Source organism: Apodemus sylvaticus, chromosome X (assembly GCF_947179515.1).
Source record: "Apodemus sylvaticus chromosome X, mApoSyl1.1, whole genome shotgun sequence".
NCBI lineage: Eukaryota > Metazoa > Chordata > Mammalia > Rodentia > Muridae > Apodemus > Apodemus sylvaticus.
Genome location: NC_067495.1, coordinates 70,807,356 through 70,951,534, shown reverse-complemented (window position 1 = coordinate 70,951,534; position 144,179 = coordinate 70,807,356). Strand labels below are relative to the sequence as shown.

General features: G+C 34.2%; 1 protein-coding gene across 7 annotated transcripts; it reads left to right on the top strand.

Annotated features, from left to right (window-relative positions):
- The first annotated feature begins 44,275 nt into the window (after window positions 1-44,275).
- Rps6ka6 (ribosomal protein S6 kinase A6) lies at window positions 44,276-142,290 on the top strand. Of its 7 annotated transcripts, none has more exons than XM_052171541.1 (24): window positions 44,276-44,389; window positions 66,141-66,395; window positions 79,782-79,844; window positions 83,547-83,606; window positions 90,915-91,031; window positions 94,729-94,810; window positions 95,659-95,739; window positions 97,341-97,420; window positions 108,452-108,558; window positions 109,101-109,138; window positions 113,138-113,280; window positions 116,192-116,262; window positions 116,476-116,564; window positions 117,328-117,386; window positions 119,510-119,612; window positions 120,220-120,350; window positions 120,743-120,865; window positions 121,457-121,546; window positions 122,994-123,152; window positions 125,583-125,744; window positions 130,231-130,307; window positions 133,011-133,128; window positions 138,651-138,782; window positions 140,534-142,290. In XM_052171541.1, the coding sequence occupies exons 1-24, from the start codon at window positions 44,276-44,278 to the stop codon at window positions 140,663-140,665; spliced, it is 2,586 nt and encodes an 861-aa protein (XP_052027501.1). In that variant the 3' UTR covers window positions 140,666-142,290. The 7 variants fall into 7 exon arrangements, with proteins under 7 accessions (XP_052027501.1, XP_052027498.1, XP_052027497.1 ...); XM_052171538.1 differs by lacking the exon at window positions 44,276-44,389 and adding an exon at window positions 65,801-65,931 and having other exon boundaries at window positions 130,246-130,307; XM_052171537.1 differs by lacking the exon at window positions 44,276-44,389 and adding an exon at window positions 65,801-65,931 and having other exon boundaries at window positions 130,246-130,307; window positions 138,651-138,791.
- Window positions 142,291-144,179: the final 1,889 nt, after the last annotated feature.

Genomic DNA, 144,179 nt, shown 5'->3' with positions numbered 1-144,179 from the left:
GTGTCTTACTCTCTACTGGGTACTGTAAATTAGAAAAACAAGCTGTATCACATACTATCCCAGCATTTGTCACTTGCAAAATCCTATAAAACCTGCTGCCTCATTTGATTGTTCCAAATATATGTTAGACAAAGCAGTCATTAGTGTCATTTTAGATTTTTCAAAGGAGGCTTTAAGAAAGATGAGGCTAAAGAACTGCAATACATTATTTGTTTCTCAAACATGAGTCTGACACCAAAGGAGAGGGTCTTGTCCCTCCAGTCTAGGCACAGTTTCTCTTTTTCCTTCATAATCAATATTACCTTGCCCCATGCCTGTGATCCAGTACCTTAAGGCACCTTGCTCCCTGATAATAGACTTTCTAAGGTGTTGAACTAAACAGCCCTCTCCGGGAATACGATTTACATTTTAACTGGAGCTCTTAGAGAACAGCACTTCGCCCTGTTCATATCACCCCTTAAACAAAACTTTTTAAACCTCCTCATTGTCAAACAAGTTAATTTTAAAAGCATCAAGTCAGTGGAACAAAGTCTCAACATTTGCTCCTAATCTTTTCTCCCAGAAATCTACCCTGCCTCTCCAGCAAACTGGACTATTCCCTTTGCCCATGTAATCCCACTAGGTTAAAACTTCTCCCTATAAATGCTTCCCTAATCTCTGCCCCACCTTCACTATTTGCTCTGTTATCAGCCAATCTTTGAAGGACTTTAGATTAGCTGGTGGAGGATTAGGGCAGGAATTGAAGCAAGCGTCAGGATGAGGAATGTCCAACCAACTAAGAAAGTGCAAGAGTTGTAACTGGAACAGTGTAGATGGAAGGTTTTAATCATAAGCCTTGAAAGTTTCAGAGTTTTGCCAAAGACCATGAATAAAAATGCTATGTATAGTTATCCTGGTTAGGAAGCTTTGTTCTATATGCAGCCTGTCCTGGAAGAGAGGGACCCTGGGTATCAGAGCCTCAGTGATGTAAAAACTATTAAGAAGAGTGTTCAGAAAGTAGCAGCCTCTAAAATTTAAAGGTTAAATGATGTGTCCACAGTCACATAGTTAGTGACGTTGCAGTAGAACCACAACTTACCTCATAGTTTACTGCTCTGGAAGCTTCCAAAGGGAAGAACTTTGCCCATTGAAGATATACCCTGTCTGTGTACCTTTGGTCACCTGCCCTCATCCCCGGGTTTTACCCCTGCCCTAGAGTTTATCTATAACTACCCCTTAATTATTCTACTCTTAGTAATTCTCTTAAAATGACATTCTTTCCACACTTGGACACAGTGAGGAATCTTGAATTCACGTAAATGTACTTCAGTGCTACTTTAAAGTGATTTATTTATCTGGTTAATGCACATAAGTCTCTAGGGAGTCAAATCTTTAATATCCACCTTTCCTTCATAAGTCCCGGTGAGGCTGTGACATTTTAGGGACTACTGTCTAGTAATAAGAGTTAGGCAATTCTGGCTGATCTTTAATTAGAACTCTATAGCTCTTATTTCTAGTCTTTGAAATACACTTTCTTCTTTTTTATAAATGGAGATTGGTAACCTTCATAATAATCATACATTAATTGGGAAGGAGGGACTGTTTTATGAATAACTAAGGTAAAATGTAGTTTTAAAAATAAATTTCATAATCATGAATTACTAAGTTTATGCTTCAGTTTTATGTAATATATCTTAATGCCCTGACATAAAAGATGAAGAAAATAAGACTTGTGTATTTCTTGTATTTTCATCAACCATCTTATGATTGTGTGATATTTTTACATGTACTCTTGTTATATATAATATATGTACAAGTAATTACAATATATATAATTTATAATTTTATCATTCTGTTACATTTATAGCTTGCGTGTAACCATAAACCCTACAGTTTATTCTTGAGGCTATGCTTAAGTAGAATAAATGTTCACTACCGATCTTTTCTCTATAGTTGACATGTTCTTCTCTGTTGGTTAGTCATCCATCATTACCTGTTTTAATGACATATAATATCATTCAGTAATTATTTTTCTCCCTCAAGGAGAGTTCATGGTTGCTATGCATTCTGAGCTATTTTAGGCTTTAAAATGCCTATTAAGTTAAGTCTAGGGACGTGGAGTCATAAGCTCAACAGTTAGTAAATTGAGAAAGGATGACAACGATATTGAGGCCAGCCTGGGTCACAGAGCAAGACTGTTTCAAAAACAACAAACAAATAAACTAAGAAAATAATAAAACAAGAAATAAAAGGAGGAAGGATGGAAGCGAGAAGAAAGGAAGGAAGAAATTGGTGGTGACATGTTTCAGTGGGCACTCGCTGTACAAGCCGGGTACCCTGAGTGCCATACTTGAAACCAAGATGAAGGTGGAAGGAAAAAAAAGACTACGCCACAGGTTGCCCTTTCACCTCCATCCATGCACATGGCTGCACACATTCCCATACACATACATCACAGTCACATGCATTCCACATGGTGACTACTACTAATACCGAGATTAGTATCACCTAACAATTTTCCTAATACTTTTGATTCATCCCGTGCTTTATTTTTATTAGATGCTTGGTTTATTTACATTTCAAATGTTATCCCCTTTCCACTTTTCCTCTCTGAAAACGCCCTATCTCACACCTCCCCTTCCCCTGCTCCCCACCCCACTAATTTCTTGGCATGTATTCCCCTATTCTGAGGAATCCAAGTCTTCACAAGACCAATGGCCTCTCCTCTCATTGATGTCTGAAATGGTCATCCTGTGCTTTATAATGTTATAGATACTTTCCTATTGCCTTCTGTTATTAGTTATATCTGAAGGGGTGTAACATATCTGATATCAGGCAGTTTTTTCTTTTGTGTACATGACCTACTTTCTGGTTTTGGCTGTCTTCTTTAAATGTAGTAGTGTAATTAGGATCTGACCTTTTCAATTCATATACTACATGTATTTGAAGTACAGAGTGTAGCCTTTAGATTTGCAAATCAATTCCTCAAATTAGTTTAAGAATTTTGGTTGTTCATTTTCTGATGATTAATTCCATTTGTAAATGTTATCCTCTTTTACAGTATACTTACTAGATCATTTTTGGCTTTTCCGTATATCATTTTCTCTTTAATGATATTTCTTTGTCTTTGTTCTCTGCACTCACTCTGATTATCATATAATTTTCTTGTATTTATTTAATTAATTTAATTTTATGAATTTTATTGATTTCTTGTTGTTTCTAGCTTATTACTATTCAAATATTATTTTTCCTTAATGTATTTCTTGAGCATTATGGCAATTTCTGTTGAGAACATTATTCTCAACTCCTTCGGTTATATGCCTAGAAATGGTGTTGCTGGCTCATACCTCAAATGAAAATAATATGCTTGGAAAACCTGAAAACAATATGTTTGGAAATTGTCTTTCAAAAGTGAAACAGATATTGAGGCATCCCAAGATAAGTAAAAGCTAAGGGACTATGGTGAATAGTAGCTACATACATAGTACTTTCAGGAAGTGACAAAAAAAAGGTTTTATACTGAAATGAAAAGAAAACAACATACAACTTAAAGTAGTACAAACAAAAAGAGATGTCTGATAAGTCTAACTGTACAGTTAGATTTATTATATTTATTTTTTGATATGTTATATTTTATTTGTAAGTCTTGTATTTGTTTCATATATGATTTAAAAGACATGCAAGTAGAAATCACAATCAATGTTAAAGAGCATATATAAAAAGATTAAATATATATAAAAATTAAATTCATGTAAGGGAAAAGGATGGAGCTAAAGCTGGACAGGAGTTGGAGCTGGAGTAGAGCATGGCTAATGTTCAAAGTCAATTTGGTATCAGTTCAAACTAGCTTATTATAAATTTAGTATGTTAACTATAATCCCCATGGTAACTGCTAAAATAACTATAACATAAACAGAAAAGAAAATGAAGAAGAAATTATAATTGTGTACTAGAAAATATTAATCAAAGGCAAAAATATAGTAGTGAAGGAACCAAGGAACACACACATGCACACACACACACATAAATACACACATAAACACACACACATACATAGACACACACACACACAAAAAAAAAAAAACTGGCATAAAGGGGAAGGGAGAACTAGTTTTCTTCACAAATGTGCTCCACCATACTTTGTCCATGTTCTAGAATTGCTCTAAACTTGTATACATATAGGAAGCACTAACTGGATGTAGGTGATTATTAAAAAAAGACGGTATGAAGTTGGGAGAGAATCATGACTGGAGGTGATTAAGAATTGGAAGGGAGAGGCTGGAGAGGTGGCTCAGAGGTTAAGAGCCATCTGCTCTTCCAGAGGTCCTGAGTTCAATTCCCAGCAACCACATGGTGGCTCACAACCATCTGTAATGGGATTTGATGCCCTCTTCTGGTGTGTCTGAAGTCAGCTACAGTGTATTCACATAAATTAAATACATTTTAAAAAAAAGAGTCAGAAGGGAGATTGTGGGGTAAATACAATAAAAATTAATTTGGATACATATGTGAAATTCTTAAAGAATATATAAGAATGTTTTTTGAAGTAGCAAAACAGCAGAATACCCAAAATATTTTTAAACATTTACCTGTAAATGGATTAAGCAACTAAAAATAGATATTAACATAAAAGCAAAAATATGTGCTTCATCTATATGCCATCTACGAGATACATTTTTTTCTTTGAGCCAAGATTTCACTCTGTAGCCCTGGCTTGTCTGAAGTTCACTACAAATAACAGGCTAGTCTAAAATTTATGGCAATTGTGTTGCTTCTTCTTTCTGAGTGCCAGGATTACATGTGTGCCCCCTTAAACATAGTTCAAATACGCATTTTAGACTCAAAGACACAAGATGATTGAAAGTGAAAAAATATATAGGTATTCCTGCAAACAGCAATAAAAACAGTAGTTTATATGAATACTAGTCAAAACAGACTTCTTTCTTTCTTTCTTTCTTTCTTTCTCTCTCTCTCTCTATCTTTCTTTCTTTTTCTTTTTTTCTTTTTTTTCTTTTTTCTTTTGGATTTTTTTTTTTCGAGACAGGGTTTCTCTGTATAGCCCTGGCTGTCCTGGAAAACTCACTCTGTAGACCAGGCTGGCCTCAAACTCAGAAATCCGCCTACCTCTGCCTCCCAGAGTGCTGGGATTACAAGCATGCGCCACCACTGCCCAGCCAAAATAGACTTAAAATTAAAGAGAAAAGTAAAGTTTAAAAATTAAAAAATATAGGGCTAAAGAATTACTCAGCAGTTAAGAGCACTGAATGCCCTTCCAAAGGACCTGGGTTCAATTCGCAGCACTCACATAGCAGCTCACAAGTGTCTGTAACTCCAAGATCTGACAGCCTCACACAGATATACATGCAGGCAAATGCCAATGCACACAAAAATGCTTTTTAAAGTAATTAAAAAATTTAAAAATTCACAAATACATGGATATGAAATAATTCATTATTACAAAACAAACAGCTCATGGGTCAAAGAATAAACCACTAGAGAAATTCAGAAATACTTTGAGAATAATAAAAATTCAAAATACCATTTTAAATGTGTAAAATGTAGAGACAACATTACGCAAAGGGAAAATTCATATCTATAAATTACTATACTACAAAGTAGAGAAAGGGAGCCAGTGCAGTGTCTCACATATGTTCACTCAGCTACTTGTGAGGGTCACAAACTGCAGAGGTGGACACCAGCTTGAGTAGTTGAATGAGGCCCTGCAAAGAAAAATGAAGAAATATCTCAAATCAACAGCCTAGCTTTACACGTTAAGGAACTTAAAGGAGACCACACCAAACATTAGGCCCGAAGAAGAAAGGAAATACAGATGATGGCAGAGATAAATGAAAGAGGAAAGAAGCTATTTGTAATCGAATTGTGAGTTGAACAGAGGGAATACATTTTTGAGACTTACTTTGTTACCAGAACTGTATACAAAGTAATTCCATTTATTGCAGAAAGCAATCTCATGAAATAAGTATGTCATCACCATTTTACAAAGGAAGAAATCATGGCTCAAAAAGGTTTAAAAAATTGTCCAACATCAGACAGTAAGTTGTCAAACCAAATTTAGGTCTAGGTATATATGAATAAAAAGCTGTTTTGTTGTTGTTGTTTTAAGGTTGGTGGCTCAGAGGATAGTAGATGTAGGTGCCAAGAAAGAAAAGAAATTCAGAGACAATTTGACTCTAGAATTAATGATGATGATCATTATTATTATCACCATCAATGTCATTATTATTAATTTTATTGCTAAAAATCAATCCCAGGGTATTGTGCGTGTACCCACTGCCACTGAGCTTTATTTTTACACTTATCCTTAGATTTTTTTAAGTGACTGAATAGACTGTAGTGTTTAAAAATTAATATTGAGAAGTCAGAAACAACTGACTTAGGGGAGGAACATCATTTAATTTAGAATATTTGGAGAGTGATTTGCCCGAAAAACATCCAAGGAGCAATAGCTGGTACTTGAAAGTACATCTAATATTTTTGAGACAGGGTCTCATGAAGTTTAGGGTGGCCTTGAGTTTCTGATCCCACTACCTTCACATCCCAAGTACTGGCCTCATAGATATAGTTCATCATGTCTTACTTTACCTAAATGTTTTGGTTATTATGTGCCAAGTGATTTGCAAATGTACATTCTTTGAAGTAAGGTGAGGAATAAAGATTGAAGATTCATCAGTACGGCAGCGATTGATGATATTGAGAAGGTAAAGGAACACTAATAGATTTAGCTAAGAGCCTACCCTTGGACAAGTACTCTGGAGTCTCATGCTTAGATTCCTAGAACAACAGTGTTGTCATTGACAGCACAGTACTTGCGCCATCATTCAGGAAGCTGTCACTGTCACAGGATGGTGAAAGTTGCAAGCCAACCTAGGCAACACAAAAAGATCCTGTTTCCAGAAACCATAGCAAACAAGCACAAACAATAATAGTTCACATTTGTACTTGCCTATACAGATTATCAAGGGTTTTCTTCAATTTATCAGGACCCGGCGTTGAGCAAAAGATCAGGTTTGGCACTTCAGGGTTTTGAAGTGGCGTCAAAACGTCACTGTGGAATTGTCCAAAGGGCAGCTGAGATACAGATTTGGAGCTAGTGTGATAGGATTGGATTTCAGATATAGATTTGGGAGTCATCCACATAGATGTGATAGTTGAAGCTACAGAAGTGGGCAAGGTCTTAAAGGAAGAGAATGTGAAGGGAAAATAACTCCCGGAATAACTCTTGGCCTCACTAGTGCTCCATGCCTTTTTGGTATGTCAACCAGATGCATGTATGTCTCTTCTGGAATATTACTCCCTGGTAGTAATTTGTTAATTATGACACTAAAATTAATATACTAAGGCTTTCCTTCTTGAAATACAAGCATTTCTGAATTCTTCTTAACAAGTTCAGAGGCTTTTTGCTGCATTGTTCTTGGTTACAAATAGGACCAGAGTTTTTTTTTTTTTTTTTCTTCCATTTTTAGAAAAGAATGTCTATTTCTTCCTACCAAACATAGATTCATGAATGGAGAACCTGAATGTTTCTCTCATATCTTTCCTTTCCCAGTTGAAAGACTGGACCTTTCCTCCACCCTGGTCCATGTGACTCAGACCATTTTTGATGCTACACATTTTTTCTTCTTTGTCAAATCATTAGGAAAGTCATGATTTGATAAGGCAATTTCCATGTGATAGAAAAGTGAGAATTTGTCCCCAGCATTTTGCTCTTATTGCCCTCTTAGCAAATAGCCAAGATTAGAGTATTACTTGGTATTAGACCCGTAATCTGTGGAGGTGAAAGATACTCTAGGCATCCACCTAACAAACTGATTTTATAACTGACGAACATAAAGCTCAATAAAGTGCTATAAACCAACATCATTTTGTAGTGGTTAAGTATGGTCTGTGGAGTTAGACAGACCTGAGTTTTTCTTGAGAGCTGCTTGAACTTCAGTTCTCAACATTGAGCAATTTTTTTCAAGATCTTAAGATTTATTTTTTTTTTTTATGTATGAGTGCTTTATTTGCATATACACCTGTGTGCCAGAAGAGGGCATCAGATCCCATTACAGATGGCTGTGAGCCACCATGTGGTTGCTGGGAATTGAGCTCAGGACCTGTGGAAGAGCAGTCAGTGCTCTTAGCCATTGAGCCATCCATCTCTCCATTTCTCCCTTTTTCAACATCTTGAACTTTATAAAATTGAGAACAACTTAAAAAATCACCAAGTGTCCACATTTCATAATTAGAATAAGGTAAAATACTTTTAAAATTTGAAAAAAATAGTACACAGGTTGGTGGATTTTTTTCCTCAACATTTAGAAGTTGGTTTCATTTCTCTTTAGTTTTTCTTGTCAGCTTGGTAACTTGAGTTCTTTGTATATATTAGATATTAGCCCTCTATCAGATGGAGGGTTGGTGAAGATCTTTTTCCAGTTTGTTGGTTGCCATTTTGTCCAAATGACAGTGTCCTTTGCCTTACAGAAACTTTGTAATTTTATGAGGTCACATTTGTCAATTCTTCATCTTAGAGCATATAATTGCATTGATGTTAACATATTCCAGAGATCCCAGGAATAAACAAGTGAAAATGGTTAGGGAGTTGGATAAAACCAGCCCAGTGGAGAACCTTCAGAATAGAAACGACAGTAAACTTGGAGAATTATGCAAGAAGACAGGCCCCTAAATTTAACCCTAAGATTCAGGAGAGAAATCCTGTGAGAAAGAAACAAACAAACAAAGATAAAATTGAATCTATCATTTTTCTCTCTGGATCTTCAATAATGACCAAGTTCACTTACAGATTCTTTTTTAAAATTCAACATTCAGATTTACATTTATTTATTTATTTAGTTAGTTAGTTATTCTGTGTGTATAGGTCAGAGAACAACTTGTGGGTGCCAGGAATTGAACTTTAGTCACATGGCTTGATGGCAAGTTCTCTTACCCAGTGAGACATCTCTTTGGCTCCCACTTAATGCTTTCTTAATTTCTTCTAGTGATTCATGCCAGTACAACTACATCCTAGCAATAGATTAAAATAAAATACTTGATACCCTCAGATTAACAATAATTCAGATGGTTTATCTATGATTTTTCCCCAAATTTCAGACTTCTACTTCCTTGGACCTTGCTTACCTCAAAAGCCAGTCTGTATATTAATTTAGGATTGCATATAAACCCTGCTGTCTTCTTTCCATGTGATATAGTAACATATTAGGATACTATTGATTAAAATAGAGCTTAAATTGAACAAAACAATAGAAATTACTGACAGTAGAAATTAAGAGTATCTATCTCATTCATTCACATTCACTCATACATTCCGTCTTTCATTTAGCCATGTTACTGGGAATTGTATTTGGGTCTTGCCCATTTAGGAAAGTACTGTACTGCTGAGAACCTAAGCCCTCCCTTTTATTCTTCACTGTCACTTATTTTAAAATACATTTTTTTTGCTATTACATTATCAAGGTGGAAGGTTTCTTTCAGTTTCAGAACTTTTCATTTTTTCTACCTTCAGTTTGTTGACTTCTCTTTCCCACTGCCTATGATTTTGCATGAGTCTTCAATAGTTTTATCCATTACACCTACAAAAATGCTTGTAGAAAACTGAGTCCTTCAAACCATGATTGGAGACAATAAAACTTCTAAAATGTAAAATTACTTCTTAAGGTAATTGATTTACTATGTGAAGAATTTTACTACAAATTTGTATCTTTTACCAACTGTGATTAAAGGACTTGGAAAGGTTTTTTTAGTGTATAATTTATGATTCATTCAATTAGCAACAATTTACTGAGGGTTTACTATCTGCCACTTTCTGTGCTAAGTAGGCACCATGCCATCTTACAAGAAAACCTTTATGTGAATATTATTTTAAACAGAGACGCTTGAGAGCACATTTAGTTTTGTTTTCCCTGTGATTTTCTACACAGTCTCAACATCTGCTCACCCTTTCACACCTTCAGCCCTTGGCATAATATTTGCTACCACCTGGGCCCTATTGTAGCAGTGCCATTCATCTGTTCCATTTTCATGGTGAATAGTGATGCCTCTAGTTATTTTTATGAATGAGCAGCATGCCTTCGATTACTGGTTTTCAACCTTCCTAATGCTGAGAGACTTTGATACAGCTCCTGGTCTTATGCTAACTCTAACTATAAAATTATTTTTGTTGCTACTTCATAACTTTAATCTTGTTACTGTTATGAATCATAATGTAAACATCTGAGTTTTCTGATGGACTTAGGCCTACCCTGTGAAACACTTGTTGGACTCCTCCCAGGGGTCTCAACACAAAGATTGAGAATCACTGCTTTAGACCTCATATGATCCCAAATACTGCTGGTGGGAATCAGTTTTGGCACTGCATAAAAGCAAGATGCTAATGCTATTCTTCCATATATCTAACCTTGTGTTGCTATTTCTGTGCTGTAAAAAATTAAAAGCAAAGTAGACTTCTTTTTGACATGCAAATCCAGGTCTTCAGGTACATTAGGTAACAAGCCTAAATTTGGGGTAAATTTTAAAAGACGAAACAGCTGTAGAGAACATAAAACAAGAAAAGGAGAAATTGCTTGCCCACCAGTCCTATTGTCAGGACTAACAGTAAACTGAGACTCTTCCATCACCAACTCAGGATTTAGTTAGGCTTGATGTTGTCCTCTGTATTTCCATACTACAGCTTCAATTATGATGTCTTTTTATGTTCTTTAATTTTGTGTTTTCATATCAGTCCAGTTGCTGAAAATTGTACTTTCCAGCCTAAGAATTTCAGACATGCAATGGCTTCTCCTCTGCTGATACTTTAGGGATGTATTGCAAGGAGGATGCCGAAAGCATCTTCCTTGACTCAATTAGTGCCTTCAGTTTTGCTCATATTTTATCTTCAGAAATCCACTTCTGCCCATGCCAGTTAGGATGTCAAGTTACCAAATGCTGCTTGCATGTTAGGACCCTGCTTTGGTATGTACTTTTGTGCCAAGACTGAATCAGAAAGCATTAAGCCCACTGCCTATTTTAACTCTGTCTATTTCCTGTTCTCTCCATTTTTACAAGTGAACCAGTCTCTGACCTTAGCTTTACCCTTTCTGTCTTGACCCTTTTATGCCACAGCAGTTGATTTCCTCTTCCTATTATCCACAAACTGCTTATGAGTAAGACTTGCTCACCAGAATATGCTTTCTGCCTCACTGGCACACCAAATTGTCTGGGAGAACTAAGAAAACCAGGTACAGTTTCTCCACAGCAGGCAGAAGACAGCAGCTCCTTAATTTTGAGGCCAAGTCGGCCTCCCAGTTAGGAAGCTGACAACAGTGATATAATGTCTACACAGACAGGGTTAAATTAGACATGGCCAAAGACTGAGGAGTCCTCACTTGTGATTGGTGAGGACAGGGATTCCTGGAGTCCTGCCACTCCCAAAAGGGTATAAATGGGCTTCACTGAATTAGAATCTTCACAGGTGGTAGAGAGAAGGCAGTCAGAGTGGCCAGCACAGGCTTAGAAGCAGAAAGCAGCATTCAGGTAAGATTTCTGGTTGCTATAGTATGTGGACTGTGAAATCATTAAGGATTTGTATGTGTATACATGTGTGGGTGCCTGTGTGTGTGCTTGTGCGCGTGCGCGCTCACGCATGTGTGTGCCTACATGCATGCGTTCTAGTTCTGAGCACTCAGAGCTCCTTGAGCAAGTCTCACTCAAATCGATTATTTCTTCCCCGAAGCCGAAGATTGCTCCAATTTTTTTTATTCCTTCTCTCACACCTAACACTGATAGGTTATTTCTGAAGAGTTGTTGGTATTTGTTAAAAGGTAGTTCCTTTTTCTGAGAAAAACTGGACCTCTCCGGGATAGCCCAGAGCTGATGAGGAATAACTATATTCAGCTGCATCCATTAAGGAGGAAGCTGGTAAGAGAAGGGAGGGTTAGGGCTCTTGCTCCCAAGCCAGATATGGCTTGGAGGGAGCAACCAGGGAACTGAGAAATCTGTGCCAAAGCTGAGGACGCCTTTAGGGTGATACCAGAAGGCTTGGCATGAAAGCTGTTTGGATAATCATCCCTCACACTTCTGCAGTGCTCTGTGCTTTGCAAAATGCTTTCAGGTCTGTGATTAAATCCGGTGGTAGAGGTAAAGGAACTTGCAAGGTCACAAAGCAAGTAGGTGGCAGAGGTGGACTCCAAAACCAGGACTCCTGCTTCTTGGTCCTGTGCCCTAGAACTGCAGCAGGCTGGCAGCCTCTGGATGACTGGGAAGGGCCAGCTTCTCTGTGGTGAGTAGCTTTTCAAGTGTTCTCACAACAGGCATGGAAACCTCAGAGTGAAAAACTACCTTGTCACTGATTGTTCCTGGGGACTACGGCTAATGTGGCTCAGTATAACAGAACAACTTTTCAGCATTCAAAGTTGTTTTCTTTAGTAGCCAGCCCCTTCTCCTTTTTACCAGCACAGAATTAGTACTTTGTGTTTTTAATCAGTGCTGGGGATAAAACTCTGGCCACTTCATGCCAGGCAACTGCTCTACTGTTGAGCTACCCTAGCCCAAACTGCAAAGCTTTGGCAATAAACAGGGAGTCTCATCATCCCTAGTGAGGGCCGTGAAGCTCACTTCTCTTTACAGGCAGTCACTGGTGCTCTGGTTACTGTTTCTGGACAGCATCAGGATTGGCATCCAAAAATCTGGTGTCTGAGGTTGAGCAGATAACCTCTCTTCAAATCATTTTTCTTAAAGTTCTTACTCTGGTTAAGATGAGCTGGAAAATAGGTATTTTTTTCTCCCCATGTCAATTAGCTAGTGTAAGACAAGTATGATTGATCTTTTTAGATCTGAAGTTTCAGGCACTTTGTTGGGGCATAGTGAGGGAGGAAAAATTTTCATGTACTAATTTTAAGTAGCTGAGACATATATGTGCAGACACATGGCATACCATTCTCCTTATGTATCACCCCTACCTTCACTTCAAGGCAAAGTAGCCAAGAACAATTTTGTTCTTCCTTTCTTTCATGGGTACACTGTCAGGATGACCTACCTCTAAGTAATTACTTTCACGCTTAGATTTGCCTTGTTGTTGCCCAAACTCAAAATTTGAAATTGTACAGACATGGAATGATTTTTCTTAATTCTTAAAACTGCTAAGAATGATCTTGATGTTTGGCAAGTTATTGAAACTAGGTATCTGAGGGCAGATGCTACGCAGTCAGAATTCTCCTACTTTATACATGTGAGGGGAGCCCTTAATTCACATGCAAATGCAGTAGTAATGTTGTTTATTTGATGTCAAATAAATTGTGACTTGCCTTTGAGCCAGGCATGATGACAATACTTGTAACATGAACACTCTAGAGACTGAGGCAGAAAGATTACCAGGAGTCCAATACCAAATTGTGCTACATAATGAGACCCAGCGACAAAAGTAAAAGCAATTTGGAAGCTTCTCTAGCTTTGACATGTTCTTGTTCCAGAGGTATGTTGTCATTGTAGAAAACTAAACGAAAGCCTAAGAGCCGAGTACCCAAAAGTGCCAAAAGTCCATCATGTGGGATCAGCCAGTGACATACGCGTTGTAGAAATCTCATCATATTACCTCATTTAAGTCTCATTATTCAGTTAATGAAAACAGTAAATTCAATCATTGATAATTTAATTGTTGCTTCACTGAAACAAAAAAATATAGTCAATGTAGTCAGACCTTAAACCCTTTGAAATTTCATACTCTAGAAGTAGATTTTTAACACTGTTCTGTGCACACTATCATTTCCCTTCCTCTGGCCTTCAATCCCTTTCTAAAAGAAGCTTTTATGCTTTCATTTACTTACAAGTTTGCCAGTAATCTGTGAGTGTGCCCAATATCAAAACCCCATTCCATCTAGTATAGTATATACAGAAAAGTGTGTTACAGCTGGGTTTGAATACTGTAATGTTTTGAATGAACTTAGCTTTGTTTTAAATTTACTTGAGTCCTTGTTTTGCTTGATGGTTGTGATTTATTTGTTTATTCTATTCTTCCTTTCTTGAGACACTATATCAAATAGCTCAGACTGGCTACAACTTTGTCGTGTATCCAGGCTGGCCTTGAACTCTTGATTCTCCTGTTTCCCCTTCTCAAGTGCTGGGATTATAAGCAAGCAATACCACATCTGCTTTATGTAGTGCTGTGTATCAAAGATAAGGCTTTGTGTATTTCAGGTAAATAGACTATCAACTGGCCTGTGCCCCCAACATGCTGTTCTCATTTTTGGTTTTGGTTTTTCACTGTTGTCAGACTATGCTCATGATCAGCAAGAATATTTTCAATGATGTCTTATAGATGTAGTTGTATATTGTTGTCAAGACAGTTCCCCTTGTATAGTTAATTTTTTGAAAGTGAATTAGTATATTTTGTCTTTGTTTCTTAGACTTTTAAATATGGTTAGATTTGCCCTTCCTTTTAAACCAGTATCAAACCAGATTGCTTTTTTTTTTTACCAGTTTTGTCAATTGACAATTTCAAAAGTACTGCTTTTCTGTTTTCAGTTGTGACATTGAGTACAATGTGAATTTTTTAAAAAAGAGGACCTTATTAATTTCCAATGTTATTAACAATTCTGTGAGAATGGATTGCTTCCTAACTATAAATCCTATTTCTTCAATTCACATTTTGGTCTCTCTTAACAAAAGGTGCATTGAAGTTTTTTCAATTCTAGGTATAAGGCTTAATATGATCTTCCAAGATTATTTACACTTCCAAACAGGAATTGGGGTTAGTTTGGCCTGACTTGTGCCTCTTAACCCATGCTATCTTTTTAAATGGTCTGTTTTGCCCATTTGTTATCTGGAGTTAGCAAAGTTAAATCAAAGTCCCTAGCCCTCCAAGTACTTTTATTATCCTAACCATCCTCAAACAGAATTCAAATTTGAATCGATGGAACTTCTGTTTCAGAATCAAACATTTTAAATAAAAAAACTTGCCTGCAGTCAGTACAAAAGATGGAGTGTTGAGAGAATATAATGTTGTTCCACGAAGAAAGATAGTAGAGAGGAGAAGAAAAAAAAACTGTAGTCACTTCCTTTTAAGAGGTCTTCCTTCCGGGGCATTTGTGTTAGAGACCAGGTAAAATTTTAAAAATGACATATTGATTACATTGATTCAACTTTGAAAAACAAAGAAAGCCAAGGACTTAAATCAACTGTGGTGTACTAAAAGGAAGAAGATATCAAGACTTGGGTTAAAATCTGAGTTCTAACACATAATTGCCAATATACACTGGACCAATCATTTATTATTCAGGAGACTAACAAATTAAGCATTGTGTTTTATAAACAGAGACTGTAGTGGAGTGTGTTGTGATAGTTAAAGGAGAGTCAAGATATAGCCTAAATTCCTGAATCCTTCTTGTAAAAGGTATGAAAATAAAATGGCGATTCATGTCCTACTGTTCTACTTTATAAACTTTTTTCAGGGAAATCTTAATTTTCTTTCACTTGTTTGGTTAAAGTCACACCAAGGTATTTTATATTATTTGGGACTATTGTGAACGTTGTCATTTCCCTAATTTCTTTCTCAGCCTCTTTATCCTTTGAGGAGAGGAAAGCTACTGATTTGTTTGAGTTAATTTTATATCCAGCCACTTTGTTGAAATTGTTTATCAGGTTTAGGCATTCTCTGGTAGAATTTTTGGGGTCACTTAATTATACTAACATATCATCTGCAAATACTAATACTTTGATTTCTTCCTTTCCAATTTGTATCCCTTTGACCTACTTTTGTTGTGTAATTGCTCTGGCTAGGACTTTGAGTACTATATTGAACAGGTAGGGAGAAAGTTGTCTAGTCCCTGATTTCAGTGGGATTGCTTCAAGTTTCTCTCCATTTAGTTTTATATTGGCTACTGGTTTGCAGTATGTTGCTTTTACTATGTTTAGATATGGGCATTGAATTCCTGATTTCTCCAAGACTCAACAAAACTGGAAAATCTAAATGAAATGGACAATTTTCTAGATAGAGACCAGGTACTGAAGTTAAGTCAGGATCAGATAAATGATCTAAACAGCCTCATAACCCCTAAAGAAATAGAAGCAGTCATTAACAACAACAGCAGCAGCAACAACAACAACAACCAAAAAAGCCCAGGACCAGATGGGTTTAATGCAGAATTCTATCAGACCTTCAAAGAAGAGCTAATGCCAATACTCTTCAAACTAGTCCACAAAATAGAAACAGAAGGAACACTACCCAATTCATTCTATGAAGCCACAATTACTCTGATACCAAAACCACACAAAGATCCAACAAAGAAAGAGAACTTTAGACCAATTTCCCTTATGAATATCGATGCAAAAATACTCAATAAAATTCTTGCCAACCAAATCCAAGAACACATCAAATGATCATCCACCATGATCAAGTAGGCTTCATCCCAGAGAGGCAGGGATGGTTCAATATACTGAAATCCATCAATGCAATCCACTATATAAACAAACTTAAATAAAAAACCACATTATCATTTCATTAGATGCTGAGAAAGCATTTGATAAAATCCAATTTTCTAACATTTCATAAATAAAAGATGTATATGTGGATCCAATCAAGTTGATCAGATTCTCATTATATTTCAAAGTGATATCAAGACATTATTAAAGTTATATTGGACATTTTAATATATATATGTACAAATATACATATATTTTTCATAAAGCAAAGCATTCTAATTCCTGTGATATGAATTTCTTATTATTAGTTTGCATTAGGAAAAATCAATATTTCTTATATATCAAAATTGAAAGAGATTGTACAGTTATGTTGTCTCCCATACTACAGGGGTTTTGCACAACAATCTATTGAAGTGTGAAAATACTAGTATGGCACTTCCAGTAACTTTTAACTCTCTCTTTACAATTTTGGATATATAACTAGATTGATAGATTAATACAATCAGCATACCAATTTAAAGAATCCACATCCAAATTTATGGCCAACATAAAATAATTAAAGATCACTGCTCTGAAGGAATATATACATATATAATTTCGGTTAGATCATACTTTGAATCAAATTCCTGCATTCCTCTAATGAGTCCACCCCTCCTGTTTAACTATTTATTTCTATCAATATCATCCCCCCATTACCCAAACAGGGAACTTGGAAGACATCTTTAACTTTCTTTTCTTATCTATCATGTAAAATTAGTTGCCAGTTCTATTTCTGAAACAGCTTTCATATTTGCTTATTCTTTTCTAATTCTATTGCTAGCCACAGTAGTTCATGTTTCAGTTAGATTTTTAAAAATAAAAGGGTTGCTGCAGTATTTTAATAGCCTCCTCTCTGTCTCCAGTCTCTTGCCCCATTGTTATTTGTGTGCCAGCATGTCTCAGCCCTACTATTAGAGTAAGGACTGCTTCAAACAAGAAGGCATGGTTGGCATCTTTAATATATTCATTATGGTGTCTTCCATGTGATAGACTTTTAATTGTTTCTGAATAGATACAATTGTATTGGGCTTTGAGTTTCTGTTCAGAACTTAAAATTAGTGGGTTTTGGAACTCATGTAATCTTCCAAGTTCATAGAGTCAAATAAGATTAAAGTGATACTGACCATCATCAACAAGAAATGTTTCTGTGTAAGTTTTTTTTCAGATAGCTACTTATTCTGATTGGATACTTTGCAGAAGATAACATGATCTGAGAACCAAAACTATGAAAATACATGTGTATTTTCAATGACATGTCACATATGCACATGAGTTGAATTCCAAGCTATCTTTTATTAGGTTCCTATGATTGCCTGCATGGGTGGCATAAGCTTGCTATGTTTAAAAAAATAATCAGGTCTTTTTTTTTTCTTCCACTATTTACAAATTTCCTTTAGGTACATCATAGGAAGTGAAAAAAAATGTGATCCCAAATCTGACATGACTTAGGATTCTCAGAAGAAAACCTCTGTAAATTCAGTGCAGTGATAGGAAGCTCTGCTTTGGGAAGAAAGTGGAAGGAAAGGACGATCTAGCCAGTTCTATTATTCTTGAACAATTAGACTGGCATTTCTCATTTTTACAAAACCTTCAGAAATAGTGTATACCAAGTGATCTCAATATAGACAAGTTTCTGAATGGATAAATACTTCTATTTTCTTCACCACTTATTAATGTGTTACAAATACAGTGAGTGAATTTTGCCAAGGACATGGGGTAAAAATAGTTTTCTCCTTCTTCCTTTCCTTTCTAGTTGTTATTATTATACAAAAGCCCCCTCTTCCAAATACTAATTATTGAAAATTTCTTCTTTGTACGATATCCCTCTAGGACTCTACCATCAGCTCTGACATTTCCCTTTGAGGACTCTATAACAATTCAAACTCACTTTTCTATGGTATTTGACAAATATAAACACAAGTCATAGTCTTGCTGTAAATCTCTCCTGTTTTCAGAATACATACCTTATTTTTAGTTTTATTTTAAACCCTAAAGGTTTCTTTCCTTTGTTTATATGAGATTGTTTCGGCACCAGAGAAACTGAACATCCATTGCTAATATTGGCAGCAGTGGCTGCTCCTTGTTCCAGACTGATTATAGCCAACTCCTTTAGGCCTGCATGACAAAGAGGCTGCTGACATCACCATTGATTGCTCTGTTTCTCCCACGCCAAAGCAATCTGTTAAATCAGTATAAAATTGATTTTTGCAACTTGAAGCTACAAGGATACAATTGGTTTCTAAGCTGCCACATCAATCAGATATTTTTAAAAAATCGTTAGTGAGCCTGTGTATAATGCATGGGTGTTCCCACCCACGTGATTGAATGATGTGCTCTCTCTTTGTATGCACATGTCCCTTGATAAATTGTAGGAAGTTATAGCATACCGTATGGGCTTCTTCATATAGCTTACTTGTCATGAGTCATGTCAGAACAGTTTCTATAGCAAATTTCTAGGCAATACAGAACTACTGAAGAGGGTAGGCTCTCTTGTTTATTTTAACTTGAGAAGGTCCCAGAGGCATTTTCTTGACCTGCTTCTAATTTGTGGAAATTAAGTTTGGCGTTCGATCTGCTGCTTTTAGTAGTCCTATTGAGTAAGGTTTTATTCTCTAGAGGTGTTAAGGTCTCTGCAGTTGTCTCCATTCTGTATTATAAGAGGGTGTCTGAGCCTTAGTTGTTAAATGAACTTTACCACAACATCAGAGTTTTATTTGCTTTATTTGTTTTACACAAAGACATCTGAACAAGTTTCTGCAACTATCTTGTTTGTCAAGCTATATGATAAGACTCAAAGAATACTAACAACTAAAGTTTTGAGCAGAGAATTCTTTTTTTTTTTTTTTTTGGTGCTGAGGATTTATGGAATTATTTTCTCTTTAAAATTATTATTATTATTTTATTTATTTACAATCCAGTCATTGCCCCCCCATAGTTCCTCCTCCCATTCCTCCTCCCCATGTCTCCAGAGACCCCACACACACCAGACCTCTCCCCTCCCTGGAGCCTCAAGTCTCTCAAGCATTAAGAGGATTAGGCACGTCTCCCACTGAGACCAGATCAGGCAGTCCTGTTTGGGGGTGGAGGTGTTGGCTTTGGACCTGGCTGGTGGTTCAGTGTCTGCAAGCTTCCAAGGGTCTGGGTTAGGTGAGACTGCTGGTCTTCCTATGGGGTCTTCCTCCTCTTCAGCTCCTTCCAGCCTTCCCCTAATTCAACCACAGAGGTTCCTGACTTCAGGCCAATGGTTGGGTGTATCTGCTTCTGTCTCAGTCATCTACTTGTTGGGTCTTTCAGAGGACAGCCATGCTAGGCTCCTGTTTGTGAGCACACCATAGCATCAATAATAGTGTCAGGCCTTGGAGCCTCCCCTTGAGATGGATTCTAAGTTGGGCCTGTCACTGGACCTCCTTTATCTCAGTCTCTTCTCCATTTTTGTCCCTGCAGTTCTTTCAGACAGGAACAATTCTGGGTCAGAGGTTTTGACTGTGAAATGACATCCCTCCACTTGATGCCCTGTCTATCTACTGGAGGTAGACTCTAAGTTCCCTCTCCCCACTGTTGGGCACTTCATCTAAGGTCCCTCCCTTTGAGTCCCAAGAGTCTCTCACCTCCCAGGTCTCTGGTATATTCTGGAGAGTACTCCCTCCTTGGGGCTGCATATTTTCTTTCATTCTGCTGACCCTGTGGGATTCTCTCCCACCCCATACCTGATCCTGTTCCCCCTTTCTTCTTCCCTCCTCTCTCTTCCCCAGGTCCCTCCTTCCCTCTGCCTCCCTTGGTTATTTTCTTCCCCCTTCTAAGTGAGATTGAAACATCCTCACTTGGGCCTTTCTGCTGGTTATACTTCTAAAGTTCTGTAGGTTATATCCTAGGTATTCTGTACATTTTGGGTAATACTCACTTATCAGTGAGTACATACCAAGCATATCCTTTCTGGTCTGGGTTACCTCATTCAGAACGTTATTTTCTACTTCTATTTACTTGTCTGCAAAACTCAGGTTGTCCTCATTCTTAATATCTGAGTAGTATTCCATTGTGTAAATGAACCACATTTTCTGTATCCATTATTTGGTTGAAGGACATCTGGGTTGTTTCCAGCTTCTGGCTATCACAAATAACACCCCTGTGAGCATTATGGAGCACATGTTCCTGTGGTATGGTGGGGAATTTGGGTAGTATGTTGTATGTATGTAACAAATTTTATTATCTATTCATCTATTATAAGACATTTAGGTGGTTTACATTTCCTGGCTACTGTGAATACGGCAGCAATAACATTGCTGAGCAAGTATCTGCAGAATAAGATACTGAGTCTTTTGGAAATATCCTGGGGAGCTGGATCACATGTTATAGTTACAGTAGCTTTTTGACTGCTGATTTTCAGAATGACCATTCTGAATCATACCAACAGTTTTGCCCACATTTTCCCTAGCACTTATTGTCAGTTGTTTTGTTGATCTTTGCAATTCTGCCTGAGGAAGGATGAATTCTCAAAACTGTTTTGATTTACATTTCCTTAATAGCTAGGGAATATGAACACTTTTTGAGAAACTAGGCTTTAAAGATAGGTTCTACCTTTAAATGAAAGAAGGGGGAAAAAGTATTGCAAGCAAAAGGGATCAAGAAATAAGCAGAAATTGCCATGTAAATATCAGAAAATGATTTCCAAGTAAATTTAACCAGAGACAAGGGGCATATCATTATTAAAAAGAAATCAATTAATCAGGAAAATACCATAATACTTAACATATTTGCATCAAACTAGTGTATCCAACTTCATAAAAAACATAGTAATAAAATTAAATTCATAAATTAACACAAAGTCAATAATACTCAGTGATTTCAACACTCCACTTTCTCTAATAAATATGTCATCTGGAGAAAAATAGACAAACCTCATAATTAAATGATATTTTCTCCTAAATAGACCTAGCAGATGTATATACATATATGTATTAGATGTATATATATATATATGCACATATATATGTTGGGTATATATAATGCATATATATGTATATATACTCTATATATACATATATACTTAATACATAAGCACAATCACACAGATACACAGACACACAGACACACACACACACACACACTACTAGGAATTGGGAAGGTGATAAAATGAGCAACAGGGTAAGAAATGGTAGTGGGATGAGTAGTAACTATATTATGTGCAGGTATGAAAACATCACAATGAAATATTTTACCTTTTATAAATAATATATACACTTAGAAAAATGATATATTACATGCATTATATCTTCATGTAGCATATAGCTGTTGTTTATCATTATGATTCTTATTTTGGAGTAATCAGAAGAGCAGAAGCAAAGCCTACAGGTGTGAAGTTACTCATTTAAAGTCCAAAAATTTCAGTGAAGAATAGATTTTATAACTTATGTGTATAAGTATTTTACATACATATGTAAGTTCCTGGTTCCCACAGACATGAGAAGAGGACATAGAATTCCCTGGAACTGGAGTTACAGATTGTTACTAGTTGCCATGTAGGCACTGGGAATTGAACCCAGGTCCTTTAGAAGACCAGTCAATGCTCTTAACATCTGAGTCATGTCTCCAGCCCTGAGATTAAATTCGTTATTGAGTCCTGGCTTTTCCTGAATTTTAGATGAAAATAGAAGATTTCATCTCTATTATGACACAAATATAAGTACTAAAGAATGCATTGTTTCCTAAAAAGGTGCATTGGCTGCTTAAATCATGGTACTATGTATTTTAGCCCAATACTTTGTAAGAATTACTACATTCTTTTTTTTTTTTTTTTTTTTTTTTTTTTTTTTTTTGGTTTTTCGAGACAGGGTTTCTCTGTATAGCCCTGGCTGTCCTGGAACTCACTCTGTAGGCCAGGCTGGCCTCGAACTCAGAAATTCTCCTGCCTCTGCCTCCCAAGTGCTGGGATTAAAGGCGTGCACCACCACCACCTGGCTACCACATTCATTTTTAAAATATATACCTTAATTATTCTTTTTTCCTAATCTCTTTTTTTAATTAGATATATTCTTTACATTCATTTCAAATGTTGTCCCCTTTCCTTGTTCCCCCCGACTATGAAAATCCCATAAACCATCTCACCTTCCCCAATCAACCCTCCCCTGTTTCCCTATCCTGGTATTTCTCTACACTAAGGCATCTAGTCTTTCCAGGACCAAGGGCCTCTCCTCCCTTTGGTGTCTAACAAGACCATCCTCTGCTGCCTATGAGTCTGGAGCCATGGGTCCCTCCATGTGTACTCTCTGGTTGGTGGTTTTGTCCCTGGGAGCTCTGGGAGTCTGGTTGGTTCATATTGTTGTTGCTCCTATGGGACTGCAAACCCCTTCAGCTCCTTGGGTCCTTTCTCTAGCTCCTCCACTGGGGATCCTGTGCTTAGTTCAATGGTTGGCTATGAGTGTCCTCCTCTGTATTTGTCAGGCAATAGCAGAGCCTCTCAGGAGACAACTATATCCGACTCCTGTCAGCAAGCACTTCTTGACATCCACAGTAGTGTCTGGGTTTGGAAACTGTATATGAGATGGATCTCCAGGTGGGGCAGTCTCTGGATGGCCTTTCCTTCAGTCTCTGCTTCACACTTTACTCTGTATCTCCTCCTGTGGGTATTTTGATCCCCCTTCTAAGAAGGACCAAAGCACCTACACTTTGGTATTCCTTCTTCTGGAGCTTCATGTGGTCTGTGAATTGTATCTTGGGTATTCCAAGCTCTGGGCTAATATCCACTTATCAGCGAAAGCACACCATGTGTGTTCTTTTGTGATTGGGTCACCTAAGGATGATATTTTCTAGTTCCATCCATTTGCCTAAGAATTTCATGAATTCATTGTTTTTAATAGCTGAGTTGTATTCATTGTGTAAATGTACCAAATTTTCTGTATCCATTCCTCTGTTGAGGGACATCTGTTTTATTTCTAGTTTCTTGCTATTATAAATAAGGCTGCTATGAACATAATGGAGCATGTGTCCTTATTACATGTGGTAACATCTTCTGGGTATATGCCTAGGAGTGGTATAGCTGGGTCCTCAGGTAGTACTATGTTTAATTTGCTGAGGAACCACCAAAATGATTTCCAGATTGGCTGCACCAGCTTGCAATCCGACCAGCAGTGGAGGAGTGACATCCTCGCCAGCATCTGCAGTCACCTGAGTTTTTGATCTTAACCATTCTGACTGGTATGAGGGTAGAATCTCAGAGTTGGTTTGATTTGCATTTCCCTGATGACAACAGATGTTGAACATGTCTTTACGTGCTTCTCAGCCATTTGGTATTCCTCATTTGAGAATTCTCTGTTTAGCTCTGTACCTCATTTTTAAATAGAGTTATTTGATTTTCTGGAGTCTACCTTCTTGAGTTCTTTTTAATATATTTGATATTAGCCCTCTATCAGATGTAGAGTTGGTAAAGATTTTTTCCCAGTCTCTTGGTTGCCGTTTTGTCCTACTGACAGTGTCCTTATAATTACAGAAGCGTTGCAATTTTTGAGTTCCTTTTGCCAATTCTTGATCTTAGAGCATAAGCTATTGGCGTTCTGTTCAGGAAATTTCCCCCTGTGCCCATATGCTCGAGACTCTTCCCCACTTTCTTTTCTATTAATTTCAGTGTGTCTGGTTTTATGTGGAGGTCCTTGATCCACTTAGACTTGAGCTTTGTACAAGGAGATAAGAATGGATCAACCTGAATTCTTCTACATGCTAACCACCAGTTGAACCAGCATCATTTGTTGAACATGTCTTTTGTCCAATGAATGGTTTTAGTTCCTTTGTCAAAGATCAAGTGACCATAGGTGTGTGGATTCATTTCTGGCTCTTCAGTTCTATTCCATTGATCTACCTGCCTGTCACTGTACCAATACCTTGCAGTTTTCAGTCAAGATTTCTCTGTAGTATAGCTTGAGGTCAGGGATAGTGATTCCCCCAGGAGATCTTTTATTGTTGATCATAGTTTTCACTATCCTTGGTTTTTTGTTATTCCAGATGAATTTGAGAATTGCTCGTTCTAATTCTATGAAGAATTAATTTGGAATTTTGATTCAGATTGCATTGAATCTGTAGATTGCTTTTGGCAAGAAGGCCATTTTTAGTATACTAATCCTACCAAACCATGAGCGTGGGAGTTCTTTCCATCTTCTAACATCTTCTTCAATTTCTTTCTTCAGAGGATTGAAATTCTTGTCATACAGACCTTTCACTTGCTTAGTTAGAGTCACACCAAGGCATTTTATATTATTTGTAACTATTGGTAATGGTGTGGATTCTCTAATTTCTTTCTCAGCCTGTTTATCCTTTGAGTAGAGGGAGGCTACTGTTTGAGTGAATTTTATATCCAGCCACTTTGCTGAAGTTGTATTCAGCTGAAGGAATTCTCTGATGGAACTTTTGGGATGACTTAAGTATACTCAAATCATCTGCAAATAGTGATATTTTGACTTCTTCCTTTCCAATTTGTATCCCTTTGACCTCCTTTTGTTGTCTAATTGCTATGGCTAGGATACCGAATTCTATATTGAACAGATAATGAGAGAGTGAGCAGCCTTGTCTAGTCCCTGATTTCAGTGCGATTGCTTCAACTTTCTCTCCATTTAATTTGATGTTGGCTACTGGTTTGCAGTATATTGCTTTTACTATGGTTAGTTATGGGCCTTGAATTCCTTATCTTTCCAAGATTTTATCATGAAGGGATGTTGGATTTTTTCAAATGCTTTCTCAGCAAGCAATTGTCATGTGGGTTTTTCTTTGACTTTGTTTATATAGTGGATTACATTGATGGATTTCCATCTATAGAACAATCCTTGCATCCCTGAGATAAAGTCTACTTCATCATGGATGATCGTTTTGATGTGTTCTTGGATTTGGTTTTCGAGAATTTTGAGTATTTTTGCATCGATATTCATATGGGAAATTGGTCTGAAGTTCTCTTTTTTTTTGTTGGGTCTTTGTGTGGTTTAGGTATCAGAGTAATTGTGGCTTCATAGAATGAATTGGGTAGTGTTCCTTTCATTTCTAATTTGTGGAATATTTTGAAGAGTATTGGTATTAGGTCTCTTTTGAAGGTCTGCTAGAACTCTGCATTATTCCCATTTGGTCCTGGGTTTTCTTTTTGGTTGGTATACTATTAATGACTGCTTCTATTCCTTTAGGGGTTATGGGACTGTTTAGATCATTTATCTGATCCTGATTTAACTTTGGTACCTGATATCTGTTTAGAAAATTGTCCATTTCATCCAGATTTTCCAGTTTTGTTGAATATAGGCTTTTGTAGTAGGATCTGATGAATTTCTGGATTTCCTTAGTTTCTGTTGTTGTCTCCCTTTTCATTTCTGAGTTTGTTGATTTGGATACTGTCTCTGTACCCTCTGGATAGTTTGGCTAAGGGTTTATCAAGCTTGTTGATTTTTCCAAAGAACCAGCTCCTGGTTTGGTTGATTCTTTGTATAGTTCTTTTTGTTTCTACTTGGTTTATTTCAGCCCTGAGTTTGATTATTTCCTTCAGTCTACTCCTCTTGAGTGTATTTGCATCTTTTTGTTCTAGAGTTTTCAGATGTGCTGTTAAACTGCTAGTGTATGCTCTCTCCAGTTTCTTTTTGGAGGCACTCAGGGCTCTGAGTTTTCCTCTGAGCACTGCTTTCATTGTGTCCCATAAGTTTGGGTATATTGTGCCTTCATTTTCATTAAATTCTAAAAAATCTTTGATGTCTTTCCTTGTTTCTTCCTTGACCAAGGTATCAGTGAGTGTTGTTCAGCCTCCATGTGTATGTGGGATTTCTCTTATTTTTGTTGTTATTGAAGACCAGCTTTAGTCTATGGTGATTTGATAGGATGCATGGGATTATTTCAATCTTATATCCGTTGAGGCCTAATTTATGATCAATTAAATGGTCAATTTTGGAGAAGGTACCAAGAGATGCTGAGAAGGTATATTCTTTAAGGACTTCTAGCTGTTTACCTGTGTTCTCCTGTATTTCTTAAAGGAGGGTATTTATGTCCTTTTAAAGTCCTCTATCCTCATCATGAGAAGTGATTTTAGATCAGAATCTTACTCTTCTGGTGTGATGGTGTTCCCAGGACCTGCTGTGGTGGAAGAATTGGGTTCTGATGATGCCAAGTAGCCTTGATTTCTGTTGGTAGGATTCTTGAGCTTGCTTTTCACCATCTTGTTATTTCTGGTGTTAGTTGGTCTTGCTGTCTCTGGCTGAAACTTGTCCCTCCTATGTGCCTGTAATCCTGTGTCAGCACTCCTGGGAGCCCATCTCTCCCCTGGCAGGACCTGTACACAGAGGGCTGTGGAATATCCCTAACTCCTGTGCACTTCTCTTATTTTATATATGACTGAAATTGGTTGGAGAGAGATAAGAGTGTGAGTGCACAGAATAATCAGGAAAACATTAAATATGTGTACAGAATTATTAAAGAACAAATTTATTTGGGAAAAGTATTCATACAACATTATGGAGAGCAAAAGAATAGGTTTTACTAGTGTTTTAATGCAGGTGACCACTCTGGCCATGCTCTTGCAAGACAATATAGTAGCAATGGTTGTGTAGAGAAGAGATTATCTGTCATTACATATTTCAGAGAAGTAAAAAATAAACAGGTTTTTATAATTAAATTGACTATCTGCTAAAATATTTTGAACAATAATAATGCACAAAGTAATACTGTTTTATAATGTTTAAATCATCACTACGAGAAGTTGAAAGCAAAATTAAATTACTATAAGGTGTAATAAAAGGTAATATACACTATTCTTAAAGAAACACAGTCAAAGTGCCACTGAAAGTATGGTAGTGAGAGGGGAGATGGAAAATATTGAGCAAACAAGAAAATGGGAAAGAAAAGAGAAAATGATTGTTCAATAAATAAAAGTCACAAACAAAATAAAATCCATAAACATAATTTTTAAAACTATGAAAAATTAAATGTCATGTCATTTTTATGCATTTAGGTTTTTATATATATATATATATATATATATATATATATATAAACAATTTATGAAATAAGAGGCCATGAATCTGAAAGGGAACAAGGAAGGATATATGTGTTGGGAGAGGAAAGTAAAGGATTAAATTATATAATTAAATTATATTGTCAAACTTTTTAAAAAATAAAAATACTGCTAAAATCCTAGCAAAAAGAAAAATGGGGGTGTGCAAGGGTTAAAAACAATCAGTGTTGTAGCAGCTTTTATCTACTGTCTTGGAGTATGAAAACTGTCAGGGGAAGTGGTAATTTAAATTCAAGCTCTCTGACTTAAGGTTATTCCTTGTTCTCTGGCCCCCAGAGTAGCTTAGTTTTAAACAAAAAGATCACTCTCAAGATGCTGCCTGGCAGCTGTACTCAGAGTCAAATCCATGGGAGATACTTCTCCACTGCTGCATTCACTGGGGGAATCAACTTCACCAAGACCTGCAGCTAGAATTTAGGCTTGTATGGGCTTGTGCTGAGGTTAAGGCTGCAAGTCTTTTCTCAGGAGGCTCAATTTTTGGAAGTTCTTCCCCTTCCTCTTCCTCTATTAAGGAACTGGGCTGCTGGAGCTATGTGCAGCTTAGCTTCTTTTTAATATATCAGCTGCTATTTTCTGAACCTTTTTGGTTGTTCTATACCTGCCTTTGTGATTTTCAGTTCTCTATCTTTCTCTCTCTAAAATGTGGCTTATTTGTTCTTGTACTGGCTCTTAACTGGGTCACATGGAGTCAGCTCCCAGGCCATAACTTACCTAGAAGTTCACTTTTAATGCTGTTTTTAAAGACCATATTTAATGACCATCACTATCCTAAATTATCATCAAATTCTTCAGTGCCTCTTAGCAAGTTCTTTTTAGCCTTAAAAGAATTCACTGTAGCATTACGTTTAAAACCTTTGCTAAACCAGTATAACTCAGAACAGTGAAACTCAACTTTCAAGGCCGATTTTGCCATTAGGTTGTTATAGTATAATCAAGGAAACCACAGGCCATTTCCTACTCTCCATTTTGGAGCTATAGAGGTAGTTATTTTCCCAACACTATTACATAGATTATAATCATACTTGCTCTAAAAGGTTTGCTTCAAGTGTGACAGTTTGGAAGCAATTTTAATTCTTAGTCTGAATGACCTCTCTGTCTTCATGTGAAAAACCATTGTTTGAATTACAGCTTTCATGTGAGCCATATGGTATTTTGTTATTAGCAATCTAATGCTTCTGTGTGTTTTTCTTTTCTTTTCTAATATCTAGATAGTCAACTGAAGAAAATTAAAAATTTTGACAAATTTCTAAATTCTCTCTAGTATTCTTAAACAGGAAAGTTTAACCTGATCCTCCTCACATTCCCTCTTAAAAGTCCTTATGTTGAAATTGGTAAATGAAGGACCCCAATCTTGCCATATCAAATCTCTGTCTTTCACTTTGCTCTATCACTATATTATATTCTATCTGCAGTACCAGAGTTCTTCACTTATTACATTCATGTTGTTACTTCCACTTTTATTTTGTTTTTATAAGAAATTTGTCTCCTATCTCATCCTATTTAGTGGCAAGCTTAACTTGTGAAATGTGAAGTAAGGAAAGTACTCTTCCTGCCTCTTTTATTTTAATATCCTCTTATGTGGCAGTTTTGCCATATTTGCTCTTTGCAATATAGTTTGTAGCTTTTTTAGCTAACACCAAATTTGCTAATATAACAAATACATTACTACAGGATAAATAACTGATGATTGTAGAAAGATTATTCATTAGGCCTCCTAACAAATAATTATATTTTAATTTGAAAAAGAGAAAAGTGCTAAACTCACAAACTTAGAAATTCTTGAATTAATAAATCTACAAAGGGCTAATATCCACTTATCAGTGAGTGCATACCATATGTGGTTTTTTTTGTGTGTGTGTGTGTGATTGGGTTTACCTCACTCAATATGATATATTCTAGTTCTATTGATTTGCCTAAGAATTTCATGAATTCATTGTTTTTAATAGCTGAGTAGTCCTCCATTGTACCACAGTTTCTGTATCCATTCCTCTGTTGAAGGACATCTGGGTTCTTTCCAGCTTCTTTTATAAATAAGGCTGCTATGAACATAGTGGAACTTGTGTCCTTGTTATATGTTGGAGCATCTTTTGGATATATGCCCAGCAGTGGTATAGCTGGGTCCTCTGGTAGTACTATTTGAATTTTTTCTTTGATAATTTTATGCATGAATATAATGCATTCTGATTGTACTCATCCATTCCTCCTCTTTCCATTCATCTTCTTCCCTATTAATCTCATTTATGCATTCATTAACTTATGTTTTATTAATGAGTTACTGAATTTGATCAGTGTCCGATGCATGACTGTGAGTTTGCAATTATCCATTGGAGCCTGATTAGCTCACCCGTAAGAACACAACAGAAGAAAATGGCTCCCCTCTCCCAGAATTTATCAGTGTCCAATAGTTCTTCAGGGAGTGATAGAGGCCAGTGGACCCCTCCTCATTTCATGACTGACTGTGGGCAAGGCTAGTCCCATGAAGGTCAGGTGCCAGTAACCTCAGTCGCGCTGAGTTCATGATTATAATGGCTATATCATGTTTAGTGGATGGCCTCTCACAGCCTTTTCCCATTTCTTCTAGCCCTCACATTTTTCTGCAATGTTCCCTGAGCTTTAGAGAGAATGGTATAGTTGTCTTATTTAGGGCTGAACTCTCAACCATCACTTATTTTTGAGCATCTTTGCTAGTCCTTGATCTCTTTTTTTTTATCTTTTTTTTATTCGATATAATTTATTTACATTTCAAATGATTTCCCCTTTTCTAGCCCCCCCCTCCCCGAAAGTCCCGTAAGCCCCCTTCTCTTCCCCTGTCCTCCCTCCCACCCCTTCCCACTTCCCCGTTCTGGTTTTGTTGAATACTGTTTCACTGAGTCTTTCCAGAACCAGGGGCCACTCCTCCTTTCTTCTTGTATCTCATTTGATGTGTGGATTATGTTTTGGGTATTCCAGTTTTCTAGGTTAATAACCACTTATTAGTGAGTGCATACCATGATTCACCTTTTGAGTCTGGGTTACCTCACTTAGTATGATGTTCTCTAGCTCCATCCATTTGCCTAAGAATTTCATGAATTCATTGTTTCTAACGGCTGAATAGTACTCCATTGTGTAGATATACCACATTTTTTGCATCCACTCTTCTGTTGAGGGATACCTGGGTTCTTTCCAGCATCTGGCAATTATAAATAGGGCTGCTATGAACATAGTAGAGCATGTATCCTTATTACATGGTGGGGAATCCTCTGGATATATGCCCAGGAGTGGTATAGCAGGATCTTCTGGAAGTGAGGTGCCCAGTTTTCGGAGGAACCGCCAGACTGATTTCCAGAGTGGTTGTACCAATTTGCAACCCCACCAGCAGTGGAGGAGTGTTCCTCTTTCTCCACACCCTCTCCAACACCTGCTGTCTCCTGAATTTTTAATCTTAGCCATTCTGACTGGTGTAAGATGAAATCTTAGGGTTGTTTTGATTTGCATTTCCCTAATGACTAATGAAGTTGAGCATTTTTTAAGATGCTTCTCTGCCATCCGAAGTTCTTCAGGTGAGAATTCTTTGTTTAACTCTGTACCCCATTTTTTAATAGGGTTGTTCGGTTTTCTGGAGTCTAACTTCTTGAGTTCTTTATATATATTGGATATTAGCCCTCTATCTGATGTAGGATTGGTGAAGATCTTTTCCCAATTTGTTGGTTGCCGATCTGTCCTCTTGATGGTGTCCTTTGCCTTACAGAAACTCTGTAACCTTATGAGGTCCCATTTGTCAATTCTTGCTCTTAGAGCATATGCTATTGGTGTTCTGTTCAGAAACTTTCTCCCTGTACCGATGTCCTCAAGGGTCTTCCCCAGTTTCTTTTTTATTAGCTTCAGAGTGTCTGGCTTTATGTGGAGGTCCTTGATCCATTTGGATTTGAGCTTAGTACAAGGAGACAAGGATGGATCAATTCGCATTCTTCTGCATGCTGACCTCCAGTTGAACCAGCACCATTTGTTGAAAAGGCTATCTTTTTTCCATTGGATGTTTTCAGCCTCTTTGTCGAGGATCAAGTGGCCATAGGTGTGTGGGTTCATTTCTGGATCTTCAATCCTCTTCCATTGATCCTCCTGCCTGTCACTGTACCAATACCATGCAGTTTTTAACACTATTGCTCTGTAGTATTGCTTGAGGTCAGGGATACTGATTCCCCCAGATTTTCTTTTGTTGCTGAGAATAGTTTTAGCTATCCTGGGTTTTTTGTTGTTCCAGATGAATTTGATAATTGCTCTTTCTAACTCTGTGAAGAATTGAGTTGGGATTTTGATGGGTATTGCATTGAATCTGTATAGTGCTTTAGGCAAAATGGCCATTTTAACTATATTGATTCTACCGATCCATGAGCATGGGAGGTTTTCCCATTTTTTGAGGTCTTTTTCCATTTCCTTCTTCAGAGTCTTGAAGTTCTTGCCATACAGATCTTTCACATGTTTGGTAAGAGTCACCCCAAGATACTTTATACTGTTTGTGGCTATTGTGAAGGGGGTCATTTCCCTAATTTCTTTCTCAGCCTGCTTATCCTTTGAATATAGGAAGGCCAGCAAATGGTCTCAGGAAACAAGCTGGAGTAGCCATTTTAATATCAGATAAAATTGACTTTCAACCCAAAGTCATCAAAAGGGACCCTGAGGGACACTTCTTGCTGGTCAAAGGAAAAATACAAAAAGAAGATCTGTCAATCCTGAACATCTATGCCCCAAATGCAAGGGCACCCTCTTTCGTAAAAGAAACTTTATTAAAACTAAAAGCACACATTGCACCTAAAACAATAATTGTGGGTGACTTCAACACTGCACTTTCCTCAATGGACCGATCAGGAAAACAGAAACTAAACAGGGACACAATGAAACTAATTGAAGCTTTGGACCAATTAGATTTAACAGATATATATAGAACATTCTATCCTAAAACAAAAGAATATATCTTTTTCTCAGCACCTCATGGTACCTTCTCCAAAATCGACCATATAATTGGTCACAAGACAGACCTCAACAAATATAAGGAGATAGAACTAATCCCATGCCTCCTATCTGATCACTATGGAGTAAAAGTGATCTTCAATAGCAACAGAAACAACAGAAAACCCACATACACGTGGAAACTGAACAATACTCTACTCAATGACTCCTTGGTCAAGGAAGAAATAAAGAAAGAAATTAAAGACTTTTTAGAACATAATGCAAATGAAAACACAACATACCCAAATCTATGGGACACAATGAAAGCAGTGCTAAGAGGAAAACTCATAGCCTTGAGTGCCTCCAAAAAGAAAATGGAGAGAGCATACATTACCAGCTTAATGACACACCTGAAAGCCCTAGAACAAAAAGAAGCTATTTCGCCCAGGAGGAGTAGAAGGCAGGAAATCATCAAATTCAGGGCCGAAATCAATCAAGTAGAAACAAAGAGAACCACACAAAAAATCAACAAAACCAGGAGCTGGTTCTTTGAGAAAATCAACAAGATAGATAAACCCTTAGCCAGACTGACCAAAGGGCACAGAGAAAGTATCCAAATTAACAAACTTAGAAATGAAAAGGGAGATATAACAACGGAAACTGAGGAAATCCAAAAAAATCATCAGATCCTACTACAAGAGACTGTACTCAACACAACTGGAGAATCTGGAAGAAATGGACAATTTCCTTGACAGATACCAAATACCAAAATTAAATCAGGACCAACTAGACCATCTAAACAGTCGCATAATGCCTAAAGAAATAGAAGGAGTCATAGAAAGTCTTCCAACCAAAAAAAGCACAGGACCAGATGGCTTCAGTGCAGAATTCTACCAGACCTTCAAAGAAGAGTTACCACCAATACTCTTCAAACTATTCCACAAAATAGAAACAGAAGGAACCCTACCCAATTCCTTCTACGAAGCCACAATTACGATGATACCAAAGCCACAAAAAGATCCAACAAAGAAAGAGAACTTCAGACCAATTTCCCTTATGAACATCAATGCAAAAATACTCAATAAAATTCTTGCCAACCGAATCCAAGAACACATCAAAACGATCATCCACCATGATCAAGTAGGCTTTATCCCGGGAATGCAGGGTTGGTTCAACATACGGAAATCCATCAATACAATCCACTACATAAACAAACTCAAAGAACAAAACCACATGGTCATTTCATTGGATGCTGAAAAAGCATTTGACAAAATTCAGCATCCCTTCATGCTTAAAGTCTTGGAGAGAACAGGAATTCAAGGCCCATACCTAAACATAGTAAAAGCAATATACAGCAAACCGGTAGCCAGCATCAAACTAAATGGAGAGAAACTTGAAGCAATCCCACTGAAATCAGGGACCAGACAAGGCTGCCCCCTTTCTCCTTATCTTTTCAATATTGTACTTGAGGTACTAGCTCGGGCAATTTGACAACACAAGGAGGTCAAAGGGATACAAATTGGAAAGGAAGAAGTCAAACTATCATTATTTGCAGACGACATGATCTTCTACCTAAGTGACCCAAAGAACTCCACTAGAGAGCTCCTACAGCTGATAAACAACTTCAGCAAAGTGGCAGGTTATAAAATCAACTCCTTGATCTCTTCTTTAACTGCTGTTTAGAGCAAAAAAGATTCTTTGATTAGTGCTTGAGACTACCATTTGTTTATAGGTATAAACATAAATTTCAAGAAGCCAGTTTGATACTATGTCAGTTTAGCTAAACAACATAGAGAGCTTCCCACTCATGGGACCTCCCTAGGCTTGGGAATTGGACCAATTGTACAGTAAAATGTATAGATTTTCTAATAAGGAGCAAGGTGCAAATGTAATCACAGAGTGGTTGGTTACCCCCATTACACCATGCCACTACTGCACATGTGATCATATCTTCCTTGCAGGTAGGTATTATAGTTCATAGTGTATATGGTTGAATAAGATCAACAATGTTTTTGCCACTATCCGTTTGTGTACCACACTCTTCTGACACAGTGATAGTTGGTGGTTCACAATTTAAGGTGTAGTCCATCCTGGCAGATAAATCACGGTCATAGGAAAACACTTGAACCTATTTGGTCCATCATCAAGAATCAGATCAAGACAAATGTTAGTGTATAATTTACTGTCTTCCATTTATTTAGTCTAGGGACTGCAGTCATGGTATGGTGCCATTCACATTTAACGTGGGTCTTCCTATATCGACAAATACAATCTACAAAAATCCCTCATGAATACAGCCAAAGACTTATTTCATAAGTGACCTCACATTCTATCAAGTTGATAATCAATATTAAAAATCACAAGTACCAGCCAGGCGGTGGTGGCACACGCAGGTAATCCCAGCATTCTGGGAGGCAGAGGCAGGCGGATTTCTGAGTTCGAGGCCAGCCTGGTCTACAAAGTGAGCTCCAGGACAGCCACGGCTATACAGAGAAACCCTGTCTCGGAAAAAAAAAAAAACCCAAATTAAAAAAAATCACAAGTAGCATACTAAGGGGCAACACATTCTGTAAAAATATAAGGGAACGACTTACTGGTTCAAAATTATTAAAAGCTATTGTTAGATGAGGTATACTTTAAAGACATCTGGAAACTCTGGGATAATCTCAAAGCTTGTTTCTAAAAAGATGATCAAAATTACCTGCCTTTGAAGTTTTGAGTTCTCAGTTTAGGCTTAGAAAAGTAAGTTCTCAATTGGAATCTTATTTAACAGCAATCTCCCACCTCCGCAGTATTCGCTTAGCAGAGCAGAACAGAGCAAACACTGAATATGGATTGAGTGGCTCAGGTTTTCTAATAATTCAACCCACTGTTAATGAAAATGTGTCCTTTTTGTGACTGCCTTAAGTGATGAATAATGAACTGCTTTATTTACCTCTTTATACTTTCATATCTAGTTACAGTAAACTGAGCTTTTAGGTGCATTAGAAAACAAAGGATTCTGGTTTGTGGATTGCTTTATCCTTATGTCCTTTTGTGTTTACTGATTCACAAGTATGAACCATTTGATTTTTTTTTCAGCTCTAGGGAGTAGGATTGTATTTGTAATCTGAGAAGACAAAGCCATAAGGGCAAAGGGCAGTGTGAGAATTCAGTTTAGAGCTTGTGTTTTCTTTTGGAAATTGAGATTCCTGTCAACAACTATTTATTGATCACATAATGCAGATTAGATTTTTTTTTACAGTTTAATTTATTATCAACAAACACCATCTTTACCCTTTCTCTAACCATAATAAATTCCTCAATGCACATTCAAATCTGCAGAGTATTTTTACTAATGCAGAAGCAGATTAGATTTTTAAAACTATGATTAAGATGTGGAGCACTTTTCCTTTGGCCAGGTTTATATGGTGTGGAGTAGTAGTGACAGCACACAAAGTGCTTTCTATTACTCTGTAAGTAGAAGAAAGGATAAAGGGCTTATAAGGGAATTTGGTGTCACCGTCTTCAATTCAGTATTTTCAATCCACTGTTTTCCTCTGGGGTCTCTTCATGTCTCACTTCAGAGTCGCCTTTTAATCATCCCAGGAATTACAATTATGGAAACAATAAGTAAAAATCTAGAAACCAATTAAAGATTATATCTGCCCCCAAAACAACTGTTCTTTCTAAAACTATAGCAAATTATGCCAGGCTGACTACACAAAGCCTCCAACTAATCTCATCCATTAAACAAATAGTGAAGCTCAGGGGATATGTGTTTATGTACATGCTGAGCTTATCAGGATAAAAAATTGAGCCACAGAGTTTGTGTGTTTTGTCAATTATTGTCAAATAAGAGCTTGTACTCGATTTCTAATTTTGATTACAAATCTAAGATATTAGTTAGACTGGTTACTGGGATATTTCTCCAAGGGAGACAATAACACTTGCTTTCCTGACCATAATCTTTGCAGGAATGTTAAATAGGTTGTTAATTTTAAAGGATATTTGGAGTTAAATCAGTGCATGCATCAGTAAATGATTCCACAGAGCCAGAGTTAGTGTATACTGTTCAGAGGAGAAAAACATTACTCATATGTGCATTAGCATTTTCATTTTTACTGCAGCAATATATCATTCCATTTTTCTGGGTGCTAGGAAATGCTGCTGCAAAGTGCACTACACATCTCAGGTACAAACCATTGGTTGGCTTTAAAAACAATCATTTAATTACAAATATCAGTTAAAATCCAAAGGAAACATGCTCCGTAACCCCTGCATACTTGCTTGCTCTACCAGAAGATAATTGAGGGTTTCTGCTTCTTCTGTGTGATTATTTATTGCATTTTCTGGTCAGTAATTAGACAGATGGGCAGAAAGGGTTGTAGCACCTCTAGCTGCTTCCTTATGACTCAAAAGAATCAGAAGCCTTGGCCAGAGCAACTAAATGATCATTTAGTTTCCAACATTGTGGACTGTGAATGAAAGTGTAGGTGTGAGCCCGAGGGAGAAAAGAGACCTAGAGACAGAAATGAAGATGGAGATCTAATAATGATTCATGGCAAGTATAAAAATAGAAGTCATTTTAAAAGCAATGGGTGACAGTCTATAAAATAAGCCTATTTAACTTATCACTAAAGAGAAACTGTTGTGCACATTGATATCACATATTTTTTCCTTCAAAAACCCTGTTTGGATGATTTGCATGACTTTTACATTTTCAAATTTCTGTGGCTGGTGCTAAATAAATGACATCTCAAGTTAGAAAAATCCAAGGTGAGATAATAAAATAGAAAATTAAAAAATTTCCCCATCCATTATTTGAGTTAATAACAGCAGAGAAAAATAGATTTTCTTCCTTTTAAAATAAACAACGGAAGCTTTCAGAATTATGTTTATGGAAAATAATTAAACGTGCGCTGAACTTTAGTGCTTTCAATTGTACATCCAAGCAGTTTTCAAATGGGTTTGGATATATCCATGGCATTAACATTTTAAAGTGCTAGCCATAGCATGTATGTAACTTGCAGAGTGCAGCCTAATGATTTGATTAGTGTGGGGTGAGTGGATCTCTACAAGGGTGGTGCAGAGGTCTGAAGAGGCATAGCTGCATTTGGCCTTTCCTTGTACTGCACACTAATTGGGGGTTGCTGGGAGTCCAGTATTGAAAGTGGAGTAGAACCCAAAATGTCCATTTGCCCCTAAGTGCTAACCAAAGTGATCCTTTTACTGGTTTACTTGTTCTTTTCAGGAAAGGAGCCAATTGCAGAGGCTCTTGAGTATGTATACATAATTAATATCATGGGCCTCTTTGTCCAGACACTTAAGCATGTGCCAAACATGGAAAATCACATTATTAGTGAAGGGGAAGAACAGAGATGTCCCTAGGCAATATTTCATAAATGATAGAGGTCTTCTTCTATCACTGACAGGGGGAATTCTATAGATATGAATAAAAAGGAAAGAAAAGGGGGTGTATCAAAAGCTCTAGAAATTCTGGCTTCCATATATGGGATATGATTTAACAGGTACTGGAGAAAGCCTCAAATCTATCCCTAGAAATTTTCCCTCCACAGTGTATTAAAGTGTAGTGAAGAAGATGGAAAGTCTCTTTTCTCCATACTCAGTAAGCAGAGCATCGGTCTTTCTCATCTAAATAAGTTATCTCAATATAAGCTACCTTCTGGGACTGATTTCAAGGTATTGGTCAGGAAGTAAAAGTACCAAGAGTAAAAAAAAGTAATAGATGGAGAAATGTCAAAAATATAGATATTTGTTTCAGTCAAATAGGTTTCAATGGGCACCTGAACAGCTGGACTAGTGCTACAAAAGTAGTGGAAAACTAGGGCAGAAATTAGAAGAAAAGAAGAGAAAAAAGAAGACACAAGAACAAGAATAAATTTCTACATTCCTCTTTTCTTGGTTATCTGACTCTACTAATCAAGTGCGGTGTTTTCATGTCTTTAGTATCTGTTTTCTTCAGACTCTTGTTAACCAGAGGATGTCCATGATAGTACAACATGACATTTAGTAACCACTGGCCATATCTTCTGCCTTTCTGAGTCTTTTCTTTTCTGAGTCATAGAGAAGAAAAAAAGATAAATGAGTCTGGTTCACAGAAGGCCAGGGTATTGTGTTCCCCTGAGGGCACTGACTATAAAGCTAAAAAGAAAAGGTTTTAAGAAAGAATGGAACAGAATGCCAATTAATTGGAAACAATTACGTCAGTTTGGGGTGGAGGGTGAACTGATTCTGTGAAAAGTCAAGTGTTAGAGGTGAAATGATGAGAACCTTTTAGTCCCTATGGTGTAGGTGGAAGTGGAAGTGGAAGAAAAAATACCAACCTCAACCCAATAGAGTGAGTCAGTGAGAAATCAATCATCTTGCAGAAATACTTTATTATTAGTCTTCAAATGCCATTGCATGGACTATGACTGTGAACAAGAAAATTGACAGTGATAAAGGGCTGCAAAATTGTATACTAGGAGTAATTCATTAATTTTTAACCCCTCCCCCCAAAACTCTCATTTTCATTTTCAGGCATGGCTTAACAAGAGGAAAAAGAAATTGCCTCTGTGTGGCCCTTAATAGAGAATTCAAAAACCATGAAAGAGTTCATGCTTCCTTGTTAAGATGCAACTTCTCAGCTTATTCACTGGATGTCGTTTTATTAATAGCAAATAACTATTTGACTTCTCTGTTTTGTAAAACTAGCAAATATCCTTTTGTTTGGTTTAAGGCTTGGAAAAACAGGAAGGAGTCTGCAAGAACCAGACCCAAATAATAAACAAAATGGAGACTAGGCCATAACATAATTAAGGCTATTCTGTCGGAAGAAGAGAAAGATAAGGGTAACATAATTGCTGTTCGCAAGAAAATGAATGAAGTTTATGTAGAGGAAAAGGAGTTATGGGTCATGTATACATATTCTTGTATGATCATGAATGTTTTTGAATAGGAAAAAATTTCCACAACCTAATTTCAAAACAGGGTAAACCTTGATCTGCCCCAAACATCTTATTTTACACTCACTCACTCATACACACACACACACACACACACACACACACACACACACACACGGCACAACCTTTTAAGACAATTTACTAATTTCTTTAACTTATTATCCAAAATAACCACTTAAGCATTAATTTGAAAACATAATAGTAAGAATTTTGTGGAAATGAAATGTATAAGAAAGGTAGTCTTTTAGAATTTTTGAGAAAAGATAACCATTAATATGTGGAGCGTTTGCTATACTTGTCATAAGTCTTTATTATAAAAATATTTGATAACAAAAAGAATAATGATAACATCTTGGGATGCTATTTCCTTTTAAAATGTATCTATGTTTTCTAGTAATCTTGTACTCAACAGCTTATGTTTTAAAATGCTGTAAAAGGTAATTAAAATGGTTACTATGAAGTATGGGAAGAAAAACCTCCAGTGTCTATAGATTGAGCGGTTCTCTATTTTTCTTTTTTACTAAGACTGTTTGGATGATTTCGTCTAGCTTTTACTTTTGCCTTGTTTTTGAAAATACTGATTGTCTTTTAAAATATTCAATAACCACTTTTAAGTGTCAATGATAATACTGAAGTAAGTGGGAAGACAAAACCCACCCTTTGTTTTACAGATCGGATGGCCCATGGCTTCCAACAATTTAACCTAATGATTTTCCAGCTGTAGTATGACACAAAAGCAATATCATTCACAGGAAACTACTTCAAAATTTGAACTTTGATCTTTTCTTTGACTACCACTATGTGATCTGATACTCTCTTGCAATGCTAAGATATCTGAGTCAGTCATGTAAACTGAAATAAATTATGGTACTTAATAGGGAAAGTATATTGAATATATTTCCAATTCAAAGGAGCGTTATCTAGTCTTTACACATGGTAAGTTGAGGGTCATTTGTACTTACAGTCTTTTGGAATGTATAGAGCACTGAATGAAACCCAGCTATGAATAGGTTTTTACAAGAGCTCAGAAAAGTAAAGCCCTGGAAGAATTCTTAGTATAAAACTTATAATAATACCCTGAGTGAGATGAATAGGAAATATCCTAGGTAAACACAAAAACAAAAGTGCATTTGAAGCATAGGAAATATTATTCTGGGTTGGGAACATTAAGGTATATAGTGATATCATTTACTTTAATTAAAAACAAGGGATTCTAGCAATTTAAATTTGGAAATGTAAATTTGTTGACTGAATTCCATGAAACATATTGAATGAAATAGCTTAGGGGGTGTTAAAGTGAGAGACTTATTTGTTTGAAAAGGTGATCTGGGTTGGAGATGAAATTTGTGATGTATTAGCATATATGAATAAGATTACACAGAGAACTGAATGTAAAATAAGAGCTTTTGGAAGGCTGAGGGGGAAATGCTATCAACTAGCAACATCTAAAGAGTTTTTTAATGAAATTGCGCTCCTCCCACCACCAATAAAAACAAACAAACAAACAAAGATAAACCATGGAATATAGATAGGAGAAAATGCATATAATCTCAACATTGTAATGTCATGAGAACCAAAAGAATGAGAAGGGATAGTTTAGAAAGTAACAGATATTAGTGTGACCTTTGAATATATTAACCATATAGCCATCACTGAGTATAGTAATTTCAAGGAACAGTGAAGTGGAAAGAATGGTATCGCAAATTCAAGAGTGAATGAGAGTGATGGACATTGAAAAAATAAGAAGAAAACAAACCTCTTTGAATAAATTTAGCTGTTGTGTATATAAAAGTAAAATCATGTTTTCTGTTTCTGTTTTTAACATAAAAACAGCATTTTTCCATTCATGTGAAAAGAAGTAGTAGAGAGAGTAAGGATAAAGACACAAGACAAGGCAAGATAAACAGAGTGATCAAATGATCTAGAGAGTACCTGGGGTCAACTAGAAACATCTCAAGTGGCAATGCTCATGTGGCAACTGTGATGTCAAGATCAAGAGAGTATGTGTATTAACAACTCCTTAGACCAGTGCTGGGTCATTTCTTCTATTGCTTCCTGCAGAAAAAAGAAAAGGAGGAGGAGAGTGGTGAGCAAGTATGATTATAGGTGACATGCCAGAAAATTTGAGGGGTTCTCTTATGAGAACCACACAGCATAGGTGAATAAGTTAAATGAAGAAACAGATGGGCTGTGATAACGAGAGCCGGGGAGGCCTAAAATAGCTTTTATAAGGAAAAGAAAAAAGAAATGTTACTAGGTAACCTTGAATGCAACTTGAGATTAGAGACCAAAAATTTGCATCAAACTAATTTGCTGATTTTCCCCACCATCATTGACTGTCTCAACATTGTACAGCCAGATAGGAGATATTTAGATCAATAGATGGCTTGCATTCACCATACTCAGACTACCTAAAGGCAATGAATTAAAAAAAAAAAAAAACAAGGAAATTGGAAAAAAATGAGTAATTTAAATATTAGTTAATGTCATCTAGGTTGATCAAAAAGTTGAGACAGGGATAGTCTCTATTCCTCCTTTCCCTTGACTGGGTTTCAAAGGGCATTTTAGTGCAAGTATGAATTGTGTAAATGTTAGTAAATTTTCAATGCTCCATAGAACCAACTGTTAGGTTATATAATCTTATCTGAAAGACAATAATCAAAATCACTTTATCTTTGGAAATTCTTTTTTGGGAGATGGTGGGGGTCTGGCCCTCATTTCTGAATGAAAAAATCCATATTTAAATTTATGAACATAAGTTATACAGGTTCAGAATGTATATTTTGTAATGAAAGACAAACTTTTTTGTTTTCTTCTTGGACAAAAGTAGAAAAATTGAGGAGAAAGGAATGTGTAGTTAAAAAAAATGGTTTCTGTTTTCATTCACCTGTTTTCATTCTGTTTCACGGTGGGAGAAGTAGGAGAGACGAATCACTGAACAAATTGTGATTGTAGTTTAAACTATGCTAGTAAATTTTCTATTAACACTTAATTTCATTGTGTTTAGGTTTTTCATTTGAGAAGTAGAACTGATGGTGCCTGATTTGTAAAATTTTGAGAATTTGATGAGATAATATGTATATAAATGTCTAACATTTTTTCTTCTTTCATTTTCATTTTTTACTCTAACCTCCCTTATTTATAAAACTGTATACATTTTTCATAGTTTTTATTCTTATAAGCCACAAATCTTATAGCTAACTATTAATTTATATCAGATCCACCACCACCAACAAATTTAGTGGCTTTGATAATTGATTTTATCAGCTAATGTAAAGATATGTTCTCAAAGAGTTACTTTAAAGAATGAGAGGGAAAGACACCTTCTTATAGTAGTCACATTATTTATCTTTAATGGAGAGACCTCTATTTTTCTATTACATTACATTTTTGGAGAGAGTTGTGAAGGAAGGAGATTGAGAAACATTAGGTTAATGGAGGAAGATGTTCTGTTATCTGTACAGTCCTTACAATGAAAGCCTGTCCTTTAAGAAGTTTGTTTCACAATCCCTCTCAGCAGCAACAGTTCCTTAAAAGGGTCAAAAAATATATCATCAGCTTTGTTATTTGAGGTCATTTAGATGACCCCATTACCATTTAGTAATAGTAAAAATATATAAAGCCATTCACATTAAAATATTTGAATGAAATTGAATATATGATTGTTGTAATCTCTGATTCAATCTCATTTGTCTTTAAAACTTTTTAAAAAATACATCAGTTAAATACAAATTATAAACAAACTATATAAATTTGGTGTTATTTAAACTAGGTGATTTTAATGTCAGCACTTAAGAAGCTGACAGCATGGCTCCTGAGAGTTTGAGGCCAGTCTAAACTAACGCTGAGACTCTCAAAATGTAAAAAGCAAGGAAAAGAAACACTAGGAAAGAGGAAGCAAAAATTTTTAGTATCATACTCAACTTGTCTTCGGGCCCATATATGTGCTGTCCTATTGTTTTAAATTGCAATTTAGTTTACCAACATCTCTACTGAGGAACTAAAATATCAAATACCTTTTGATTTCTTTTTTCTTTCTTTCTTTTTTGAGTACTAAGGATAAAATTGTGGACCTTGTGCAACTTAGGCAACTGTTCTACTTTTAATCTACATCCCTAACTGTTATTTTTTTGAGACATTTTACTATGTAGCCCAGGTTGGACTCAAATTTGTGATCCTCCTGCCTAAACTTTCTGAGTGCTAGAATTACAGGGATACATCATGATGCTAGGTTCCAAGTATGTTTTAGCTTGGGTAAGCTTTAATACTCACATTTAATATCAATCTACCCATGTCCTTAATACTTTTATATGCTGATAAAATAAGACTGGCTTGCAATGACAATATACACAGAGAGCTATTGATATACTACATACTGTCACTTGGGTCCATCATTCAAACTGATTATTCATATTGATATTTGTAGCATCTAAATGTTCTATAATTAGGGGGAATCTAGTTATTGGTAGAAGGAAACTGGCCAACTGGCTGGTAGCCAAGAAGGTCTGAGCTGATGTGGAAGGGTATATTTATGACAGGAACTGCCCAAGGATAGAGACAGTTCTGAGATGGGAATGCCAGGAATTTAAATAAGAAAGGGTAAATGAATGTCCCAAGAGAAAATAGAGGAAGAGAGAATAATGTGGCCTCTTTTCTTTTTCTGAGTCTGAGGGACGTGTGAGGCTAGGTTTTGTAGGGGTTAGACTCTCGTTCACCATTCTGTCCCTCTTTTCAAGAAAAGAGGTTAACTTATGGGTTGCTGTGTTTTTTAGAAAATATACTACAGAATCCCCGGAGAGCAGGGATTAAGGTGAGATTTCAAAACTTGAGAACTTCTACTACCTCGTGTCTTCTCCTTCCTCATGTATTAACTTGCTTGCTATGTTTCACAAACCTTTCACTGATTCACCCCAAATCATGTTTTTTTTTCCAGACAAACTCACTTTGAATCATGCTGAATTTTAGAAGGACACGCCACACACGATCTGGTCACAGGTCCAACTCTAACTTGAACCTGTTCTGTTGCCTTCCATTTTTTGGATGTTGTCGACGATCCAGGAGTCGGGTAAGAATATCTAGAAATATGGTATTGAACTTTAATAGGCTATACCTAAGTAGTGCAAGAGTAAATAGTGTAGAATGTGGGATGGCTGTTTGTAAAGATGTTTGCTACCAAAGAATTTATATATGTTCAGTCAATTCTGTCTTTTCAGAGTTGGGGTTGGGAAAATGGGTTAAGATTGGGATTCCAAACAACTTTGACAAGCTGATGTGGGTAAAAATAAACATGACAAAGTCTATTAAAGGCAAACTCAAATGCAGAGGAATACCAGATTATAGAAATTAGTACAAGACGGTCCTGAACTGGGTATGTATAAATATAACAAATAATTGTGTAAGGCCCATGAGAACTGTAGGACAAACAAACCAATAATATAATGTCCTATGACAATTGAACAACGAACATGGTCTAACATATAGATATAATATTAGTAACATAGAAGTGCTGAGATATAACCATGACATATTCTGTATTTAAGGTTGTATCATGCCTTTTACAGGAAGTAATGTGCACAGTTTCAGCATCTATGACCTATTTATGTAAAATATGGAGTATTTGGGAAAGGTCCATGGAAAACAAACCAAACTGAACCCTTTCAAAATTTTAGAAAATTGTTTTTAGAAAAGACAAAAAGACCTGAAGGGTTAACTACATTATAAGTCTTCAAATAGTCGGAGAGGCATTATATGAGGGTAGAAGTAATGGGTCGGACAACTCCTAAACATTTCCACTCAAATCAGCCTTAATGAGATGACTGATGCCACACAGAAAGTCAAGGTTGTTGTAGCATAGCATAGTTCTAACTTTAAAATACTAAAAAGTTTACATTATTTGAAATATAAATGAAATCTTTCCCTTCGAGCTTTGTTAGAATAAGACAAAAAGCTACCATTACGAAATGATTGTAGTACAGACTGGTCATATAGCAAAGTGGACAGTCTATTAGTAGATTTTTAGAAAGCTGTTTAAGTAATATAAGTCTGTGAAATAAGGTTCATTCACCAGTTCAAAGGGGAAAATTGGATTCCTAAACATCCATTTTGTTTCTCATTATAATTTTGATAGCATTTGCCCTCGGGGTTTTTTAAACAACTTCATAGACTTTAAGATTTCCCAGACCTCGTTTACATTTGTAAATATTTAACACCACCCTCCCTCTGTGCCCCTGGTTTCCAATGTGCCTACACATTTTTTGTTTGTTTAGCTTAACTTCCAAGGCTGTGTTATACCAAAATGAAGATGATATATATGAAAATATTTCTAGTTAATCATCACATTTTTGTTTTATCCGATTGCACTAGCTCTTACTTAGATAATTTTTCTCTACATGAAAACCAAATGTTTGTGACAATTGGTTGAAATAAATTAGACTGCTAAGCTGTTCTCATTTTTTATTCTATATAGGCATAAGTTCTTTTAAGCATTTATTTTAAGAGGTGAAACCAGAAATTGGAGGAAAGTGGCCATTTTTAGTGTGCTATTAACTCATCGAGTGCATATGATTGAAAGCTGTTGTAGGCATGCTGAAGTGATGTTTATTTTTCTTTCTCCAATTTCATCATAGATATGTCTAAATGTACCAAGGTTGCATGACCAAGCAACTGGTAATTTCAGGCAATTAGCTACTTGTTTGGGCTTAAAGATAATCAACACTCATTTTTGACTTTTTTTTCAGTAAAATGTTCAGTTGAAATTTCACTCAATTACTTACTTCACACAAAGTGAAGTGGAGAATTGAAGCAATTATCTACATGATTCAAACAAAAAGATGACCTCTTTGACCTCAATTACAGTACCTGGATATTTTAAGCAAACTGTGAGTTTTGCTTGAAAACTGGAAAAAATGTGGTGTTAAATATTTACAAATATAGCATTTGTTCAGAAAACTTCTTAAATCTTCAACTTCTACTTTGATTTATGTGGGCTGAATAGTAACTGAACTAGTGATAAGTAATTAAATAAGTAATTTGCTGAATTTTCATAAGAAAAAATATTTTTTAAAAATAAGTGTGAATTTTATAAATTTGTTATGAGGACAAGTTTATTAAGAAAGAGAGAAACATGACAGATTCAAGATGTCTCTTGTATTTATTGTTTAATATGTTTGAAATGTGTTCAATAACAAAAATGAGACTCCAAAGTTAGCATTTGAAGTGGAGCAAGACAAGCAATATGGGACATACTAATAGGAAGCTCCACACAGGGGTGGGTGAATAATGACATGATCCCTTCCACATTGCAATATGCATTGTTATTTATTTATTCTCATATATATTACATCTCCAAGTTTTTTCCCAATACCTCCTACCTACCTCTCCTCTCCCCCAGATCCACTGTATCACTATTTCTTTTCAGAAAAGAGCAGGCCTCCCAGGTATATCAACTAGGCATAGCATAATAGATTACACTAAGACTAGACACATACCCTCATATCAAGGCTGGACAAGGAAACCCAGTAGAAGGAAAGGATCCCAATGAAGGTCAAGGAGTCAGAAACATACCTATTCCTACTGTAGGAATCCCACCAGAACACTAAGCTACTCAATAATAAAATAAATGCAGAGGACTGAGGTTGGACTTATACAGGCATCCTGACTGTTGTTCAGTCTGAGCAACAATGAACCACACTTAGTTGATTATATGGTCTGTGTTCTTGTTCAGAGAGGTTTCATCTAAAACTGATAGATGCAGATACAGAGACCAACAACCAGACATTATTAGGTGGAGCTCCTCCAATCCCGGTAAAAAGTGGAGGAGATTATAGGAACCAAACACTAATCTTATTCTAACATTAGTTAGTTTAAATTATGAGCAGAAACAAAGCAACAATAATCTTCTATTGACAAAAGTGCTTTAAAACAATAGAAAATATAACATTATTTACTTTTTTAAATCATTACTTAGGAAAGCAGGCATCCGGGAAAGATATCTAGGGAAATCTACCCTGATAATGTGACTATGGCACAAGGCACAGATTCACTGAATTTTAATTTTAGAATTGAGGATGTATTTTGACCATAAGAAACAGATCATATAAGTATTTGAATTTTGTACACAAGTGATCAGACAAGCCAATGACAAAATGGATATCCATTGGAATATTACACTTTTTATATATTTGCTCTTTTTTCTCTCTTTTTAAATTGCATATCATCTTCATTTACATTGCCATGGTAAAACCTTTCCCAATTTCCTCCCTCCCCAAAGATCCCCAACCCCTCCTTCCTCCCCTTGCCTCCACATATGCCCCACTATCTGACACACTCCCCCCCCCCTTGGTTTCCTTTTGTTCGGGCCTCTGTTGAGCCTTTACCTGACCAAGGACCATTCTTTTCACTGATGCCCAACAAGGCATTCCTCTGAAACATTTTTGGCTGGAACCATGTGTGCCCCTTGGTTGATGGTTCAGTCCCTGGGAGTCTTGGGGCATCTGGGTGTCCGAAGTCATTGTTCTTCCCATGGGGCTGTAAACCCCTTCAGCTCCTCTGGACCATTCTCCAGATCCTCCGTTGGGGAATATTACACATTTATGAAATACCCTTCATCATCAGCTTCCTTCCCTGCAAAGTAATGGTAGGCGTTATATTTTATAGTCCTCAAAATTACTCTACAGAATACATATAATTAAATCAGTTTAGAAGATGCAAGATAATGAAAGTGACCAAAGTCATACAGCATATGGTGAAAATAATTTGCACACAAGTATCTCAGTACATCACTATGCTGATGAGAAAATTGATTGATTAGGTTTATGACACACTGAATTATATTGAGTAAGTTTCTTTGATGTTTAGCACATATCCAGAAAGCATCCTTAGAACCCAAGAGAGATATTAACACAGAGAATCTCTCTCTCTCTCTCTCTCTCCCCCCCCAACCCGTGTATGTGTGTGTGTGTGTGTGTGTGTGTGTGTGTGTGTGAGAGAGAGAGAGAGAGAGAGAGAGAGAGAGAGAGAGAGAGAGAGAAAGAGGGAGAGAGAGAGAGAGGAAAATAATGCTTATGTTTGAGAGATGCTTGCAGAGTCATCATTAAAGACAGAAAGTAAGCGGGGCCATGGTGGCGCACGCCTGTAATCCCAGTACTTGGGAGGCAGAGGCAGGCAGATTTCTGAGTTCATGGCCAGCCTGGTCTACAGAGTAAGTTCCAGGACAGCCAGGGCTATACAGAGAAACCCTGTCTCGAAAAACAACAACAACAACAAAAGACAGAAAGTAATGCAAATAAAGGATTTACTGAGCTAAAAACTAAGATAAAGTAAATATTGTAAGATGTAAATATTTTTTCGTCTTTTGGGTACAGTTTGTATTATTATGCTGCATGTTTTGTTTTATTTTATATTTTGAGATGAGTTCTGACTGTGTACACAGGCTGGCATCAAACTCATGGATTTAAACGATCTTTCGGTCTCAGCTTTCTAAGAAGCCCTGATTATTTACTTAGGGGATAATGGGGAACAAACCCCGAATTTCACGCATGTTTCTTGTCTACATACACAGACCTCATTTTTTATGCCTGGAGAATTCATTCAGCTCCTGAAGTTACCACTGAATACTTTGACCACGCATATTCATAGTAATTTTTCCTAATGAAATCTGTAATCCTTATTTTTCTGAAGTCTTTCTAAAGTCAGTTCATCTCTAAATTTTTCATTCATTTTGGTTGGAAGATTACCTGACTATTCAGTCTGGATTAAATAGAATATTACAATTGAGTGACAAATATTGCTATTGTTTATTGTCTCTCTATGTAGTTCTGTCTGTAATGGAACTCTATGAAGACCAGACTAGCTTTAAATTCCTAGTGATCTGTCTGCCTCTGCCTCCCAATTGCTGCGATTAAAGGAATACAGTACCATGTCCAGCTTTAATATTTGTTAATTTTAATAATTTAACTATTTAGATCATTAAATATCCTTTGAAGAACAAGCTTCTCTCAGTCTCCTATAGTACTTTGTGTAGGGTTTCTCTGTCCACATTGGCACATTCATTGCTATCATTCTTATTCAGCTAACACTTTGTGCTGTTGCTTTGTGTTCTGTCCTGTGGCACCAGTGCCTGAAAAAATGGAATAAGTAACAAGAAGGAATGCAAAGGGACTGAAGGAGCCTGGATCAAGATGGGAAAAGAGGACAATGTCTGCAGATGCTATGAAATTCTGGTTGAATAGATAGAAGAAGAAATGCATATATATTGTTAAAGGATAATATGCAAAAATTATCAAATATACTGATTTGTAATTTCTGCCAAGACAGCTTTTATCTTTCAATATAACTAGAAAACAGACCATTGACTTATCTAATTAGAATTTTATTTTTCATATTTTAACATTTATGATTGAATATCCTATTATAAAATTAGATGTTCAAAGTGACTATTAATGTCAACTGGTATAATGATCCATTGAAACAAAAAAATAACAAATAAATGGCAGAATACTTTGTTTACTTGTCAGATGTTATCCTTTGCAAGGCTTTTCCATGGTCCCTCCATTCCTTCCTCCTCTCTCTTCCTCATATGCCTCCTCTAGCCTCTTTCTTTTCGCGCAATTTATCTCCCCCCCATACTCTAGGCTCAGAGCATGCTGGGTTCTAAGTATCCTGCACTGCATGCTTACATTTTTTTAAACACAATATATATGAACAACACAGGGTCTTGTGAATCAGTAAGTGCTAGGATTTTTCTTGTGCATTTGATCATAGGCTCGGTCAGCAAAGAGAAATGGGAAAGGAGGGAAAGTAAATGGATATAGGAAAAATTTTGACAAACATATCTTTTGTTGATGCTTTCTATGGGAAGATCAGATGTTTCTAGATCAAATGTTGTCATGAATAATTTCCCCATATAGACAAATAATGTTGACTTCAGTTTGTAGTCAAATATTGCTGGCAGGAAGGTGTCTAAGGGTTTCCTTTAGTAAACTCGGTAAGTATTTGGAAACACTCCTCTGCTCACCTCCCCTCCTCAAACATACCAGACAAGGAGAAACAAGGCACTCTGAAGATTCTGGAAGAGCAGGAGAGAGAGTTACAACACTCGGAGTTGTCAATTGTCATTTTGGACCATGCCAACCTCTTTGCAACATTTGTATTTGGAAACTATATTGATAATTCAGGTTCGATGCAGGAAAATACCAGAAATATAGAATGAGTTTTATATTTTTTTATGTAAACCAGACTTGCTTATTTTGTTTAGTTCTTGTGCAGACTAAAGCAAGAAACAATCATAACTAGTTTATCCAGAAATAATTCTTCTTACCAAAATGAAAAAGAAAACTTGCCAGAGCCAGTATTGGTGATGATACATAGCTCATTTCTATAATGGGTATAAAGTCAGATTGATTAAATATTTTCTGGCACTTTGATCTTTATCTAAGAAAACAAGACAGGATTATTTATCATGATGACTGAATATTTCTAAAGTAGATACTTATTCAAGTAAGGAAGATATACCATATATAACAGACCTAATTCTGTTTTACCTAATATACATGGAAATAAAAATGCAGATTATTTTTAGAAGTTCAGGCAGAAAAGCAAAAGCAATCTGCTTTTAAAATTGGAGGTATATTAGCTTCTATGCTAGATGGAAATCATGTAATCTAAACAGAGTCCTATGCCTTTAGTAAATGTTTGAGTGTTGGTTCTAATCAAATTGAGATCAATAGTGCACTGTTCCCTTTCTATACTGCACACTAAATAAATGTATGACAGTAATTCAAGTCTGGGTAAATAGCCATATTAGAGGAAGACAATTAGGACTGATAAGTATCATTATTTGAGATGTTGACATGAATGCAAACACTCACCTATCTAGTCATCCGTGTATGGTTTATAAAGTAGTAAGGGCTTGAATCTGGCTGGAAAAGAACGGGAAAGAATCAGTAATCTGTGAAGAAAAACTGTGCATGAATAAATGGATGTTTATAACAGATGGTAGTCAGGGGTGAGCTTATGTGGTCTAATACTCTGCCAGTCCCTACTTATTTGCTGATAGGATTAATATTTTTACTGGATAAATGTGTTGTATTAACTTTTTTTTGGCTACTGGAGCTTAGTATTGCCACACTAAGTGATTTACTAGAGATAATATGCTGCCCTGCATGCTTTCAGGAGCTTGCATCAATGTATCTTCAAAGTTTATATATTTTTATAAATATTGAGCATTTTTCTTCTTTCTGTTGTTTAATTACTGCTCATTCATTAATAAGTACAGGATAATATTTAGATTTCATGGCACTATTACATCCACATTATTGTAGAACATGAGAATAGGAAATTTATTATATATAATGAGATATTGGATGAAAAATTGGTTTATTGTCATCAAGATCATATATTTAAAATCCAAATCCCATTCCTTGTACTAAAACCACGATCTTGGTCAACAAAAATATATATGCTTACTGTCGATTTTATGAATAGGATTTATCATATGATAAATTGTCCTAGCACCATTATTTAATAATAACAGATAGTAAGGGGGATAGCAAAGAATACATTTACTACTTTTCAAAAATCAGAATAGTAACTCAGTCAAAGGTCTGATGAGCCAAAGGCCACAAGAATTGAGTTGCTTGAGTTTCACAAGCCCAGTAAATTAGAATGTCAACTTCAGAATAAGTGTAACTGCAAAAATTAAAAAAGACACCTTGAAAAGGAGGTTGAAATGTATACAGGGTGTAATGCCAGGTGGTAATTATTGGTAAGTGGGTCTTAAATCAGAGGAGGGTCTGAGAGCCAGGAAAGTGGACAAGGTAATAAAGGGTGACAGAAGGAGGCAAAGATGGGGCCTGGTAAGGATATAGGGAAGCAGTAATGAGAGAATGCAAGGAATAAAAATCAGGAGCTCTTGAGGGCCAACAAGTAGTAAGTATGTCAAGAAATAGTACAATAAGAAATGAAGATGGAATGAGAGGCAGAAGCAACAGGGGCTTGGGAAAGAAGGGATAGAAGTTGAGGGAGTTGGGGTACTATGGAGGCATTCAGCAAGTTATTACAATTTGATATATTCCATGTAGAGAGGATGGATGGTATCTGTGGATAATTTAACTTCTATTAAATTGAGTCATTTATTTAATTCCCATTTCTTTGCTCTAGTGAAGATAAACAACACGGCTTCTTAAATTGTTTTGGGGCATATGCAGCATAAGTAAATTATATATGTATATGCATGTGTGTGAATGTGTTAATAAATGACTACCTCTTCTACTACACATTTGCTTCCCAAAAAAACAGGTGTAATTAAGATTAAGCAATTGGATAATTAGCAATGGCATGCAGCCACCTGCTTGGGAGGTGTGCTAGTTACTGAACAGACTAGTCTTATGGCTTTGATTTCCATTTGAAAATGTTTAAAGTATTACTTCTTTGGGGGAATTACTTCCATCTCAAATTAGTTTTTAAGTTACAGTGTAATTATGTGACCATCAAAAAGTCCAGACCCAAATGGTCATAAGAAATTATAAAAATCAGTGCAAAAGAATTATTTTGTACTCTTAAGAGAACATATTTTCAGAATTAGTGCTAGTTATATTTACACAAATATCATATGTGATGTTGCATTTCAAAGGAATTGCTTTCTTCTATATACATTTTAACCACTTTTCTTTCATTTCAAAACAAAGTCTAAGAAAATTCAAAGAATCATTCGCTTTTCTCCTGTATAATATATTAAAGGAAAGCCAATGAAATATATTTAAGAAATATAAGTAATTTCTCTACCATTTGATAAAGCAATTGAAGGAATATGTAGCCACATTCTAAAAAAAATTATAAGTTAAAATACACAATAAATTTCATTATTTTTAAATTGTATCTATTAAAATCCTTTAGGTGGAGTGGATATCTTTAGGAAATAGCATGTCAGGGCAATCATTCTAGCCCTCAATTTTCAGGTGCTCTGTACAATTACAGGGAGCATGTTGCTTGTGCCACACAGAAACTCTGGAAGGACAGTGACTAAATATGTTAGTGGGAGGGGAAAATCAGGTGACAGAGTAGGCTATTGCTAAACTGGAGTGTAAGTGTGCTTATACAATCATCACATAAACATCTCCACCCGTAGCTAAGGTTGCAAGGGCTAGTATGGTTGTAAACATCTCTACCTATTAAAATCTGCTTGTAGCTCAGAATGTCTTTTCTCAAGTTCCCCTGGTTTTCTCCCTACTTTACCATCAATACTCTTAACATTACCTTTCATTATTTTTTGAGACAAAACCTACTGTGTAGTTAGGTTTCAGAGACAGAGCCTACAATGTGGTGTAGGCTAAACTTGAATTCACAATCCTGCCTCAGCCTCCTAATTACTAGAATAGCAGGTTTGTGTCACTACATCTTAGTTTTTTTTTAATTAAATTGTTAGTCATACTTTGTGTATCTGGGTGTTCCTTTTGTTTATGCAATGCACATTCTTATAAGACAGGCTTATTGAGAAATATGTTTTATATACTAAAACACATAGAGTGATATACATAGAACCAGAGAGTGTTTTCATCATTCCACCAAACTTCAGGCCTGTGAGTAAGATCCATTTCTTTTAGATTCTAGCCACCACTTAGAATGTTTCCTTTTTTCAATTTGCTATGTTCCAAGATCTTGTATATAAATTTTAGAGAGAAGCTTTTCGTGTGATTTTTTTTCACCTAAAAAAAGAATAATTTGCAGTTTGCCATTTTTTGTTACCATTTAGTTCCATCCTTTTGATTATTGAATTTGTTCCACTCATTATTTATCTATTTTCAACTTGGGCTGTTTGGGGATTTCCAGTTTGGAGAATTATTGGTTAAACTGCTAAAAAAAAAAAAAAAAAAAAGTTCACACACAGCCAAAAGACATAGTTTAAATCTGTAACCCAAGTTACTCTGGAGGTTAAGGCAGGAAGATCCTAAATTCAAGGCTAGTCTGGACCACACAACATATTCAAAGTCATTCTGGGCAATTTACTGAGTCAATTTAAAAAAATTCAATGAGGTACAGATGTGCCTAAACAATAAAGTACTGATCTAGCATGTCTGGGACACTGAGTTCAATCTCTGGTTCCAGAAAAGAAAGCAAAATAAAACAAGTAAAAACGTGTACACATTCACATAGTGCTTACTGTGGGAACATACATTTTAATTGCTCTTAGTAAATGTGTAGGAGTGGGATGCTAAGTGATACATGTGTACATTTAACACTTTAGGAAATAGGCAGACACATTTCTAAATTGCCTCTATAATGTGCACTTTGAGCAACAATGTATTGTGTTGTTTAGGCTCATAATATACAGAACTTTTTATTGCTTGAGTTTGTGGTTTTGATTTTAGTTACTCTAGTAAGGATGTAATGGTATCTTACTGTGATTTTGATGAAAGATTTCCCTGATTGCTAGTAATGTTTAATATTTCCACATTTGTTTCCCTTATTAGTGTATAATCTTTGGTAGAGGGATTGCCAAGTTGTTTAAACATAAAGGTTACATATAATTTCAATTTACTTTTTCCTCTTAGGTCTGTATTGTCTTTCTCTTAATAGTTTTCTATAAGGCCAAGCTTTTAATTGTATGTAATTCTATTTGCCATTTCTTGTTAGTATTTCCCAAGAATCTGTTGTCACATTCAGAAATTTCCTATGTTTCTAGTTTGAAATATTATCTTTATGCTTTCTTTAAGTAGTTTCAAAGTCTCTGGTTTTATATTAAAGACTTCTTGATCCATTTTGAACTGATTTTTGTACAAGGAGAGAGATGTATATATCCAATTTCCAGAACCACTTTTTGAAATGTTCCTTACCACCACCACCAGTGATTGTTTTGGGGGATCTGTAGAAATCGCAGTTAGCTGTAGCTGTATGGGTTTATTTCTAAATTCCAAATTCTATTACATTGGACTGTGTGCCTGATTTGTGCCCTGGTCATCCTGGATCTTGCTCTGTAGACCAAGTTAGCCTTGAACTTAGATACATGCCTAAGATAAGATAATCCACGGGCTAAGATTAAAGTTGTGTGCTAACATACCAGGTTCTTGAAATTTTATATAAATGGGAAATTATTTTCTGGATTAAAGTTTGTGAGCCAAGAAATACTCCCTTGGGAGTTCTACTGAAGAGTAGGGTTTCATCTTTCTTTATTTTTTCACTGAAACACAATAGACTAGTCAAAAGTGCATACTTCTGTGTAGTTGGACTGAAGCTCTGTTACCTTTGCATGCTTTTAAAATAGAGTGCATTTTTGAGGAATATTTTAAAACTATTTGTTGTAAAAATTGACTTTGAAAACATCTCAAAATTAGATTTTAAGTCAATTTTAAAAAAACCATATAGGTACTAGGGATGCAGCTTAGTTTTTGAGCATGTACATAGCTTCTGAAAGGGGGGGGGGAGGTAGATGTGCAGGCTCCCCGAACAAATGAATGTTGAATTTCTCCATATACATGTACCTCTGCATTCATGGCTTCTGTCCACAAATTCAGTCCAAAATCTTGACAAGACTGTTATTTTACTGAAGAAACTGGACTTTCCCATTTATACTTACTAAGAAACACAGCACATGTATTTATGTATCATTTACATTTCATGAGGTATTATAAATATTTTAGACATGATTGAAAATGCATAGAGCATATATACACATTTTGTGCAAAGCTCATACAATTTAAATAAGGAAATTAAGTATTTACTTATGGAAGGTCCTGCACTGAAACCACCATGGATACCAAGAGACTAATATGTTTGGTTTTATAAAGAGACTTTTATTTTAATATTTATCTTTTATTATCTGTCTGTCTGTCTGTCTGTCTGTCTGACTGGCTATCTCTCTATCTCAAAGTATTGCTATATAGTCTAGGTCAACTTCAAATTTCGGATTCTCTTGTTTCAGTTTACTAAATGCCAAGATTACAATTGAGCATTGTTATGCTCAAATATACTCCAAACTCCATGCTTTTAAGACAAGTCTCCCTATAACCCTGACTTGTCTTGAACTTGCAATTGTTCTTCTTTTTTGGCTTTCCAAGTGATGGAATAATATGTATATGCCACTCTGCTACATTCAATCCCTGTTCGGAAATGTCTTATTTTTTTCTAAATACTCTTATAGAACTCTTTGGGATTATTGATATCTCTGTGTTGCTCAAGTTATGCTAGCATATAGTTACCCTTCATTTGATATTCTAGATCAGTAGTTCCAATCTGTGAGTTGTGATTATCAGAAAACACATTTCTAATGGTACTGTAACTGAGACACGTCTTGGTAGCAAAATTACAATTATGAAGTAGCAACGAATATAATGTTCCTGTTGGAGTTAGCACAACCTGAGAAATTGTATTAAAGAGTTACAGCCTGCTTATCCTTTGAGTATAGGAAGGCAACTGATTTGCTTGAGTTGATTTTATAACCAGCAACTCTGCTGAAGTTGTTTATCAGCTGTAGGAGTTCTCTGGTGGAGGTTTTCGGGTCACTTAAGTAGACTATCATGTCATCTGCAAATAGTGATAATTTGACTTCTTCCTTTCCAATTTGTATCCCCTTGACCTCCTTATGTTGTCTAATTGCTCTAGCTAGAACTTCAAGTACTATATTGAAAAGATATGTAGAGAGAGGACAGCCTTGTCTAGTCCCTGATTTTAGTGGGATTGCTTCAAGTTTCTCTCCATTTAGTTTGATGTTGGCTACCGGTTTGCTGTATATTGCTTTAACGATGTTGAGGTATGGGCCTTGAATTCCTGTTCTTTCCAATACTTTTAGCATGAAAGAATGGTGGATTTTGTCAAATGCTTTTTCTGCATCTAATGATATGATCATATGGTTTTTTTCTTTGAGTTTGTTTATGTATTGGATAGCATTGATGGATTTCCTTATATTGAACCATCCCTGCATCCCTGGAATGAAGCCTATTTGATCATGGTGGATGATCGTTTTGATGTGTTCTTGGATTCGGTTGGCAAGAATTTTATTAAGTATTTTTGCATCAATATTCATAAGAGAAATTGGCCTGAAGTTCTCTTTCTTTGTTGGATCTTTGTGTGGTTTTGGTCTCAGCGTAATTGTGGCCTCATAGAACAAGTTGGGTAGAGTTCCTTCTGTTTCTATTTTGTGGAATAGTTTGAAGAGTATTGGTGTTAGGTCTTCTATGAAGGTCTGATAGAACTCTGCACTGAAGCCATCTGGTCCCGTGTTTTTTTTGGTTGGGAGACTTTCTATGACCCTTTTTATTTCTTCAGGTGTTATGGGACTGTTTAGTTGATCTATTTGATCCTGATTTAGTTTTGGTGTCGGATATCTGTCTAGGAAACTGTCCATTTCCTCCAGATTCTCCAGTTGTGTTGAGTATAGGCTTTTGTAGTATGATCTAATGATTTTTTGAATTCCCTCAGTTTCTCTTGTTATATCTCCCTTTTCATTTCTAAGTTTGTTAATCTGGATACTGTCTCTGTGTCCTTTGGTTAGTCTGGCTAAGGGTTTATCTATCTTGTTGATTTTCTCAAAGAACCAGCTCTTGGTTTTGTTGATTCTTTGTATGGTTCTCTTTGTTTCTACTTGATTGATTTCTGCCCTGAGTTTGATGATTTCCTGCCTTCTACTCCTCCTGGGTGAAATAGCTTATTTTTGTTCCAGGGCTTTCAGGTGTGTCATTAAGCTGTTAGTGTATGCTCTCTCCATTTTCTTTTTGGAGGCACTCAGGGCTATGAGTTTTCCTCTTAGCACTGATTTCATTGTGTCCCATAGATTTGGGTATGTTGTGTCTTCATTTTCATGGTCTTCTAAAAAGTCTTTAATTTCTTTCTTTATTTCTTCCTGGACCAAGGTATCATTGAGTAGAATATTGTTCAGTTTCCACGTGTATGTGGGTTTTCTGTTGTTTTTGTTGCTATTGAAGACCACTTTTACTCCATAGTGATCTGATAGGAGGCATGGGATTAGTTTGATCTTCTTATATTTGTTGAGGTCTGTCTTGTGACCATTTATATGGTCGATTTTGGAGAAGGTACCATGAAGTGCTGAGAAAAAAGTATATTCTTTTGCTTTAGGATAGAATGTTCTATATATATATCTATTAAATCTAATTGGTCCAAAGCTTCAATTAGTTTCATTGTGTCCCTGTTTAGTTTCTGTTTTCCTGATCGGTCCATTGAGGAAAGTGCAGTGTTGAAGTCACCCACAATTATTGTGTTAGGTGAAATGTGTGCTTTGCGCTTTGGAAGAGTTTCTTTTACGAATGAGGGTGCCCTTGCATTTGGGGCATAGATGTTCAGGATTGAGAGTTCTTCTTGTTGTATTTTTCCTTTGACAAGCAAGAAGTGTCCCTCAGAGTCTCTTTTGATGACTTTGGGTTGAAAGTCAATTTTATCTGATATTAGAATGGCTACTCCAGCTTGTTTCCTGAGACCATTTGCTTGTAAAATTGTCTTCCAGCCTTTCAAGGAGCTATCCAGGGTGCTAAGCTTAATCTCCCTAATGTACTAATATTGGGCAAAATTTCAACTTGTTGTCTCTGACACATTGGCCATAAATAACCATTTATCACATACCCAGCCTGTTCCTAGTCTGAATACATACATACATGTATGCATACACACTTTCATTATGTTCAGCCACATATAGTAATATAGAACACCAATACCTTATACAATGAAGTCTTAAAATACATAAGTAGTGTTTGTTTTTATAAAATATTTTGTTTGAAAGTTCCTTTGTAGTTTAAATTTGTAGTAATTTTACAAATTCCTATTAGTTTTTTTGTGAGTTCTAAAGATGTGAAATTTGGCTGAATTATCTATGCTTTTGGAACCAAAGTATTTTCTAGGGTATCTTTTATACTGTATCTAATTGTGACATAGAACAACAGTTCCTAGAGTCTATTCTGTTTGCTTCATCACAATCACAATACCTCTTAGTACAATCGCAATATCTCAATTCTCTGCCTAGATTTTATGAACCAGGAACACTGGAGATATACTCAACAGTCTTGGCAAATGATCCTGACACATATTTACCAGTCACTTAGAGTGACATCTTAATAAGTCTTAAGTTAAATGGTTTGGTTTAATTTAAATTTTTCTATAAACTTAGTGAGCACTGGTTAAATTCTTTTCACTTTAAATTTCAATTTAAAATGCAGGTGTATCTTGTGTGTGTATATATGTGCACAGGTGTGTCAGAGAGAGACAGAGACAGAAATAGGTGAAGGGAAAGGAAAAGAAAGGAGAGGAGATGACAGGAGAGTAGGGAGGTGAGGGGACAGGAGGGGAGAGAAGAAAAGAGTAGGGAGAGGAGAGGAGAAAAGAGGAGAGGTGAGAAGAGAGGAAGGAGAAAAGAAGAGAGGACAGGAGGGAGAAGAGAGGAGGGAGAGGAGAAGAGAGGAGAGGTGGGGAGGGGGGTGAGGAGACAGAGGAGATGAGGGGAAAGAAAAGGATAGAAGAGGTGGGGAGATAAGAGGTGGGAAGAGGAGTGAGAGGAGAAGAGAAGGGAAGAGAAGAGAGGAGGGAGAGGAGAAAAGAGGAGAGGACAGGGGAGGAGAAGATAGGAGGGAGAAGAGAAGAGAGGAGAGGCAAGGAGAGGGGAAAGAAGAGGAGAGGAGAGGTGGGGAGAGGTGAGGAGGGAGAAGAGAGGAGGGGACCTCATAAAACTACAAAGTTTCTGTAAGACAAAGGACACTGTCAAAAGGACAAAATGTCAACCAACAGATTTGGAAAGGATCTTCACCAACACTAAATCCGACAGAGGGCTAATATCTAATATATACAAATAACTCAAGAAGGTAGAACCCACAGAACCAAATAACCCCATTAAAAAGTGGGGTACGGAGCTAAACAAAGAATTTTCACATGAAGAACTTCGGAGGGCTGAGAAACACCTTAAGAAATGTTCAACATCATTAATCATTAGGGAAATGCAAAGCAAAACAACCCTGAGATTTCACCTCACACCAGTCAGAATGGCTAAGATTAAAAATTCAGGAGACAGCAGGTGTTGGCGAGGATGTGGAGAAAGAGGAACACTTCTCCACTGCTGGTGGGGTTGCAAGATGGTGAAACCACTTTGGAAATCAGTCTGGCAGTTCCTTAGAAAACTGGACATGACACTTCCTGAGGACCCTGCTATACCACTCCTGGGCATATACCCAGAAGATTCCCCGGCATGCAATAAGGACACATGCTCCACTATGTTCATAGCAGCCCTATTTGTAATATCCAGAAGCTGGAAAGAACCCAGGAGTCCCTCAACAGAGGAATGGATACAAAAATTGTGGTATATTTACACAATGGAGTACTATTCAGCCATTAGAAACAATGAATTCATGAAATTCTTAGACAAATGGATGGAGCTGGAGAGCATCATACTAAGTGAAGCAACCCAGTCTGATTTGCTTGAGTTGATTTTTTAACCAGTCACTTTGCTGAAGTAGTTTATCAGCTGTAGGAGTTCTCTGGTAGAATTTTTTTTTGGGTCACTTAAGTATACTATCATATAATCTGCAAATAGTGAAAGAGGAACACTCCTCTATTGGTGGGGTTGCAAGCTGCTACTACCACTCTGGAAATCAGTCTGGCGGTTCCTCAGAAAATTGGGAATGATACTTCTGGAGGATCCTGCTATACCAGTCCTGGGCATATACCCAGAGGATTTCCCAGCATGTAATAAGGATACGTACTCCAGTATGTTCATAGCATCCCTATTTATAATATCCAGAAGGTGGAAAGAACCCAGATGTCCCTCAAGGAGGAATGGATACAGAAAATGTGGTATATATACACAATGGAATACTATTCAGCCATTAGAAGCAATGAATTCATGAAATTCTTAGACAAATGGATACAACTGGAGAATATCATCCTGAGTGAGGTAACCCAATCACAAAAGAACACACATTGTATGCACTCACTGATAATCAGATATTAGCCTAGAAGCTTGGAATACCCAAGACACAATTCACAGATCAAATGATGCCCAAGAAGAAGGAAGGAGTGGCCCCTGGTCCTGGAAAGGCTCAGTGCAGCAGTGTAGGGGACTAAGATGACAGGGAAGTGGGAAGGGGTGGATGGGGGAACAGGGGGAGGGAAAGGGCTTATGGGACTTGAGGGCAGGGGGGATCCAGGAAATGGGAAATCATTTGCAATGTAAATAAAGAATATATTGAATAAAAAAATAAAAAAATAAAAAATTTCATTGTTATTATAGATTTAGGAGGTATGCTTGAAGTTTGTATAAGGTTATAGTTACTCCCATAATCTTAATCAAGAAACTGTTAATACTTAGGATTTTCCTCAATAAAGGTCAGGATTTAGAAGGGACTTAAATTGAAACTGTGAGTTTGAAAAGAGACACTGACTGAATAACCGGTCGGGTTTCCTCACTCAACCCCAGTGAACAATGCTGTAAAGGATATTGAGTCCAGATTAGTTTTATATCTGATGTTATTGCTTTGACTTATAAAAATGTATCTTTTTTGAAATATGGCTCACTATTATCTTTATTTACATCATCCTAGAAATTCATTTCCTGTTTAGTAGATCAATCATTTTAAAATTTTGACCAACCTATTACCCGTAGTCTTAGGGAAAAAAAAACCCTTAATATTTCCACCCAGAAAATAACAATATAAACATATATTGTGTTCTGTCTTAGAGAAATTTAGAAATAAAGAGAAAACAAGATTTGGTTTTCATATTTTGCATATATATATGTATATATATATATATATATATATATATATATATATATATCATAGAAGAATTATTTTGTAACAGATACCACAATTATAATGAAGACTGAATTTTTAGATAAATCACATCATTATTTTTCTTAAAAATCTTAGTAGAATAGAAATGATGGTTATCATTCTACCCCTCCAACTTGTCTCTAGTAATGTACAAAAATTCCCATCCTATATAATATATACCTTAGTAACTGTCTAAAGATAACATTTATTAAATTATCTTTTAACTTATTTTTTTAATATCATCAACTTTATAATATGTACAATAATAAGTTTGTACTTTACTAGTAAGTGTGAGTTACTTTCTTTTATGCCATTTGATTTGTAGTAGCCCAATCTTAGCATATTTAGAGGAAAAGTTTTCTGAAACTGCTAAAGTATGCTTTAAAGATAACTTATTCACACTTAAACACTCAAAATTTCTATTTTTCTAAATATGAACTTCTTGTTTATACCAGGATATTTTGAAACTAAAATATTTGAATATTTTAGTAGCATGATCTGTATGTTTGAATACATATGAGTATATATTTCAATATTTGAATATTGAATATTTTAGTAGCTTCTTAATGATCCATATATATATATATACACACACACATATATATATATACACATATATATATACACACACAAAATCTTTTCTAATTAGTTAGATGATAATATATGTACAAGCAGGCAGAGAATACTGCAAGATTATGTTGCTCTTTATATAATCATTCACCAAATGCTACATTATATATGTCAAAGTTTAGAAATCAGAACCACAGTGAACTGTGGGTGGTCTGTGATCTGGTGATCAAAGACTGTTGCTTCATATTTCACACCCCCTCCCAGAAGTGGGGCCAAGATGGGTCAGTCAACTTTTTTTTTCACTTAAATTATGTAACCACACACTTTCACCTCTGACCTAGGTCATCCAATGTGAGTCATTTGTCACAGAGTAGAAGACTCAGTGTGGAAGTTTAAGTGTACCCTTTCTCTAGTTCTGGAAATACTCAGAAAATACATTATAATGGTGGTAGAGACTGTAATGGCAACTTTTTAGATGAACAATTTATTAAGAACAGGATATCGTGCGTTACAATCCCCAAATCAATAAAATATTTTGAATTGTTTAAAAAATTCTAATGCTACACTATAGTAATTTAAAACCCAGGAACAAACATGTGGGCAAGTAGATAATTTCAGGAGAAAAAATTTTTGAAGACTGAAGAGAAATTAAAAGCCTCCTTCCATACACTTTGCAGAAGACTGAGCAGCTCAACTCCAATGCTATTCCATTTTCACCAACACTTCAAGGTCCTTTTGTGCTAGTAGAATTGATGAAAGAAAGAAAATAAAATTAAAAAGAGTGAAGAAAAATACTAAACCATATAAGGGTGTGTCTGAGAAGGAAAAGAGGCAATAATATGTGCATCAATTTTATTATCATATGAACAGTGAAGGTTAAGATGAAGGCAGATGGCAAAACATTTACATTCAGTGCTAAGAGATTTTGACATTTTAATGCAGATGATAGAGAATCTTTCAGGAACTTTGATCACTGGATTGACATGCAAGGGATAACTTAATCTTATATTCCAAAAGATTAGTTAAGGAGGTACATAGTCAGTTCAATCATATATTATGAATTGATCTGAAGCAATTCCAAGGGGTGAGAGCAAAATTAACAATATTGAAAATAGGATAAATAGTTATCACCCCCAGAAATTGAGTCTAGTAAAAGCACAGGATTGAGGATTACACAACACACACACACACACACACACACACACACACACTAGAGAGAGGGAGGGAAGGAGAGAGAGAGAGAGAGAGAGAGAGAGAGAGAGAGAGAGAGAGAGAGTTGAATGGCTATGTGCTAAAGAGAATGATGTAACACAGAGGGAAGTTAAATTTTATTCATTTATTAATTTAGCGGTGGAAATTGAATATAGTAACGTGAGTTATGAACAGCAAACTTGCTGAGTAGTGCAGGCCATTAATTACCTTGTGGAAGGGACAGATTTGTTTAAGTTATTTTGAGTGATCTGAATTAGAATTAAATATTAGATATGTACGCACATATATTGATTAGGTTGTGGATGTACAACTCTTGATTTCAAGAATGTCTATGACTAGAGGTAATTTTGGACATCCCTAGCATACAGATAGGACATGGATCTGGACCTAAGGAAAGAACTAGGAAACGAGAAAAGACAAAAGTCAGTGGCTGGGTACTGAGGTACCAGTGGTTGATAAAGGCAAAGAACAATATAGCAAACCAGGCAAGAAGCAATTAATGATGCAGGAGGAAAAGGTACACAGTTTTATTTTGGAGGTCAAATGAAGAAAAATACTTAAATTAATAGGGAGGGATAAAATGCATCACATGATAGTAAGCAGAAGTTAGAAACTATGTTTTTGGGTGATGTGGACAGGAGGAAAAGAGTTCTGAACTGAGATGGTAAGCAATAGAAAAATGGGACTCGACTCAGAGCTCAATGGAATGGAATTAATTAACACTCAGTTTTGCTAAACATAAATCTATTCACTTAAATGAGACACACACTTTTAAGATTCAAAGCCTCATGTTCTCATTCAAAGGTATAACTGTTGCAGAACCATATTCCTAAAGCTTATTTTCCTTTGGATTTTAAGCAGAGCTAGAGGGCATTATTGGTAATTCGTATTTGAATTCACTGCCAACCTCTGTGGCCTCTTTGGTTTCTTAGCACTTCACACCAGATGGTGACATAAATGGAAGGCACAGTTCAGTGTTCTTTAGTTGCACAGCACAACAGCTCTAGATGTAGAAGAGGAGAGGAAGTCATGTGTTACATACCGTATGTTAGAAACCTCTCCAAGGTACTGAGCTAATTTTGCCACTGTAGCAATTTCTTTCAAGACTCTAAGTGTCAAAAGGTGAAATAACACTTTTTTAAAACTTTAAGTATTAAAATGTTTTGCTGAGGGTTTTGATCATCCTCTCAGCGTGTAAGATGAAACTGCTACATTAGTAGAGCAAAGATGAAACTGTTACATTAATAGAACAGCAAAGGAGTAAAGCACAAAGTGAAGAATACTGAAACATTGTCACTGCAGATAGTATATTTTCCAGGGAGGCGTTTAACATTAGACACTCTGCCTTTTTTGTCATGGCTAGAGTCTGCTTACTGGTGTGTGTGTGTGTGTGTGTGTGTGTGTGTGTGTTGGGTGCACTTGTTTGGGGACATGTACAAGATCAAACCATTTTGAGTTCATCAGTTCTGTGAGGGCGACCCTCAGGAGCATCTTAAGTGAGACAAACCTTGTAGAGTGGGAAGGTGGGGAGCACAGTTCTACTGATTCCTTTTAAATGCACTATCTTCTGCCTCTAGCTTCTAGGTGGCTAACTTGAGTCTTAAAATCCCCGCCCTGGTAGTATTTGTTACTAAGTACTGAAATGGGCGTGGCACAGTGTCTGAGACACCAGTGTTTTGTTGGGCCCAGCAAGCTGGCCTTCGGGCTGAGTCGGGACTCCTGAAGCTCTCCGCAGAGCCCTTGAGTTCCCGCATCCTATTTGGGAATCCTCCCGCCAGCCCAGCAGTTCGGTAGTCTTGGGAGGGCCTGCTGAGCATGTGTAGGGAGCACCGCGCATGCTCTGTAGAGTGGGCAGGTTTAGCAGGCGCTAGCTGTGGGCTTTACTACTGTTCGCCCGCCTCCCCCACGCAGCACGCCCCCTCCCCGTCTTCCCGCCCCCAGCACGCGCTCCCCACAAACTACCCCGCCCTTCCCTCAGCCCCCCCTCCACTCGGGGCTGGGGAACCTCCATTGACGTGCGGGTGACGCCGCCGCGCCACTGCCGCGGGGGGTTCCAGGCGCCGTACAGGTAACGCAGTGGCAGCCGCCATATTGGCAGAGCAGGGAGCGGGGAGGGGGCCAGGGAGGGGGGGGCCGGGAGAGGGAGGAGCGGGGAGGGGGGAGCGGCGCGGGCGGCAGGGGGGCGGCCCCGCGAAGCCTGGCGGGGCGGGCGGCAAGAGCTGTGCAGCTGCTCGAGGGGAGGCAGCACTGAGTTTGTCTTCTCTTTCTGCACCCCAGCAGCGGGCGGGGACCCCTGTGGTCCCTCTTCTGAGGTACCCGCCGTTGGCGAGGTCAGCAGTCACCCAACGCGAGTCCTGGTCCTACGAAGAAGACCACCAGGCAGCTCATCCGACGGGATGCATGCTGGTGCTGGGGACAAGCAGCTTCATTTTGAGTGCTCCTGAAGCGGCTATGCTACCGTTCGCTCCTGCAGAAGATCCCTGGGACCAAGAAATGGAGGTGTTCGGCAGCGGTAGCACGAGCAGTAGCGAGGTTAGTATAGTGGGCGGGACCGGCTGCAAGTGTGCAGCCCAGTGTCCTGGGAGATCCTGGCCCGGCAGGCGGGCGAGCGGGCGGGCGGGAGACCGGGGTGCCTGCTAGCCCCCCACCCCCTTCCTGGGGGCTCAGATCTTGCTCTGGCTGAATGAGGGCGGGAAAGGGCTCTGGACAAGGAGCTGCAGCCTGCAGAGCTGCGGCTTGGCCTCCGGAGCTCAGGAGGTGCGGCCACGCTGGAGTTTGTTCTAAGTTTCTTTACTTTCAACCCGAAGCGGGACTTGGGGACACGCGGGGTGCCTTGCCTGACTCTGTGCGTTCCTCTTGCACCACGTTGCCTCTGCTCTCTGAAAATTGGAGCTGAGGACCTGAGCATGCTGGTGAACTCACTCAGAGAAACAAAAACACACCAAGGCGACTAACTCTGGGGACTTTCACCCCAGGAGACGAGTCTTCCTTGGTAACAGTGTTCTCATTTCTTTGCACCCTGCTATCTTTTTTCTTTTTTCTTGCTACCTGAAGTGGAGAACTGGCAGCCTTTAATCCATGTGCAGGTGAACGGGTGCTGCCTGTTCTCAGTTGCCCTTACTCTCCTTCAGTTTTACTTCAACCCTTTACCTTTTCCCAGCCTTCATACCTGACCAGATGGTTGGTACCAGAGGCCAAGTGATGCCCAGAGCTTATGAGACCCGATTTTAGTAAAGCTTAGCTAAGTTAAACCAAAATACTTCCATTCTCCCCTTTTCCCGCCGTTCATTCTTACTTCTGAAACTGTACTGGCTGTGCTTTGCAGTTGGGCCACGAGAACTTAGATGTGCACAGGTATTTTATTGTTTGGTTACAAAAAGTGGACAGTATTTGAACACAGAAACCTACCCATTGTGATAGAAAGTTGGATCCTTTCCTAGCCACTTAATCATAAGCATAACATTCCAGTAGAGGCCACCACACGCCTCCTAAAATAGTTGAATGCCAGTTTGATTCACAACAGAATGTTTTGAAGACTCAGAATCCTCGAAATCTCAAGGGTGAGCCTTTGTCTTCAAATATTGTTCCATCTTAAAAATATATATCTTGGATTATTGTATGTTTACTTGTCATTTTCCCTTTGTTATTTTAACTTAAATTAGGATTAGATTACCTGTTAGAATTACTCGAAACAAGAGATTTTGTGGAAATAAATTGTGAAATATTGTGGAGTCCTTTATACAGATAAGAAATATTTTATTATTAAACTGACTGATTATAAAACGTTTTAATATTTTACATCTCTTAAGAATTGGTTAAAAGTGAGATGAAGGGAAATGCTAATTTTTTAAAATGTGGACATTCTAACTGCTTGTATAAAATGTTTAATCATACTATCCAAGGAGATTTTTGTTTTAATGAATCACAAGTATTTAATTTATATAGGACGTAGGGACCTTGCAAATATCTATTTTATTTTTAGTTTTAGTTAATTTCGAATGCAGTATCTTCTAAATTGTAATTAGTGCACGTGATTTTTTTTTAAATTTTGCAGTATGTTTTAGATATTGTAGAGATTTAATAATAGGTCTCTCTTCCTCTGCAATTTGGAGAAATGTTCCAGTGGAAACTGTTAAAACCTATGAAGTAAAACAAAAGGTGAAGGTAATGTGGTGAAGACAGTATTTCTGCGTTCTTTGTTTAAAACCATTATGATTGGTTAGATTTAACCCTGCAAGTTACTTTATTAAAAATATTCTGGTTGAAATTTTAGTGCTACATGTTGGCAGACTAATTTTGTTTTGTTTCTTATAATGATATTCTGTTCACAAAAAATAGTTTTTCTTTATAGAATTTATGTTTATTTTCATCACACCCTTTGATATTGGCTTTAGAAATTATGGCTTTTAAGTTTGTACTTTACAACCCTCAATTGTGGTGGTTTTTAGAACAAAGGTATTTTCATTATGCTATATATCTGAATATATTGTATGTTATTATATAATGGAATATAAAGATTTCTGGAATGCCTGAAGAAAACGTAGGTATATATTTGTTAATTTTGATGTCAAAACAAATAATTTCTGTGTGTTGAATATTGGTAAGACTAAATATGAATTATTAAATTGTAGTCACTCATGTAGTTTAGAGTGTTTTCTAGTATATTTTACCTTTCTTGTTTATATGAACAGTAGAGAACTTTACCCACAAGAAAACCATAGGCAGTAACAGTTTTAGATCAATGGACAGTAGCAAACTATAGAGATAATGAGCCTAATTAATTTTTGAAAAATTTTCCTATGGGGAAGTGTGTGAAGGTTTCAATCAAAAACTAGTTTGGTTCCAGTGAATAGTAGAAAATGGGCACTTGGGGAAAAATTCCTGGAAACAGGGCTATAAGGTAAACATGAAGCTCTGGCTGTGAGAGTCTTGCAGGGACTGTCTCAATTAGGTCTGCTGGGAATAACAACTTCAAAGGGCATCACCCCTCAGGCAGCTGCAGTTTAGGCTCTTGCCTGGATTCTGTCAAGATCAGGAAAGAGGTGTTACTTGAGATGGTATTGGTTGTTCCTGGGCAAGGGTCATAAAGAACAGCCTGTTTGAGTACCATGAATTCTTCATGAATTAGTTCCATGGGCATTAGTTTGTATAGTACTTTTCTTTTTGTGTGTGAGGGAAAATATTTAGTTCTTTTTGGAAGAATTGATTATAGTGTTTTGAATTTGCATAGCATACATTCAATATTTTATTAGTATTCTGATACTTCTATTATTATTATCAATATGTTTTTGTTTAAGGAATTTAGTTTGGGGAGTAATTTAATTCATTGATGAAAAGAGTTTGACGTTAAAGCTATAGACATTAAAATTTTAACCAGGATAAGTTGAGAAAAACTTAGCAAGTTTTAATTAATTTTATGACCCTCTGTAGTAATAAAGGCAAGAACATGAGCATTGAAAGCAGATGAATCTGTATTCCAGCACCCCCAAAAGATATATGATAATACATGCTATCTTAGTTCTTTAGATTTATACTTCATCTGCAAATGGGAAGAAAAATATTTTCAAAAGTTGTTAGGTAAAATAAATTCAGCACTTACCAAGTTGACCTTCGTAAAGACTGTGTCTAATAAATTATAGTTCTCTTTATTTTCTCATTAAAAATTGAATTATTGTCATATATGGGTGTGTGTGTAAAGCCTTGGAGTTTAGGTGGTTATAGCCATAGCCCCAGGCTTTCTATAATGAGGTTTTTTTTTTCAAGACCTCCCTAAATCTGATCATTTCTCCCAAAGTTGTTGAAGCTCTCATTTTTCACATTTCTAATCACAGATAGTATGATACAGAAATAAATAGGAGGTCATATTAAGGGATACTTAAAGGGATAAAAATACAAATTTTATTCTGGCAAGTGGTTAATTAGGGATTTCATTTACATTCTGTTTTGTTGTGTTTGGAATTCTTACAGTATATATGGAGTACTGACATCATACTATATAGTACAATAATGGGAAGTGTCTGAAGATGCATTTCTGAATTATATTCTTCCCTCAGTGTTTTAAGTTAGATGAGCAAGACAGGGATTTGAGAAACTCACTATAAATGGCACAGGTATGGTAATGGCAATCGCTTAAGGCCTTGTGAAGGAGGTTGGATTTGATCAATGTATTCTAGAGCAATAATGTTTTTATAGTGGTGAAAGAAACAATTCAAATGAATAGAGACAGTGTAAGCAAAACTGTACTCACTTTGGAAAGGAGAGATGTGTGTCACTGGGATGTAAGTTTGTATTGGATTATTCTGTGAAATTGCATGAGTCCAGATTGCGTGGTTCTTTGAAAGCAAGTTTATGGGTATAATTTTATTTTGTAAAGATGAACTCTCTCTTAGAACATTTATGCTTTGAAAAATGACCATTGGCAGTGCAAGGGATTGATTAGAATAGGAAAAGTTCTGAAGGTGCTGAATATCAGTGAGGAGAATATTGTAGTCATAGATTTTTGTGGAGGAAGACTGAAAAGGGGAGTTGATCAAAGACATCTTGCAAAGAATAGGTAGAGCATAGTAACTGATTAGGTGTTGAGGAAAAAGAAGGTAGACTGAAGAGCTGGCATTAGGAACCTGATAGGAGGAATAAATTCAGGTTAACAGGTAGTTAATTTGTGCCAGCTAATATAAATCAATGCTAGGCAGTAGACTATTACAGAGAAATATATCTTTGATGTAGTAGGGGATAGAAAAGCAAGGTGAACTTCTTCTCTTGTTTTGTTTTTAACAATACCCAACTATTATTTGGCCATTTCCTTATGGTTTAAAGTAGATAGTGCTGATGCACTTATAATTAGCTTAAATTATTAATTATATAATTATTCATTCTTCAAAAATTATCCTTATGTACATTATTATTTCATGAAGATTTATTTAATGTGGTAAGTAGTCATGTATGAAGAATGCTTTCCTAGAATCAGGGGAAAAAGTCAAGAATATCTGAATTTCTCACTTGATTTGCTGTGTATATGTCGATTATATCCCTCTACCATGTAGATTCTTTCCTGATTCTTCCAAGTTTATTTTTAAGCTAGTGTGGTCTGGAAATATTCAGGTCAGTTCATTCTAGGGCAGGGCCTCTACATTTCCCCTACCTTGATTAATTCATCAAGAGAAGTAATTATGACCTTGATGTTCCTGAATGGTGCAACTGCTTTCTTGGACTACATTATTTAAAACTACCCAACTCATAGTTTCTCTCATTTTTGATCTTGAGAAGGATGTCAAGGTACTTTTCTTCTTCCTGTGATTGTTTTCTTGGTTGGTTTTATCACTGTATTTACTGGCAATTCTAAAGACTTATTAAGCACACGAAATTCAGAACTTTGTCAGAATTTGACATAGGTGTACTTATGTTACTTCTAAGTATTATTTACTGTCCTTGTTGATAATTATTTTATGTGTGCATTCCAAATTTTTTCTTTAGATGGGTAAAGAGTTGCATAGAAAAGAGATCTGATAGATAAACTACATTATCTAGCTTTTACTCATCAGAGAGATTTGTTCTGAATTTTCATGCAGGTATCTTGGGCAACTGATTTTTCTGCCATGTTTTAACCTGCACATTTGAAGTCAGTCCCCCATTCCCACCCCTATGTATGTGAGACAGTAAGCTAGTTTGCTCCTTACTGTTTATTTCACAGGATATTTGAGACAGTTTATAGGAAATATAATTAATAAACTCTTGCTAGCTCCTGAAATGGAAAATAGCAAATATAGAAAGGGTGGAGGGAGGATGGAAGTAGAGGGTGGGACAAAATACAGGTTAATAAACTTCAGGCTGTTTCTACATTTTAATAAAAAAGAATTATCAACTTGACCTTCAGTTTCTTTGTTCTCAATTTTGGTTTTTTTCTTAGATTAACATGGGCTTTTGGTTTCAAGTTACCCATGCCAGTGTTGTACTCTTAAATATGTTGATATTTAATTGTATTGGAAAGGACCTGAGCACCATTTTCTGGATGATTATGATATGGAGACATTGTAAAGAAAATAAACTCTAGGCCAAAGTAAAAAGAAAAATAGCCCTTGAGTTCTTATTAGCCAATAAAATAGAAGGTTAATTCCTAAGATAGCAATTAGAAAAGTACATTTTCTGGGAATTGAGATTTGGTTCTGAGTCATTTTTTTCTGTTGTTTTAAAGATGTGACTGGGACTGAAGGAGGTATTTGAGTGCTTTATATATTAGTGCTAATTTTAAGTGATTTGCTTTTTTATTACACTAAAACCAAACTTTTAGTATTCTTGCTTATTTAGATATAGTGTAACCATATAATTAGAATGTCATATTAGCCATTCTTCTGTCACTTAATAAAATATGTGAGAAAATAACTTGAATAAAGGAAAGATGGTTTGCTTCATAGTTTCCATGAGTTCAGTTCATAATCATATGGTCTCATTGTTGTGGGCCTGTGTTCAGGTAAAAACATCACAGTGAGAAGGCCTTGGTAGATACTTTCTTGTGGTTGCCAGGAATCAAAGAAAGAGGGAGAGAAAGAAAGGAGCTATCAAAAGGAAGCAAAGGAGAGGAGGGAAGGAAAAAAGAATGAGAAGTGGATAAAGACAAGGCTTACTTTCAGGTGCACATCCTGCCAGCTTCCTACTTCCCCCTACTAAGTCTCTCCTCCATCCACCCCCTTCAAAGAACACTATTACCTAGCAACTAAGTCTTTAGGATATGGATTTTGGGGATCATTTCAGATCCCAAACATGGCATTATTAGTTAAGGAAGGGAACGTTGCCATTTGATTAACAAATAACTCATTTATATTAGCTCCTAAACAAGTAGAGGAGTCAATTGTTTTAACTCACACTTACAGAATTTCTGTCCACCATGGCAGGGAAGACACGCTCAGTCCCTTTGCTGTGAGAATGTGGCAAATCAAGACTCTGCCAGAATAACTAAATATCCAGAGAACATTTTAGAGGAGGCATATATGGAGTTTCAGAATAGATCAGCTCATGTAGTAGCGCATATCTTTAAACAGTATTTGTTTGATTTTTTTCTTTTTGGTGCATGTGTCAGATCTTTTTTCACTGTTGTGCAGTGTTCTGATATGTGGTTTCAATAAGTTTGGCTTATCTATTATTCAGTTAAAAACCATTAGTTTGTAGTAATTATGGCTACTGATGTAATTTTGTGTAGTGATACTGATTAGAACAGAACTTCATTTACTTTAGGCAAATCCTTGTGAATGAAGTTGCCATGTGGAACTTTCAGCTTCTTTAAATTTTTCTTAGTACTTGATATTGTCTGTTATTTACTAATTCTGATATGTGTATAGTGGTATCATTAGTTTTGAGCTTCTATTTGCTTTTTTACAAGCATTGTTGGGAGTTTTGTTGAAACACTTGTCATGGAAATGTTTTCTCTAGAGAATTGTCTTTTTAATTTTTAATTTTTAAATTGACTCAGTTTTCTTAAGAGTTTTGAGATTTCTGGAAACAGGCCCCTTTATCAGGTACTGATTGACATATGACCTTTGCCTTTTATTCTGTGGCCTATATTTTTATTTTATTTTCTTAATCAAGAGTGGAGGTTTTAATTTGAATGAAGTCTAGTTTATGAATTTCTATTTTGTATAAGAAAAAGTTACCTGAATCACAAAAATTTCCTTTTTTATTTCATTGATGTTATTTGAAGTTTATGCTCTTTTTGGACTTTTGATCAACTTTTGATTGGTTTTTATAAATGATGGGTGGTATGGATTATAGTTCAGTTTTTTTTTCCTATACTGATATCCAGTATTCTTGTTTAAAAGACTACCTGTTTTCCACTGAATACACTACTCAGAATTTGGTCATTTACATGTAAATTTTTAAGCAAACAAAGTATTACTTAGCTTTCTCAGATTCTCTAGAAACTTAGAAACATAAAATGTTATAGTAAGTGCTCTGAAGCTGGACTATCTGCGTAGGGATTCCATCATCTTCATTTATTTAGTATGTGACCTTTGGTAAGTTGCTAACTCCGTTGCTTGATTTGTGCAATTTGGATTGATAATAAAACATAATGCATGAAACTACTCAGAAGAGTATCTTTTCTAATTGTGATTATTCAGTAAAAATTATTACTTTTAAATGTTTTCCTTTTGCAGTCCAGGTTCTTGAAGATTAATAGGTTTTCAAATTAAAAAATTAACTATTGGATAACTTTTGTACATTATAGTTTTTAAGCATCCTGTGTAACTATGAAATGATTATAACTTTTCTTTAAAAGCATTTTATTCATTAATAGTGTTTCTTTAATATTTGAATTTCTATATGGCTTGTATTTTGAAACTTTTTATTCTTAGATTAGTTACAATAAGGCTTCTTATCCCGTCTACAAGAGAATGGTGCTGCTTTTGCAAAGCATCTGTTTTCTATGTTATCTCATATTATTTTCTATATTCTACTGAGTGATGATTCCCTCCACTTAATATTTGACACCAATGTTTACTAATGATAAAAACATTTTCGGTAATATTTTATCTTAAGCTAATAGTTTGTAGTAGCTTTCTGCAAAAATTTATTTTTAAAAATATTTTTATCATTATTTTTCTCTTTTTTCATGAAATAAACAGAATATTGTACAGTGTGTTTACAAACTGTGAGTTGAGAGCAGATTGGTTTTATTTTGTAACTAATTCCGTGTGTGTTCTTAGATGTTAATTAATTTGATATTTTTTCATTTGTAAAATGGAAATTAGCATGTTTATGGTTATTTTGACATAGAAATACAACAGTTGTACTTTATATATGTTTAATAAGAGCAATATAGATTTTTAAAAATAAATACAAATATATCTCTCATAGACCAAATTCTTTAACCTTGAGAAATAACTCAATGGACATTTATACTCATTTTATATTCTCAAGGCATTTTAATGTAATTATAAGAGGTTATTACAGTGAGAAGAATTTTTACAAAAAATATATATGTAGAAAGGTTTTATATAAATGGGTGCTCATTCATGCCACATATAGTACATATTTTTTACAAGTAAACTTTCCAAATGTGCAAGCCATAGCCCTTAGGAAATTGTCAAGATGGCATATACCTTGGCTTTTGGAATATATTGACCTCATTCAAACACATTCAGGTCATTAGTTCTGATGTTTGCTAAACACAGTAAACAATTTCTTGCCTGGGCATAAAGCAAATAATTTTTTTTTCTGTCATTAAATTAATTAAAAAAACAAAAACCAGAAGATCCATAAATATATTTGTGTATATATGTATATATGTATATATATGTGTGTGTGTGTATGTGTGTGTGTGGAGAGAGAGAGAGAGAGAGAGAGAGAGAGAGCGAGCCCGAATGGATATGCTCAGTGTAACCCAGAAGCAACCTAGTACTGCTGTGATAGTATTTTTGAAAGGATAATTGCTCTTGGATTGGTCTTAATTAGTTCTAAGTGCTATTTGAGTTTCATTCATTTATCAAATGAGTAGTATCTGCTTATGATACATAAGGTATGGTACTTGTTTGATAGGCTTCACTGGGTAGTGTTTTAAACTCATGCCTTTAAAACTGAAGACCAGTGATGTGTGTGTGTGTGTGTGTGTTTATAATCACAAGAAAGTGTCTAAATAGTATATTATGGTAAAAACACCAACACATTTAGGCCTAAAAAAAGCTTTAGAAATATTTTTCTGAGGTGTTAATGTTTTAGTTTGTATGCCATTACTCACAGACTAAGTGATGCATTTTACTCTTTTGCTTTAAAATGTAGTAGTAATAGTTGATTTCTTCCTACTTAAATAAGCTGTTAAGGAAGTTGAACTTTAAAAGCAGAAAACACAGTTTCAATATGCATCTCCCAGTTCAGTTTGTGCCTTATTGTTATTTCCATTATTCCCGAGAGGGTTTAGAAACATGCCTATCTTGATTTGTTTTTCAGTATTCCAAAATTATTTCTGCCATATAGAAAGTTATTTTTACTAATGAATGTTTTTTAAGTATTTAATTGAATTACTTGTGAATTTGTATCTTGTATTAGTTATTTTATAAAGTAAGGGGTAGAAAAGATATTTTGCTTACTGTTTCAGAGTATTGGTCCATTATAATGGGAAAGAAATATAAGTGAACCAGTAAGCAGAGGATGGTAAATGTCATAGATCTGGTTTTCTCCTTTTTTTTGAATTCACCTTGTCCCTAACCTATGGTGCCACTCACTTCTCAATTAATCTTGTCTAGAAACACCCTCACAGATACACCTACAGGCATGTCTCCACAATCTTATATGTGATTCTAAGCCAGTTAGGTTAACAATGGAGATTGATTATCACAGCTTTTGTAGGTACATTAGGCTTCTTGCATTGGATATTAAAACAATAAGAATTCTAGAGGTTAGATTTCTGAGTTTGCAAGCTATTCTAGAATTAATGCTAGCTCTTAATTTAGGCATGTTTAATTTTATATATACCATATTTAATTGGAGAAATGTATGCTGAAATTATGGCAGAAGACAAAAATAGCTATTATAGGAATTGCAGTAGATTTTAAAATTTATGCTGAGATTTTAACTTTATAATGAAGTTGTTAAAATGAAATTGTTCAAAACAGGCTAACAATATGAACAATGACTTCTTAAAGGGAGGAGAGTTAACTATGTTGCCAGACTGATCTTATGTTGCCTCAAGTGATCCTTCTAAGTAGCTGAGTGTTGCATGACACTTTGATGCATTTATTTATTCATTTTTTTTAGAAGCCCAAGGTACTGAACCCAAGGCCTTGAGAGATAGTAGTCCTTGATAGACATGGTCTTGGTTATACAATAAAAAAGATGATTTTTTTATTTCTACCATTTTATTTCAACTAATAGGCTCTATGGATCAGGAAAGTCATTAAGATTACAATAGCCATTTTCCCCTATAAATTACAGCATCTCTGAAGACAGTGAAGTGTGAATTGCTGTAGTGTATTGGCAAGGTATCCAGAGTAGATAAATGTTGCAGCTTGATAGACAAATGATAAGAACTTAAATATAATCATCTTTTAGTTTTCTTTTAGTCATCTTTTAGTTTATTTTTAGGTTCTACACTGTTTGAAAGCAGTATGCTTGGCATTTCTGATGTTAAATCCTTTTTGAAATTTTTAATGCCACAACTTAAATAGTGAAAGTGATTCAGCTGAATTATGCTGTTTCTAAAAATTTATTTAAATATTCTTAATCCATTAGCCTTTTAATGTAATTAACAGCTTCACAATCTAATGTACTGTTTTTTTTTCTACTTTTAGTGTTGTACATTTGCAAGTTTCTTAATTAAAGATCTGGTTCTCTAGCATTCAAAATGCACTGAAACTTAAGAATCCATTTTGGTGGCCTTTTTGTGGGGGAGGGGTTCTGGAACTTTTGATACTTTGACTGCATTTTCTACATTCTGGAATTAAAAGTGTACAATCAATATTTCTCTCTTGGTCAATATTTACTAGAAAAACTGTAAATATCTAAGAAATTCTAGAGAAAAATCAGTTTAGATTGAAAATACAGGTACATGCCTATGATCTCAGCTCTTGGGAAAAAGATGCAGGAGGATCATGAATTTAAGACCAACATGGAGTACATAGAAAATTCTAGGTTGGCCAGAGTTACATAGTGAGATGCTATGAAAAGAATAGTAACTGGATATGGTTTGCGATGACACACATGTTATACTAATATCTGAGTGATAGAGGCAGGAGCAACTCTGTGAGTTTAAGACCAGTCTGGGATACATAGTGAGTAACAGACCATTCGTGGTTCTGTCTGTCCCTCCCTCCCCACCTCTCTCTTTCAGTTAGGGTCTCATACTAGCCTAGGGCAGTTGGAACTCATTATGTAGCCCAAGGTGGCATTGAATTCACAGTACTCCTACCTTAGCCTCACGTGTGCTAAGCCTATTAGTATGGGCCACTATACTTGCTTAAATTGTTTCTTGATAGAAAATATGGCAGTTATTGTGAGACTGTGTTTAGTTTGTGTAGAGGGAAAAGGAGATTTAGGACAGTCTGCAGGAGGTTCTCTCCTTCCACTACATGGGTCTCACAGATCAAACTCAGGTCATTGGGCTTAGAGGCAAGCATCTTTATGTTTTCCTAGTTTTATTGGTTTGAATATTATGCAAGTGACGGGTACAGTGAATAAATCGAGTAATTCTGCCACACATTAACAACACTAACCTTACAGACCAAATTATTAAAGAATATTTTCTACATGTTAGCTGTTATGGTATGAGCCTTGCTAACCCAAGGTTAACAAAAAGATAAATATCTACTGGAGAAGTGATTGTAATTATCAATAATAAACCATTCATCTACTCTGAATCCTAGCCTCTGGTAATTGCCATTATTTTTTATGTGTGTAGGATCAGCTCTTTAAAACCTCTACATGTGACTGAATTCATATTTTTTGCTTGTTTAGACCAGGTTAGTTTTAAACTAATAGAAAGCTACTTGCCTTTGTCACTATTTTATTTTCTGTTTATATGAATTTGGCGTGTTTTGGAGCTTCTTATGAATAGAATTATAAAGTTATTGTCTTTTTGCAAATATGTTATTTCACCTAAAATAATCTCTTTATAGTTCATCCATTTGTAGTGTCTGCTGGAATTGTTTCCTTTTTAAGACTGAATAGTATTCAATTGTGTCCTTATAGTATGCTGTTATTTATATAAAAGCTGATATATGCATAGGTTGCTTCTCTCTTCTTCTCATTGTGGTTACTACTACTGTGACTTGAGACTTTGCTTTCACTTTTTTTGGATTTTATACCCAGGAGTGAAATTACATATAATATGCTGATTCTACTCTATTTTTTGGAGGAATAGTCATATTTTATGGTTGCTACGGTGTTTTATATAGTTATCAGCACTATACAAAGATTCCAGTTTACTCACATCTATAGCTATGGTGGAATTGTCTTTAAAAAACAAATTCTAGGATATGGTCTAAAGTCTGCTCTAAGTTGAACTTGTATTTTTGTGATTTTTATAATTCATATTTCAACAAATAAATATATTAGAAGTAGCAATATGCTGATGTTATTTCACTTTGTAAATGTGTCTAGCCTGGAGCTTGCTGTATAGCACAGGCTGTCCTCAAACCCCTATCAATCCTTCTGCTTCAGCTTCTCAAGCATCTCTGTGAACGGAATGTGAGTTTATTGTTCTATATTGTCCTTATTAAGTTAGAAACTTTTTTCAGAAAGCGTAGTAACAGAGCAAGTAGTTTGAAATTTTACCTCTAACTTTTTCCCTAGGTTACTTATTAAGATGTAACATACAATTTCTTCTTCATGAGAGCAAAGATACAGTTTTATAAAGAGATTTCTAAAGGAATGTAAAAAAAAAAAACAACTTCCCTAGGAAATCATTTAGATGAGAACTTTTAATCCTAGATACTTTTGACTAGAAATATTGATTGTAATATATATCTGTTGTTACATAATATTGTCATGTGAATTTACAGATGAAATAAAGATAAATTTATTATGTCATAGTTTATATGGGCTGAGAATCTGGGCATGACTCAACTTCTGCTTAGTCATACAAACCTGTAATCAAAGTTTCAGCTCTTCTGCATTCTTATCTGGAGGTTTCATTGGGGAAGGTCTACTTTTAAACTCTCAATGGTTTTTTTGGCACAGTTATTTTTCATGCATATGTAATGTGGAAAAGCCTGGCCATTTTGCTAAATATTGGCTGGAAGCTTCCCTCAAGTCCTAGAAGTTGCTTAGTAGCTGCTACATACAACACGTTTATAGTCCTTCGTAGTATGAGTTTCAATATGACCACTTACTTCAATCAAGATACGGAGAATCTCTAGAGTTGTTTTTTTTTTTTCATAGTGTAACCATAGAAATGAAATCACATCACGTTTGTGATAATTCTTTTTTGGAATCCAGCCACAGGTTGTGTTTACCATGAAGACTGCGGCAACTGTTACGAGAGAGCATGAACACAAAGAGGTGAGGCTCATAGAGAGTTGTCTCCAGGTTGTCTGCTACACTGAATGACTTGGAAGTTTCTCTATTTGGTAAAGAGTTTGACTCAATAGATATAAATTATTCTAGGTATTGTGACTATACCTCTAAATTTAGATCTAATTTATTCCAGTTCTTTTAAGTGGAGAGAGAAGAGAGGGAGGTACAGCAGGAAGAGAAATAGGAGTGATGATGATGAGGAGGAGGATTATTGACCTTCTCCAGAAGTCAGTACCCAACATGCAGTCTTGAAATGTTATTTGAAAACAAAACTTCAATATATTAGGTTCTTAAGTATATTTTTAATAATAGGTACTATATGCATACAGTCATTTTGCTTGCTGGGTTTATTTTAGGGTATCTTAGAGTCTACTAACTTAATAATACTTATTTGTTGTGAAAACTGATGGCTGATGTATATTTTGTTTATGAAATCATTAATTTAGATTACCCATTATTTCTTACATTCTCATTGGCATTTTTCTTATTTGTATATCTTTATTTTTGGTGTTTTCAGACTATTAGAAAATGCTTAAATTACTTTCTGAGAAAATTAAATTAAAACTAGTTTTTATTAGATTAATGAGAGCTTGGTTCCCTTGTTTTTTATATCAAATTTATTTATTCACTTTACAACCGAATATCAGCCCATCTTTTCCTCCCTGCACCCCATCATGTAAGTCCTCTCCCCATTCCCCTTAGAAGGGGAAGCCCCATGCCCTCCCCTATCTTACCACCCGACTCCTGTTTTTTTTTTTTTAACCATTTAATTCCTTGGTTATTTTGAAAGAATATCTTTATTTTTAATCTTTTTTTACAGCCCAGTCTTTATCCCCCTCCCAGTCTGTCCTCCAACAGTTTCTCATTGCATTTCTCCTCCTCCATCTCCAAGAGGATATCCCACACCCCTAGTTATTTTTTTAAAAAATCAACATTTTTTTAAAAAAATAAATTTTTATTTTCCTATGGCATTTTGACAATATTTTTTCATATGAGTGAAAATGACTTGGGTTTTAGTAAGCACCAGTGATTTCTCTGGTGTTTCTTAGAATGGATATTCTTATATTGAAAACCTGCTCTTTGAAGGTCAATGAAGTAGGAAAAATTAGGTGTTCTGTTTGTGACTGGGATAATTTCCAGGATGCAGTGATGCTTTTTGACTCATCCCAGTTCATTTTATTTCTAGTTCCTCCAGACTAACTGCTTCATGATAAATTAGTCATAAGATGGTATGACTAGGATGTAACCAGTAGCTAGGTAACAGGAACGTCATCTTTTTCTTTTCATATAGATAATCCTTTTTCTATACATAACACTTTATGTATAGAGAAATCTGAGAATTTCTCTATTATAAGAACTTAAGAATCAGGCTGTTGTCTTCCTGGATTTGGATTGTTTGTTGAAAGCTGCTTGTTAATATCAGATCTATAGCTTGATTTTTAGATACCACATTGCCCAGTGTATGGAGATAAGGTATAAGACAGTGGTATCATGTACAGAAATTGGGAACTCTGGGTGAAGAACTGATTTAGAATAGCTCCCTAATTAACTTTTATATCTATTAATTCTTCCCCTGTAGTTTGCCTTTTTAACATTTAGGAATTGATGTCTTAGAGTTGACAAAATTGTCTAAGAGTCATCTGAGCTGTCAGAAGTATTAGCAGTTCTTCCTTTTTGATGCTGTGTATTCTTTTATTGTTCATCCAGGACTATTTGAAGGACACACAGTTTGTTTCCAATTTATGACATTTACTAATAAAGCTGCTGTGTTTTACACATATGGTTGCTAACACACATCTTAAATAAACATTCTTTACTGTTTATTACAGTCTAATTTCTCACTAGTCTGAGTTTTGAGTATGGTTCGTATTTTAGTTCAGTTATCAAAGTAGTTATTGTATTTTGATATTGTAGTCCTTACATGTGCAGATTGTTGTTGAAGCCAGTACTTACATTAGTTCAAACATAGAATCAAGACGTAATCCACCATAAAAATAAACTGAAAGAAAAAAATCATATTATCATTTCATTAGATGCTGATAAAGCCTTTGGCAAAATCCTCACTCTTTTATATTAAAATTATTAGCAAGATCAGTGATACAAGGCACATAATCAAAGCAATATATAGCAAACCAACAGCCAATATGAAATGGAGATATACTTGGAGAAATCCCACTAAAATCAGGGACAAGACTAGAATGCCCACTCTCCCTGTATCTATTCAATATAGTACTTGGATTTCTATCTAGAGCAGTAAGACAACCACTGGAGATCGAAGGATTAGAAATTGGCTAAGAAAAAGTCAAGGTATAACTATTTGCAAATGATATGATAGTGTACATGAGGAACCCCAGAAATTCTACCAGACAACTCCTACAGCTGAATATAAACATCTTCAGCAAAGTGGCTGGATATAAAATTAACTCAAAGTAATCAGTATCACTCCTTTATACAAATGATAAATGGGGTGAGAAAGAAATTAGGGAAACAGCACATTTTACAGTAGTCAGGAATAATATAAACTAACTTGGTATGACTCTTAACCAATATGTGAAGTCTATATAACAAGAACTTCAAGTCCCAGAAGAAAGAGATTGAAGGAGATCTCAGAAGATGGAGATACCTCCCATGCTCATGGACAGGCAGGATTAACAAAATGAAACTGGCCATCTTACCAAAAGCAATCTTGAGGGCTTATCTGAGTTGTTTTTCTATCTTTTTTTCTAAATTTTGCTATCTCTCCCTATTGTTATTGTTTACTCAAAGTTCTGGGATGGCTTCTTTAGTATTCTAAATAGTTTTAGTTGATAATCAGGCAGAGGTAGGCTTTAATTCATCCTTCTGTCTGTCTCTTCATCTCCTTTTACTTTTCTGTGGTGTCTTACTAATGAGCATTAATTAAATTCCTTTTTCCTTTAACTAACTTGCGATTATTTATTTTGTGAACTCCTCAGATAAGTGAATGACAGACTTTCTCTGTAAAAAGCCAAGCAATAAATATTAATGCCTTGTTATAGTGTCTCTGTCACAACTACTAAAGTTTGCTGTTGTAATATGAAAGCTATCATAGATAGTAAGGAAACAAATGAGTAAGACTGTATTTTAGTAACGTTTATTCAGGAACAGACAGCTAACCTGATTTGGTCCATGGATTATAATTTCTCTTCACTTGATCAAAGTCCTCTCTATATTTAATTTTTTAAAATTAATGCTTGAGTACATGTAATTTCCCACTAAGCTTTGCATGTAAAAAAGTTTCAATAGCTGCTTAAATCTCCTCTAGTTTAAATCTCCTCTTTGTTCTGTTATGTTATCTTATAAATTTAAAATTGAATCATATGAGATTTCCCATTGCACATTCATATGAAATTGTTCCTATTCTGACATTCTTTGAATATACCAAAATGAATGTCTGTGAGATTTATTTATATGTGTAAGGTCATCAGTCATGGCACAACCTTAATAAATATATAATGAAACATAAAGCTCTAAAAAATTAAGGTTTCAAGGACAATGTGTGAGCTATATCAACAATTTTCCTTTTCCAAATGCTTTCTTTGGATTCCTTGACCTTTTGTTTTTCAGTAACTGTTTGAATGGTAAGGGAAAAGCCTTGGGCTATTTTTTCTTAGTTATTATTCTTGTTTTAATACTATTGAACTTCACATTTTGAACAATGTTTTTCAGCTAAATGATCTTAAAATGGTTGATGAGCCAATGGAAGAGGGAGAGCCAGTTTCTTGCCGGGTAAGTACTCATGTTAATTTAGTAAACATTTGTAGCATATAAAGAAAGCGAAGGGCCTGGAGAGATGGCTCAGTGGTTAAGAGCACTGACTGCTCTTCCAGAGGACCCAGGTTCAATTCCCAGCAACTACATAGTGGCTCACAGCCATCAGTAATGGGATCTGACACCTTCTTCTGGTGTGTCTGAAGACAGCTACAGTGTACTTAGATATAATAAATAAATCTTAAAAAAGAAAGCGAATAATTGGAAAGGAGAAAAGCTTTTATCAGTTAAAGAATTGTATTTAAGTCAGTTGGTGGTAAATGTAAATATTTTGAGATAGTTTCTTGTGGTCCTAGTTGGCCTTAAACTCAGTGTAGCTGAGGCATCCTTGAATTCCTGATGTTCTAACCTCACCTTTTTATTTCTGGGATTATAGGCATGTGCTACCACACCTCATATCTGAAGTTTTAAAAACTGAGTATTTTCCTTTTTTGCAGGGACTAGATGAATTCTGTATCACAGAGCTCCATTCCTAGTCTGTAGTCCAGGCTCACCTTAAACATGTAACACTTCTGCTTCAGCTTTCCAATTACTAGGCTTGCGGGCTTCAGTCATTAAGCCTGGTGTGTATGGGGTTTTTCAAAAAACAAAAACAAAAACAAAAACAAAAGCTGTGTTGAAAATACACATGCATAGGAATCAGCAGTTTTAAAATATACTGGTCATAGGAATCAGCAGTTTGGACAAACTGTATTTTTACTTGTTAGTACATAAGAGATGTGGGTATTTAAATGCAGTGTCCTCTGGATTAAACTTCAAGAGACTATCTTTAACTTTAGAATAAAAAGGAGATCTATCTTTAATAAAATTTGACTATAAAAGTAACTTGAAATATTTACAATCTATTTTCTAGCTATCAGAAAGGATTGAATATAAAGTATTTCAGAAGTCCCTGACAAGTTTTCACTATTGCTTAACCATTAGGCCATAGTATTTAAGGCCTATGTAAAAGACTTAATTTATAAGATCTAGATTTGGGGAAAACTATTCTTAAGATTTTATGGGAGGGCAGACTAATGTCGGCACTTCCATTAATATTATGATTTCATAGTTACCATCTTTATAGATATTTTCATAGCCTTATTTTTTTATTTAGCAGGAACTTCAAATATATTATTCTGTTATTTTCTCTTTATGATATGGATTTGTTTATTGAGCTTTAGAGAAATTGTGGCTTTTAGCAGGTAGTTAAGACCAGTAAATATTAGAATCTCTCTCCTGGTAGGTGACTGAATTGTATAAATATGAGTACCATTCTCTTCTTATTTAGTTGTGTTAGATAATATCAGGAAACCCCTTATAAAACATCTCCATCTGTAAATTTATCTCATATTGAAACCAGAAGTGATATTTAAATTGAGTTTAAGACTGTCTTTTGAAGTGTTCTTTGTTACTAAATCACTAGGCAGTGATTTTGAAACATCCCTTTCATTTAGAGTGGACAAGATGAGAAGTATGATATCACTTTGGCATTTGCAATTTAGTAACATTTTAATACCAGTAACATTTTAATTTTGAAAATAACAAACTGTAAACCTTTTTCAAGAAAATGTAAAATGTATAGATAACATGAACCTTAAAGGGCATAGTGATATTCATGTTGCTATTTTCGAAAAGATAAGGATAATAAGTATCTTCAAAAGGCATTGGAGAAGAATGGCTCATAATTTAGCAATTATCAGCAAGGAAACACCAATCTCTATGCTACAGGACATAAAAGTGTAAATTCATATATACAGAGGCACATATATATCATGTATATGTATAGTTAACATATAAAGTTGAGGACATAAACCTATAGGGTGTCATACATTTGCCCACCACCCCCTCTTATTGGTTTTTCAAGACAGGGTTTCTCTGTGTAGCCCTGACTGTCCTGGGAACTTACTCTGTAGACCAGGCTGACCTCAAACTCAGAGATCTGCTGGCCTCGGCCTCCTGAGTGTTGAGACCAAAGGTGTGTGCTACCACCATCCAGTTGATATTTGCCTTACTAATTGTAATATGAAAATATACATTTAAGTAGGAAGACATTTGATACACATAGTGCTAGATACAAATATGACTTTCATACTATCAATCTCAAATTGTATAGAGATTTGATTTATTTTATGAACCAATCTTAAAACCCTGTTCTTTGGCAGTTGATTGATAAAACACTCAGTTTGTATCAATAAAACTACAGATAATAAGGATGCCATATACATTTATCACTGTTTATGGTGGTTTTAATATAGAATAAAGAGCTCTGCTGTGTACTTCAGTGGATTGTCCATAGTTATTTTTATGGTTGACTTTTGGTCATTTTAAAATAGTGTGGGATTGTAGATGCTGGTATTCGATGTATTGATTTTTTTTAAAGTTGTTCTTTAAATATGAACCTGAGGGGATGAGAATATAACTCAGTGGTAAAATATATGCTATTATTCCAAATCATTGTGTTTCCTCTCCAGCACCACGCACACATGCATAGGTGCAGGCATGCATGCACTCACACAGAAAATTGGATTACTGTTATTGCCTATGTGGCCTTAAACGTTTTTGTGTTTGAGTCATTTAAAGATCTAAGTTACTCTATCTCACTTATTGGTATCGTAGACTTTCACATTCACTTGATGTCTTTTATTCAGTTAAAAGACAGAAAATTTAATAAAATGTTTCTCAGACTCTCTAAATATTTGGTGTATATAAAAGATAGCAGATATAACATTTTACCACCTAGTCCTCTGCTTCTAATATTATCAAAACTAATAAAAATAGATAAGCATTTTTCTCCATTAGCAGATGGTTGACATGAATTAACTTCATAATGCTGTTAAAATAAGCATTAGCTATGTGTATTTGGTGGTTTGTGATTTGTTTATTTTAAATATGATATTTTAGATTCATTTGTTTCATGTGCATGAGTGTTTTGCCTGTATGCATGTATGTGGAACATGTGCATGCCCTTGTAAATTAGAAGAGGGTGTCAGTTGCAATGGAGCTGGAGTTACACATGACTGTTGCATACCCTGAGGGTGCTGGGAATTGAACCCAAGTCATTTGCAAGAACAAGTTCTCTTAACTACCAAGCTATCTATCCAGTCTGATTTATGTGGTTTATATTTATTTTTAAAGCTTCATAAAATATTTTGTATTTAATGCTGACAATGCCTTATGGATTTTAAAGGAGGTTTTATGGTTGTGAGCCTAGCCTTTAATAGCTAAGCCATCTCTCCAGCCCTTAAAGGAGTTTTTTTTTATACAGTTAGATACCCTGTTGATTCCACTTCTACAAAGTAACATATTTAGTTTCTAAGTTTATTTTTATTAATCAGAAATATAAATGTCATGTTTAAGTAAAAATATACTTTAAAACTCCTAATTAATTCCTCCACATTTTAGCTCCAAATTTCAAAATTTAAAAACCATGTTTGAAATATATCTTTTATACAAATTCTTTCAAAAGGTCTTTTCTATGTATATTTAATTTAAATTAACATAAAATTAGATAGATACAGAGTATTTCAAGCCTGTAATGTATGCTTCATTTGTAGTAGATGTTTCTTCCCTGTTTTCATTTCTTTTCCTTTTGGGGAACATTGAACATTGAGTCTAGGGACTCATTCCTGCTAGGAAGGTGGCTATTGAGCTATAGACCTAGCCCTGCTTTTATTTTTTATTTTCAGATATAAGCTTACTAAATTATTCAGGTTGGCCTTGAACTCACTCATGCTGGCTTTGATTTACATGTGGTGATCTTGGTTTACCCTAGTGTGTAGAAGGGATTATAGGCCTATGCCCCTCAGCTTATTCGCCTTTCAATTTTCATGGACATTAAGCCTTGCTGTGCTTCAGTATTTTGTTTTCTTGCCGTTCAGGTAATCAATTTCTTTCTATTCAGTGTCCTTTCTTTAAAAATATCAAAAACTTTTGTTCTACAAGTCTAAAAACTTCTTTGGTGAACAATCACTACTTAACACTCTTAGACAATTACTATTAGATGGAGTTTATACTTCTTGAAAAGATGATAGAAATAAGTTCAATAACTTAATTTTTTCGAAATTTTGACTTTTTTTTTAAAGATCCCTATGTGACTGAGATCTGAAATGGATAAAGGTTTTATTTCCATTTTTATAGATGAAAAAACAAAGACTGGTGTGTAATTAGAATAAATCACCCTAAGTAAGAATGAGTTTGCTGCTATGCTTTAGTTTTTAATCATCAGTATAAATTTTCAATAAGTATTTTTTTGCTTATTTTCCAATGTATTCATTATTTTGATGTGTTTAATTCAAGTTAGTGGCACATAGTTATTTGTATTATTATTGTTAGCCTTTGTTAAATGTTGATATCTGCCATGACCTTCAGTGACATTATATTATTCTCTACATGTTCTCCACATGTGATTCAGTGAAATGGTTTATTTGAATTTTAAGGGTTTTTTTGTTTGTTTTTTGTTTTTGTTATTGTTGTTGTTGTTGTTGTTGTTCCTCCTCCTCCTTCTCTTCCTCCTCCTCCTCCTCCTCCTCCTTTTCTTCTTTGTCATCGTCCTCCTCCTCTTCTTGTTTGGTTGTTGTTTTACCAAAATAGCCTTTCTGCCTTGAAATAAAACAAATGCTTGAAGAGATGGATGCTATTACATTATTACATAAACCCCAGTATATTTCAACCCTAGACATCCATCTTTGGTTAGCCTATTGTTCTATAGTCTTGTGAAGCTACTGTATTTGAGTTGTAATAGATTGCTACTAGAGATTGTTGTCATCTCCTTTTCATCCTAAAGGCTGATTTCCTTTCCATGAACAAATCACTTGTCAAATGAATGAAGCAGTACTGTCTTTGACTAATTGGTTTGTACTTACTAATGCTTTTTTCTAGTGTTATAGCATTCTTGGCTTTCTAATTCAAAACAAAAATGACCAGAATACAGAACTTGTGGTTGAACCTGTTAAAGTTTTTCTTAATATTGAATATATTTTAGAGATTTAGAGAAATATTTAATACTGTACTCACTTGTGCCTCAGATTTGCCATTTAATGTGAAAATTGTAGTGAACTTTGGAGGTTATTAAGTTTTTATTTTTCAGTAACAAGTTCATTTTCACATATCAACTCATAGTAGGTACTGTATATGTTTCCTAGGACTGCCCTAACAAGGGACCACAAACTGAGTGTCCTAACTGTCAGAAATTAATTTTCTCACAGTATGGACTTCTATTAAGTCTAACATCAAGGTGTTGGCAAGATTGATTTTTCTGAGGGCTTTCCCTTGGGTTTGTAGATAATTTGATATTACACACATCCTCGAGTGTGTGTGTGTGTGTGTGTGTGTGTGTGTGTGTGTGTCTGTCTGTCTGTCTGTCTGTCTGTGGTTTCATGGGCTTTTTAAAAAAGATTATCATCAGTCAATTTTGATTAAGGTACACCATAAGTTATTATTTTATCATAATTATCTTCTTAAATGTCCCAGTTCAACATTCAAGGTTTGAAAGGACTCAGTTCAGCCTCTCATATACATCTTTTCCTTTTCTTTCTTTGAAGGGAAGATAATTGTGTTTCTAAAATGTTACTACCTACAAGTATGAATTTTACCTTTGTGTCTCTAGGACTTGGTAATACAGAATATTAGCTAGGAAATATTGTGCTGAACTAGTGAATAATTAAATCATATGGTACATGATAATATTCTAACATAATACATCACAATTTCTACTACAGTAGAGAAATTTTGATACATTTACTACAAGGTTAAGTTTAGTACACATTCACACAATTACATTGACAAAAATAGATCTACTGTTTTCCTAGTTCTATTATATAATAAAAATACAATTCAGTATAAAATATATTATTTTTTAATACACATAACATAGATATATACATATATTCAACTTTTGTCAACTTAAAAAGACAGCAGTTTGAGGGCTGAGTCCATAGCTCAGTAGTAGAGAGCTTGCTCCTATACATAGGACCATACATTCAAGCCCCATTACTGCTCGCGCGTGCGCGTGCGTGCACACACACACACACACACACACACACACATCTTTAACATATATATATATACACATATATATTGAATTTTAATATTTTTATTTTATTAAAAAACTAAGAAGCTTGTTTATAAGTTAATTTATTTTTGTTTTTTTAAAGCATGCTCTAAGTCACTGACTATATAAGAGGATTTGTTCTATTTTGATGTATGACATCTATTAATATTCTTTCAGAATTATTAATCATTTCTAATTGATTTATGTAGAGACACCAAATACTTAGAATTAGAATTCCTCTACTTATGTACTTCTCTTGAGAGTGAATGTCTGACTTTTCTGTGTCATTGATGTTATTTTAACGTCAAGGTGTCTAGCTCATTGGGGCCATTCTCTGGTTTGTGTTAATCACAGCCAACACTGATTGATTAACCAGAGAATCAAAGGGCCAATAGATAAAGAACATTTGACCTTAGACATTACAGAACTGAAGCTTTGAGTGTAGTGATTTTGTTTTCTCGACAGTGAAAGGGTTAGATCAGAGATTATTTCTTTAGCTTTGCTACTTTGTGATATGGAGTTCATGTCGATTTAAAAAAATAAAAATTCTGTTACTGTGCTTTCCATAGGGACAGAATTACAATTCACATGAGTGTAATTTTAAACCTGAGAGGAGTTTTCTATTATGGGGTAGAAATACTACCTGGGAAGATTCCTTTCTTTCTTGCACATATGGTAGGAAACCTGTATATAGATTATATTCAGATTAATTAAGGTTCTTGGCTTGGGAACATTTTGGGTTCATAAATCATATTTTTGTGAATTTACTTTACATTGATGATCTGACAGGTTAGATATTTAAATACTTAAGAATAGAGTAAAATACTATTTAAAAATCTTTTGTGATTTTTATGTTTGCAATCTCACACTTTGCTAGATTTTATTTTTACTTTCTCTGTCTCTTAAACTACACTTTAGTGGGGACTGTCAATAGTTTGAGGCCCATCTGATCCACATAGCAAGTTCCAATCTATCTGGGTAAACATACCTAGACTGCCTCAAAAAAAAAGCAAAACAAACAAACAAACAAAAAAATGAAAACCCATAAGAAAGAAAAATACTATATCACGAGATGAGAATATCAATAGCCCATAAAACTAAGTGCTTGACTTATGGAATTTATTATTGCATAACTTATGGTGTGATTTTGTTGTTATTGTTTTGAAATGCAACTAATCACAAGATGTCAGAATTGTGCATGAGTATTATTTGGATTTTGTTTTTGTTTTTATTAGCGGGAAGAATTGGTTAAAGAGATACTTATTACACAGCATGTTAAAGAAGGATATGAGAAAGCAGATCCTGCACAGTTTGACTTGCTCAAGGTTCTTGGTCAGGGATCTTTTGGAAAGGTAATAAATACTTTTTATACATTTGTTTCTTTTTGATATTTAACAAAAATGTGTATACACATGTACAAGTCATTTCTATGGGTCTCAAAGGATGCACAGAAAGGTATCTCTTCGGTTTTATGTGTTTTATTTCTGTTTTTCTTTATACTCTTCTATAGCAGTCAAGGTTTCCTAACCCCTGAGCTTATATTACTCTATGTAAAAACCATGGCATGTTCTTTGTTGGTTGTCTAAATCATTTACCTGATTCTTATGAAGATATTTTTTATGTTCTTTTTGTGATGTTTTTCCTGGTTATTTTTGTCTCTGTTACTTAGCTCTGCATGAAAATTTAGAATTCATGCTGTAATTCATGTGTGGACTCATAAGCTATATCTCTTACAGAAAAGTAGAACTAGCATAGGTGATTTAGAAATCATGTGTGATTCTTGCTTTGAAAATTCTTTGAGAAAATTAATTCCTATACCCAATTTTGTATTTGTTTAAGTATTTGGTAATGTTTCTTAGAAATTAATTATGGATATGGTTCCTGAATTTTGCGTACCTATAATCTAATGAAAATTATTGAATTCATACAATAAGTAGCTGTTAGAAAGAAAGAAATAATCACTATTTCTGGGAAAGAGAAAATATAGTAACTGAGATTTAGTTACAAAGAGGAAAAGTAAGACAATCAGGTAGTGAATACAGTGATGAAGACATTTGTAAGGAAAGATATTTACTGAATGTGTCTGTAATTTTATGAAATATATTGATGAATATAAACTAGATATTAATAATTTGAATATAGTCTGGTACCTATATGATATAGAATATATCATAAATATAGAAATATTTATAGGGCAGAAAAGACCAATAGATATGGCTTTGTCCATGAATGATGTAAGGTAAGTGTGATGGATAATCTTGGTTGTCAGCTGGACACACCTGGAAAATGGAACCCCAGTTGAAACACTGCATCCATCAGTTTAGCCTGTGGGCATGTTTGTAAGGTAGTATCTTAATTGATGGCTGGTGTAGGAAGACGCAGCACACTGTGGGTGGTACCATACTTGGGTAGGTGAGTCTGGTCTGTATAAAGAAGGTGGCTAAACAAGCTGGAGGAAGCATGTCAGTGAGCAGCATTCCTATGTGGTCTCTGCTTCAGTTCTTGTCTTGGCTTCTTTCCATGGACTGTAATGTGTAAGCCAAATAAACCCTTTAACCCTCAAGTTGTTTTTGTCATGGTGTCTATTACAGCAACAGAAAACAAAGTCAGACAGGGATGGAAACCAAAATTAGGAGGCTCTATTAAGAACTTCCTGGTGTTTGTAGATAAAGTATTATAAAAGTAACTTGTAAATTAGGTGTATATATATCCTATAAAATTTTATTTTTAATGTTTCTGAGAGTATATATTAACTTAGAAGAACAGAGATAAAGTTCTTAATATCAAATTAATAAATGTCTAAATATTTGACAAATATGATTCCACAGAAACATTTCAAGTTATTAAAAGTTTTCTTATATATCTTCATCTGTGAATTTGTTTCTTGCTTTGTCTTATAAAAGATTTAAGAATTCCATAGATAAATAACAATTGAAATTGAAAGCAGATAGCATAAGGTAGACATGCCTTTGTTTGCCTATAACCCTAGCATACTGGCTGCTGAGGAAGAAGGCTGCTATTGAGGCTAGGCCTAGCTTGGGGGCCACAGAGTGTTTGGAGCCCAGATTGGGTACATAAAGAGTCCCTTCTCAAACAAATCTAAACATCAAAGGGTGGATAAAACCCCCAAATCGACACAAGTCTAAAAGCAAGTGGCAATATAGAGTGAAACAGAAACAATAGAGTAGAAAGGCTTACAAAACGCCTAGAATACACATTGTTATTTACAAATGTATCACATTGGGCCTGAAATGACTTTGGCAACCACTATAAAGAAATAGGTTAGTATTAACAATATCTGTTAGGTTGAGACCTATTTAACAGACAAGACAAACTTTTATTATTGATCTTCATAAAGAAAATAATGTATAACAAAATGATTACTTTTCAAGAACATCTTCATATTAAATGAAACACTATGCTGTTAAAAAGTTGTAAGCTTAGTCTTTAAATTCATAGAACACTCTGTATAGGAATTTTGGTTTAACAAAATAGATTGTTGAAACTCCTTTTAAATTCATAGTATTAATATACAAAATAGTGAGCTTTACATAGTTTATCAACCAAAAAATATTTAGAAGGTAGATTTTGTTTTGCTTCTTAGGATGTGAACGTACTTGCTTGTCAGTATTGCATCATTTGTGTAGGCATTGTGTGGGTGTGACTTGTTATATGGTGAGCATATTCAGGAATTTGGCCAAGGCTGTGAATCAGATAAGTGTAGGCCCAATTCCAAGAAACTCTGGGCTGTACAGGCTTACTTAAGTATAAGCAATAGAAGATTTAGATCATGTAGTTTTATGACATTAAATGTTTTAGTCTATTTAATGGGAACAAAATTGTACTAATGCCAAAGCCATGTAGAACTGCGCATTACTAAAACAAGGTTTAATGAAATGATTTAAAACAGTTCAAATAAAAAGTCATATGAAGCAGAATTGATTTATTGAGAAGTTTGAAAAATGGAAAGTAAGATATTTAAGCTCACTTGGTAACATTAGGTAACATTAGGTAACATCATTGGTGAACATTGGTTCACGTTTTTATTGAGATACTTTACCATCATGAGTAATTTTACCTGGCAGGTAAGCATTGCCTCTGATTATTCTTTGTTATAAAATAAAATGCCCAAGAACTTTAAAACAAATGAATATTCATGGCAAAAGCACTTTTTGGTCTTTATTAAGACATCAAATCTATGTTTGATTTTGTTACTAATCTCTTGAATCACAGATTTTTAAGTCCTCAAAAGCTTGTCTACATGTATTATATTCTCAGTTAGATTTAATGAATTAAGTAAAATGGGAGCATATATAAAGTGCCTAATTATAAATTATAGTATAACTACATTTGTATATATTTTATAACAGAGAATATAAGGGCAAAAATTGTATAATTAGTGCACAGAGAGCAAAAATGTTTGGAGGAAAGTTTGGAGGAAATACTAATGGGGGATATGGAAGGACTGGGAGGAGAGTTAGTGGAGGGATAGGCTTGATCCAAATACATTATAATCTCAAAAAAGTAAGTGATTTTATCCCATGTTTTAGGTTTGTTCATTCCTTTGTTAACTTCTGCCAGCTCTAATAGTTTCTTCATCCTCTAAGTAACTCAATACAGCTTGAACAAGCTTAACAAACAAACAGTATAAGAGCCAGGGTTTGGGGAAAACTACTATGAAACTGTATTTTCTGGATATGACAAAATTGATCCACACATGAACTCATAGAAACTGTGGTTTTCAGTATAAGATTTGCTCTGGATCAAGTCTGTCAAAATTCCATGGGGATGGAGTTGGGAGGGTGCTGGCATTCTCATAGTAGGCCCTAAACTCACACTTGTGCTCGAATCACTAATTGGCTAAATTCTTTATTTAAAAAAAAACCATGGCATTGGGAGAAATATGATAGGGTTAGAACATATTGGGGAGAATATGGGTCTATATAATCATAATATATAATATGAAATTTACAGGAATAAATAAAATATATTTAAAGTGGTAAAGTGGCCTGAACTGTGCAAGTCACTTAAAAATATTTCTTTTATTAGGTTTTTCTTGTTAGAAAGAAGACTGGTCCTGATGCTGGGCAGCTCTATGCAATGAAGGTGTTAAGAAAAGCTTCTTTGAAAGGTATAAAATTAGAAAGTTTATTAGAATAGAATTTAGCAAAACTTGTTTTTTTAAAAAAATATGCTATGCATTTGCTTGTAAGAGGAATAGTTGTAAGGGAGTTGTTTTTAGCATTGCTAATTGTTACAGTTTTCTAGAATTCAGTTGATACTTCTGGGGTCCTCTATTGTTGTATAACAATTTCTTGAATGTGTTTCTGAATAAAAATTTAGTATCAGAAGGTGTAACATTTTATTCAGTTTAGTCTGAAGTTAAACATTTTTTTAAAATATTTACTCCTTTCTTTCAGTATCTTTATTTTTTACTTTTTATCTGGGTGTTGCACATTTAGACAGCACAACTACCCCTACAATTATATACACTGTTTTCTAGACTTATACAATTTAATACTGACCCTGATATATTACAGACCTATAATCTAGCTCTACAGAGGTGGAGTTCAAGATTATCCTCCCCTGTATACCATATTTAAGATCATCATGGACTTCAAACACATAGGGAGGGAGGGAGGGAGGAATGGGGGGAGGGAGGGGAGAGGGAGGGAGGGAAACAGACACAGAGAGAGAAGAGGGACAAAGAGAAAGAACACAAAGGATACTATCTATCAGTTCAGTTTTACTTCACATGAAAACTTAAAGAAATACACATTAACCAAATATGCCACTTTAGCTTATCTCTAGATTTAAACCAAATCAGTTGGTTTTTGAAACTGGTTATCTAGGAATATGCAGACTTAATTCAGTTTTTTTACTTATGAAATTATTTATATGTTTATATTTTGATTGGTAAATGACAGGTCTTTACTAAGATTATGAACAAATATAACATTTCAGTCCTTATGATTTTAGTTCGAGACCGTGTCCGCACAAAGATGGAGAGGGATATCCTGGTAGAAGTAAATCATCCATTTATTGTCAAACTGCACTATGGTAAGCAACCCTTTTATTTATGGAATTAGAGAACTGTAGTGTTTTACAGATACTACTATAAACATTATGTAATACATTTAGCAATATGAAATATACCTGAAATATGTATTAATAGCAAGCTTTTAATTAAACTCATTGTCTTAAGTTGGTTAACTTAAGGTAAAATGATAATGTTTTCCAAAATCCCATCAAGTATTAGGGAGGGGGTCTTGACGTCTCACCTCATGGCTGATGAACTCTTGGCAATTGATAGCTGTTGGTAGAGTCAGTTTTCTTCAGCAGTGTAGTCTCTTAATGCATGCTTCAGTACATGGCCCTACACCATGCTTATACTAGTAACTCTATGTGAACTCAAAACTTCAAATGAGCACATAAAATTGGGAGGCAGTATTGGTAGGAGGCTATGGGAGGAATTGGAGGGAAGGAAATGGGGCTAAGTTTGTTCTAAACACATGTATATATGAAATTCACAAAGAATAAAAATGTAGAAAATGTATTATTTCTAGATGAGATGAAGGAGTACCTCCAGTAGGCTACTATGATAATTTATATAAAACATTCTGATGTTTATTTACAAGGATAGTATTTTTTGGCTCTAATCAAGAGGGCTAGGTTATATTAGTTAGGTTGAACTATTTTGTAATACTCAAGAGGTGAGATCGGTAAGAAGCAGCAGAAATAATGGGGGAGGGATGTTTGGAGTGGGGCATTTATGAATTTGAATCATGTTTCTATTGGTAATATATTAAAGAGATTTATAGGTATGATTTTACTGAGAATAAATAGATCAAAGTAAAGCATTAATGCAGTTTACTATACCATTTAGTTTTGTGCATTTAAAATGTAGCATATACTGATTTATTTTTACTATAAATTTTGACAAAAACTCATTTAAATATCTATCCAATTTATATAAAGTATAAGAAATTCTTGCTCCCTAATTTTAAATTCTCTCATAATATAATGGAATAAAAGTAACAGTATTTTAGAACCTCTTTGTATCTCTGACATGCCGTGAGATTAAGAATTGCCCTATTGTGGCAAAATACTGTCTTAAATGACGTGGGCTGCAGAAGTGAAACAAAGTCCTAATTTCTAGGAATGTATGAAGTATGAAACTGTGTAAATGAATATGCAAAGGGAAGTGAAATAGTTACCACAAGAGAGGCAGGAAGTACAATTAAACCTCAAAAGTAGTCGTAATTTTGATGTAGTGGAGATTAAAGAGGCTATATGGAAATGTGATGAGTTGGGAGGCTCAGTAGAGGAGGTGACCATATTTTTGAGCTTTGTAGAATGCACTAGATAAAATTGGAATACAAATTTTAAGCAGCTGCACTAGCACAAGATACTTTATTATCAGAAACATTTTGGTGGTAGAATATTTTTGTAAAGCCGCATGCATGACTGACTATACCCTGGAAAGGACATAGGCCTACTTTAAGACTGGACTACATAGTGGGTTTTATTGTGATAGTTTATCTAACAATGGGTCATATTAACATATAATTGTTTTATGATGTTTGATAATAAAATTTCAAACATGTTAATAAAAAAGTATGGTAGAGTTTAACTGCTGCAACATTCTGGTTTCTAATTAGCTTTTCAGACTGAAGGGAAGCTGTACTTAATATTGGATTTCCTTAGGGGAGGAGATGTCTTCACAAGATTATCCAAAGAGGTGAGAGAATTTCCTTATAAATTTGCTAGTATATTTTATTCAAATAAACCTAAAAAGTTAGGTAATTTTTCCTGTAGAAATTTGAAATCTTAAGCTTTTGATCATTATATATAGTATTTAATGATATGTCAGATGATGCTTTATTATTTGTCTTTCAGATCATCTCAGACTAATAGTTACTTTTGTCTGAGATGAACGAACACTATAAAGAACTGATTGATGTAGATAGGAACAAGCCTAGACTTTGGCTACTCAAGCTACCTAAATGCCTCTTGGTGTAATGTTTAACTTATTTATTTAAAGTAGACCTATTGAGGTATAATTGACATACAATAAATGTCATAATAAATTATACAATTTGATAGGTTTTGCATTTTTATATAACTGTGACTTCGTTATTAAAATAAAATATATTATTGCCAAAAGTTTATAATGTATTCTTCACATCCCAATCCTGCTCTTTCTGCTGTCAATGTTTGGTTTATATTTTTGAACAGATTACAGAACCTTAATCATAATATATTTTCTTTTTGTCTGGTTTAAATCATTGTAATTATTTTGATTTACCCATGTTGTTTGTGTACTAGTTCATTCACTTTTATTGGTGAGCAATACCCATTGTATGGATGCACCATGTTCTGTTTATTTACTTGTTGATGAATGTTTGAGTTACTGCAGTGTTTGAATAGTACCAATTAAACTGCTTTAAACATTCATGTACAAATGATTATATTGACATATGTTTTCATTTTTCATGAGTAAATACCTAGGAGTATAACAGTTGGGTAACATGGTAGGTGTACATTTTAACTGAAGACATAGCGGAACTGTTTTTCCAAAGTGCTTATATAATGTTTACACTTCAAACAGTGGTATATAAGAATTTCGGTTGGCTTCTCATTCTTGCCAACACCTGGTATGATCGGTTTTCTTTTCTTTCTTTTTTTGTGTGTAGATTTGTTGACCATCTGGTATATCTGGTAAATTTATAGTGTTACCTAATTTCTGAATTTCATCACTAAAGACTAATGATTTGGAGAATCTTTTTCTGCATTTATTTTGTGTCTATCTTCTTTGATAAAATGTTTAAACATTTGCTCATTTTAAAATTGAATTATTTGTTTTCTTCTTGAGGTTCCAGAGTTCCTAATATAGTTTAGATGTAAGTCTTTAATCATATATGCTGTTTATAAAGGTTTTCTTCTGGTTTATACTTTGCCTTTTTAGTCTTGTATCTTTTGAAAACAGAATTTCTTAATTTTGGTGCAGTCTGTTTAATAATTTTCTCATTAATGCTTTTTAATATTCCATTTAAGAATTGTTTACCTGATTCTAGGTAAAGATTTTTCCTGTGTTTTCTAGAGGTTTCCATAGTTTATATTTATAGTCTTAGTTCACTTTGGAGCTATTTTAATGTGCAGTTGTGTATAGAAGTCCTTTTAAAATTGATAGAAATATCTATTTCTAGCATCATGGTTAGAAAAAAATATCTTTCTTCACTGAAATACCTTATATATTTTCATCAAAAATCAGATTATCATATATGTGAAGACCTAACTTTGGATATTCTGTTCTGTTCACTGATTCATTTGTCAATCTTTGTGATAGTACCCTCTGTCTTGATTACTGATTCTTTATCATATATCTGGAGGTTATCAATTACAATCCATAAGCTTTGCTTTTCTTATAGAAATTGTTTAGGCTCGTATAGGTCATTTTACATTTCTGTATTAATTTTCAAGTCAACTTTCCACATTCTAAATTAATACCTACATGAAATTTGTTTTGGATTTCATTCAACCTGGAGATCACTTTCCACAGAACTGACATCTAAAAGACATTGAATTTTCCATAAACATGGTTTCTCGTTTCCACTCCATTAGCATTTGCCTAATTTTAGTAGTGATTTTTTCAGCATATAGGGCTTGCACATCTTTTGTCAGTTATCTTTTAGTGCTTCCTGTTTTAATGATGTAAGTAGAATAGTTCTTTTAATTTCATTTTCAGTGGGAAAAACAATAGAGTTCCTATATTGAATTTGTATCTCATAATCTAGTAGAATTATATATTCTGGTTGCTTTTTATGTAGATGTCAAGAGCTTTTGTCTTAATTACTTTTGACAAGTACTTTACTTCTTTCACCTTTAGATATCATGTATCTATTTCTTTTGCTTGTGACCTGTTAATATTGGCTTGAACTTTCATTCTGATGTTGAATATATTTGATGAGAGCAGACATTCTTGTCTTACTGCTTCAAAGTAGAGGGAAGCTTAATTTCACTATAAAACATAAAGCTATGTATTTCTATGTTCTTTATTGGGTTGAGTTATCATCTCATTGTATTGTGGGGAGATGTTTTAATAGATGTTACATATTGTCGCATGTTTTTATTTGAGATTTTTTTCCTGCTTAATTTATAATATGTGGAATTGTGACCCATATTGTGACCCAATGGTAACCAACCTTGAATTTTTAAAGGAATGCCACATAGACTTCAGGTATAATTACTTTAAAATTTATTGGATGTGTGCTAAATGTTTAATACATTTTATATTTGTTTACTTTTTAATTTTTTCTTCTGCTTTTATTGGATGTGTATGGGTGTTTTGTGTTAATGTACAATTGGTCACCAGGTTGAGTTAGTGTCTGTGGATACTGGGAAAGGGCATTACATCCCATGGAACTGTACTTACAGATGGTTGTGTACAGCCATGGGGAATTCTGGGATTCAGACCTGATTCCTAAAAAACCAGCCAGCCAGCACTCTTAAGTGCTGAGCCATCTCTCTGTACTTCTAACTATTTTCATAAAAGAGTGTTTATTTTCTCTTATATTTTCTACATTTATTTGTTTTTTGTATCAAGAATAATTCCTGCTTTATAAGTTGAATAAGATTTTTTTGTATAGGATTTTTTTCTTTTACTTTCCAGTAGAATTTATTTAGATTCAGTATTAATTGCAAATAGTGATTGATAGAATTCATATGAAGTCAGTTACACTGGTAGGTTGTTTTGGCCAAAAAGCTGCTTTTTGGTAAAGGTGTTTAACCAGGAAGTCACTTTATATAATAGATTTCAGAGTACTGTTTCTTCTTGTGAGTTGTGTCTAAGCTTGTGTCTTTTTAGGAATGTGTTTGATTCATCATATTTGTAGCTACAGGTTTTGTATTAGTTATTTTGTTGTTGCTTTTGCTGTATTAAAATGTTACGGCCAAGAGGAACTTCTAAAACAAACAGTTTATTTTAGCTAGCAGTTAAGGGGAAGAATACATAACGAGAGGCCTGCCTGCAGCAGGGGTAGGAAGCAGAAAGTTTTCTTCTCACTGTTGAAGTGACGCAAGGCTATAAACATGCAAAGCCTGCCCTGATACTCTTTCTCCAACGACATTTCTTGTCCTAAATGGTTCATAACCTCTTCAAGCAGTGCCAACAGTTGGTGACTAAGTGTCAAATACAAGAACAGGTATGCGATTTCTCATTCAAGCCACCACAGCTGTTTTTATATTCCCTTATTATCTTCTTTCATAGATGTAGAATCCTTTTTCATATATGGCTTTCACTCCTTATGGTGGTAGTTTGTCTTTTCCTCTTTGGCCCCCTTGGCATTACTAGAAGTTTATCAGCCTTATAATTTTCTTTTTATGATACAAGCTTTTGGCTACATTGATTTTTGTTATAGTTCTATTTTTTGTATTTTATTTGTATTACTACTTACGTTGTAGTTACTAACTTTGTTCTTGATTTGATGGCTTTCTTCTTTTCTAATGCAGCTATTTAATATTACAAACTATTGCTTTAATTTTATTCCTAATATTTTGGCCCTTTTATTTCATTTAATGTACTTTCTCATTTCTTTTATTTGACTCATTGGATATTTGAAAAGATATTTAATTTATGCATATATGGTTATTTTCCAGACATTGTTCTAATATTAATTTCTAACCCAATACTATTGTAGTCACAGAGGATACATTTTAATAACCTGACTCCTAAATTTGTTTATACTTACTGTGTTCTTTAGAACATGCACACACATACACACACACACACACACACACACACACACACATGTAAATGTTCCATTTGTGTTAGGTTGGTTAGTAGTAGTTGCTTTAGAAATTGAGAATGTATTACATAGAATACCCAATTTTATATTTTAGAAACACATGAAATATTCTAATTACAGATTTGTATATTTCTCTAATTTCTAACAAAGTTTTAAAGAAACTTTTATGAGTAGTATTCTTTCCTTATAAGGAGGTGATGTCATTATTAAATGATTTACTTTGGTAGTTTGATGACTCTTTTTAAAAAGTGGCATTAGCTCAATATAACCTTTTTTTTGTGTCTTCACTTTAATTGTAGTTTTACTTGTAGCAATTAAGAAGTACTCATGGCATCCTTGAATTTTTCCAATTTTTGGGTTTTTTTAAAGTGAGGTATTAGACTTACTTCATAATATATGATTATATATTTTGATATGGTAGTCTTTAACCCTACCATCTATCTCAGTTATATTGTAATCAATTACAATAATAATTATAGTTTAACTATTGGTTCTGCTGCTAACTTGGTAGTATTAACTAACATCTTATTTTGTTATTTTATATTTCTGTTAAGTTTTATAATATGAAATTTTAACTTGGGTGCAGGGACATATGGTCTTAATACCAGTTGCCATATTCATTAAATATTTTTTCGTGACTTATTTTATAGTTCTGTGACAGCATACTTGCAAGGTTTTTCTTTTCTCCCTCCCTCCCTCCCTTCTTCCCTCCCTCCTTCTTTCCTTCCTTCCTTCCTTTCTTTTTCTAGAACTGTAGATATTATTGTTTATCCCAGACTGATGTGAATCCAAGGCTTTCCATTTCAGCCTTTAACCTGTTGGGGTTAAAGGTGTATACTACTACATAGTATTGGACTTTGTACTGGATGGTAGGTAGATAATGTGAATTTAACGTTCTTGCATGATAAATATTTTGTCATTTTGATCACATAGGCTCTTTTTATCTTTAGTGATGAAGAATCAAACACTGAGCCTCTTATATGGTAGGGACCCACTCTCCACTTTACCTGTACCCGTCAACTCTGGTTTTGCATTTAAGCCTTTCATTTAGGACTAGGACAACATTTAGTATGGGGTTAATTTTCCTTGCTTTTCAAATGACAACCCTTCCTAATTACTCTAAACAGCATCCTAGGAATTATGATTTATTATCTTACTTTCCAAATAAGATATGTCCTTTATCTTCTTAAGCTTAGTGGTTTTTTTTAATCCTTTAAGACTTTTTATTTCCTGTTGAGCTCAGATAGTTTCTATTGGTCCATGATTAAGAATTTCTTCTATCTGGGTAGTCTTTGTGAAATTTAATATAGTAGGTGATGAATATTTTTGTACTTTTGGAAATACACTGATGCTTGTTTGAAAATATAGAAATAGTTTTATCTTTTCATGACTTCCTTTAAAATTTGTGAGAATGGATTTGAACATTTAATTAGGATTAGTTTTGATCTGCTATGAAAGCAAAATCCTTCTGATTATTCTGACTCAATGCATATGATGTTTTCTGCTCTAGTTGAAGTTAACAGCAGCTATTCATTGCCCAATGAGAGTTTCAAGGATTGTTTTCTTGATTCTTTTCCTGACTAAGCATCGTGTCCTCCTTCACATGTACTATGCACGCCATCTATATACTTGGAACTGTTTACATATCTTGAAAGGTCATTCTGCAGTTTGCTTTGCTTTGGTACTCTGAATTCTTTTCTTCTCCAAGATTTTTGGCTCTTACTCATTGCTTTAGAAAACGTCCAAGCTCCAATTGTGTTCGATCTCCCTGTACTACTACTTGGAAACGTTCTAGGTAGTAAGCGAGTACAGTCATAGGACATACCACGTTTGTTACTCATATCTCAGTATTTCATTGTCTTTTGTTGCTAGATGTCCAGTGTCTTGAGAAATATCATTCCATGTATTTTGTCCTGTGTTTTGAATGTTTCAGGCAGGAGAATAGCTTCTGTTCTTGTCCATTTTATTTTGTCTTGAAATGATCATCTCTTAGCAAAGTTTTAATTGGATGACTGTAGTTCAACATCCTACTTCCAGAATTTATAATGTTGAGTGTAGGAGAGCTACCATTCATTGGTCCCTAGAGCTCTAGAACTTGTGATAAAGGAACTTGTATTTATGGCATGTTAGTCAGTGCTTAAGTGGGTGAGGTCTCTGGCTTATATCTGTCTACCTCCGGTGCAGAACTTGGCATATAAAATTTTGTACTGTAGGACATAATTTAGTATGTAATAGGGTCTGTCTATGTCCCCCATCCAAGAGAAAATCTTAAAGAAACTTACAGAGGGGACAATGGTATATCAAGGCTCCAGCATACATTATTTCTTATGTTAGATTATAAACTGTCACAAATGTTTATGAAAAATTCTTACTTGTAGTCATTTCTAATTTTCTTTTAAACTCTTCAGACCTCCATTCTCGATGTGGGACTATCTAAACTCATACTAGCACAGAGATGCAGTCAGTAAGTTTTCATTCCTAAATCTGGAATATTAAGTAAGAGCAAGCATTTTAAATGCATTTCCCAAAAGACAATAAATTAGTTTATTTATTGAATAGACATTAAAAAACTGATTCAGTGAGTAATTCTATAGGCATCTTTTTATAAGTAGTTGATTGTTGGTTATACTTCACTTGTGAATAAAAAGTTGAGTAATCCAAACTGAAGAATTATTTGTACCTTAGAAATAGACTTTTAAAATTCATTTTCGTATGTATTAAGAAAGTTTGTTTCTTAAATTTTAAAAAAAGTACTTGCCTCAAATTTTCTCTCTGAAAATGCACACAGACATATACACTCAAATAAATTCATATGTAAGCACATAAAATTTTGACCTAAAACTTTTCTTTTTGCTAATATAAAGAAAATATATTCAATTTATTATTGTAAAGCTATCATTTTTTGAAAAAATAATTTACTAGTTTAATAAAATTCCAGACAAAATTTCAATAGAAATATGTGTGTTTAAAATTGACAGTATAATTTCACAATTTATCTAGATAAGGAAACAAATGCTAAAAATGTCATATGATATATACTTTCCTAAAACTTACTTTTTAGTCATTTGGTTTTTTTTTTTTTTTTGGAGAGAGTCTAGTTATTAGAGTTAGGCTGTCCTTTAACATAAAATCTTTCCTAATTTAGCATCCTAAGTGCTAGGATTATATGTGTGTTGCACCATAATTGTTTTTTCTTACTATTAGAAAGTTTCTTTAAGCAAAGTTTATATTTTAAACACATGATCAGGAACATATTGTATAACCCATGAATATAATATATATGTATACATATAAATATATGCATGTATATTTAAGCACATAAAATTATGATTAAGCCTGGCAGTGGTGGTGGCACATGCCTGTAATTCCAGCACTCTGGGAGGCAGAGACAGGCAGATTTCTGAGATCGAGGCCAGCCTAGTCTACAGAGTGAGTTCCAGGACAGCCAGGGCTACACAGAGAAACTCAGTCTCGAAAAAACCAAAAAAAAAAAAAAAAAAAAAAAAAAAAAGATTATGATTAAAAGATGTATCATATATTTTGGAAAAGAAATTGCTCAGTGAAAACAATTCATAAGAATTTCGTTAGATTATTTCAAAAAATAATATAAATATGATCTGTACCACACACTAAGTGAATTTACATATATAATAGAACTGTATCTTAGAAGTAATTACTATATTCTAAAATAAAGTGCAGCTGTGTATTTAGTTGTTTATCATTGAACAGACATTTGGTAAGCTTTAAAGTAACAAGGAGAAAAAGAAACAGATAAAATAAATTTGACTATATAAAATTAAGAACTACTTATCAAAACCCACGCAGATTTGAAAAGCACTTGAATAAATGTGATAAAGACATTTTTAGATTTATTTATTTATTTTATGTATAAGTACTCTTATCTGCTTGTACACCTGCGTGCCAGAAGAAGGCTTCAAATTCTAGCATAGATGGTTGTGAGCCACCTTGTGGGTAGGAATTGAACCCAGGACCTCTTCAGGACATGATTTCTTAATACTTTAAGGGCTTATACCTACTGAACCAAACTGTAGGTTAACAGAAAATAAACAACAAATTGCTGGTACCTTATGAAACCTGGAAAAGCCACAATTTATGAGAAACTCCTTGGTATATGAATACATTTAAATTAAATCAAATTTGATACTTTTTATATCAAAATTTCATTAAAGGATAATTTGCTTCTGTTAAAGATGTAATATGCCTAATATATTCAAGAATGTATGGGCATGCAAGCTATTGTAACCTTATTGGAAAGTAATTTTATTTTATATGTCAGGAATCTAGACTATGTTTCTTAACCCAATTTTTACTGTTTTATTACTTAGGAATGCATCCTGGTGAAATACAAAGGTGTATGCATTTATAAGAATATTGATATATTTATAATATAGCATATTATAATAGTTATAGGAATAAATATTCGAAATAACTTAATTGTTCAGAATGAAAGCATTCGGTAAATCATAGTGAGCTGATAGGATTACTATGCACTAATTTAATAATGATCATAAACAAGTTTGAAATATCTTAGAGTGTGCTTATGATATAACATTAGCTGGAAACAAAGGAGATTTTTATATAATATATGTAGTATCGATTCTAGTATCCTAATCTATACAATCCCATACACACATTATTAAGCCACGTGTTAATAATGTTTTTCCTTTTAAATGGAACCTTACGTGACCTTTTCATTTGAGGTGGGTTATGAGTAGGATAGTTAGCAAATGTGAAATTACTATTAACCATGAACCTAAAATATGAGGGAAATATTCTGTAAGTGAGATACAGTGGCTTCTGGGGCAAAGAACATATTTTAGGGACAAGTAATCCTTAATTCTTATCCTATGTTTCCTATTTACTAGTTCTTACTTTGGGTAAGTTACTTAGTTGCTCTTAATCTCACTGTCCATGTCTGTAAGATGTTGATAATGGTATAGTATAGAGTTTTTGGAAGACTGAAAAAAGGAAAGAATACATAGTTCTGACACATAATTGCGACTGGTACATAATTACTTTTTAGTAGGTTTCTTATTTTTGTGAGGCTTTCTACAAAGACAGCATCAGGATAAGATTGTATGTTTGAATCATACTAAGTGAGGTAACCCAGTCTCAAAAGATCAATCATGGTATGCACTAACTAATAAGTGGATATTAGCCTGGAAAACTGGAATACCCAAAACATAATCTACACATCAAATGAGGTACAAGAAGAAAGGAGGAGTGGCCCCTTGTTCTGGAAAGACTCAGTGAAGCAGTATAGGGCAAAACCAGAACAGGGAAGTGGGAAGTGGTGGGTGGGAAAACAGGGGGAGGGACGGGGACTGATGGGACTTTCGGGGAGTGGGGGACCAGAAAAGGGGAAATCATTTGAAATGTAAATAAAAAATATATCGAATAAAAAAAAGATTGTATGTTTGAAATAATGTGTAAGTAACCTAAATGATATTTAGAGTTTTAACATATTTGGATTTCAGCGACCATTTGATTGTTCTTCCACAGAAGTTAAATGAGTAAAAATTACTTTTATTCTTAATAAGAAGTTGAAGATAATGTTTTATACTCTGGTTATTAGAATATTCAAAAAATATCCCTGAAATTTAGATAATGAGTAATATTAATTCCATTTTCTTCAGTTTTACTAGTGGCATGTATATGCATTTTGAAATACAGTGACTACAATCTAAATGCGCAAATTTAACTATGTGGTGTATTATTCAAAGTTGAGCCTTCCAAATAGGCCAGATTTCAGTATTGAAAGCAGAAGATTTCTAGAAAAAGCTATTTTTGTCAATCTGAAAGCATTGATAACTCTAAAATTTATGTGTAATGGTTGAGTAGTTGCAAATGTGTGTATAGATTAAATACCCAGCTATAAGTGAATTTTATATAACCCTCTACTAATATCTCCATATAGTTTTACATTTAGGTCCATTTAAATGAACGTGATTCTTAGAACACTGTTCCTAGCTATCAGTTGTATTTTAAAAATTTAAAAAACTCAGGTCCTGAGGGTTAAATGACATGTCTGATGCTAAACCTCTAATTCTGATTTTAATTGATGCTAATCCTCTAATTCTGATTTTAAATTCCATATGCTTTTTATTGTCTTAACACCTTTCCCCAACACACAAAGATTGAAAAATCCAGTGCTATTAAATCCCTAAACTTTACTTACAGGTGTGAAGAGTTGGATCCCATTTAGGTCAGATGTATGCTTAAAATTCTAATTAAAGGGTTATTAATTTCACAACTTGTGGTGGATTAAACGTTTTGAATTAGTGGCCCTAAAAGGTGAAATTCCTGAGAAGTGCTAATAGATGGTAAAAGATAGAATAGTAGAAACGATGGATGTACAAGTGTTGAAACCAAATATCCCTAATACTTCAGTTACCCTGATTGAGTTCAGTCACTATGCCAATGGTGTGTATCAAAATTAATATTGATGTTTTGAGAATCATTAAAAACCCAAATTCATTGAAGTGCATTTAATCTAAGAGGATATACAAACAATATCTTTTTCTGGAAGAATTATGTTTAAATTGCTAATACTTGTAAAGAATTTTCTCTAGACACTAATATTTATCTAGAAAAGTCCTCGGGGGATGCTAGAGGGGTGAGGCAGGAGTAGGTGGGTGGGTGGGAAAGCACCCTATTAGAGGTAGAGGGGAGGGGGATTGAATGGGGGGGTTCATTAAGGGGAGACCAGGATGGGGGATAACATTTGAAATGTAAATGAATAAAATGATTAGGAAATAAAATAACCCCCCAAAATGAAAAGTTCTCTGTTATATAAATGGTTATACCAATCACAAGATTTAACTATGCCTTATTTTCTTATAATTTGCCCAGATTTGTCTGTCTGCTGATTTTTTAAAAGAAGTAAATTTAAAAGTATATAATATAGAAAAAAGATCAACTGATAAATTATTATTTTATTTTAGGTTCTTTTTACAGAGGAAGATGTGAAATTCTACCTTGCAGAATTGGCCCTGGCTTTGGATCATCTACATCGATTAGGAATTGTGTATAGAGACCTGAAGCCAGAGAAGTAAAGCTTTATTCTCTATTTGTATCCAAGCTATCTAGAGTTTTAATATATTGGTTTACTGTGTGTGCTTCTATGTGTAATTATGTACATGCATATACTATGGCATGTATATTGAGATCAGAGGATAACTTGTGGGAGTCAGTTCTCTTCTATTATGTGGGCCCTGGATATCAAATGCAGTTTGTAAATCTTGATGACAAGTGCCTTTATCTGTGAAGCCATCCTGCCGCCCTACCCATATATATTATATATGTGTGTGTCTGTGTGTCTGTGTGTGTGTGTATGTCTATATATGTGTGTATGTATATAATTTCTTGAACTGAAATATACTTAGATATTACTAAGCTTTTATCAGTTATATGAAAATCAGTTATATGAATGATAGTTACATAAAATCTACTTGTACAAAATAATCTTGATAATACACTTTAGTTTTAAATTAATAATTGAAAAATTTCCAGTGTGTCAAATAGTGCCTAATTTTATATTTATTCTTTTATGTACTTTGTTTCATAATATTGAATATGAATTTTGATTTACAGCATCTTGCTTGATGAAATAGGACATATCAAGTTAACAGGTATGTAAATTTTGTTACTACTACTAACCAATATGTAATTATTTCTTATCATTCTAGTCTATATTTTTCTATGCCTGCTATCATTTTTTAGCCGTCATTTGTGTTATTTTTTTTTATAGTTAGTTGACCAAGATTAATTTAAAGGTTATATAACTTCAATGTATTCTGAGTACATTTAAAAAATTTATAGTAGAGGTGCTGTCCTAATTTAAAAATACTTTAGGTAAAAATAGTAGATTTTGGATTTATTCTACACTAAAATAATTAACTAAATATGTTTTACATCTGGGAGAAAAAAGCAATAACCTCCTTTTACCCTCCCCTAACTTCTCAGCTGCCTGTTGTTCTATATCCTCATCTTTTTCTTTTCTTTTGAGAGTGTTCTATAACTTAGTTTTATGGAACCAATGATTCTAAAGTTTTATTTATGTATTAGTTATAAGTACACAGTTGCTATGTTCAGACACACCAGAAGGGGGCATATGATTGCACTACAGATGGTTGTGAACCAACATGTGGTTGCTGGGAATTGAACTCAGGACCTCTGGAAGAGCAATCAGTGTTCTTAACCACTGAGCCATCTTGCCAGCGGAACCATTCAATCTTTACACTTCTAAGCATATATCTTTACAGTAGCTCAAGACTGGAAGTGACCTTGATATTTTTTTTAAAAATTAATAAATGAACAAGCTCTGTGTAATTTCTATGTGATGGGCTACTGAGCAGCTAAATGATAGAATCATTAATTTCTCAATAATTTGGGTAGATGACAAGAACATTTTACTGAGTGGCTTAATCTCAAGCTACATATGATTTTAAGATATAGTAAATCCTATATTTAAGTTTTAGAAAGTTGTAATCAAGGAACTGAAGAGGATTTTTTACAGAGATGCTACAACTTGAAATAAGTCACTCTAAATTAAGGAATATAATACATCAATATAAAAATAAAGGATCAAGCTATTACCTTATAAACTGAAGTAGATGTGTCAGCAAAAGCATACATATATTCAAATACTTCAAATATATCTTATTCTATCTCATAGATAGATTTTGAGACAGGAAGTTGTAGTATTCTAAGTTGTTGTCTTCTAAGTGTTGTAATTATAGGCATATCTTGGCTTTTTTTTCCTTTTCTGTAGACCATATTTTCCACTGACCTAATTTTCAAGACTATCTCTTATTATATTTTTATTTTTAATGTAATATTGTAAATGTCTTAAAAGTATAGGTATAATATATTAAGATTAAAAATATACTTAAAGATGTAACACAGATGTATTCTGCATGTTATTTTCTAAATGAAAACATTGAACATGGTTTGAAAATCAGTTTTGAAGGAGTCTGAATTAATTAACCAAAGAGAATAATGTTGGGCTTATATTTTTCCATTTTGGAAATCAGGAGAGATTTGCATACTGTAAAGCTCATCATTCTGATACTTATGGTGATAGGCTTATTTCTATTTTCCTTTTTATAGAGGGGATAAAGTAATTTTAATATCCTATAGCATTCAATTTAAATATATATTTCAAAATAGCTACAAAAGAATTTGAAGATTCCTAACATGAAAAATATTTGAGGAAATGAAAATGCTAATTATTATAATTTAATCATTGCTTACTATATACTATCAAATTTACTACAATAACCTATCAATAAATATTTTACGGCAATTAAAAATTTAAAGGAAATTAAATTTTAAAAGAAATTCAATATAAAGTGATTATAATGTATGGAGGAACCTTAAACATCTGTTGTTAAAATGCAAGGAGCCCCAGGAAAGTTCACACACCATGCTTCCAGCAAGGTGCACTTTGGAAGCAGAGCTTCTGGGGAAGTGGAAAGATCCATGGTCTCCATGGAATGAGGGAGTGGGGCGGAGAGAGGGACGACTAGATGGAGCATAGGATTTTCTGGATAATGAAAATTGCTGTGAATGACACACCTCTAGTAGTTAGATATCATCATTTATCTTGGTTATATTAGTGTATAGATATATTCATGAGACAAAATCAAGAGGTAATTATATAAAGGGAGGGACAAAAACTATAGAGTAAGAAATTTATATCATAATTCTTAAATAGTACCACTAAAACTACTAAGATCCCCAGATCTTCTATTCTCAGTCTTCCATAGACTTTAAGATAACTGCCAACCAATTTCCTATTCCTTTTCCTACAGTTCTGTTTTCCTCAGGGTAATATAAATGTGCACACATAGTATAAAGACTCTTAAGTCCAGCTTCATTTGCCTTAGTATTGTACATTTGAAATGTATCCATACATTTCCATCCATCCATCCATCCATCCATCCATCCATCCATCCATCCATCCATCCATCCATATGTATTACTGGGTTAGTTTTCATTTTAATTATTTACTAGTATTTTAAAATTGGACTTTGTTATTCCAAATGAAATTAAAAATTGCTCTTTCTAACTCAATGGAGAATTGAGTTGGAATTTTGATGGGGATTGCATTGAATCTGTAGATTGTTTTTGGCAACATGACCTTTTTTGCTATATTAATCCTGCCAATCCACCAGCATGGAAGATCTTTCCATCTTCTGAGATCTTCAATTTCATTCTTCAGAGATTTGAAGTTCTTGTCATACAGATCTTTCACTTATTTGGTTAGAGTCATACCGATATACTTTATATTATTTGTGACTACTGTGAAGAGTGTTGTTTCCCGAGTACAGAAAGGCTACTGATTTGTTTGAGTTATTTATGGTGGTATCTCAGTATTTTTATATTTTCCATTTAAGGGATACTTGGGTAAAGATTTTATTAATTTTATAATTTTATTAAATTATATTGATCATTAATGAACAGGTTTTGGAATGAATATAATATTTACTTCAGTAAATTGATAAGAATATCATTAATTACTTCTATGGTAAATACATAGTTAATAAGAATTTTCCAGATTTTTTCCCGAAGTGGTTGCACATTTTCAAACCTACTGAATGTGTAATAGTCATTTTATCTATTCTAATGGGCTTGCATCTCAACATGTTTTTTTTCTTTTGTTAGTGACTAATGATACTGCCATTTTTCATATATTTATGTCTTTACAAAAGTGTTTGTTCAGATCTTTTGAACACTTGGAAAAACTGAATTGTTTCCTTAACAACCTTTAATTTTTTATGTTCTAAATACACACCTATCATTAGATAATGATATAGATTAGATAATGATAAAGATATTTTCTGGTCTTGTTTTTTTATTATAATAATATATCTTTAAAAATTATTAGTTCTTTGAGAATTTCATGGTTTTTTTTTTAATTCTTTTCACCCTCTTCCCCTGACTTTTCCTGGGTGCATGTACCCATTCCTACATAATCAATTTTATTCCCTTTCTAAAAATATATTCTTCAAGACTAATTTGTGCTGAACAAATAAAATTTTTAAATGTGTTATTTTCTTCTGGAGAGTGGTTGACTAAGGGCTACACTCTTTTAAAAAATAAATTTAATTGTTTACTTATTCACTGCATTCCGCAAGAGAGTAGGGGTCCCTTTGGGTATATCCCAGGCTGGCACATAAAGTCTCTATGAAGCACTTCCTTTACTACTGAGGCCAGATAAGGCAGCCCAGGTAGAACATATCCCACAGACAGGCTTTTGAGATAGCCCTAATTTATATGATTGCTTTGCTTAATGTTTTCATCCCTTAAGATTCTATAGACCTGATAAAATGTGTTGTGAGGGAGAGGATTGGCTAAACAGTTTTTAAATGCTCTTAAAGAGCTTCGTCTTCAAATATAGATTAATTTCTGTTATTTTATCAAATTAGCTACCTCAAGAGTAATTTAAGCTAATGTAAATTGTTTTAATTCATTATTTTATTTTTTTAATTCGATATAATTTTTTATTTACATTTCAAATGATTTCCCCTTTTCTAGCCCCCCACTCCCCAAAAGTCCCGTTATTTTATTTTTTATATTTCCTATTTCGTGAGATTTTCAGCTACTTTTTTTGGTAACACTTACAGATTTTGGGCTTAGCAAGGAGTCAGTGGATCAAGAAAAGAAGGCCTACTCATTTTGTGGTACTGTAGAATATATGGCCCCTGAAGTAGTAAATAGACGAGGCCATTCTCAGAGTGCTGATTGGTGGTCATATGGTGTACTCATGGTAAGTTGTATTATTTTCTTTAATTATGTCAATATATGGTTAATACTGTTGAGGATTTTATTTTTAATTTTTGGGGTCAGCTCAGAAAAGATTTCTTCTGATAGTTCATAACTAATATTTGTACTGTGGTGATTAGCAGGCAACTAAACAAGGGCTGAACTTTTAATATCTTCCTTTTAATGTTGCTTCTGAAAAGGTCAATGGCAAATCTTTTATATAAGCTATTCATATGTGAAATTTAGAGAAGTTTTAGGCATGTTTTAATTTAAACCAACACTTATATGCTATATTATTAGGTATCACAGAATTTATCACCTTCATCATATTTGTTCAATTGTTTCACACCTTCCCTAGCTGTTGTATTGTATTTTTTTTTTATCTTTGTAACTACTGTAGTGGTATTTATATAAATACTAAATATAGGTGATATGTGATTATTGAATCACAGCAGTTTTCCTTTAAAATCTAATTATCTATTTTTCCCATATATTATAGAAAATTACATGATATTTCTATATACTAAATGTCTTTTCAAAGGAGGTATTTGGGGAAGGCAGTAGTAAATTAACTTACAATTACCAATACATTATAACATTTTCCCCAGTTAGCAAACACATAAACTAAGGCTGGAGAAATAATTTACATAGCTAAGAAAAACTATCTAAAAGTACCTTAAAGTTTGAGGAAGATTCATTTAAAAGTCAATGTAGATTAAAGAGGTAGAACTTAAGCTCTGAAGGATTGCTGTCAAGAAAACTGACTATCATGATCATATTTGCAAATTTTTGGGAAGCCAGTTTGATTAGAGAAGTCAAGAACAAGGACAAAAAATGGAGGAAATGCAGCTATTAATCTATAAACTTTTCCAGGTGATTCTTTTGGTATTTTTAAACTATTATAGTCTGAGTCAAAATGATGAAGAAATATTATATTTTAGGAAGATTAACCTTCACATCATTATATAAATGGATGGAAATTAGAGGGATAAAATCTCTAGAAACAGGAAAAAATCTTTCAGGAAAATAGTTACAATGTTAGAATTTGCAAAAAAGGAAAATTTGAAGGCATTTCAGATAACATGATTAACCTTAGTAGCTGCATAAATGACAGAGAAAATGGAGGAGATGGTTCAAGGATAAAGATACCTCTAAAATATGTGAACTTAGAGGTATGAAAGATAGCAGATTAATACAAAGCTATACTGGTAGAAATACTAATGGTAACTGGTAGGGAAATAATGCATTAGTATGTAGCATAGGTACAGGTAGTATCGTAGTGGAAAGGACACTAATGAAAAAACTAGAATCCTTTGGAGATTTTATTAAAAAAAATTATGCAACACAGGGAGTGAGGGGCAACACCTACAATAGTTTCTCTGTGAGGAGGTAGGATTCTTAGATCTAATCTGTCTGTTTTTTTCTGTGTCTACTATCATACAAATTATGACTATAGATTTGTGTGAGAAAAATAGTGCTTAAGAGAGGATGAAGTTGGAGCAGCAGATTTGATGTTATCATGGTACAAGAGATTAGTGCATAAGGTAATTAATGTTATGAGTTTAGCTTAAATGAACACAGAATTGATGCCAAAGCCAGTAGTCAATCTTATTTTTGAAATATAATTATTAGTATAGTTTTTTGTGTGTATGTATGTTCGTGTGCTTGTTCATGTGTGTATGTGGGGAGGGAAGAGAGTAGACACGAAGTTGACAACTTACAGATGGGTTTCACTTAAGTTTTGAGAGAGAGCTTCTTATTGCTCTTAGACCTCCAACAATTTAGCTAGACTGACTAGCAAGTTCCGAGGCTCAATTGAAGATCCACTTGTTTCTCTTCCCATAGTATTGTGGTTAAGCATGGATGTCATACCCAGATTTTATCCAAATTGTGTGGCAAATACCTTACCCACTAAACCACTTCCCCTGCCCTCTTACAAAGATTTAATGCTTTATTGAATTAGCAAGATCTTTAATTTAGGACTTCTTCCCTCCCTCTTCCCTCCCTCCTTCCCCCCTCCCTTCCTCCCTCTGCCTCTTCTTCCCTCCCTCTCTTCTACCCTCCTTTTCTTCATGTTTCTTTTCTTCCTTCCTTCCTTTTTTTCTTTTTTCTTTCTTTTCTTTTTCATTCATTTTTTTAGTTACTAAGCATTTAACTTAGGACAAACTAGATAAGTGTTCTACCATACAGCAGAATTCTCACACTTAGACCTAGTCTTTTAAAATTAATAGAACATGTTATTTTATCTTGTCTTTCTCAGTTAAATCCCTTTTCTAAGAAGTTTTCTTTACTCCATGTACAAATGTTTCAATTTTCTTTTATAGAGGTATTATCACACACATGAATATATATGTACCACTATTTTTAAAGGTCTTGAATGCGCTAATAACTTGTTCTACCACTGACCTGTGTCCCAAGGCTTATTTAAAAAATATTTTGAGGTTAATTTCTACTAAGTTATCTAACAGTTTTGAAACATAACCCTTAGCCTTACTTCTAATTTGGAGTTTCTGTTTCTTAATTTTATTTTTTATTTTTGTCTTCTTGTTATAAGGAATTTAAAACGGTTACTTTTAACTTTTTTTCTTGGTATGTATAAATCCCAGATACTTTAATTTAGTTTTCTTTTCCCATTGTTACTTGCCTTAAATGTGTATCTTTTTTAGTTTGAGAAGTTAGACATGCCAGAAATGAAGTAAAACTGGCTGGTTTCATCTGCTGCAGTCCAACTATGTTGAACTCTACATAGAGATATGCATAGTAATCTTCTTTAAGTGACCTAATTTCCGATTATCTTTAGAATCACTGTCAACTGAATTCTGCACGATTTAATAATCATGTACCATAAGTCTTGTCAAATTTAATTATACGTTCTAAGTTATAATAAATTATGGTTTTTATTTTATTTTTTCTAGTTTGAAATGCTTACTGGCACTTTGCCATTCCAAGGAAAAGACAGAAATGAGACCATGAATATGATACTGAAGTAAGTAGAAACACTATTGGTCTATTTACGGAAAAAAAATTCTTGCTTCTAGCATTGAAATCTTAATGTGGTTTTCAATAAAAACGTCAACAGTTTTTACTATCTTTTTCTCTTCTAACATATAGGGGACTTATTACAAGTTTTAAATTCAGTTTGAGGTTTATTGGCTTATATTGTCTAGATTTAAGTGAAAATTTCTCCATTGTTTTTCAGAGCAAAACTTGGAATGCCCCAGTTCCTTAGTGCTGAAGCCCAAAGTCTTTTACGGATGTTATTCAAAAGGAACCCGGCAAATAGATTGGGTATTTTTTATCTTCTTTAACCTTTATAACAATATACTACATATATTAGTTAAATAACTGTGTCTTTATATCTTCCAGTTTAAATTCATTTATGCTTGTTGCCTATTTATGCTTTGTGTTATGAATTTTTAGTATTCTACATAAAATACTTTTATGGTTTTATGAAATAGTCTAGTTAATGAAAAGGTTTGTTGAACATGTAGTTTATGTACAATATAGGGTTTGTTTTTGAAAAACATGCAGAGTTTACCTATATTAATAATCCTTTTAGATATTTGAGAGTGATTATTTTGTTCTCTTAATATACTTAAAAGTTATAATTTCACATCTCCTCAATATTTGACTGATTTTCAGGAACCTTTTCCTAGATCCTGATGTGATCCTGTGGTTTATGTCCTTGTATTAAACTTATAGTCTGTTTTCCCTTTATAGATTTAACCTAGTGTTTGAGTATAAGGTATGAATTGAATTGTGAAAAAAATTAAGTTAATGTTATATTAAATAGAGATTATATTTGTTAGGAGGCATTTTATTATTTGGTGTTCATCTTGTTTTATACAGCTCAGTTTATGCATCAGTTTTTTATTAATACTAGATAAGGAAAAGTTAATATAATACCAGACAAGAAATCATACATATTTCACTATAAGGAATCTAGGGAAAATGTACAGTCATATTTATATCTAATAGCTTAGAAGTCAACTGGCAAGATTAGAAATTAAAATTAAGATTTAATCTATTAACATTTATTTCCATATTATAGGATCAGAAGGAGTGGAAGAAGTCAAAAGACATGCATTTTTTGCTTCCATTGACTGGAATGTAAGTTGAATATTAGCTTGTCGGTAAATAATGATATTAAAATGGGCAAAACTCTTTAGAATCAAAGGAGTTACAGAACATAATTCATTTATTTTATATTTAGTCTGGCATTTTTGCATATAGGTGTCATGTAGCATGGCAATACTTTGAAGTAGTAGATGTACTAAAATAGTAAGTTTTGACTGTCAATTGTTAACTGTTAAATAAGATAGATGCTAAACTTTAACTGTAGATGGGGAGAGGAAGAGAAAAGGAAAAATAGGTGGGACTGTAAGAGATTCTTCTAGGTAATAATAAATCCAGGTATTATAAAAAGTTTATTTTGTTCATTGTTATATATATATATATAATATAAAATATATAATATATAATATATAAAAACAAATTAAATTTAAGGAAAAAATTTACTATGGGTACTTTCTTAAAATTGGGGGTAATATTAAATAAAATCTTTGAGAAATTCTGCTATAAAGATTTTAATTTATATACCCAGTTTGATAAACATAGGCATTATAAGTATTATTTTTGTTACTTGTTTCAACCATAAATTTCAAATTTTCAAAATTCTTGTTTTTTTCCAACTCTCAATTTATTAGATGTTGAAATACAGGATATTTGATTACCTTGTATTTACAAACTTTGCAAAATTTTTCTTTTTACTGGTTTCCAGTTTATTGTAATATAATAAAAAGTATACTTAATATGTGTTTAGTGCTTCCAAATTCATTGAGGATTGTTTTGTTATTTATCTTGGAGATTGTTCAGAGGGCTTCTTAGAGGCTATTAAGTGAAATTTTTGGTAGATGTATGTTTGAACCATTTGGTATGGGGAATATTTAACCTTACTATCTTTGTTGGCTGAGTAGTGTGTTAACCTTCCTGGCTGTTATTGCAGTTGAGCCTTTGTCTTTCTTTAGATCAACTAGCATTTATATAAATGTTTAATATTTGGTATCTTGTACATTTAGATGTGTCTGTTTCTCTTGCTGACTTGACCTCTTTCTCATTATATAATGACCTTGTTTGTTTATAATGCTAATGACTTCAACTCTATTTTATCTGATGTATGACCACTCACATTTTACTTTAAATTCAGTTGGTATGGATTTGACGCTGACTCTATGCAGACTGTTAATGGTGAAATGGATTTGTTAGAAATAGCATGCAGTTGTCTTTCCTGCCTTTCTCCCCAATGAGTCTTTCTTTTGTAATACTAAAATCAGGCACTGTGGTCACTAGTTTGACTTCCTTAACCTGTAGAAACTATTTTGATAAGTGGATGTCTGTTCCACTTGGTGTGTTTATGGACACAGATTGTCAGAGCATCTTATTCAGCTGCAATCTTCACTACCCATCTGTGCTTTTTAAACATGTACAGTTTAGGAAATTAGATTATTAAGTACAAAGAGCCTATTTAATGTATCTTATGGAAATAAAGTACTTTAGATGGAATATTCATAAAAACAATCTTGATTTTGTTAGTTATTTCAGAATGGCTAGTTATATTGTGATTTGCTTTGGATGCTTATAGCTCTACAGAGAATTTATTTTGATATTCAGAACTAAACATCTTTAGTTCTTTCTATTGCAAGCTGTGACATCACTATATGATGTCATATATTTTCTCTGGATTCATTAGATGTTGGACATTACATCTGAAATGTAGAATTTGGTTAACAATTATCTGAAACTTATGTATCTATTTCTAATCTGCTGATTGATTACCAATTTTGTGACACTTTCTCTTATCAAATACAGGTTGCATATTCCAAAAGTTTAATATTTTGGGGGATTTTGATTTGTGTATGGGTTTATTAGTTTATATGTTTATTAGCGCATATATATACATGGTAGGAAGTGAATAAATTTGAGGACAGAACCCACGTAATATAAAATACTTTGTGTTTAATATATGCCTTACATAGTTCGAAGATAATTTCATACAATATTATTTAGTGTGCCTGTATTTTGGCTACAACTTGTACACTTATACTATCATGTTTTCTTTCTTAATGTTTTAGATGTTAGACCATTTGAATTTTAGATGTTGTATTAGGAATGCCCAACATGTATTAATAACATTCAAAATGTTAAATGATTTTTCACTACTCTATTACCTCTAGAAACTATATAAAAGGGAAGTTCAACCTCCTTTCAGACCTGCTTCTGGAAAACCAGATGATACTTTTTGTTTTGATCCTGAATTTACTGCCAAAACACCTAAAGGTAACACATATAAGGTTTTTCTAGTAATTACTAAATAAATTAAACTTCTTCAGTAAAATTTCAGAAACTGTCCAAAATTAGATTGGGTTTTGTGACAATGTAGATTCTGAAGTAGTTCTCTAGTGGAGTTTTTGGGTCACTTAGGTAGACTATCATATCATCTGCAAATATGTATAGGATTGCTTCAATCTGTAGTTGGGAAATACAGAAGAGTGGGAAAGGGTACAAGATAAAGGGTGCTTTGTTTTGCAAATTTCTTGACAAGCTGATAATTTTCTGAATAGTGGTACAAGGTAAGACATGAGAATGACACTGGCTCAGTTTAGAATTTGATCTAATTGGCCTTTAGTAACATCATTTTCATATATTCCTTCATGAAATATTTAATCCCTGCTATGTGTTGGATAGTGAGAATTTAGCAGTTAAGAAATAAATATTATTGAGCACATAACACACAGGTCTGCAGAGAGTGGAGAGAAAGTATGAGTCATATTTATAGTGCCAGGCTATAATATTTAATGGTTTCCTATACATTAAAAAGCCCTGCTGATATTATAATCATAAAATTCCCTGTAATTCTAGTAAAATATAACTGTTTAAATATTAGATTCTCCTGGTTTGCCAGCCAGTGCAAACGCTCATCAACTCTTCAAAGGATTCAGTTTTGTTGCGACTTCTATTGCAGAAGAATATAAAATCACTCCTGTTACAAGTTTAAATGTGTTACCTATCGTTCAGGTAAGTTCTACATCATCACAATGTTCAGTGTCAGGATAAGTATTTATCTTACTTATTAATAGTGGATGTTTAGTATTTATTACAAGATAAATTGGTAATGACTTCATTTACTTCTCAGTATAATTGAGTTACTTTTTATTTGTTTTATGTCTTTTTTGCCAAGAAATTGATGGAGGGAGTTATAAATTATTCACCTTATCATATTGTTCTGATGTTTTAGAAAGCCTACAATATAGTTATTTAAAATTTATATAGGCGATTTTTAAATATTGGTAAAGTTTCTAGATTTTTTTTGAAAAAATTAACTTTTAAGGTATGTGATTATTTAGGACAAAAATGGAGAAAGTATGAAATTACTTCATTTTCATTAGTGTTCACTTTTAAATAAACAGATAAATGGAAATGCTGCTCAATTTAGTGAAGCTTATGAATTGAAAGAGGATATTGGTGTTGGTTCTTATTCTGTTTGCAAGCGATGCATACATTCAGCTTCCAACGTGGAGTTTGCAGTCAAGGTATTGTTTCTTGTTGGATATAATTTGTGTTATAGATTAGTTCATACACAGGTTTACTGAAACAAAGGAGATATAAGATGATGAGGAACATGTTTGTAATTTAATGTTTTTATTTCTAACTTCTTTGCAAGGCTTCATTTTGACAAATCAGATTTATTTTGTTTTTTTGTTTTGTTTTGTGACTAATCTTTATTGTAGCATGCTAAGATTAAGCAACTGTAAAAATTGCATATTATCATTTAGTATAGCCTCAGTTAAAGTTTTTCTGTTAAATTTTCATTGTAGGGAATTCTTAAATGTTAAACAATTAGAGAATGATGTTCTTAAATTCTTAAGTATTTCTTAATAATTTAAACTGATTGAAAGTTGGCATGTGCATGTAATTTGAGTACAGAGCTTGTCATATATTTGAGGCCTGATTCGGCTATGTAATGAGTTATACAAAACCTTGGGCTAAATTATATAACCCATCTCAAAACAATAACAACAAAATTCTAGAGATAGATCATTATAAATGGAAAATATTTCTTTCTACTAAAAGTAGATCAATTAGTTGATTGTTTTTGAAAATTTTGTCCATTTGTTTCTTAGATCATTGATAAAAATAAGAGAGACCCCTCAGAAGAAATTGAAATTCTGATGCGCTATGGGCAGCATCCCAACATTATCTCTTTAAAGGAGGTAAGTATTTCAAAATCTGTACACTAAGCTAATGAAGTTATGGCCTAGACCTTTGTAGTAGTGCCCTCAAACCTCAATTTGCTGCTCTCCTTCTCCAGTAATTCTATACATATTCTCTTCTTAAGGATTTTAGTAAGTAACCATGATTGTTGACAAAAGAATATTCTACAAATCTGAATATATTCTGAATAGTTAACTCAACAATATTGCAACTAGAAACATTTTCTTACTCCTAGGAATATAAACAAAATTGATTCTGAAAAGTTTACTTTCTTGATTATAGAAAATAGTCTGTAGAATTAAAAACAATGAATTCATGAAATTCATAGGCAATTAGTTGAAACTGGAAAATATCATACTAAGTGAGGTAACTCATTCACAAAAAAACACACATGGAATGCAATCATTGAAAAGTGGATATTAGCCCAGAAGCTCTGAATACCCAAGACACAATTCACATATCAAATCATTCCCAAGAAGGAAGGAAGGAGAGGGCCCGGGTCCTGGAAAGGCTTGATGCAGCATTGTAAGGGATTACCAAGACAGAGAAGTGGGAGGGCGTTGATTGGAGAACTAGTGGAGGGAAGAGGGCTTATGGGATGTATGGGGAGGGGGGAACCGAGAAAGGGAAAATCATTTGGAATGTAAACAAAGAATATAGAAAATAAAAAAGACATACCCCTAAAAAAAAAGAAAAAAAATAGGCTGAAGAATCATGGATTATTCCTTGAATTAAATGGTATTAGACTATAGTTGTATAAAATAAACTTGTTAATACATATATTGATGTGTATCAGTGAGTGATGTCTTTTACATTAGAAAATAGGCTCATTTTTTGTAGATATTCAAAATATTAACTATCATCTTGAGCAATTTGTTTTGGATAATATGATATAATTTGATTTATTACATTTAAACAGTAGTTTTTGTGTGTGTGTATATAAATATATGTGTGTGTACTTATATGTATATATAAAAATATGTCCCACACTGAGTACAAATGCTTTTATCTATTTCTTATATACACTATTTGAGTTCAACATTTGCTTATGATACCATACTCATCAATGAACTAATAAACGCTGTTTTTACTATCACAAATATGGTTACCATTGAAGAACTATTTGTAATACAATGAAAATACAATATACAAGATATTTGAAAGGCACAGAATTCTACTCTTTTATTTATGTGGTTTCATAAAACTCTAAACTTCAACCTCAAAAAGTCCATATTATCAAACTCTGTGATTGATGTGAACTTACAGAAAGACATAACAATTTATCTAATTCATCCTATTTTTCAGTCTGTACTTCATTAACAAGAAAGAATTTATATGTGCACTTTGTTTCTAGAAGTTTTACTAACAAAGGAAAGTAAATATAACTTACAGAAATTAGAGTAATGATTATCGGTAATAAAGCTTTAAAAACACATTCCATTTTAGGTCTTTGATGATGGGAAATATGTTTACCTTGTTACGGACTTGATGAAAGGAGGAGAACTTCTGGATCGTATTCTCAAAAAGAAACGTTTCTCAGAGCAGGAAGCTAGTAATGTGCTGTATGTAATAACCAAGACGGTTGAATACCTTCATTCTCAAGGAGTAAGTTATAGTTGCATTCTTCCTTCAAATATGGGACCTATATTATGTTTGTAATATATTTTTATAGAGGAGATAAAGCTCAGTGTTCTAATGAAGTATATAGAAAGTAGTGTGAACTCTGTTTACTTAACCTTACCTTGAAATTATCAAGCCTAATCTAACTTTAAAGTCAAACATTAAAAAAAAAATCCAAACAAGGTATGGTGGCTTGCACCTGTAATTTCAGCACATGGGTGTCCAAGGCAAATCAGTGTCAGTTACATAGTGAGTTCCAGGCAAGCCTAGACTTTGAAAATCTAACAAAAAAAACCTCACAACATATCAAAAATTATTAGAATTATCTTATTATTGTTAATTCTAGCACCAAAAGACTGTATATTGACTCTCCAACTGTCCTAAATATGGCAGTAAGTTCTTATTCTAAAAATGTGAAATATCAATATGTAAAATTTTGTGGAGAAGACTTGTTTTTGTCATTTCATATATTAGGCAGATGAACTGAAATAAAAATATTAGCTTATTTTCATATATGTATCTATTTTAAAACTTAGGCAGCAATTTAGATTATTTATTATTTTAGATTGAGTCATTTATAACTGAACAATACCTATGGAATATAAAGGATGAACATTGCAATTCAGCATTGATACAGTAGAAATTACATATAATAAGCCCTGCCTTTAAAATAAAGTAATATTGTTGTAGTGACCCAGTAATAAGATTACAGTAGTTGTCAATAAATTGTATAATACTAAAAGAATAGAGTCATTCTAGTATAATTTAATCCATTGAATCTCTTTGCAAGTACCAAAAAGGATAATCAGAATTTTTTCATAAGGCATGATAAATCAGAAATTTTGTTTATACAACAAGATAAACATCTATTGTTTGATTTGTTTCTTTATACATCGTGTTTTTAGACAACTTAAATAACAGACATTTTGAGCACTTATACATGACAGGTATTATAAGGAAAAAGTATTACAGATTCAAATCCTAAGGAAGATTTTGTCCTCATTTGTAAAGAGCATATATTGTTGTGCATTGATAAGAAAAAGTTATGAATATACCAGAAATAGTTCACTAAACAAGTACTTGTAGTTCAAACTCTGCAAATATTACACTTTAACAAAATTATAACCACTGGAGTATAATAACAGAATATAAGTATCTTCATAGCTTAATATCCTTCTGTATGCTAGAACTAAATTGAATAGATAGTAGAAGCAGAAGAATCATCACATGAGTAATGTCAACAGTTTTATCAATTCATTGAGGCCTTCTTCATTGTTTCTGTTTTTCTACTGAGTTTGCATTTTTTCTTGAGAGTTTTGTGTATTGTAAATGTATTTCCTTTTATTTCTCTAAAAGAAATAAAAGATTATTTATGATAACCACTTAAAATCAAATACATTCTAACTTGATTCATCTGAGAATCAGAACTAGATTATTTTTTCCTTTTTGTTCTGTTCAACTTGCCTTGTTTATCTAAGTCAGATGGTTGGATTGCGTCCTATAGTGATAAAAAGTCATGAAAATACTTATATTCTGTTACTATTCTCCAGTGGTTTAAGTGTAGGTTTAAGTGTAATTTTAGTTGAATTTGGACTGAAATTTTCTTGTTTGATATACTAGCTCTCTTCATATTTATTTTCATCTAAAAGCTCAACCCCTTTCCAAACAATTTTATTTAATATATCAGTTCTGGTTCTTTTCTTTATAATATTGAATACTTTGTATTTGTGCTCGTCTCAGACAGAAAAATATTTTCAAATGAATATGAACTACCCTCGTATATAATAGAGACTGCTATATTTTGGGGGACTAGAGGGGTGGTTTGTTTTGTTTTTTTTTGAGACAGGGTTTCTCTATACATCCTTGTCTGCCATGGAGCTCACTTTAGAGACCAGGCTGGCCTCGAACTCAGATTCCTCTGCCTCTGCCTCTGCCTCTGCCTCTGCCTCTGCCTCTGCCTCTGCCTCCTAAGTGCTAAGATTAAAGGCATGTGGCACCTCTGTCCTGCTATAAAGATCGCTCTTAATTCTAGGGTAAAAGATACAGGTAGAGAAACCTACCCATAACTCCCTCTGTTTCCTTCTTCAACTATTGTGTGTTACTTATCAGTGTCTGTCTGATTTTCTAAATTGTCTTGGACCTACACGCTTTTACCTTTTGTTATATTGAGTAAATTGTTGGAGTGGGGGTGGGGCACTAGATAAGACCTTAGAGTATATTACATCTAAAAGTAGAACCAAGATTTGAAGTTGGAAATTATTACCAAAACTGGTAGAAATTCAAACAGAATACTTGTCTCATTATTCTTGATGACATAGCTTCAGAAAGAATGAGATACTTTTCCTATAAATATATGAACTGTTTTAACAAAAATTTAGTTATACAAATATAATGCTATTTTCTTTTATGTTCAAGGTCGTTCATCGTGATCTTAAGCCCAGTAATATTTTGTACATGGATGAATCAGCCCATCCAGATTCAATCAAAATCTGTGATTTTGGGTTTGCAAAACAGCTTCGTGGAGAGAATGGACTTCTGTTAACTCCATGCTACACAGCAAACTTTGTAGCGCCTGAGGTATTCTTTAACTATTACTGTTGACCTTTCCTTGTTTTCCTAGATTAAGTCTTTATGGCATCAAGCATGGTGAAGACAGGTAAAAGCAGAGTTGCCTTTTTTTTCTCAACTAAGAAGCTCTTTTATAATTTTGAATTATAATAATTCTTGATCTAAAGAGTTAGTTACTAGTATCTAAAACAAATATATCTTATAATCAGAGAAATCTGTTTTGTTAGGCTATTTACTTATATAGAAATCATATGACTTCTAAACAGGGTTTCACTGTCTAGCTCTGGCTGTTACTGTAGCTGGAACATACAGAAAGTCTCCTGTATTTGTCTCCTTATAGCTGGGATTACAGGCATGTATTATCATGCCTTGCTGAGAATCATTTATTTTAGTGCTGAGATACATCTTTAGATTGCCTTAGAAGGTATTTGTGCTTTGTTTTTAAATAGAAACATTGTTTTTTCCTGATGAATCATTTCTTTTTCCTGGGGAAAGAGTCAAGAAAGATGAGGCTGGAAAAGTTAAGGAATATAGATTGCACTTTTGGGATTCTCTCTGATATTATTACCTCCTGAAACAGTGAAGACAAGATCCGTGAAAAATCAATCAGGGATGGCATTGACTACATAAATTGACTACTACAATTTATAATAGTTGTTTATAAATCAAGAATTGTTCTTAATATGTTATTGATGTTCATAACCAATGGGAATCTTTGCATACTAATCCAGATAATCTCATTTTGAAAATTTAAATTTGCCAAACCAGAGAAATGCACTAAATAATCTGAAAGTAAATTTTTATATCACATATGTATTTTGTATTTTTATCAAATAATTGATCATTTTAAGCATATATCATATATACTGCCTATAAATCAATATTTTAAATTAGTTATTAGGAAAATTATTTTCCTATAATGAAAATAAAAATATAGAAAAATAAACTTTATTAATAAAAACTATCAGTTTTTTCCTAAATTTTGCTTTAAAATGATATTATTGGGGATAGAAACAATGTTTGCTTTCATAAGCTCTTTATGATTTGATTTGGCCTGTTACCAATTATACATATATCTACAGAATGGTTTATTCTGTACTTAAATGAAACTTATAGTACAACAAATGTACAATTTTTACCAAATTTTACTGTATAAAAAACTGTTCTTTTCAAAATTGAATTTGGAACACATATTCCCAAAAGAGATTATTTTATTTGTACTACCCTCAGGTGTATGAGATAATCCCTTCCCCATAAATATTTCTAGCTATTTTAGACTTTGGCTTAGACTAAGACTACACTTAATATGATAAAACAGAATATTTGAAATGTGGAATCTTTTGTTAAACATAAGCTATATAGTCACCATGAATAGTATAAATTAATTTCTTTAATACCAATAACAATGAAGTATTAACTGCTTATTTTAATGGTAAAATTCTTAATCTTGGCTTAATTTTGTATAACTCTACTCTTTGATATTATGGAAACTTACTAGAAAAAGTTAAGGGATGAATGTGTCCCAAAAGAGCACCAAAAATTTTTTAAATGAATAAACATAGTATATGCATGTTTAGATTAATGGTTAGGTAAACATTTTAAGATTAATGGCTAGGCAGTCATTCGAAATGAATGCATTACACAGTACTACAGAGTACACTGCTGCTTTTTAATTCTAACAGACTTCTATTGCAGAAAGACATTTTGTTTATTGTAATAGCAAAAGCTTTCAGGTAGGCATGTGGAGAACATTTCTCCTTTACTGGCATTTGAACTATCCTTGGGTTGTACTTGTATGTTTTGAATGCTTTCAAATATTATATCAAGTGAAAAATACCCTGCTAAAAGTTAGTAACTATTTCTAAATTGTTATGAATTAAATACATTAGTCTTTTTTTTAATTTCAGATTCTTTCAAAGTGCACTATAGAACTATATGCAAGATAGTTTATTTTAAAACAGAAACATAAAGGTTGTATTAGCCTTGCAACTATTTTAAGAAATAATGGAAATTTACAGGGTGGTACAGAATGTGTTTAAGTATGTAGGAAATCAAAAAAAAAAGTTCTACATGATCAGCTGTAACATTTTGATACCTACTGCATAGCTGTGCTATTCTTATAACTTAAGAAAGTTATGAAGCTAGTGAGCCACCATTTGGGTTTTTGTTTGTTTGTTATGCCTTGGACTTCTGCATTTAAGCAGTTTTCCTCCCTCAGCCTCCCAAGTAGGTAGGACTTTAGGTGCAAACCACTGTTGCTGCTCAAGTTGGTGGCATGAACCTGGGAGAGTGGAGCCTAAAACATACAATTGCCAACTTTATTCAGAGCATCAGACAATTTATATTCTAAGGGTTAAGCTAGGTCAAATGAGAAAAGGTCACATGAGTTTAGGCTGTTTACAGTCACAAGGTCAACCTGTGCTTAAAAACTTCATTCTGAGTAATAATGGGTAAGATGATAGTTAAACTAAGGTAAACCCATGCCTATTTACTACATCTGGGAGGAGCATAGAAGCACATTCCAATAACAATCCATGTTATAGAGAAACATAGGCTTCCAGACTTTTGCCTTGTTTCTTTGTAATCACCATACAAGCTCTCAGAATTCTCATGCAGCTTCATTCATGGACCGTGTTCTGAAAAACCACTACTTCTGGTAAGGCTATGAAAGTATAAATATGAGTAGGACAAGCTGGGGAAACAAAGGGATGCTTAGAACTCTAAGGTAATGAGGAATGAGGACATACCAGAATGAAAACAATGCTGTAAAGCTTTAGGTTGCACTGATTAATGCTTTTATACTTCAGTCTTCCATAGCCTCTCAGTTTTACATATGTGTCCTTTATTTGTTCTACGATACTTTCTCATATAGCCAATGCTGGCCTTATCCTTGATATTTATATAGCTCAGACTGGTCATGAACTCCTGATCTTTTTGCCTCTACATGATTGCAAGCATGTACTACCATGTATAACCACATATGTGTTCCTATATATACATTTGATTATAAATATATTTTATAGGAAATGTAAATATATTTCAAGCAAGTTATTTATTGTATGTGTCTGATAGTTAAAAAAATCCAAAACTGTAATTTATTTTAGCCTTTTGTAGATGAAAAGTCCGGGGTTATGTTTGCATAGCCTCCAATGTTAAAATTTAATTTTTTTTTATTTTGTTTCTATGCCTATATGCTTTAACAGTGTACTTAATTTTTAAATAAAACATGCCCTCATTTTATCTTTTAATTTTAAAAATTACACTGCTTATTCTATGTGTTTCTGTGCTTGAAAAGAATGTGTATGCCATGGCATACATGCAGATGTTACAGGAGTCAGGATCAAACTCGGGTCATCAGACTTGGTGGCAAGCACCTTTGCCTGTTGTGCCATGTAACTGCTGACCTCCTAATCCCTTTATTTTCAATGCTGTTGAGGTTCATAGAGAAATCTTACATTAATTCGTAGTAAAAATATTGTTTAATTTTTATTAATACTGGCCCCCAAAAAAAGTATATAAATTCACTGTTCTTCAAAAGACATCAGCCTCATGTCTCAAACTATCTCATTAGATCATAACTTTTCTATTTTTTTTTTACTAATTTTATTAGGAATTTATAACCACATTACATGGAAACAAATCATAATTGAAGTTTTTAGTTGTATAATATATAGTTCTTTTACAAAATACATACACACACACACACACACACACACGCACCACACACCACTAGTAAAGAGTTATCAAGCCCAATGTGATGACTCAGATCTGATGAATTCCCAGCACTTGGGAGGTTGAAGAAAAATGATTGCCACAAGTTTAAGTCCAGCATGAACTATAATAATGAGTTCTTAGGCATGCTGGGCTATAAAAGAAAACACTATCTCAAAAAATGAACTGATTTCATAGATATAAAAAGCACTAGCTTTTAGTAAGAGAATGCTTGTTATATAGTGCTGACCATGTTACGATTAATATTTCTGTTTCATCTTCATAATTCATGATAATTGGACTTCATAGTTGTATAATATGTACTAATTTTACAAAATATTCATATACATGTACAATTAATTTGAATATTTAATATCTACTTCATAGAGTCAGTATTAGAAGTAAAAAACTCAGTACTATTTATAGTTCCATTAAACACCTGCACATATTGACCTTAAGTTTAGGTGTCTGTATATCTAATTGCAAAGATGAGGAATGAAAGTTCATTGAGGTGAGGATTTATATCTTTCAGGGTTATTGTTTTTGTGTGTAGTCCATATTGGTCAGCTTATAGTAATGACAGCTTATTCAGTGTTTGCAAATTGGAAAATATTTTACCTTTGCCCTTCAGTGTGTAAAATAATTTAAAATTTTATATTTAATTTTGTTAATATTTATATTGTTGATATTTACAAAATTATTAGAATAAAATCAATATCCTGGTGTATGAAAAATCTTAGGTATATATTAGTTATATTTTATACCACGAGTATTTTTTTCATAGGTTCTCACTCAACAGGGATATGATGCTGCCTGTGATATTTGGAGCTTAGGAGTCCTTTTGTACACAATGTTGGCTGGGTAAGATATTTACAAATTCTTGTTATTTGAACTTTACCTGAATATCTTCATCTAGAAAATGTACAGAAAAAATAATGTTATAAAACAGTCCATTGACTTTTTAAACCTATAATTCATATTTGTAAAATGAGAAAGATACAAAATTAGGAAGGTTTTTATAAAGAATAAATGTTTAAGAATAAAAATTTCATTTTTACATTAAGTGTTTTACTTTTTTAATGTTTATAAGATAGTTTGCCTCCATCCTATGAGCTCTGTTTCATTCCAATCTAAAACTAAGTAGTCTTCCACATAGGTGACTGAGACCCTGCTTTTATTGTGAGCAAATGGGTCTTTTCTCTCCCATGTACCTGCATCCTTGAGTCCTTACAGAATGGCAGTGATGTTACTTCTGAACTATCTTAATTTTTTCTTAATCCTTTATGAATCAGTTCCTATTTTCACATATGAAAATTAAACTACTGTTTCAGCACACAAAAAAGAAAAGAATAAAAATTTTATTTTTACATTAAGTGTTTTACTTTTTTAAAATGTTTATAAGATAATTACATATTATAGTAGGAATTCGTCCACTGAACTTATTAATATTAAGTTAGTTATTAAAAAAGCACTTTAATTCTGTCTCTTTCGGCAACATATTGAGTAAGATGATTGATAACAAATATAAACACAGTACTAAATAATATTACACTAGAGAAGCATGCATATACATGTCTACCATTAATAATATGATAAGCTCAAAACAGATACAATAACATTATGTTAATGTTTGTAATTTATAATTAATGAAAATAATATTTTACTCTTAATAATGAATAGTACTTTTATTTAAAAGTTAATATTTGCAGCTATATAAATAATTGAGTCAAAAAATGAAGGAATGGTGAACTAGTAACTATTGAACAGTTAGGTATAATATTTCAAATATTAAATTTTACTGCTGCATAAAAAATAAAATATCAATTTCATGAGGTGATTTACACTGTTAATTGGCTTTCTGTGTAATTGCATATATCAAGATTTTAAATGTAAGCTCTTGGGCTGGTGACATGGCTCAGTGGTTAAGAGCACTGACTGCTCTTCTGAAGGTCCTGAGTTCAAAGCCCAGCAACCACATGGTGGCTCACAACCATCCATAATGAGATCTGATGTCCTCTTCTGGTGTGTCTGAAGACATCCACAGTGTACTTAGACATAATAAATAAATAAATCTTTTAAAAAAAAAGTAAGCTCTTACAGACTGGTAACCTTAATTGGATATAGTCAACATTATAGGTTTTAGACCATTGGATATAATTTTTTACCTGTTGTGTCCAAATATTTGCTTTATGACTAGACAAGTTATATATAAGTATGTATTTTGTATTAGATAAAGGAATGAAAACACAACTTTACAAAGCTATCTTTTCTTTAATATTTTTATTTTCTATATTCTTTGTTTACATTCCAAATGATTTCCCGTTTCCCAGATCCTCCCTTCCCATATGTCCCATAAACCTTCTTCTCTCCATCCATTCTCCAATCACCTCCCTCCTTTTTTTCTCTGTCCTTATATTCCCCTCCAATGCTAGATCAATCCTTTCCAGGATCAGGACCCTCTCCATACTTCTTCATGGGAGTCATTTGTTATGCAATTTGTGCCTTGGGTATTCAGGGCTTCTGGGTTAATTAATATCCACTTATCAGTGACTGCATTCCATGTGTGTTCTTTTGTGATTGGGTTACCTCACTTAGGATGATATTTTCTAGATCAAACTATTTGCCTAAAAATTTTGTGAATTCATTGTTTCTAATTGCTGAGTAGTATTCCATTGTGTAAATATAACACATTTTCTGTATCCGTTCCTCCTTTGAAGGACATCTGGGTTCTTTCCAGCTTCTGGCTCTTATAAATAAGGCTGCTATGAACATAATGGAGCATGTGTCTTTATTGCATGCCGGGCAATCCGTTGGGTATATGCCCAGGAGAGGTATAGCAGGGTCCTCCGGAAGTGTCATGTCCAGTTTTCTGAGGAACTGCCAGACTGATTTCTTATACATTTAACTATAAAACGGCCTTCCCATTCCCTAGTGTAAAGGAATGTCAGTTCCATCTAATGAATTGCTATATAAATGATCACTTTTTGTCAAGTTAACTTTTAAAATTCACCTTTAATTTATGAATTTACTTTCAACCCATAAATAATTTTATGTGCATAATTCAGTGACTCTACTTTTTATATTTATATAAATATTAAATGCATGTGTTTTTCATGAATATTAATTGAAAGTTGTAATTTGTTTTCATTAGTCATATTTGTAAAAATAAAATATTAATGAATAAGCTGAATTACTATATTACAAAGATGTAAGAATTGAAATAGTAGATATATTAATATTTTCTTGCTAACTTATGCCTATCAGAATAGATTGTTTTATTGTAATCTTATTATAATAGTGTATGATTAAGTAAAAATCCATCCTTATTTTGCATTTATTAACGATCAAAGAAAGCAAAAAATAGTAAGAGTCTTAACTGCATTATATAACTTAGTAGGATTAAACTCACTGGGATATGTAATTTTATATTAATAATAGAGAGGAATATTAGGTAATGCTCTTAGAAGCATTTTATATTTTATGTAGACTTATAGTGGTCACTTTTAATTATATATAAAATCTACCTTTGCTTCTTATGTTTATTAAAATTTATTTTATTAACAGCTACACTCCATTTTCCAATGGACCCAATGATACGCCTGAGGAAATACTTCTGCGCATAGGCAATGGGAGGTTCTCTTTGAGTGGTGGAATCTGGGACAATATTTCACGTGGAGCAAAGGTATAAATCATATATATGTTCATTTCTACTGTGTTGGTATCAAATTATTAAAATCGAGATGTTATATCCCAGTGTGCATTTGTTGTATATTTTTCTTCTATTATCATGTCAGGATTTGAGATTTTACTATAATTACTTTATTTTCCCTTCATTTTCTTTTGTCCAACTTCTCCCATGGAACCCATTTTCCTCTTTCAAATTCATGGCCTTTCTTTAGTTGTTGGCAGGTGTGTGTGTGTGTGTGTGTGTGTGTGTGTGTGTGTGTGTGTGTGTGTTTGTGTGTGTTATTCAACCCACTTAGTCTGTATAGTGTGTTACCTCTGTGTGTAGTTCTACCTGTGTGTGTATGTTTTCAGGACTGGCCATCTAGTATTGGATAACCAGTAAGTTTGCTCTTTTCTGGGGGAGAATATTTCTCTTGCTCTAAGTATTTTTTTGTTGTTGATGTTGCCTATAGTGCTTCGTGGAGGGCTATCTTCTTACCTGTTTCTCTTTCCATGTTAGCATATCTGTTGGTTTCATTCTCATTCAGGACATATTTAGGGACCCATGTTGGTTAGATGTTCATCATATGTACCAGATGAACTTAAATAGAATCATAATGAAGAATAAAGATAATAAATCAAAATTGAAAGCTTTAAAGTTGTTAATGAAGCCCTAGCTGACTTCAAACTCATAGAGATCCTTCTGCTTCTCTCCTGAGTGCTGGAATTAAATCCAAACTGACATTTTTTTCAAAACACAATCCCCATTACCACTCAGAAAAGAGGAATCAGATGACAATAATCAAAAAGCAAGCTCATTGTTTAAATGTCGGAAAAAGGCAATTAGAAATATACAGTACATTATAATAGGTGAGATAGATAGGGTAGGACCTAGGATAGCTAGGAATCTTAAAGAACAAAATCTATGAATTGAAAAGTTACTGAAGTTAAAAGTGTAAATAAGTAAGTTGTGAAAAGAGAGTGTAAAGATAGAGGAGCAAAGAAGGAAGTGAGGAAAGAGAAAAAACATATTCAGGATGAAAGCGTAAAACAATAAAAAGCCAGTATTTCTTACTTCATGAAGATATATAGTGCAGTGATCTCAGCCTTCTTACATTTCAACTTACTTGGTATAGGAGGCATTTGGGCATTTAATCTCTCTGGTCAGGCCAAAAGGGGCTGTAAAGTATTTTGACCTTGGCTGAATTGAATTCCTGGAAATGTTTTCTTCACCCAGACCAGGCAATAGAGGAATATTGGACCTGCCCTTAACCTGCTTCTGATAGATGAACCCACAGTTCTCCTAGCAGTTGGATGCCCCTTTGCAACATGCTCTGCCAGTGCATGTGTGAACATGAAAAAAAAAAATGCCTGTGGCGGGCTATGTTTCCACCAAACGTTTCCAGTTATTTGAGATTGTGTTAATCTGTCAGACTAAAGCGCTATGTACTTAAGGGACGGTCAGGTATGGAAACACTGACTGTTCCTGAATGACCTAGATAGACTGCTGGTCCCTGCGAGTATTCTCAGACAGCTGCTCTCTTTCTAGCTGTAATCAAACTGGACTTTCTTCTGTCGTCATTCCCATATTTCCCACCTAAGCAGACCTGTATTTGTGAATTACATCTAGATTACAACCAATTTCCTAGGCCCACACTGATTCTTGGGATTATTGTCCAGTTATTGGAGAAGGGGAGACTTTGGAGTTTGAAGATAATAAAAATATCTATTTTTCAGATCTCTCTGGTCAAATGTTTTGACTGTAAAAGTGCAAAGAAGGCCTGTAATTCAATGTCTGTTTGCTATGGCAGTTGTTGATCTTGTTTTTACTTTCTTTTTTCATTCTCCTTCCTTCCTTTCACTTCTCCATTCCTTCCTCCCTCTCTCCCTCAATCCTTCAATTTCTCCTTCCTTCCCTTCCTCCCTCCCTCCTTTCTTTCCCAGAGTTCGATATTGTGCACCTATGAAATTCACAGACATTTTTTTACCTCTTTTGCTTAAAACTCTGCTGAAGGAGATGCTCTCTTTTGCTGTGTTAGGGTCAGATTTCTAATCTAAAGTTCAACATTCCTGAATTCTGCCTCATCTCTGTCTAATGTTTTCTAGTAGCTTCCCTTACCTTTTCATGTCATCATTTTTTCCCTGTGGCCACAAAAGAGAAATTAATGTTCTGTTGTAGATTGGTGGAGAAAGAGGAAATCTCCAGGTATCTTTCTTCTACCATCTTCCTGTTTAGTTTTGAAGGATATGGATATATTTTTAAAAAGTGATTAAAATTGTTTATCCTTTTACAACATTAAAGGTGTTATTCCACATGATTCTCATTTCAAATATTTTCTGAAATGAAATTGATATTACCTTCCTCTGTCTGTCTGTCTGCCTGCCTCCTTTTCCCCCCTCCTCCCCCCTCTCTATCTCTCTATCTCTCTCTCTCTATCTCTCTCTCTCTCTCTATCTATCTATCTATCTATCTATGTAACATATTTGTAACTTTCATTAAATTTAGAAATTAAGGGAGCTGTTCTTCTTCCTCCTCTGAATTCCAGTTGTACATATATGTTAAGCCACTTGATGATCTACTTTTTTGCTTCTTTGTTTAACAGTCTCTTTCATTTGGAATAATGTCTATTACCCTGGCTTTACCAATCACCTTTTCTGTTATATTTGCTGTTATATTTCATTTATTTTAATGTCATTTTCAGTGTTTGGTTTTAGATATTTAATGAGTCTTTTTATATCTTCTGTCTCAACCTTTGAATATTTAGAATACAGTTACAGCTCTTTTAAAATTTTTGTCTATAAATCTAACATGTCAGTTCTGGAAGCAGTTTTAATTTTTTATTCATTGTACTTTCCTGCTTTTCTTGTATGCCTACTAATTTTGGACAACATGGCAAAAATAGTGAATTTTACATTGGTGGGTATTGGGTACTTTTCTATTCTTTATAAATATTCTTGACTTTTGATGTAGGCATCAGTTAAATTTGGAGGGCAGTAATAGCTGTGCATCTTTATTTTAGAGAGTTCCTTAGAGAAGACAACAGCAGTGTTTATCTCAGGCTACTCACCAGTTAGGCAGAATTTCTATCAAAAACCTTATAGAACTTTCAATGTTTTCCAGTAAAGCTTATAGAAGCATAACATGCCCCAATTTGCATAACTTCTGAAGTTTTTTCCCCCTAGTTGTGTATTTGTTACTATGTGTGTATACCATGAAAATAAATTATATCTAAAAAGAACAGATTCTTTTAAAAGTAAAAATTATGTTTAAAATTTATACTATAAAAATTATAAGCAATATAATAAAAATATTCTTCAAATATTATGTTCCAAAATTGAGAATGAATGAAATGTAATACTTGTGAAAGCTTTGGGTACCACCATGTAGTAGTCTTGAGTTTAATCCAATCTTTTCAAATATTTCTTCTAAAGATAAAATTTTCTGTTCTCTTCTACCATCCCCTTCATACTCTGTCTTCTGGCTCTATTTTTGTCTCTGTGAATGCCACTTCTGCCTCCTTAATTAGATACACAGGCTGTCTCCTTCTTACCTGCACAGCAGCCAGAACATACTCAAGGTGGTATATTGGGGCATTCATGATGCTCACCTGATTTCTTGTCCATCTCTTAGAGGTCATTTTTCTCTGATAACTTTGTTAGTTTGTGTTTTATATGTTTGGTTTTTCAATTTTAAAGTGTGGATTAGTATGGGGGATTTCTTTTTCCTTTTTAAGACAATGTTTTATAATGCCAGGCTCCCCTGGAAATTTGATATGTAGCCAAAGATTACCTTAAACTCTTCATCTTGCTTCTACCTTCCAGTGCTGGTGTTATGACACTTTACCAGGCTTATTTGATATTTGTTTTTAAATGACACATAAACCATAAAATTGTTCATATTAATGATATAACTGGTAATGCATTAACACATATATTCATTGTATAATTTTAATGTAGGTTAAATATGTCACCTCAAATACCTATCATTTCTTTAAAATGAAACATTCAAAATCCTCTCTTCTAGGTGTTTGCTATCTGTATTCACAGTTTGTTGATCCTATCCAACTGTAACTAATCAGAATTACCCATCTCCCTTCCCCAATACATTTCTTTATGTCTCTAAATCCAGGATCAAACAAGAATTCCTTCTTAATTCTTATGATTTATTGTCTGTTTTATTAAAATATTCATTTTTTATTTTCATATATTCATTGTATATGGTAGTAGGTTTTATAAGGTGATTTTCATGCAAATATGTAATATACATTGATCGCATACTCCCAAGCTCATTCTCCCTTTTCTCATCACTTCTCTTTCTGGTACTTCCTTTGCTCCTCTAGACAATTTTGCATGTCTCATTTTTAATATGAAATTTCAAGCTCATTCTCCCTTTTCTCATCACTTCTCTTTCTGGTACTTCCTTTGCTCCTCTAGACAATTTTGCATGTCTCATTTTTAATATGAAATTTCTGTTTTTGCAAATGTGTTGTATTCCAAATTGATAATTTTGATTATCTAACAGATATTTTAATAGATTATATTTTTTCTTTTTTGATTTTATTCAATAGGATCAAACTTAGCGCTATTCCAAAATTTATTCTAGACCGGCCTTTAGCTTGTTAAAGTCCTCCCGCCTAAGCATATAGAGTTGGGAGAATATATTAACATTATTTTTTATCTGTTGTTGCTATCTATCATCTTAGTTTCATTGTTTTCGGTAATAAAAGATTTTACAAATTATTTTTCTATATTAGAAAATTCTTGTTGAGAATTTACGTGTTATTCTAAAAGTGGCAAGGATAGTTTACTCAAAGTATTACATATATGATTTGGTATTTTAAATTTGTAATATGTTACCATGAAGTTATATTCCATCACAGTTTCATTATAGCAGCAATCAAACATTCATAGATAATTTGATGGAAGACTTCTGATGCCTGAACTATTATAACAGTAATTGCTTACATTGAATTTATACTTTGCTGACCTCATTATGAAATGCAGAAAACTGTTACTTATTGAGTCGATTAAGTAACACACAACGTCCCCCTTGTGTTTTAGCTGTTTATATAACCTTTGGATCTTAGGGTCTAATTTTCTAACAATGTTTTATAGCTCTCTTGACCATTTAAAACACTACAGGCAAACTCCTGCTCCCTTAAGTGTTTTTTTTTCCCTTCTTACATTACTAACAAAATCCCAGTTCTAAAAATTTGGTACATAGTGATTTACAAAAAATAAAAACTACTATATAATGAAAAATCTGTCTCAAGATTATCTTTTTATTTGTTTGAATTTCATACATAAGGGTCTATGCCACTCTTGCTCCTGCCTTTTCCCTTCTACCTTCTGCCTTTCAAATCTGTGTCTTGTAAAAGGATTTTGTGGTTCTGGATATATTCAGTTAACTGTACATGGATATAGATAGTGTTTTTTCCTAAGTGTTGATAAAACAAAACATTATAAAATGATTGATGCTTTCATATTTTGAGGAAATCTAAATTATATATTTTCAAATAAATTTCTGTATCCATTTAGGATTTGCTTTCTCATATGCTTCACATGGACCCACATCAGCGTTATACTGCTGAGCAAGTATCAAAGCATCCTTGGATAACCCAAAGAGAACAACTGCCGTGCTATCAGCCAAACTCAGATGAGCCACCACAGGTTGTTATGGTAAAACCAATACACGTTTAATGTGTAGTGAAGCTTTCATGTTACCCACTGATGACTCTTAAATAACTATGCAAAGTATCTTTATTTCTTGAAGGTAGTTGTTTTAGTTTTTTTTTTAACATTCATGAGCTCAATGTTTTATACTATATCTTTTCTGATAAGATAAAATCATCTTTTTTTTATTCGATATATTTTTTATTTACATTTCAAATGATTTCCCCTTTTCTAGCTCCCCACTCCCCGAAAGTCCCGTAAGCCCCCTTCTCTCCCCCTGTCCTCCCTCCCACCCCTTCCCACTTCCCTGTTCTGGTTTTGCCAAATACTGTTTCACTGAGTCTTTCTAGAACCAGGGGCCACTCCTCCATTCTTCTTGTACCTCATTTGATGTGTGGATTATGTTTTGGGTATTCCAGTTTTCTAGGTTAACATCCACTTATTAGTGAGTGCATATACCATGATGCACTTTTGAGTCTGGGTTACCTCACTTAGTATGATGTTCTCTAGCTCCATCCATTTGCCTAAGAATTTCATGAATTCATTGTTTCTAATGGCTGAATAGTACTCCATTGTGTAGATATAACACATTTTTTGCATCCACTCTTCTGTTGAGGGATACCTGGGTTCTTTCCAGCATCTGGCAATTATAAATAGGGCTGCTATGAACATAGTAGAGCATGTATCCTTATTACATGGTGGGGAATCCTCTGGGTATATGCCCAGGAGTGGTATAGCAGGATCTTCTGGAAGTGAGGTGCCCAGTTTTCGGAGGAACCGCCAGACTGATTTCCAGAGTGGTTGTACCAATTTGCAACCCCACCAGCAGTGGAGGAGTGTTCCTCTTTCTCCACACCCTCTCCAACACCTGCTGTCTCCTGAATTTTTAATCTTAGCCATTCTGACTGGTGTAAGGTGAAATCTCAGGGTTGTTTTGATTTGTATTTCCCTAATGACTAATGAAGTTGAGCATTTTTTAAGATGCTTCTCCGCCATCCGAAGTTCTTCAAGTGAGAATTCTTTGTTTAACTCTGTACCCCATTTTTAATAGGGTTGTTTGGTTTTCTGGAGTCTAACTTCTTGAGTTCTTTATATATATTGGATATTAGCCCTCTATCTGATGTAGGATTGGTGAAGATCTTTTCCCAATTTGTTGGTTGCCGATTTGTCCTCTTGATGGTGTCCTTTGCCTTATAGAAACTTTGTAATTTTATGAGGTCCCATTTGTCAATTCTTGATCTTAGAGCATAAGCTATTGGTGTTCTGTTCAGAAACTTTCTCCCTGTACCAATGTCCTCAAGGGTCTTCCCCAGTTGCTGTCAGACAAGGTCATCCTCTTCTACATATGTATCTAGTAAAACACAGAGGCTGTATATGAGAAAAAGTATGTAGCATTTGTTTTTAGAGTCTAGGCTATTTTCTTTAATGTGACTATGTTCATCTCCTATGCATTTTCTTGTGAGTGACACAATTTTGTTCTTTTTTTTTTTTGATTAACTAAAACTTCTACTGTATAAATATTCCAAACTCTTATCTCTGTCTGTCTGTCCATCCATCCATCCATCCATCCATCCATCCAGGCAGGCAGGCAGGCAGCATGGTTGGTTCTGTATCTTGGGTCTTTGCTACAGCAGCTTATAGAAAAAGGGCACATTTCATAGATAGAGGTCTTGTTTTTTATTATGAAATACCTTTTTTTTTACCTCAGAGATTGTTACTTAACTTGCAATGTTTTGTCATTATTTTAGGAAGCAGCAGCTGCACCATATTGTGTCTTGGCTCGGAGCCAGAACAGAAATCATCCAATCCTGGAGCCTGTTACTGCTTCACGTTTAGCTCAGAGACGTCACATGAAAAAGCGAACATCAACTGGCTTGTAAGAGTCTTAGTGTTCAACAGCTAACTGGATGAAGAGAAAATCAAATGTGTGTTGTGGGTTGGCTTTGTTTTTTTGTTTTTTTTGTTTTTGTTTTTTGTTTTTTTTTGTCTAATCTCATATCAAAGGTATTTTTTTCCTGCCACATTACTTGAATATTCTGTTTAAGCCTCTTTTGGAGAGGTTGGAATTTTAAATGAACATTCATAGGTCCATAATATTCATACTATGTCATATTGCAGTAGTGTCCAAACAGCTATATAATTGATGTCCACAAGGTCTTCTCTGCACATTAACTTCCCAAATTACTTTCAAACAAAGTTAACCTATTTTTTATTATTTTACACAAAAATGGTTTAGAAATTTATTAATACTAATCAAGATGCTTTTCATATCTTATAATGCTAAATATCAGTATTTTAACATCATTTCCTAAGAAGTAACTTTTGTTCTTAAATGAACAACAGAAGTATTCTACTAGCTTGTGTATAGCCAAAGCATTCCATTCATTTGAGTTTAGATACTAAATGTAGTCAAAGTAGTTTGGTGCCTGAGCAAAATACACTCGTGCTAATACATGAATTCCTGATATGGTCGGTGCCAAAGTTTTGATAGAATAATTAAATCACTAATAATTTGTGCAGACAGATTTGTATATTATCCATAAGTGGCTTCATCTAGAGAAAATTTCCATAAGCCTTCTTAATGTTCTACAGCTAATGAAATTGTAGTGTAAGTGAAGATGTTTTTATCCAAAGGTTTCATGTTGGTGTTGTAATCTTCTAAAAAATGTCATAGTTAAGCCTTCGAATATGCACTTCATGTTGTTGATGCGATCTTGGTGTTACCTAAGCTGACTTTGAAGTTAACCAATTGAATTTATCCATCATCTTTCCCCATTATAAGTGAAGCTACACTGTTGTATTCCCGATTTCCATGTGGTTTGAGCTACAATGTAGCATATTGATCTGCCTTGAATACTATGGTGATGTAGTTAAAGTTTTATTATAGTGGACTTATGCACTTAGCACATATGATACAATATAATGTATTTTAGTAAGCATCAGAAAATTCTACATACTTCAAGAAAATAATTTCACATTTTAAATAGGAAACAATATTAATGGTTGACCCAGAAATTTGAGTATCTTTAAAAGCAATTTATAATAAATTGGCCAAATTGATATTATTAAATTAATGATTCAGAACCAGTGTGTAATGTGTATTGTTTTCTTCAAATACTGAAAATTTAAAAAGTCATTTTATATTGTTAAAGAAAATACCATGGACTACTACTACTGACAGAAAGAATTCATGAATGTAACCTGGAGAATATCAGTTTTGTTTAGTGAATAGGAATGTGTTACTTGTGTGTGCTTGGTGTTCTATTTGCTGTGCATTTTACTTTGCTTAGTTCAGAGAGAACTGATTACTGAGTATGCAATTTAGGCTAGGAGACATGTAACGTTGGAATTTAATAAAACAAACTGTATGTATTCTCTTTAAAATGTAAGTGATTTTATCCATGCACAAATATCTGTTTCCTACATGTGATATATAAATTCTGTATTCTTACTTGAGGTGTCTTTTTTAAAATGATTGGACAATATTAAACAACAACTGATCTGATACCACACAACAGCATTATTTAGTCTTGGTGTCGTATTTTGTGACTTTTGTGTTTTAATTTGGTTAATTTTCCTCTTTTCTTTTTATTTTATTGCAATAAGTACTTGCATTTAAACAGTTGTGTTCCTACATTCTAAATTAGTATGCTCCTATCATGATCTTGTTTGTGCTGTTACACATCCTTACCAGTTAATTTGTTGAAGTCTAAGACGTAAGTGTGCTTTTAAATTGTTAGGACACATACTATGTCCATATGAGATTTCTAGCTAATAAAATTAGCGAAAAATGAACGTAGAAAATGAAAAATGATCATAAAATACCTTTCAGCCTTTGTGTAAACAGTGGGTTAAAAACATTATAATAATTTTCAGTTAGCTTGCTCAGAGAGCTGTGTTGTACAGCCTGATATGAAAGGAACATTAAGGATTAACCAATGAAAAGCTTTCTCATCCCCCAGTGAGTATTGACTGTGCAAAAGATAAAGGCATGCTAGTGCATTTGCCTAATTGTGGAATAGAGAGACAACATTTCTGTAGAAGAAAGCCCTGGCCATACTGTTTTGTAGAAGTGGAATACCTACCATGTCTTTTTATTCTAGAATAAATTTGAATGGTAGGAGTGAAGGTTCAAAACTTTCAAAAAATAAGGCTTTTATAAATGAGTGACCAGTTAAAACAAACTTTCAGTAAGACTTTAGCATACTGTAGTTCCTAGTGTATTCATGATCAATTATTTTGTACTCTTTGGTAGTATTTAACAGCAGCACATTTTGGAGGTAAAACGTTGAAGTATTTTACTGTTCTGGATGGAGAGGACGATTGAACTTACTTTTCTCAAAAGAGAAAACATTAGGTCTGCAAAGGTAGACTAAGAATCCAGTGTCTGAAAGTGGATATTAACATATTAGGAAATCATTTGCAAGATGATTAGAATGTTGTGCTGATACCTGATATTCTGGCATCAAACTTTTAGCCTAATTTATTAGGGATGCCTAATTTTTTTTTATTATTTGTCTTTTTTTTAAATTTGATTTCCTGGTATTAAACCTCTTAAAGACCATCTCTGGGTAGACTGGAGGGATTTTATTTGTTTGGCAACCCACAAAGTGAGCAGATGCTTGGTGTTTGTGTCCCCACTGAAACATGTTAAAATAATACTGCCCATAAGAAATTCATTTATGTCACTTGATTAATAGTATCCTAACTGGAAGAGACCCTTAATGTATAAAGAAGACAAAAGAAAACAACAGCTTAAGGCCTTAAGGCACACTGGAAAGTTGTACTTTAAATTAGGCAGTTTGTCTATTTCCTTCATTCTCTTCATCTGGATTTCTAAGCCCTTCTATTGTCCTATTTGATTACCTCACAACAGTTCTTCACCATTAAGACCTACCAAATCCTCAGAAGGATTCATTGTTCCAAAAGGACTTTACTCTTTTTTGTCAGATCAAGATTTCGATTTGCAAAACAGCAGAGTTCAGCTAACAAAACAACAGAAAAGCTATAACACTAAATTAATGCACGTTTTCTTATTAGTGGATAGTAGAGAATTAGCACTTTCCAAGGAAGAATGCTTTTAATCAAATGTGTTTCTAGTTGCAGGAGTTACAATCAAATCAAATGTGAATAATTTTAAATTCAGTTATTGTTGAATTCTCTGGATTAAGGAACATACTCAGAAGTTCCCAGAGTCAAGCTATTCAATAAAATGTGTCCTGGTTGTGGAGTTCCTTTCTTTCCATGCATTCTATATTTTGTCTTTAAATATTCCAAGCTTTTTATATAATGAAAGTATACCTCTCTCTAACAGTGTTGTAGAGGGAGAAAGGAATTGGTAGCCATTTCTTTACATGTTGTTAAACTCACATTTATCTGTATTTTCATTTCTCA

What these genes read in the sequence shown, in the direction of transcription:
- Rps6ka6 (XM_052171541.1), top strand. Translation starts at nt 44,276, where the DNA reads ATGCTGAATTTTAGAAGGACACGCCACACACGATCTGGTCACAGGTCC. An exon ending in GAGAGCCAGTTTCTTGCCGG is followed by an intron (nt 83,607 to 90,914) that starts GTAAGTACTCAT and finishes TGTTTTTATTAG; the next exon opens with CGGGAAGAATTGGTTAAAGA. An exon ending in AGGACATATCAAGTTAACAG is followed by an intron (nt 109,139 to 113,137) that starts GTATGTAAATTT and finishes TAACACTTACAG; the next exon opens with ATTTTGGGCTTAGCAAGGAG.